At 34.0% G+C, this 125,938-nt stretch overlaps 7 protein-coding genes and 3 pseudogenes across 12 annotated transcripts; 3 read left to right on the plus strand and 7 right to left on the minus strand.

Moving 5' to 3' along the window:
- Positions 1–1,298: 1,298 nt before the first annotated feature.
- On the minus strand, positions 1,299–6,593 carry LOC128155500 (heat shock 70 kDa protein 12A-like). The gene is made up of 5 exons (XM_052817236.1): positions 6,541–6,593; positions 5,876–6,250; positions 5,559–5,780; positions 3,380–3,515; positions 1,299–2,459 (listed from the first exon to the last, which is right to left on the minus strand). Exons 1-5 carry the CDS (start codon positions 6,541–6,543, stop codon positions 1,414–1,416), a joined length of 1,782 nt encoding a protein of 593 aa, XP_052673196.1. The 5' UTR covers positions 6,544–6,593; the 3' UTR covers positions 1,299–1,413.
- A 3,462-nt stretch (positions 6,594–10,055) lies between these two features.
- On the minus strand, positions 10,056–17,321 carry LOC128157131 (heat shock 70 kDa protein 12A-like; annotated as a pseudogene).
- A 2,061-nt stretch (positions 17,322–19,382) lies between these two features.
- LOC128155511 (uncharacterized) lies at positions 19,383–20,972 on the minus strand (annotated as a pseudogene).
- A 1,560-nt stretch (positions 20,973–22,532) lies between these two features.
- On the minus strand, positions 22,533–34,627 carry LOC128155716 (heat shock 70 kDa protein 12A-like; annotated as a pseudogene).
- Positions 34,628–37,285: 2,658 nt separating this feature from the next.
- On the minus strand, positions 37,286–40,408 carry LOC128193218 (heat shock 70 kDa protein 12A-like). Of its 2 annotated transcripts, none has more exons than XM_052866552.1 (5): positions 40,177–40,408; positions 39,575–39,948; positions 39,269–39,490; positions 38,791–38,926; positions 37,286–38,596 (listed from the first exon to the last, which is right to left on the minus strand). In XM_052866552.1, the coding sequence occupies exons 2-5, from the start codon at positions 39,923–39,925 to the stop codon at positions 37,566–37,568; spliced, it is 1,740 nt and encodes a 579-aa protein (XP_052722512.1). In that variant the 5' UTR covers positions 39,926–39,948; positions 40,177–40,408; the 3' UTR covers positions 37,286–37,565. The 2 variants fall into 2 exon arrangements, with proteins under 2 accessions (XP_052722512.1, XP_052722513.1); XM_052866553.1 differs by having other exon boundaries at positions 39,575–40,043.
- A 4,622-nt stretch (positions 40,409–45,030) lies between these two features.
- LOC128157456 (uncharacterized) lies at positions 45,031–58,320 on the plus strand. Its single transcript, XM_052820013.1, has 11 exons — positions 45,031–45,181; positions 45,871–46,143; positions 51,010–51,195; positions 53,437–53,618; positions 54,463–54,676; positions 54,825–54,992; positions 56,356–56,489; positions 56,827–56,942; positions 57,108–57,241; positions 57,711–57,887; positions 58,146–58,320. The coding sequence occupies exons 1-11, from the start codon at positions 45,124–45,126 to the stop codon at positions 58,301–58,303; spliced, it is 1,800 nt and encodes a 599-aa protein (XP_052675973.1). The 5' UTR covers positions 45,031–45,123; the 3' UTR covers positions 58,304–58,320.
- Positions 58,321–58,473: 153 nt separating this feature from the next.
- On the minus strand, positions 58,474–66,424 carry LOC128157457 (cell division cycle 7-related protein kinase-like). Its single transcript, XM_052820014.1, has 11 exons — positions 66,240–66,424; positions 65,632–65,935; positions 65,188–65,274; positions 64,382–64,517; positions 64,151–64,244; positions 63,620–63,762; positions 62,903–63,071; positions 62,404–62,627; positions 61,380–61,462; positions 60,166–60,315; positions 58,474–59,908 (listed from the first exon to the last, which is right to left on the minus strand). The coding sequence occupies exons 2-11, from the start codon at positions 65,855–65,857 to the stop codon at positions 59,643–59,645; spliced, it is 1,578 nt and encodes a 525-aa protein (XP_052675974.1). The 5' UTR covers positions 65,858–65,935; positions 66,240–66,424; the 3' UTR covers positions 58,474–59,642.
- Positions 66,425–69,483: 3,059 nt separating this feature from the next.
- LOC128157458 (uncharacterized) lies at positions 69,484–72,733 on the minus strand. Its single transcript, XM_052820015.1, has 2 exons — positions 72,224–72,733; positions 69,484–71,960 (listed from the first exon to the last, which is right to left on the minus strand). The coding sequence occupies exon 2, from the start codon at positions 71,867–71,869 to the stop codon at positions 70,592–70,594; it is 1,278 nt and encodes a 425-aa protein (XP_052675975.1). The 5' UTR covers positions 71,870–71,960; positions 72,224–72,733; the 3' UTR covers positions 69,484–70,591.
- Positions 72,734–74,355: 1,622 nt separating this feature from the next.
- On the plus strand, positions 74,356–114,181 carry LOC128157455 (glycerophosphocholine phosphodiesterase GPCPD1-like). Of its 5 annotated transcripts, XM_052820011.1 has the most exons (24): positions 76,647–76,779; positions 80,242–80,571; positions 82,172–82,332; positions 82,435–82,491; positions 82,689–82,840; positions 83,318–83,398; positions 83,860–83,970; positions 84,826–84,979; positions 85,562–85,697; positions 85,976–86,030; positions 86,469–86,561; positions 87,091–87,165; positions 90,133–90,169; positions 97,064–97,191; positions 97,547–97,677; positions 100,539–100,677; positions 100,820–100,980; positions 103,723–103,864; positions 107,805–107,903; positions 110,418–110,516; positions 111,039–111,137; positions 111,696–111,797; positions 112,102–112,200; positions 112,427–114,181. In XM_052820011.1, exons 2-24 carry the CDS (start codon positions 80,354–80,356, stop codon positions 112,787–112,789), a joined length of 2,892 nt encoding a protein of 963 aa, XP_052675971.1. In that variant the 5' UTR covers positions 76,647–76,779; positions 80,242–80,353; the 3' UTR covers positions 112,790–114,181. The 5 variants fall into 5 exon arrangements, with proteins under 5 accessions (XP_052675967.1, XP_052675971.1, XP_052675969.1 ...); XM_052820007.1 differs by lacking the exons at positions 107,805–107,903; positions 110,418–110,516; positions 111,039–111,137; ... (1 more) ...; positions 112,102–112,200; positions 112,427–114,181 and adding an exon at positions 74,356–74,461 and having other exon boundaries at positions 82,668–82,840; positions 103,723–104,488; XM_052820009.1 differs by lacking the exons at positions 76,647–76,779; positions 107,805–107,903; positions 110,418–110,516; ... (2 more) ...; positions 112,102–112,200; positions 112,427–114,181 and adding an exon at positions 77,619–77,841 and having other exon boundaries at positions 82,668–82,840; positions 103,723–104,488.
- A 1,905-nt stretch (positions 114,182–116,086) lies between these two features.
- LOC128157268 (uncharacterized) lies at positions 116,087–119,698 on the plus strand. The gene is made up of 3 exons (XM_052819734.1): positions 116,087–116,153; positions 116,607–116,827; positions 119,085–119,698. The coding sequence occupies exons 1-3, from the start codon at positions 116,104–116,106 to the stop codon at positions 119,237–119,239; spliced, it is 426 nt and encodes a 141-aa protein (XP_052675694.1). The 5' UTR covers positions 116,087–116,103; the 3' UTR covers positions 119,240–119,698.
- The last annotated feature ends 6,240 nt before the right edge of the window (positions 119,699–125,938 follow it).

The following is a 125,938-nucleotide window of genomic DNA, read 5'->3' on the forward strand; positions in this document are numbered from 1 at the left end:
TCACAGATTTAAGACTAAAACTTCTTTTTAAGCAAGTCATATCGTAACCAATTACGAAAGCATCTCATACATTGTGAATGTCCAATTTTAATATCTTATATACAGGGCAATTTTTCTATTCATGATAAAAAAAACTACAATCTGATTAGGGTGTGTTCCAGTATATTAAGAGGGTTCTATGGTCGTACCCATTTTAGGTCTAATTTGATCTCCTTTAGAAGAAGAGCTCTATATCAAATAATGGAAAGAATCAAAGTTTTATAGGTAAAATATTTGGATTTTTTTATTTGCAAAATCAAATTTATTTATAATGAACAAATCAAAATTAAAATTCTTAAGGGTGTTATTTACTCAGGGTTTGAGTTCTCAAATTCCGATAGTTAAAAAGTTCAATGTAATGAGTGAAATTTGTTCTAAACACAAAAAGTATTTATGAAATGGATTATTATTGACAAAACATTCAATAGTCTTACTTTATTATGGAATTATGCTCAAACAAAAATTGACTTTTAGCCAAACAGAGGAAATTCGGACTAAATTTTGCAGATTTTGTTTTCTACTAAAAGTTTTTTGGCAGTAGTCTAATATTAAAAGTTAGGATTTTATATTTAAGTCTACGTAATTTTGCATATTTTCCGTTGGTTTTACCTCACTTATTCATTAAAATAATCTTATGGCACGAATAATTATAATATTGAAAAATGCTTAAAAACGATAAAAGACATCATATCTCAAAATTTTGATCATTGACCTCATATAAATTTTATGCCAACAGAATAAGGTAAATATAAGTAGTTCAATATCATAAATGTTTTTGTATTATCATCATTCAATTTTTTGTAAAATTGAATCAAAAATGGGTAGGGATTTGAAAACTGATAGAGGAAATTCGGACTGAATTATTTTTAAAAATTGATGCTGAAATCTTAATGTTGTGTACTTATTTAGTGCTACTACCATTCGTAAACTGTATCTTATTTTTTGAAGTGTTTAATTATTTGTAATATTTTTATAATTAAGAAAATCTTATTCGTAGTGTAAAATTTTATGGGATTTTTCTTGAATTTTCAATAAATATTCAATGGCCATTAACTCAAAAAGTAGGTCATTGACCTACTTTTCTGAAAGTGAAAAATAACAATACAAACAAAGTTCTATAGCACACAATAGATGGTTTTTCATTATCATCAGTGGATTTTTTTTTCATTCTGAGTAAACGTCATCCTTAAGTAGATCTGATAGTTAATTTGTTGACAATCTGGCCTCCTTCAGATATCACAAGATTTTTTTTTTCAAATAATAATAATTCTAAATTTTCAAAGGAATTTTCATTTTTACAGTATATTTTTGTAACAATTTGCCAACTTCTACTCTTTTATAGAGAAGTGTCTCGCGTTTCATAAAATATTGGTATTAGTCTAGTTCAAAAGATGTTTTCATTGGTACTTTATTCGCCGTTTCATAGGTTTCTATCCGAATGTTTGTCTGTCCGAAGTATATCTTGGCTGTATAGTCTACCCTGTCTGGCCAACCATTTTCAGGTGGTTTGCAAACAATTTTTCCAATAGACTGGAACCCTTCATCTGTAACCAAGGTAAACTGACCCTTAACCACGTTTTTGGCTTGAAAAAGTTCTATCTCTATTGAAACGAATTTTCTATCCTTGTTACGATGAGATGAGTATAACTCTTCTGTCTTCACTTCATCATATTTCACCAATTCATCTTTGTATACCAAAACGTTAAAAACATCAATGCATTTCTCTTCGCCATCAATGATTCTGCGTTTGCTCTCAGGGTGTATCTTGCTATCAAAGGGTTTATTTACACGTATTCCGTATGTATATCTACAAATTCTTGCCGTAACAGCTCGAGGATTGTAGACGAATAAAACCGCTCCTTTTAGTACCACTGTGCCAGGTTCATTGGGAGAGATGAATTTAATGGAAGAAAAAGCAGGGTTGCTTTTTATCTCGTCTGTCAAATACTTAGAGCTTGAAAATCCCCCGACCAAGATGATGAAATTGATTGTCCCTATTTCAACCAAAATGTTTTTGAGAATACCAATAATTTTATCTTTTGGAGTGGTAAAAAAACTCTTGAAATGTTCATTTTGAACATGCATGTGTGCGAATGTAAGTGTTTGCTTATGTTCCTTTTGAATCTCAGTGTTTGCAAACTGCATTAACCGCGCAGGTAGTTGAAGCCGAATGTTCCCCTTCATATTACTGCTGATTTGTCTTTTCTTCGCCTCAAATTCTCTCTCAAAGTCTAAAGCATCTAAAGGAGCCAACTCCCACAAATTTTCAAAACATTCCTTGTTTTTGAAAAGTTCATTGACAAAATCCTTGAATTGGGCATCCACAATGGTCCCACCCCAATCGCCACCGCTGGCTTTATAGACTTCTGCTAGCGTGCCGTCTTCCATGATCTTATGAACAACTATGTCAATTGTACCTCCTGATGAAACAAAAATAATCGTTTTACTTTTATAAATACTTATTCTCATTAGTTGATTAAACCTGTCAAACATGTCATGTTGACCGGTCTTTCAGTCCAACATAAACATTGTTAAACCACTACGTCTCAGCGAATTCATATTTGTCCGATTTCAGCGGATTTTGGAAAATAAAACCAGGAAAGGTGTTCAACACAAATGGCTGGTTGCTACTTACAATTATACTGACATCTGAGTTTACAGTTGTTGACTAGGATTCGGGCAATATATGATTTATTGGACCTTAAGACTGAAATGTTGTACTCGGCCTTTGGGCAACACATCTGTCTTCAAGTCCAACAAATCTTGTGCTGCATTCAATAAAGTAGCCAATATAATAAATCTATGTTAACTTCTTGTTTAAACATAAGAATAATGCAAATCTATTAAAAACAAAAGTTTTTATCTAAAATTTATTCAGGATCAGACAGACAACATAGATAGATAGATAGATAGATAGATAGATAGATAGATAGATAGATAGATAGATAGATAGATAGATACTTGTTTAGTTCGAACACAGATATAGCGAGATCTCGGACATAGAAAAGTTTGTTCCTAGCAACTTTTTATCAAATCCTTGTATGGTTCTGACGATTTGAAATATAACGACTTCATGGATAATGATGATAGAGGTGTCAAATAATGAAATTTAATACGTTTCTATCATTTTAAGTTTCGAATGAAAGCAGTTTATATAAAGAAGTTGCTATACTTATTTTAACGAATTCGTTTTACGGATACATTTATAACAATTAAGGATGTTGTGAAACTAATAATCTGGTCCATGGGACTTTACCATGATCGATCGAGTACTGTAGCTAGATAGATATTAAACCATGCTTGAGAAAATTGAAATCTATATCTAAATACACATTCCTACCTCCCATATCCAGGACCATGTACTTTGTTCCTGGTTCGAACGACTCTGTCAGCATCCGGTTCGGCAGGTTCTTACAATAAAGGGCTGCCGCCTCTGGTTCTAACGCAAGGACAATCTGGTACTCTGCAATGTCTGCCTAGTTCAAACAGGTATGACAAATTCAGTGAAAGTCTAAAGTTAATAAGATTACTTCTTAATAAAGGCATCATTTTTGGAGGCATTAAATTCTCACACACAGTTCCATAAAATCTATTGTAAATTCATAAAATATTTTTATATCAGTCAAACTGTTAAATAAATTACAAATTCAAAGCATTTTTGATTTTTCTTTTCTTTTCAAACTAATTAAACAAATTTGTTATAAGGTGAATGTGCATGCATCTACATTCTTTTTTTCATATAATTTATTTCTTTTTCAAGGAACAAACAAACACAAAAGACATTCAGTCTCACACACACACACACATACACACCCACACTTATGAAAAAACACCTAAATGTATTATTTAGTGGTTACTTGCCTACATGAAAAGAAAAAAGAAAAAAAGAAAGTTTAAGTGACAAAACAGAAATAGAAAAAATAGTCATTTTATAAATAGATTAGATGTCAGCATCAAAGATACCTTTCCAACTATCCCATAATTTTTCAAAATATTGTGATTTACAAGTTTGTATTGCAGCATATCTTTCAAAATTGTATTTTAGTTTTAAATGACAAAGGAAACCAATTAAACATGGAATCTTATTTGACATAAGACAACAAAATATATCTTGTTTCATATAAAGAATAAAAAAATTAATGACTTTGTTATGAAACGACAATGGAAGTTGGCCAAGTATAATATTAGACATATTAAATCCGACTCTTTCAGACGTCTTTCTGTAAATGTAAAAACTAAGTTCACTCCACAGGGTATGTATTTTCTCACAAGAAATAAAAAAATGTATAATGGTTTCAACATTACTTTTACAGAACCCACATATGTCAGTAGTTTTGACATTAATTTTTTTAAGGTAGAAGCCAACTGGAAGAGTTTTGTGTAAAATTCTAAATTGAAGCCATTGTACAGAAGAATCTTTGGTTGTATTAAAACAAATCTTTAAAATGTCACATACAGTAAGATCTTCAACATTATAATCCGTTAGATCTGTTTTCCATTTGGTTACAGCAATTGGAATAACTACATTTTCATTCAAAACATTATAAATAATTTTTGTACACTTTTCATGGGTATAACTGTTTGGGGAAAAAAATGGTATACATGGATTAGGATTTCTTTTAACAGATGTCCTGTCAATATTAGACATTTTGAAAAGCTTAAAAATTGCTGTTTTTACACTATTGTATTGCATTGTACATATAATCTTGAGACTGTATTTACATTTAAATTCCTCAATATCTAAAAAAAATACCATTTTCATCATAAAAATCTTGAATAACCTTTACACCGGTCTTGTACCAGGCTTTAATAAAAACATATTTATTTGCTATGTGTATATTTGAGTTATACGTATACCACACTGGAGTATTTAAAAAAATATCTTTTACCTTTAGGTGATTCTTACAGGTAGTAATAAAACATAACCATGAATTTAACACATCTTTCCAAAAATCATTGTTTACCTTGTGTATCTGTAAAAAATCATTTCCATAAATGGTAAATAAAAAATCCATCCAAGGTTTGTGTGCTTTTGTAAGCCTTTTAATCCAAGAACACTTAAGAGATGTTATAAAATTGTTAATGTCAACCATTTTTAACCCTCCTGACGAATAGTCCTGAGTAATGACTGACCTCTTAACTTTATCAATCTTAGATTTCCACAAAAATTCAAAAATAGTTTTGTTAAGGTATGAAATTGTTTCTTTCTTTGGATTTGGTTGTGATATGAATAAATGATTTAGTTTTGGAATGAGCAAACTTTTAATAACAGTAATTCTACCAATGGGGGTAAGAACTCGTCGTTTCCATTGCTGGACCATAGCTATAATTTTTGGAATTAGTAAATTATAATTCATTTCGACAGTATTATGAAGATCTACCGAGAACTGAATTTCCAAAGCGTTAGATGTTGTTGACCCCCAATCCAATTTCCATCTTGTGTGATGATAAACCTGATCTGAAAATCTTTTTGATCCAATCCAAATAATGTGCATGCATCTACATTCTTAACAACTTACCTTGATTGCTGCCTTTTTCATAAACTCTTTGGCGGATTCCGACCAGATTGCAGGAACTGTAAACACATAAAGTACATCTTCAGGTTTGAATACCACTCCTCGGTTTTTGGCCGCATTTTCAAAATGAGTCTTTAGCGCCTTTATCGTGTGTACAAATATCACCATGGCAGGAAGTGATATTTTTCCTCGATCGTCTTGTAATACAAATGCTTCTGTAATATTCTACAATTAACAAACATTAATGTCTTCTTTACTTAATATTCTTCAATTTGATTCTTTATTTTTATTACTATCTTCAAAGCTGTTGCATTGTTTACCTTTTCATGATATAGTTTCATTTTAAAGTTTCGAAATCTGTAGCATTTATTGTGAGTTTTTTCCTCCACCCTTTGAGCATAGCGTTCTTCTGCCTCATAACCGAAAGAGTCGAAGGTTTGATCTTCATTCAACAGAACAGTTGTAGGGGCCTTGGCCTTCGGGTCTAGAGTGGAATTCCCTGACCATTCATTGAGATTAATCGTGTTTGTTGCAATCTCTATTTTGTCACTGTAAGCATACCCTGAGTAACTTGTGCCTATGTCAAATGCTACTATAATATCCCATTTGTACATCGAGGAAAACTCTGACACTTGAACGGGAAGCTTTTCCTGATCCGCCATCTTATTTTTCAAAATTGTATTTATAAAGTGCCACTGCAAAATGAAATTGCTCCTTTACAAATGTGTAACTTTTAAATACTGTCGTTTATATTTAGCCATATATTTATTACTTTCAGGACATCCACAAGGTGTTCAGTTATAGGGTGGATCACGTATTCTCAAACCGAAAGTAAATACTTATTTTATGAAGAGCAATCCTGCTTTTTATGAATGAAATGACACCCAAAAAGTAGGTTAAAAGTCAGTGCTGATAAATAGAATTCCTACATATTTAAAAACTATCAAACAAGAACACTTTCTTTTTTAAATCAAAGTACCCTTACCATTTGCGACGGACCTATATTCCTATATATCTAGCTATATCAGTCTTTGTTATGACGTAGGAATTAAAGTTTGGCTTGAGTCCAATTTCTTACAGGTATTTATCGAGTGCGTCTCTGTGCCCTATTTTGGTGATTAATTGACTTATATTTTAATTATATTACTTAAAGATGTCAATTGCTAACCGGTTAACCAATTAATCGGTTACAGATTTTGAAATAGGTTAATCGAAAAAAAAATTCATACAATTTATATAACAAATTAACAATAAGAACTACCAATGTTTATAAAATATATAATAACATTTTCATACATCGATAAGAGCTGTAATTTTGGGACAATTGATTTCTCCTTGCTGAATTAAAGGGATGTGTACCGGAGTTATAATTGCTAATTTATGTTTCAACACCTCAAAACTGCTCTTATTGTTCACGTGTTTTAATCATGTGTAAATAATAATAAAATCGTTATTGAGAACTATAAACATTTATTCTGTCGTCATTTTGATTGGAAAGTCGTTGCTATTGTACATGATTATGTTCAAAATATGGATGCTGCATTCTCGCAATCTGACGAGTCTTCATTATTTGGGCCACACACAATACAACAACGTGTACAAATTATATATATATATATATATATATATATATATATATATATATATATATATATATATATATATATATATATATATATATATATATATATAATCACAAAACTTTTTTCTCAGTACACGGTAAAAATATAATAAAAGAAAAAAGCAACAGTAGTTAGTTAGTTAGTTACTATAGTAGTTAGGTAGTGTTGCTATTTTCTTTTATTATATATATATATATATATATATATATATATATATATATATATATATATATATATATATATATATATATATATATATATGCAATGCGTTTCGTTCTGATCCTCTCAGATTGTTTAACTGTATTCTACCTGTATCTCAAGCAACTGTGTAGTGCGCGGCCAGTGCGCTAGGTTCCGTTCGTCATCGAAAGCAAGATTTTATTTTGCCTAGATGGCCGAGTGGGGAGCGCGGTGGCCGCTCACTGCTGGGAGAATGGGTTTCAGAGGTCGTGAGTTCAAGCTTCGGTCGGGGCGGAAGGTAGAGCTCCAACAAAAGTGAATTTCACTGTGCTTTATATATATCAATATCATTCAGTATGGGCAGGTATATGTCAATTTGAGAGTTATTGCAATGTTTGTGCTTATTATATACAGTGGGGCCTCAGATATCCGGACGCCAGATAACCGAACGCTTCAGTTTACGGACGATTTTATTTGGGAACAGATCTTTTTATACGTTATTTTGTCTCATTTATCCGGAATTCCGCGTTCCGGATCCGGGCGGTCTGTCTTTACCACAAAACACTGATTTACTACTAATCTTGCTTCATTTAACCGGACGGTAAAATTTGATGATACCCTACTCAGTACAAAAGATTACCATTGTCAATTAAGTTTCCCACCTTTTTTACAAGCTAGACCCTCATAAGTAGTATAAACACACTGACTTCCAAAATCACAAAAATTGGAAAATTGTTAACAACAGTGTATCACACACATATCACACTTGGACACAAAGAATTTAGCTCGATTCGGTTGTCATTGTTGTCCGGTTAATATTTCATGACAAAATAATAAAATAAAGCAAAGTTCTCCTCAAAGCGTTCATATTAACAGACAACTCTAGCATGTGTTGCTATATGGTATGAAAGGCAAATAAACCTAGTATCAACACTGGGAGCCATTGTATACAAATACATTATCATTCATGACAACAATAGACACATTTCAGATATCTGGACGCTTCACCTATCCGGACGATTTGACTTGGGAACGAAAGCGTCCGGATAACTGAGGCTCCACTATATATATATATATATATATATATATATATATATATATATATATATATATATATATATATATATATATATATATATATATATATATATATTGGGGGAGGAGTTCTTTGCTGATGGCCTCTTGTCGCGCGCGTTATATCAATGCTAAATCATCAAGCAGAAGCGGGAATTCAAAAAAAGTATTCAATTTAAAGGAATGATCGGCAATAATGATATATAGTTCGCTAGAAGCAATCAACATGATCAGTTTGATGTAAAATATTTAAAAAGGTACTGTATTTTTACAAAATATAGAATATTCTTAATCTGTACACCATAATTTCCTCATTATAAACCGTCAACAAATTTAATTTTGAAATAAATTTGGGGAAAGCCGTTCGTAAACTCCTTGTCTAGTTTTGTATTTTTAACGTAATTATTAAATGTAAATGTATCTTCTTCAGAATACTGAGTAGAGCTCTTCTAAGAGCATTAACACGTTTTTACAATTTTATGCGTCTGAAAAACATTGAATGCCATCATAACTTGCTATTGATGTCGCATTATAACGTAACCTTGATTATAAACCAAGCCGTCTTTCTAGCTACTATTGTGAAACGTCAATAGATCGAGGTCAGTTCATGGAGCATCTTCTTAAAATCGAGGTCAGTTTATCGAGGTCAACTGCATTACTGAATGAATTTCGATCAAAATTCTTACGCGTGAGACAAAATGTGCATTCTTGAATTAACAGGTCAAACTGTATTTAATGTATGTTTGCATCTCTTAAGGTAATTGAAATAAAACTGAGAAAAATGTTATAAAAATACTAAACCAAAGCTTACACGAACTAAAACAAGCGGAATGTGTGCGCACGTGGAAGCATTTGCCGGATGCCTCATGTTGACACAACAGTGATCGGCCGAAGCCGATCACAATAATTTTGAAACTAATGTTTTTCACACGTTGTTGTATAAGCTAAACAATCGCTGGTCTTTCTTTCAGTGTTTCAAGACGAGCTGAACAGATTGGAAAGTGAAGTGTCAAAGTATAAAAAAAAAAAAGGAACACAAAACGTTGATCCCCTCGAAAGGTAGTCTGAACATTACGAATTGTTGCTAAATATTGCTGGTCTAGCAAGAAAATACTAGGTACATCAGTGCCATATAAAAGGGTAATTTCTACAGCAGGCGTTCTTTCGTTATATGTGTATTACTTTTCTCTTTAAATTTCTCCTTTTTTTCAATGAAATGCTATCATTAAACTTGACTATACTAACAAATTAACACACTTTGAGTCAATAAAAATTTTATTTGAGAACAAAATAATAAAAATACGTTTACTAAAGGTAAGTTCTGAATTTCTGATACGATTAACCGATTATTCAATCGGAGCGTTTTGCGATAAACCGAATAGGATTTTTTAACCGATTGCCATTTCTTCAATTTATCGCATTACTTATGTTTATTTATTGTTTCTAATGCAATAGAATGCAAACTTATATAACACATAAAGATAGGCCTTGTTTATATAACAAACAATTGTATATTTTTATAACTCTACAACTGGCACTCAAATGTTGGTTGATCAATGGATATGCATTACTAAAGCACTGCAAACAATAAAAAAAAAACATTTGATTAACATTGTGGCCATGACCCTTTAAGTTTCACAAAAGGATTTTTTTATCCTTAATATCATTTTAGATCATCTCCTTTTTTCCCTTTTCGTAGTTTGGAAACAAGTCTTTGACATTACTAAGTCTTATATTTTTACTGCTGTAATATTCAGTCCAGTTCAAGAAATACCTTTATTTGTACTCAATTCGCCGTATCACATGTTTCTAACCGAATGTTTGTCTGTCCGAAGTATATGCTGGTTGTATAGTCAACAGTGTCTGGCCAACCATTTACAGGAGGCCTGCATACAATTTTTCCAATTGATTTAAACCCTTCATCAGTAACAAAATCCAACTGACCCTTTACCACATTTTTGGTTTGATAGAGTACTACCTCTATTGAATGAAATTTTCTTTCATTGCTTCGATGATGCGATATACCCTAGAAAGTCCTCTCTTCGTCGTACTTAACTAACTCATCTTTGTACACCAAGGCATAAAAACATCCTTGCACACCTCATCACCGTTAATTATAACGAGTTTGCTTTGAGGGTGTATCTTGCTACCAAATGGCTTTAGGACACGTATACCCTAAGAATATCTGCAGATTCTTGCAGAAACAGCACAAGGACTGTGTCCAAATAAAACGGCCCCTTGTAGGACGACCGTGCCCGGGTCTTTTGGAGAGATGAACTTAATGGCAGAAAAAGCTGGATTGCTTTTTATCTCGTCTGTTAATAACTTAGAGCCTGAAAATCCTCCGACCATGATGATGAAATCTATTGTGTCTAGTTCAACCAAAATATCTTTCAGAATACCAATAATTTTATTTTTTGCTACAATAAAAAAGCTTTTAAACTGTTCATTTTGAACATACATGTTTGCAAATGTTAACGTTCTCATGTGTTGATCTAGAACCCCTGTGTTTGCAAACTGCTTTAACCGCTGTGGTAGTTGAAGCCGAATACTCCCCTTCATATAACTGCTTATTTGTCTTTTCTTTGCTTCGAAGTCTCTTTCGAAGTCTAAAGCATCCAAAGGAGCTAACTCCCATAACTGTTCAAAACAATAATTGTTTTTTAAAAGTCCGACGACAAACTCCTGAATTGGGCATCAACAATGGTCCCACCCCAATCTCCACCGCTGTCTTTATAGACTTCCGCTAGCGTATCGTCCTCCATGATCTTGTGAACAACAATGTCCACGGTACCTATTGATGCAACAAAAAAATAAATTTCTTAAAATAAAATAGCCAATGATAGTGAAGCAAATTTAATTGCGAAAACGCGAATATTAGGAACTTAAATCATAAATTCCTCGATGCAAACGCTTTAGCACTTATCTGATGAATATAGAATATCACACTGTTGTTTTGATCTCGGCCCTGGTATCTGCCCGAATGGTTGGTATTGGCCCAAGCCCGAAGGGTGCGGGCCGATACCATCCGAGGGCTGATACCAGGGACGAGATCCAAACAAAAGTGTGATGTTGTTTATATCATATATCTAAAATGAAAGACTATTATTCAAATTCAAATTCCAAATAAGGAATATCATTTATCATGAAGAAGCTAAAGATTTTTATTCGGATTCACAAAACTCGTTTTTAATCCGTTTTATATGTGTTAAGAACTGTAAGAGTTGTCAGACTTTGTTGACAAACCATCGTCGTTTGAAATACAGTAGAAGTTAGTCTGTCGTCTGAGATGAAGCATTATCTTCTAGAATTCAAAATTATCGAGAGAGAAACTTCCATCCTACGCAACTTCTTAATGAGTCAAATTCTTTCACTGGGATTTCGTAAGTTTACTGGCAGATTCAATTTATAAAAATCCATACTGGAAAGCAAGTTGTTTGAGAACGTTCTTAGGCGCATGCATTACTTTAAGTTAATAAACCACTTATTTTTTACAATCTAAACTCTGGTTTTCTAGATTAACCCTCGTTCCATCCTTCTCTATACCCTCCATATTTTAAATGTTGAGTGATATTAAATAAAGCGTGCTATTGTTCTAAATACACAACCGTTGTGTTGGTTACCTCCCCTTACTTAGATACATATCACTCTTTGGCGCTATTCTTGAAATATTATTTTTCAATTTTTAGCAATAACTAAAAATATTCAGACGTGTAAGGTGATGCTTTGTATTATTTATTTGTTATTTTATCGTTATTTCACAAACTAGTCTAAATTTAAAGCAGAGGTATTTGGGAATAGCTGTTTTAAATTTGAGGGCAATACACCCCCTGGACGACGGGCTGAGACAGAAAAATATAAGCCCCGAGGGCGATACAGGCCTATTGGTTGCTATCTCACCAAGTCCAAAACACGTATATCGGGGCTGATACACTACTAGGTATATGACATTACCTAATTTATTCAACATACCAACTAATACACACAGACAGCCAGATAGACGAAATTAAGGACTAACAGATAGTCAGATTTGATAGATCAGATGAATTTGTTAAAAGATTGATTGATATACAAAGATCAATAGAGTACAAAGTAAAACTAGAAGCTGTCATTAGCCAGTAATACCCGCACCAAGTGTTTGCCCATAAATAACACTGTTTTGTACCAGTTTAATTAAAGATGAAGGCCACATGCAAGTTCCGGTGATACATTTAAAAATTATAATTTTCATAACTGAAAGATGAGGTCCCTTCCCATATGGTAATACACATGAACAGCACTTTATGTGCAATTTGGGGTTAAACTGCTCCAATTAATATACTTTATTGTTTATCTCATTAGGAAGTATACATCACAATATGCAGGTTTCCTGAACCACCTTAAAGCTGTTATTTACCTAATAAAATAGTGCAAAGGGTGTTGAAGAATAGGTCATAAAAATACATGCATGATACAAATAACTTATCTTTGTCTGAAGTTACGTACACAACACAGATCTGCAGATCTCATTAGCGGGTACTAGTTTTACCCAGCTTGATTAGATGGGTTCACGTGCATACATACATGTATGTGTTTTTCATTTGCAGAAAAGGATTAGTTAAGATTAACTAAAGGAATTCATTATTGTGTTTCAATTGGATTATCATTATGATGTTGACCAATATAGCTAAGCATAATACATGTAGTAGCAGTAGCACAATTAATATAATGAGATGCCAGCATACATAAGTTCTTCTTTCACTTTCTAAATGCGATCTCCCTTTGACAGCATACTGTATCATCATCTTTTAATATTTAAAAAAGCTTGTCATCGTTACCTATCCTATCGCATTTGTAAAGTTCCTGTCATTTTAATTGCAAAAGTTATTTTTTCATTTGTCAGACTTTCACTATTGAGTTCACCCCATATTGACCCTGTATAAACAATTTCGTATTAAATTTGTGTATTACATGTAAGTAAGTGTAGACACTTATCATTTTTTTATGAGTTATAATAGGAAGGAAGGAGTATTTCTTTCTTAATGTATTATAATGCATCAAATACAATGTAGGTCATGACCTTATGGGACAATTCTGACCCGACGAAACATGAAAATACAAAACATCTTCTAATGTCATTCTATGTATATGATGCATCAAATGGTGTAAAGTACATTAATGACCCCCAGGTGTTGTCTTTGAACCCCCCACCCCCTGTGCCTTTATGAAATAGGAAATGATGATATACTGTATATTTGGTTAACTTCTGAGATCTGACATTCTCATCCCTAAACCATCATTTAATTTATTCTTGCTCTTTGTGTCATAGCGCGTAAAATTGTATATAGATTATGCCCCCTTGGAGATACTCTGACATTCTAGAACTAGAAACAATAAAGTAATTTATCTTATTCATATGTAGTGTTTGATCCATGTGGGTAATTCCTAGCCTAATGATGGCTGCTTTGTTGATGAGACTTTACAATTGCCCAAAATAGGCGAAAACACATGCATGTAACATTTTGTTTATAAATCTTCAGAATTGAATTAAGCAATTTCCAAAATGTTAATGTGTATCAGGAGAGAAAAAGCAATCAAGAAATGATTTAAAATTTGCTACTGTACACATGTAAGAATGACTGACTTAATCTTTAAAACCAGGTTCGATTAGGAGGGGGGGGGGGGGGGGGTGGAGGTGGAGTATAAACATTGATAATTTGAATCATTTATTGTTATTAATTTTAACTTGTCAATGAATACTAGTTATTGATCACAAGGTAGAAATATGACCTCTGATCATATCTCAATAGATCATTTGTCAATAATGCAAGCTGTAATGTCATATTTTTTAAGAATAACATGTTTTACCAGTTTATAAAAGTTTTTAGACACCCAAATTATATTTTGATTTTAATAGATCATTCGACAATTAAGGGGGGAGAACAGTTTATATTTGAGTTTGTTTGGGGGAGGGGGTTCCAAGTCATATATTTGACAATTTTTTAATGTAATTTAAAATAAGACTAAGCCAGAAATTGTCAATTATCTTTAAATTGTTGATGTTTGATGATCCTATCTCTATTTAATCTTTATTATTAAGACTCTCGAATGAAATTTGGAGACTTATTGTTTTTGTGCGGTTCTTAATACATGTATTATTATTCTTTGTCTTCTTCTTTTTCTTCTTTCCCGCTCTGAACTTGTTTCTCAGAGATGGCTAAAAAGAAGTGTACAAAACTCTAGGACATGATAGGCCTGCATATCTAGTTGTGCACCCTAGTTTGATTGTTCTCAATTTTCGGGGGGGGGGGGGGGGGAGGGTCAAAAGGGTGTGGGGTCTAACATTGAATCTTGTAGGAAGTATCGTAGACTCTATTGTAAATGGTAACTTGAAAACGGACAAAGATAATAATATAGGGTTTTCATAATCATATATTGACTGTTACTTGCAACATATAGGGTTTATGAGATCTGACCCCTGGGGTCATCCCCACCCCACCCCCCAGGAATTTAAAATTACCATATATCTCTGAAACTGTTATAATCATGACCCCTAAACCATATATATTCATGTTTCTGATGTCAAGGGGCATCAAATATATGTAGGTCATGGGCCTTGTGGGTGGTCCTGAGCCCCTCCAACAGCAAGTCCCTTAATATCTTCAAAACAGTTGAGATCCCACCCTTAAACCATCTATATTCTTGTGCCTTGTGTCAAGGGGCATCAAACGGTATGTAGGTCATTGGCCCCAGGGGGTGGTCATGACCCCCCTCGAACAGGAAGTGCACGAATATCTTGAAAACGGTTGAGATCCACACCCCTTAACTTTATATATTCTTGATCCTTTAAGGGCATCAAAAGGTATGTAGGTAATGGGCCTCGGGGTTAAATTTAATTTTTAAAAACCGCAATGCACATCTATGGAACAGTTCCTATCATATCCCAAGATATGATATGTCTATCCATTACATCATAAGAGGAGTTCTAGGATCTATGTTTTTTTTAAGTGATAAACGTCAATTTTTCTGCTACTTTTTGACTCCCTGGATGAATATTAAATTTTTAAAACCTTACTGCACATCTACAGAACAGTCCCTATCATACCCCAAGATATGATGTGTCTATCCATTAAATCATAAGAGGAGCTCTTGGATCTATGATTTTTTTTAGTGATAAACGTCAATTTTCAGTTACTATTTGAATCCCTGGATGAAATTTAAATTTTTAAAACCTTATTGCACATCTATAGGACAGCCCCAATTTTATCCCAAGAGATGACTTAGCTACTCCAAAAATTGTAAGAGGAGTTCTGGGAACCATACTTTTTACGCAAAAAACGTCATTTTTATTGCCCACGTATCCCCTTAAAAAAAATCTGGAATCTGATCACACTTCAATATGACACCCCAATCATATAACAGAAAAACGTCATATTTCAGCTATTAAATGACCCCCAGGACAAAATTGAAAATTCTGAAACCATCTATAGGATATCCTAAAACATATTCCAAGATTTGATTTGTCTACTTTTAAAAATGTAGGAGAGTTTGTACCAATTATTTGACCCCCAGGACTAACATAGAATTTTTGAAACCTTTTTACAAAACAACATGATACCCCAAATCAAACTCCAAGAGTTCAGTTTGCTGGTTTATAAGATGTAAGAGCAGTTTGAGATAGTAAAACGTGACAGACGAACGGACGGACAGACGGAACAGGGTTACAACATTATACCCGAACTTTCTTTAAAAAGTGCGGGTATAATCATGATTGAGATGATTTAGTAATGATTATTTAAATAAACATCCCTACCTCCCATATCCAGGACCGTGTACCTGGTTCCTGGTTCGAACGAATCTGTCAGCATTCGGTCCGGCAGAGTCTTACAATATAGGGCGGCTGCCTCTGGTTCTAGTGCTAGTAGAATTTGGTACTCTGCAATACCTGCCTAATTATAATATAGTTAACCAATTTAATATTCGGTGCTCATAGAAGCTTAAACATAAGGTAACTCAAACAAAGAAGTTGCCATGAGTAAACTTTACATAATTAAATGAAAACTGTACAGATTATTATATTGGACGCGTCATATTTATCTATAGCCCTCTACAATCCATTGTAATTTCATAAAATATATATATTCATTTTTATATATCTATACCATTCATATAGATAATACAAAACCTCAATAAACAATTTTATCACGTTTATATTCATGCACCTACAATGTAAACACATTACCTTGATTGCTGCCTTTCTCATGAATTCTTTGGCGGATTCGGACCAGATAGCAGGCACTGTCAAGATGTAAAGAGCATTTTCAGGTTTGAATATCGCTCCTCGGTTTTCGGCCGCATCTTCAAAATGCGTCTTGAGTGCCGTTATTGTGAACAAATATTATCATGGCAGGCAGGGATATTCTCTTTTTATCATCTTGTATTAGAAATGCTTCGAGATCTGTAATATTCTGCAAAGAATATTTTGAAAATAAAAAATATATGAATATGTACAATACTTCTTTGACTTGATTTTTTTTAACTAATTAACATTCATTCTGTTATTAAACGTACCTTTTCGTGATAAAGTTTCATTTTAAAATTGCGAAATCTGTAGCATTCGTTGTGAGTTTTTTCCTCCACCTTCTGGGCGAACGTTCTTCTGCCCCTCACCCAAAAGAGTCAAATGTTTGGTCCCCATTCAATAGGACAGTTGTAGGGGATTTGGCCTTCGGGTCAAGAGTAGAATTGCCTGTCCATTCATTGAGATTGATTGTGTTGGTTGCAATCTCTAATTTGTCACTATAAGCATGCCTTGTGTAGCTTGTGCCTATGTCAAATCTACTATAATATCCAATTTGTACATCGAGGGAATATCTGATACTTGAACCGGAGTCATTTCTTTATCTGCCATCTTATATTTGCAAATGACATTTGTTGGTTTTTAGTGTAAAAAAAAAATGCACCTTTAAAAATGAGTAACGTAATAATACCGTTGTATTTTCAGACAGTTTATTTACATTATTCTAGATTTTCCAAAACTGAACAGTTATATGGTGTAATATGTATTCTTAAATTGAAAGTGAATTAAATTGATAATTTTATTTCGTAAGAGCAGTCCTGCTTTATATAATTTATACAACACGCCAAAAGGAAATTGACAAAAACATCGTTAATTTTTATTCATATTTTTTACATGCAGAATAAAAACACTAAATTATGAACTATAAGCATTCTGCTTTCCTATAATACATGCAATCAATTTACCATGTTGAGGTTTTTAATTCTTTTGCTTACGCTGAAAATATGCATACATGTTTTATACACCGTTAAACCAGTACACCAACTATCATTTTTCTTACCAAAGTACATTCACCAAATGCGAAAAAAAACTTTTCTTTTCCACCTGCACAAGGATGTGTTTTACTGCATAACGTATACATTAAAGTTTGGCACAAGTCCAATTTCTTAGAGGTGTTCATCGAATTGGTAAAGATTTTGATCATTGTCATACGCCATCGATTATTTAGAGACCTTGATTCTATTCATTAGAGCAAAATGTTTAAATAAACAAATACCAATTGTGTTTAACTTTTAAAAACCAAGACACTCAAACGAAATGTGTGTTCTCATTTAATCACACCAAGCGTAATATAACGGAATAATGGCAGCAACACCTATTCTGTTGGGGAAAAAATGTAGTAGGATAACGGTAACTTATTATAACTCTTGTTTTAAATTTCTCCTTATATTGCTAAATTGTTAATGTTCGATGATTGTAATTGTGCCCGATAATTATGTCAGTGGCAAGGTGGCATTTTTGCACCCGCTTAACATGCAGTTCCCTATAAATCCACATGCACCAACTGATGGGTATTGTCTAGAAAGTATATAACCACTTTGGTTTTTAATGTGTGTCACCTGACAGTATAGATATTAACGTTTAGAAATTGATATCTCATAGGAAATAATAATTTTCATTTTAAGGCAATATTAAAAATCCCAGAGGATTTTTCTAAAAATCATACAGGAATTATGTTTTCTATTGAAGAAAAGTATTTCTTACAGGAATTTGATTGAGGCATGTAGTTTTCCTATAGAAAATTGAGATTTCCTATGGCATTTTAAAATCATCTGAGAGTTTAGTTAAAATCCTATTAGAATTTAAATTTCTGTAAAAAGTTATTTTATTCCGGTATTAGACCCTTCCTTGATACTTTAGACATGGTATTGTTAAAATTGCCATTTTAAAATGATTTTATTATTCATTTTTGTGAGTGTGACGGTAGGACGGTAACTCTTATATAGAAAAAAGCAGGCTGTTATTCACACTTTTTGTATATATTAGCCCTATACTCAGTATTTTATTGTCAGTTTTATATCATTCAAAATCGATTCATAATAATGTTTATCACTTAATTTATAATCACACATCACTTTTATTTTTAAAAAATTGTTTTTAAGACACTACGTCACAAGAAGGCAATTTAAACGTTTTGTAAACTATCTATATTGTTCGATTGGGTTGTATATCGTCGTAGCCCAGTGGTTAAAGTATAGGGCTTTGGAACCGCAGATCATGATGTTGCCTTTGCCTGGAACTTTTGTTCATGTTAGCTGAATTAAATTTTTAAAAATGTAATTTTTCATCCAAAATTGCACATTTGTTACCTATTTGACTGAAATACTTTTTATTCATTATGATATATATCATAATCAAGTAGTACTTTGCTGATTTGGAAAAAAAATATTATTTATTAATTAGTTTGTTAATAATGATGGAGAGGGGTCTGTAGACTCTGTTGTTGCCTACACTGACACAAATAAATTCAATAAAAAAAAAATATACAGACATTAGGAAATTGAAAATGCCCTTAATTAGTAACAAAAGTAAGAAACATACAGTCAAAGATGGAATCTGACTTAGAGATAAATCTCTATCATCATTTAGTGTCATGTTTTATTGCTGTATTATTCAATCGAGCTCAAAGGATGTGTTTACTTCAATTTTATTTGCCGTATCACAGGTTTCTATCTGGATGCTAGTCCGTCCGAAAAATGCTTTTGTTGTATAGTCTATACACAGTCCGGCAGACCATTTTTAGGATGCGTGCGTACTATTTTCCCAATTGATTTGAACCCTTCATCACTAACAAAAGCCAACTGACCCTCTACACATTCTTTGCTTTAAAGAGATCCTTTGTCTTCAAAATGAATTTCCTATCCTTGCAGCGATGACTTGAATATGTCGTATGCGTTCTCACTTCGTCGTACTTTATCAATTCATCTTTATAGGCCAAGACGCTAAAGACATCTACGCAAACCTATTTGCCGTCAACAATAATATATTTGCTTTAAGGGTGTATTTTGCGAGCGAAATAAACGAAAACGTTAAAAACGTAGGTATGTCTATATATCCTTGCGGAAACAGTACGGATATTGTAGCAAAAAAGAGAGGCATCTTGCAAGACAACTGTGTCAGGATTTTATGGGGAAATGAACTTTGTAGACGATAAAATGGGATGGCTTTTAATCTAGTTTTGCAAGAAATTTGAATATGAAAATCCTCCGACTAGAATAATGAAATCAATATTTTCTACTTCGGCAAAGATGTTTTCAATTATACCAATTATTTTGTCCCTGGCTGTTTTGAAAAACCCCCTGAATTCTTTATTCTGGATATATATATGTGTGCAAATGTTATTAAATCATTTTTTTGATCACCGATTTCTACGTTCGCAAACATTTTAAATTGATCAGGGAGCTTAAGACATCATCATCGCTGATTTGTCTTTTCTTGGTCTCAAATTCCCTCTGGAATTTCAAAGCATCCATAGGGGCGTTTTCAATAATTGATAATCTTGTGAATCATTATATCAATGGTACCCCCTGCAATAGAATATCGTAGCTTATATAGATAATTCAAACAATTATCTAGAAAACCCAACATGCCAGATAATGGTAGATGCTAGGGGAAGTGTCAGAATACAGGACAAGAAGTATAAAAAAACATTCTTTACCAGAAAGTATTGCTCTAATCCAATGGACCAAATATACCCAATATATACATGTAATACTCAAAAAAGTTTAGAATCGACCGTATTTTGATCATTGATGCATCAATAATAAAATTTCACTGACATTTTAAATAAAGCAACAGATGTTGCTCATTTCAAGTATATTGTTATCGAAAAAAATTAGACAATCATTTACTCGATGATTGCACACGTAACTTAAATGTAAAAACAACTATAATAATTTTTAGGGTAAATCAAATATTTTTAAACGGGCACCTGACTATTATTTGTCATCGTCAACCCGATTCCTTGGTCATATCGTCTTCAGGGAAACTACAATAACACATTGGAGAGTAAAATAGAATCAAAATCGAACACGGACAAATTGCTATTCTGCTTTGGGAAGCGGCCGTCGTGGTTGGCTATGGAATGAACTGCTGCAGGCAGATTTTGCAAGTTATGACGTAGCTTAAACGTTTCAGATAACTTGAAGATCAGTTTCAAAGTTATGTAAGGGTTCCATTTCTTTCAGTGACATACCTGATCATGACTTTTAACGATAACAACTCTATAGATTGAGCTCAGAATATTTGGAGTACGTGTCTCTAGACAATCAATACAAAATGTTTGCAAGCCGGTAAACGACATTCTAGGCGTTCAACAATGAATGGCCATTTCACCCAGTGTCACCAACGTCTGCATAATGTTAAGCGCAGAAGACACGTAAAATAGAATCATGCTCATCGGACTCAATTTTGTTTCTCTGAAAAAAAAAAGGTTTTATCTTTGCTTAAAGGTTACAAGTTACGCATTGTTTCTGGTGCCATTTTGAAAGAAATTAATGGTTTCGTTTTTGTTTGGGCCTGTATCTTTGCCATCAGAAGTACTCAACTTTATGCTTTTGATTAAAACTAGATGAGCATGGAAGGCAAGATAAAAACAAGTGGTCAATAGGCCTTAACGATCACCTTAGTACCATTGCCCATACATAAACTTGTCAAAGAGTCTCATTTATGCATTTAATTTTCATTCTGGAGTAGAGAATTTATGATATTGTAATACGACCACGTTCTTGCCTTAAATCTCTCAAAAATGGTGAAAGAGGTAGCCTGCTCATCTTTGGTCACAGCCAAGTAAGTGTATATTTGTAGAAAAAAAACCTTCTATTTTTTATTCGACAGTAGCAAGGCACAAAAAATAAGACCCACTTAACAAATGGTTAGGCAAAATACTGTAAAAGTGGAAAGATATTTATTTAGATTTTGCAGTCCTTAAATAAAAGTTTTATAATTACAAGGCCTTAAAACAAATTTACCAGCAAAAAATGGACATTTCAATAGTTTTTTTGCCGCTAACAGACTGAAATGGTACTAGTTAGCTCTTTAGAATTTTCACTACTCGAATTTAATGAACCTTGTATTCTCAAAATTTAGTAAAGTGATTAATCCGTAACTGTTTACATCTTGGCATTAAGAGTCTGAAAAGGTTATTGCATAAGCAAATTAAACAAAAAACAAGATAAATGTATCAGCAGGTGTCTCATATACATGTATATGGTATTTCAGACATCTATACTTATAAATGAAGGCATTTTGCAAATAAACTACTTGCTTACACCTTTGTTATTTCAACACATTTGTGTTGATGTGCGTAAGGTATATTTGAATTTCAACTGATAAGTTATTATTGTGAAATTAATCAAAAACCTGATTCCATTTTCGATAAACAAGCCCGAGATAGCAAAAATGAGAGTAAGGGAGAGGATACGTTTTGGCGGATCCAAGTCAGGGATAGTTTGCATCAAAATATATACTTGCAATGAAATATAAGAACTTTCTAGAACGGGGTAACCAAGAAGGCGGATTGACTAATTAACAAATGGTGTAGGACAAGTTCATCATGCATCGCTGGCAGGCACCTTGGATCGGACTTCTATTGATACGAAAAAAAAACTAAAATGGAACAATGCGATTTTAGTATTGATGGAAAGAACTGACAAAAACGGGGTGCCAAGAAACGGGTTGACTAATTGACTAATTGACATAATGGCGGAAAGTGTAGGGCGAGTTTACCATCGGCTGTGTTAAGGTCAAGGGGGTCCTATAAGGCTTTGATTAGCCTGTATATAAAACATGACAATGGCGACGGTTCCATGCTTTTTTTTATTGTGTGTTCTTCCACATAAATTGATGACATCATACACAGGAATATAAAGAGGTATTTTCAAAACATACAAATGATACATCGGCCAGATACTTTGAATCTGACAATTTTGGTTTAAAATATGCATGCAAATAACGAGGCCGAGTACAGAACAAGTACGCATGCATTCACGCAGCGTTTCATTTGTATTGTGACGTCATCTTTTTGCTTTGTTGACACCTGACGTGATAGTTTTAATTGCAGATATTCAGCGAAATTTGTTGAAAATAGCTCGTTTGATGCGTTAAAATAATGTTATATTTTGGAATAAACATAAATATCTCGAAGTATTAGCTATATTTGGGCTCGGGTCGAAAACGTGAAGAGGGTTCAGCAAGCTTTTCTTAACCCGCCTAAATATAGCTTAATTCATATATTTCAAAACAGTAACCATGTGTTTTATATTAATGACCTTTAATATGTGATGTTATATATTTATTTATCACTTAAATATGTTTGAATGTTTTAGTAATACTATAAAGATCAACATTTCCGCATTTGTCAAATAAAAAATAGCCATTATCTGACAAACTGGGAAATTGGGCATACAAAAAACAACTTTGATAAGACCAATGGAACAAACCAGGAGGTGAAAGGGTTTTTTATTTGACCATTTGATGCCTTTTAGCAATAACTTTAATATGTAGAACAGAAAAAGAAATCCCTAGGGCAGAAGTAAAAAAAATTGTAAAAAATGTGCAAAATTGATACATTTCAAGCAAAATCCCATAGGATCCTATGTTAAAAAATAACAAACTTTGAGATGACCCTTAAATAAACGGTGTGGTAAATGTCTAATTTTCTTATTTTAGAATAATAATTATATCAGTAGAAATTCATGTAAAAAATTTCATTCAAAAATTTAGGGCAGAACAAATTAGACCCGGCCTCGTTAATGGGTACCCCCCCCCCCTCCAGATTTTTTTTCATTTTTCAAAACAGTCTTTTATCTGAAATCCTCATTTGAGACAGTAATACACATTATATTGAAAATTGACTAAAAGAACTAAATTTTAAAAGAGATACACTGAATACCCATTCACTAATTTAAAATAAATACTATATATAATTTATTTTTTTCTGTCATCTGCAACAAACAGGATTAAGGCCACGTACGTATATATATCACCCATTTCAGTTTAGATTTTTCATCCCTGCCCGCTCATCTAAGTATCCAACAATAAATTTTTGAATTTTATTTCATTTTAAAAGAATAAGATAAGGAGAAAATCGGACAAAGTTATTACAAAATGTAGGAAAAAAACAATATGCTTCAACATATTAAGCATTTTATGGTAATGTGTAAAGTGTTGATTCTCGCGCTTGCGATGGGTATCATCTAGTTACCTATGTAGGAAACAGTTTGTTAGTACATATTGATTGGATAAACTATAACTTAAGGTTTGTTTAAATGCGGGCTAGAAATTGTGAATTTAATTGTATTAGATGACAATACACGTATTAAATATTAGCGGCTTTAAATGTCAAAAAGCTTGTTTTGAAATCAAAATTTAATTTCTAGAGCTTGTTTGCAATTTTACTGTTTGTGTACTTGCTCATGTACATCATCATTATATACTACATACAAAACCATTATTAAGTAATGGTTTTGACAGTTTTAAAGACGGACAACGCTAATTCTGAGTCCTACACGTATGTTTAAAGTTTCATGAAAGTATTTTCCTCTTTATCTTCCAATATCATTTCAAAGTCTTTTTCCTTTTTGTAGTTAGAAATAAGTCTCATTAGATTGTGTTGTGTTATATTGCTATGATAATCAATCTATCTCATATGTTGTTTTTATTTGTTCGTTATTCGCCGTATCGTAGGTCTCTATCCGGATGTTTGTCTGTCCAAAGTATATCTTGGTGGTGTAGTCTACCATGTCTGGCCAACCATTTTCAGGAGGTGGGCAAACAATTCTTCCAATACACTGGAAACCTTCATCTGTAACAAAAGCCAACTGACCCTTTACTACGTTATTGGCTTGATAGAGCACTATCTCAATTGAAATGAATTTTCTATCCTTGTTTCGATGACGAGAAACTCCCTTAAGAATCCTCTCTTCGTCGTACTTCACTAACTCATCTTTGTACACCAAGGCATAAAAAACATCCTTGCACACCTCATCACCATCAATTATAGCGAGTTTGCATTGAGGGTGTATATTGCTACCAAAGGGCTTGAGAACACGTATGCCGTAAGAATATCTACATATCCTTGCGGAAACAGCATGGGGATTGTACCCAAATAGAACGGCACCCCGCAAAACAACTGTGTCAGGATCTTTTGGAGAGATGAACTTTATAGAAGAAAAACTGGGGTGGCTTTTTATCTCGTTTCGCAAGAAATTTGAACATGAAAATCCTCCGACCAGAATAATGAAATCAATATTTTCTACTTCGGCAAAGATGTTTTCAATTATACCAATTATTTTGTCCCTCGCTGTTTTGAAAAACTCCCTGAATTCTTTATTCTGGACATACATGTGTGCAAATGTTATTGAATCATTTTTTTGATCTCCGATTTCTACGTTCGCAAACATCTTTAATCGATCAGGCAGCCGAAGACTAATGGCGTCATCATCATCATCGCTGATTTGTCTTTTCTTGGTCTCAAATTCCCTCTCGAATTCCAAGGCATCCAAAGGGGCTTTTTCCCATAATTGATTAATACATTGCTCATTTTTGAATAATCTATAAACAAACGCCTGAAACTCTTTGTCAACAATGGTTCCACCCCAGTGTCCACCGCTAGCTTTATAGACTTCCGCTAAAGTTCCATTCTCCATGATCTTGTGAACCACTATATCAATGGTACCCCCTGCAATAGAATATCGTAGCTTATAAAGATAATTCAAACAATTATCTAGAAAAACCAACATGCCAGATAATGGTAGGTGCTACGGAAAGTGTCAGAATACAGGACAAGAAGTATAACAATCATTCTTTATCAGAAAGCATTGCTCTAATCCAATGGACCAAATATACCCAATATATACATGTAATACTCAAAAGAGTTTAGAATCAACCGTATTATGATTATTGCTGCATCAATGATAAACGTTTGCAAACGTCTTTATTAAAGAATCGAATGTTGTTTAATTCATGCATATTATTATTGAGAAAATCTAGACAACCATTTACTAGATGATTGCACTCGTGACGTAAATGTAAAAACAACTTCAATAATTCTTAGAGCAAATCAACCGCTTTTAAACGGGCACCTGACTATTGTTTGTAATCGTCAACCTGATTCCCTGGTCATATCGTCTTCAGGAAAACTAGAATAACACATTGCAGAGTGAAATAGAATCAAAGTTTATGGTTTCGTTTTTGTTTGGGCCGGTATTTTTTGCCACCTGAAGGACTCAACTTTATGCTTTTGATTAAAACGAGATGAATGTGGAAGGCAAGAGTAAAACAAGAGGTCAATAACCCTTTACGGTCACCTCAGTACCAAAGCCCATATACAAGCTGATCGTGGAGTCTCATATATGCCTTTGATTTTCATTCTGGGGTAAAAAAAAAATTATGATATCGTACTGTTTATCGTTGATTTTGGTTAGCCAATTATTACTTTACTATGAACGAATTTATTAGTTCATTCAAAAATTTCAAAAAACATTTTTGTTTCAAATGATAAAAATACTTGCATAACTCTTTTGATCATACAACTTTAGAAATACATTATATTAAATGATTAAAAACTCATTTCGAAGAAGCAAGGGAAGATAACTTCATTAGCTTCCACAATATCTTAAGTTTGATAGCTTCATTCTTTCTCTTTTCTAAATATGTGACCAGAATAAAATAATAAGACAAATATATACTCCCCTCCTAGCCATAACCCTTGCCTTACATGTACATTATAGTAAATGATTCCAAAGTGGTTTTTTGGGTGCAAGAACCATTATGACGTCATAATTGACTGGAAGAATCTATTTCCCGTATTTTACGGCTTTAAAGGAATTATGTAAAAAATATATTAATTAAACAATTTCTTGACATTCTATGTTTAATCACAAGAAAAGTAATCCCGATACCTATATTCAATTTGACATCATTTTAAAGAGGAAGTCAAGAGCTTGTTTATTGGGTTATTGGGGGGTAGACTGTAGGCATTCTTGATATATTGTATTTGTCAAAAATGGACAAAACTCTAAAATTTGTTCCTCAATTCTTCATATTTTATTGAAAATTACAGTTTAAAACATGATTTTTCATTGTATCTACCATAGTATACAGCCCCGGTACACCCTATCAAACTAAGCTATTGTTATGAGGCATCATTGAAATATTTTATATCTTAAAGATAAACATGTGGGAACCTTTCATTTACTAGATCTTGACAACAACGACCATCTACACCTAAAATGGAATAACAGCCCGAGGATAGGTAGTAATCGAATCATTGTAAATGCTAATATATACCATACGCAAAACTGATGCGATAATTCACTTGGTTTGACTTTGGAAATTGACCTCTAGTGTGTTTGCAAAGCTTTACGTTTGCAAAATAATTTTTCTATGATTATCAGACGACTTACACTTTTTATGTTATTTTTTACAATTTGATATAGATAAATGAAATACAATACATGATTCTAAACCTTTTTAGGAGTAGTATAGGAGTAGTAAATGTGTAAACAAAATAAAAGCCTTGCTATGGGTGCTACACCTTGCATGCGTGCACCTTGTATAATTATGAAACTATTCCACTGTAATAATGTTAATGAACTCGTTAAGTAATCTTTTTTGAAAATCAAATGTATCTTCAACATTTAAAGATTGTTTAAATAATGGTTATATTTTAATACTCATTGATTATTTAAATAGAAATTCAAAATTTGATTGGTATTATTTAACATTGAGAGAAAAAATGTTCCTTTGAACATTAAACGTAAAAATACATAACGATTCGATTTCATTTTCAACATTTAAAGTCAAGGGTTAATTTTATTTCCTAAAAAGATAGATCATGCAATGTCTCCAAGCGATATTGTAGGTTCTAAAAACAAAAATCGAAATTCAAAACAAGACTAAATTTAATTTTGTATTTGTCTTTGCTCTTGTTGTAAAATTTTTATAAAAAAATCAATACCTTTAGAGTAAAATTTAGGACAAATAATTCACTTTTTTTGATACAAGGAAAAATTTATCTCATGAAAATGAGAGTGTATTCCGTGAAATATTTTTACATAAAAGTAAAAAATGTGATGAAAAACTAAAACAGTTCATGTGATTGGAAAATATATAACATTTTTTATCTGAAATTTTGAATATAAGCGCTTTAGGCCATACCAATTTGATTTCTTGGTCTTCGGATTCTAGGCCAAAAATATTGGAGCGAGGAGCGGATTTATTAATTTTGGAGCGAGGATTTTAAAATTTGAAAATTTTGGGGACACATAAAAAAACAAAGGTGAGCGATTACATTTTATTTTAAACCGTCATTTTTTTCCTTTGAAACACATGCAAAGAGCACTAAAAAGTTAATGACTGTATTCCCATTGTATCAGACCCCTCCTGATCGCTATTTCTATTCACACATACAGGTATTATTTATTTGTAAACCTTACTGACAATCTACTGGGATTTTTTTTTTATGATAAATGTTTAAAAAAGCACAATCATGACTAATGAAAAAATTTAAAGAACCAAAAATAGAGCGGAAAACGGTAGGAAAATTTCCGATTGCGGGATTTATTTCTTTAAATTATTTTTTGGAGAGCCCTTTTGCGCGTGCGCGCGGATCCGGCGACCAAGAAATCAAAATAATGTAGCCGTAGAAACACTTTCCTACCTCCCATATCGAGGACCATATACTTGGTTCCGGGTTTAAATTCCGCAGTCAGCATTCGGTCCGACAGATTCCTACAAAAAAGGGCTGCCGCCTCTGGTTCTAATGCTAGAAGAATCTGACACTCTGCTATCCCAGCCTAGTTTAATTAACATTCACATAAAATTTAAAAATAATTACCATATTTATACATACAAATAATGCGCGTACTTATTTCAAATAATTTGTTCATAAATGTACTAACGAAATTAGTCTTTTTATAATATATACAATATGCAACAGCATCGAGTACACTTACCTTTAATGCGGCTTTTTTCATGAATTCTTTGGCGGTTTCGGACCAGATAGCAGGTACTGTCAAAACATATAGAACTTCTTCAGGTTTGAATACCACTCCCCTGCCCTTCAAAATGATCCTTCAGAGCTTTTATTGCGTGTTTAAATATATCTATTGCAGGTAGAGATATACACTCTCTATCGTCTTGTATCTCTAAGGTTTCCGTGACATTCTGTAAAATACATAAATATACACACAACGAGCGATTACAGATAAAAAAAAAAAATAAACATATAATTATTCGTTATGAGCATGTACCATTATGCACCCCTTTTTGGTTAATTAAGCACTGAATCATTATTTTTTGAAGATATAGTCTCATAACTGCAGCGGTATGTGCATTTAGTATCTTGCGTTAGATAATCTTTCAAAAAATAATGATTAACGCGTGTTACTCAATTTGTATGCACACACCGCTGCAATTATGAGAGTGTATTTTTCAAAAAATCGTGATTTAATGCTTATATTTAAATTTTTCTAACTTCTTGTCATGTCTGCAAATGTAATATAAATCTTTAAATTCCAGTTTTATCCTAAGGGTAAGTTCAAATTTATATAGGAGCCACTGTAACAACCACTAGGGTGAAATTTGATTTTTGCTTGTGACGTTGTTGTTTACAGCGTTCAACGTTCGTGGCGTCATAATAAAACTCGTCATTTTAACCTTTCAGTACACTGTGTGTGTCACAGTGTTATAACTGCAACTTCATTTACATGCAAAAAATATGTGCAATGTTAATAATATTTTGATATTTACATTTGCAAATATGTTTCTCTATTATTACTTATCATACTTTAGGTTTGTTCCTGACTGACTACAGTAATATATCTTGTTGATCAATCTCAAAGACGGCGGGGCGAAGCCGGGTTGTTTAGGAGATTGATCAATGCGATATATTTCCGTGACAATCAGTGACAAAACTAATAAGAATTTTGTTTTCCTTATCAACTGAGATACTTATTTCTTTAAAAGAAGTGATGATCGTTAAAACACCAGGTGTAAAATTAGCTCACATCTCGTCCATTTTAACAGTCGATCGCTTCAAAATTATTCTCATTCAAACCACTCAAATATTCTTTGAAAATATTCGCTGCACCCTTCTTCACTTACAAATTTCTCTGCTATGGTCTTCCCAAGATATTTATGCATCACTTTTGGACGATTTAAAAAAAGAACGTACCTGTGAAAGAAGTGAAATTGGAATGAAAGTGAAAATATCCAACATACATGTATTATCCTCATTGACACACTTTCTTTTTTTACTCGGAAAAAATTAACAGGAAGGAGAACTGATTTCTTACGGAGTTTTATTATGGGAAATGTTTACATCTTTTCTCCATTCGGAACTTACTTGGAATACTTCGCAAAATTTTTCTATAATATCATCCGAGTACTTTGATCTCTTGCGGTGCAAAATTCATGTAGACTTTTTATTTTTAGCAGTGTACTGAAACCAAACAAGCTATAAAAATTAAAGTGGGGGCGTTTCATAGATAAAATCTTCGGATTTTGTCATACTATTGAAAAATATCGTTTAAATCCAGAGGTGTTTATGAATATAGAATGATTTGAGAACATGTGCGGCTAAGATATCTTGGGACAGACTGCAATTAAGTTTGAACTTTTCTCTCTTTTCTCCGCGAGTTTAGAGCATATTTAGCCACTGCCATTTCATTCTGCTCCAGACACAGAGTCAATTCAAAGGGCAACTACTCTGAATTAAAAGTAATGTACTCCACGTTTTTTAAGAGCATACGGAACGCAGTTTCTATATTAATTTCGAGTAGGTGAAACGTCGGCCATGTTGCCGAACATTAAACCTCGCTGAACTGAGATAGACACATAAACAAGACTTGTCCTCTGTCATGTTTTCTTACCCTCGTCTAAATATAGTTTATATTTCAAAACAGTCATCTTGTAAAGTGTGTTAAAAGCTACGGCAGTTATAACAATATATTAACATTCCATATATTTTTTGGTTGTAAAGTGTGTTGAAAGCTAGGGCATTTATAACACTGTAATGCAAACAGGTTACTCAAAGGTTAAAATGACGAGTTTTATTATGATGTCACAAATGTTGAACGCTTTGAACTGCAACGTCACAAGCGAAAATCAAAGTTCACGCTTGTGGCAGTTACAGTGGCTCTTCCGTTAATATGAACTTACCCTTAGGATAAGATAGGAATTTTAAGGTGGGATGCTACACCAAAATTTTATTTTATGGATCGTTAGAATATCATTTCTGAAGCAAGATTGCGTTGTTCAAATAAGGATATATGCCCTTAATTTTTCTATACGAATTTTTTTGTATTTTTTACAAAAAAGTAGAAAATGTATTTTGGTTGCAAGTAACGCACTGTAGAGTTTAAAATTTGTTGTGAATAAATGCATAATATAAATATCTAATAAATCATGTCCAGTAATATCAATAAGACTTTTTTTTTTAGATAAAAAAATATTAATGGAAATAAAAAACTTCTTTTGATAATATTTTTCAAACCTATGGATAAAATTTTCTAAAGAAACGTATTCTATAGAAAAGAAATGTAAGGCAATCATTTTTCAAAAAGAAATTGAATCAAATTGGCGAAATTTTAGAGATATGGCAAATTTTCAAAATTGAACCACACCCAATCGAAATTAAACTGATCCCGACTTGAATGAGAGAAATTTTAAATATATGACAATTTCACCCAAAAACTAGGATGTTTGGTTGTAATATGGTTTGCAAATTAGGAGAACAATTAAGAATTCAATTGATTTCTTGTCTGCACATGAGGAAATATTATTGATTTTGAATTTTTATCAATTTAAATCGGGATCAGTTTGTTTCTAATCGGGATCGGCCATATTTTGAAAATTAGCAAAATTTCTAAAATTTCGTCAATTTGATTCAATTTCTTTTTAAAAAGTGATTGCCTTGTATTTATTCTCCATAAGACACGTCTCTTTGAAAAATTTTATCCATAGGTTTGAAAAATATGAACAAAAGATGTTTTTATTTTCATAAATAATTTTATATTAAAAAAATTAAAACATCTTGTTGACATTACTGGTCATGGTTTATCAGATATCTATATTATGCATTTATTCACGTCAAATTTTAAACTCTACAGTGCATTACTTGCAACCACAAGCAGATTTTCTACCTTTTTGTAAAAAATACAAAAAAAATCGTATATAAAATTAAGGGCATATATCCTTCTTTGAACAACACCATCTTACTTCAGACATGATACTCTAACGATCCATAAAATAAAGTTTTGGTGTAGCATTCCACCTTAAGGTATAAATCACATTTGCAGACGAGCAAGAAGTTAAAAAAAAACGTACATATAAGCAATAAACTTTGCTTTTCATAACGCGCTAACGTGCGTTACTCAATTTATATGCACACACCGCTGCAGTTATGAGACTTTTCTTTCAAAAAATCATGATTCAATGCTAAAGTAATGCAAAGGTTAAAATGACAAGTTTTATTATGACGTCACAAACGTTGAACGCTGTAAAGTGCAACGTCATAAGTGAAAATCAAAGTTTATGATTGTGACTGTTGCAGTGGCTCTCATTAGTAGGAACTTACCCTTAGGATAAAATAGGAATTTTAAGGTATATTTGCTTAATCAATGTTTTTTCCAACTATAAACTTGCACAGAGAGGCTGCAGTTTTTAAAGCATTGAATTCTTATTTTTTGAAACTCTAACGCGCGTTATTCAATTTGTATACACACACCGTTGCAGTTATGTGACTATATCTTTCAAAAAATAAGGATTCAATGCTTATATTTACATTTTTTTTACCTTCTTGCCTTGTATGCAAATGTGAATTATGTACCTCAAAATTACTGTATTATTCTATGGGTAAGTTCAAATTAATAGAAGAGCCACAGTAACAGCCACAAGCGTGATCTTTGATTTTCGCTTGTGACGTTGTATTTATCGACGTTCAACGTTTGTGACGTCACAATTAAAGCTCCTGATTTAACCTTTTAGTACCATGTCTGTTTTATTATAGCACTGAATCATGATTTTTTGAAGTATACGCTCTCATAACTGCAGCGATGTGTGCATACAAATTAAGTAACGCGCGTTAGCGCGTTTTGAAAATTTGTATGCACACACCGCTGCAGTTATGAGAGTGTATACTTCAAAAAATCATGATTTAATGCTTATATTTACATTTTTTTAACTTCTTGCCTTGTCTGCAAATGTGATTCATACCTTAAAATTCCTATCTTATTCTAAGGGTAAGTTAATATTAATGAAAAAGCCATAGTAACAGCCACAAGCGGGAACTTTGATTTTCGCTTGTGACGTTGCAGTTTACAGCGTTCAACGCTTGTGACGTCATGATAAAACACGTCAATTTGACCTTTGACTACTTGTTGCATTTAGAGGCATTTGAAGATCGCAGAATTTAATGGAAAAACACAGTAGAATGTAAGTATGGTGCTATATCTGCAGCAGCTTTACATGCAAAATATATGTGGAATGTAAATATTCAAGAAATGAACTCAATGACTACCCAAGTTATACGAGTATAACTTGGGTTGGGGCAATTTACGCTTTATAATCCGCGAAGCGTGCATCATGGAAAATATGCCAGCAGAGCAGTTGCTATTCATAACGCCATGTTTACTAAATAACGTTGTTTAAATCTTAAATAAATCAAATTTGCAGACAAGGCAAGAAGTTAAAAAAATATAAATATAAGCATTAAATCATTATTTTTAGAAAGATAACTGCAGATATGTGTGCAAACAAATTATATTTCCATTTTTTTCGATTTCCAGGGAGATAAAATTAGAGAATCACAAACTTTAAAATAATATCCATTTCAAACGTCTTCAATCATTGATATGTGTATTTTTAAAAATGATTTTAAAAGAATTGAGGTAATAAAATATACCTTCTCATGGTACAGTTTCATTTTGAAGTCGCGGAATCTGTAACATTTAAGATGAGTTTTCTTCTTAACCATCTTTGCGTAATGTTCCTCTGCCTTATAACCAAAAGAGTTGAATGATTCAGCAAAACAACGGTCGGGCATTTGGCTTTTTTATCATGGGTAAAATTTCCAGTCCATTCGTTTAGATTGATGTCTTCTCTCTTTATCTCTTTTCTGTCGCTGTAAGCATACCCTGAGTAGCTAGTTCCTACATCTAAGGCTACAACTATATCACATTTGTATTTGGAGTGATTGTCTGATGTCTGATCTATGGGTTTTTCTTGATCCGCCATCTTACTGTTCGTGAAATTATTTTCACGCCTTATTTTTCATTTACTGAAAAATAAAATTAATTGAAAAAAGATTGAAATATCATCAAACTGTATGTAAATGAATGTAACTACAAATGGCAACTTATTAGGAGCTAGTAGCATGCATTATCTATGACAGAGAATAGAATTTCTGTTAAAAACGAAAGTAAAAACATTAATAAAGTTTTATTACAAATATATACGATTTTAAGTTTGTTTTGCATGACAAAGAAGAAACGAATATAGGATATATTAAGTAATAAGTACTTTTCTGATTATATAATTCTATTTCAGAAGCAAAGGTTATTATCATTCATTTTATGAGGTTAACTCCTAGCTGAAGAAAACAAAATCATTACAACTTTATGAAGCGTAGTTATCAGTTGTTGATTTATATACGTTTAATATTTTAGATATGCTCCTGTTTGTTGTCGTTTTTTTTTTTTTACTTTACAATATCAGACCTGTTTGTATAACCACAGTCTTTTCTACTTTCGAATTCACTTACCTGGACTAGTTCTCTATCCAATTATATCTTTTATTATTTTTAATGATGCAAGTAGGTACACGTATATTGATTTGGCAAAGGTCCAGTTTTAGGCATATATACGATTTTAAGTTCTGTAAATAGCTTAAGATGACCAAATTAGATATCACAAAATTTTCCAAATATAAACTCAACTTTAAATTGCTTGAAAAAGATAGTAGTGACGGTTCTACTTTTATCTTATCAATGTTTTTAGTATTGCACAGAGCGCGTGACATGGCCTTATTGTAAACATAGTCAGCCTGTTTTAGCCTGCTGTTTCTGTTTAATGGTAGTAGTATGTTATTTGTACCAAAAGGCAATGCAGAGACAAAAGGCACAGATGGTTAAATAGAAAACATACATGTGTTTTTTACATTCAACTTTCTTTGCTGTGACAATTAAGGTGATGTTCACAAACATGGACCGCCTATTGGATATCATTCACCACGTGATCTGTAACCGTTATGATTCCGTCATGTCTAGGGTGAAACTATTTACCTTAAACCAAAGATAAACTTTTCATTGCAACAAGTTCCGTAATCGGTAATTTTAAAACATACCTAAGCAAAAAAAATATGATAGTTATTGTTTCTTATTTAAAAAATCCTACATGTATAGATGTGAAAAAGAAAATTGTACCTCAATGTGCTCAATTCCTCAAATTAAAAACATTCAAAAATTTAATTTGTCTTCTCCATTATAATTAAATGACTGTTATTAACCTCGCGTACAAACCAGGATAATTTTCCGCTGTGATATTTTCTTAGGAATAGCGATAATTACTTTATCCCCGCAACAGAAATGTGTCAGAACTATGGAAACTGTTTTAAAGATGTCGTTTTTATTTACTCGTGTCTGAAAAACTATCAAAATTGATGTAGATTTCACATTTTTTATTGTATAAAGAGGGGGTCCCAGAGAGTAGGTATATACGGAATATCATTCTTTTATTTTGTTTGTACAAGTATTTAACATACTCTAATTCATATAGAATTTCTAATGTTCAACCAAAATTTCAGCGTCAATCGTAGAATTATAAGCAAGATACAGAGCTCACAGTTCGCCTAGGTTTGAGTCATATTTTGTTCACATGAGTTTATTACATTCAGCTTAAGATTTTTAACTTGGTATTTCCTATTCAGCATTTAAAATGGAAAAAGAGAATGGCCTAAGATTTTCAATTCTTTTATTCACTCAAGACCAGTTCACTGGTATTTTAGGTTCAAAATCAGTTTATACAAAAATGTACACAACACAGTCAAGGATCACATGTCGATAGGAGTAATAATGACAAAAAAGGTTAAGTTTACAATACAATAAGTTGTTAAAGTTGGTTTCTGGAAGAACAGACTTTGAAAATTTTCTTAATAAATATTGACAAATTTTTTACTTTTTTAATCTTTAGTTTTTAAGATCTGTGTACAAACATAGAATTGTGAGCAAATCTCTGTATCTTGCTTATAATTCGAAGCTTAACACTCAAATATGGTTAGTAAATAGAAATTGTAAACAATTTTACACAAGTAACATGCACTATAACAAATAAAGAACACAACTTATTTTTTCGAAATGAATCATATATAAACATGTATATATACCTACATATTTCCGTCAGCGATATCAAACTCTATTTAAACTGAATAAACTCGTGAAAATGCCGAGCATCTCAACAAAACCTATTGCATTAATCTACCATTACGCAAAAGATAATGCCGAATTACCGATAGAGTGAATTGTATTTCTGTACTTTTTTTGATACATTAGATTTTGCTTAATTTGCGCAGGTAAACAGTTAACTGTTTGATTTACCGAAGTCTCTGTTTGATTAGATACGTAAAAGTCACGAAATACAGACGATAGTTCCCAGGTTACAAAGCATAAATAATGCAAACGAAACGAAAATCACATCAAGGTTACACCACCGTCATGTGTGAAAACTGTCAACGCATTGAAATATTTAGCCTCAATTTACTTCACAAAATCGGCACCAATATATTTTGCATGTTTCAAAAATTTCCCTTCATACGCGAACTGTTGCACAACAAGCAAATTCATCATAGTCAGATCGACCCTTTTTCGTATAATGTCATGGCTGCTTCAAACAAAGAACCTCGTTTTAGAAGTATGGAATACGACTCTTGGTAAAATGGGTATGCAAACCCGGGCCGTGGCAAAATAAAAGCCAGGGCAGATCGGCAATCGGCAATTCCAAATACGCATTATTTTGCAGCAATATTTACAGCGAAAACAAATATACTGGTCCATCAAATATCCTGAAATTTTAATGAGATTGGCAGATTAATAACTGCCAATCTTTTGTTTTGCCCAGGCCAAGTCTTGCCTACCCATTTTACCGGATGCCGGACCCGAAGGAAACACGCCTTTCCGTTATTATTATTTTCGTAAGAATTCAGATTTGAAACAGAATTAGCCCTTAATTTTTGCAATTTATATTTTCCTTCCCATAAGGATAATTTATGCTAAATTACGTTGAATTGGACTCAGTAGATCTTGAGAAGATTTTTTAAAATGCACCCCCCTTTTTCTACAGTTTCAAGGTTTTCTCCGCTTTGAATACAGATCGGACTTTTATTTCTGCAATTTATATTCGCCCTTTACATGTTTAAAAATATAAGTCAACTTTCAAAAAGTTATTTTTCTCAAAATTGTTCATACAAACACATATACACTTACAAATATGATTTTATTTTAGAGCAGTTGTTCCTATCGGCTACAGTAACAAAGTAAAACCACAAAATATTGCATCACTTAGTATTATTCAAAATCGAGTTAAACTTATAAATACCAATTTTTGCTGTATCAATTGACTTTCCTTTCATTTTATCCAACGTAAATTCTTAACTGTCAAACTCTGTATGTACATGGTTGGCTGCCAAGAGGAAGTAATAACTCAAATAGAGGTAGTAGTAATTGTACAGTATTTGTAGCAAAGAGTATTAAAAGAAGTAATTGAACTCCAATAACCTGACAGTTATTATAAGTTTGCTGTATCACAGAAAATCAATTTCAACGTTAACAGTCACATTGTTAGTAATATCAAAGTCTTCTATTTTAATTTCAGTTTGTCCAAAGTAAACTTTAGTTTTGAATTCTACAAGGTTTGACCACCCTTCTTTAGGGGCATGACTTATGATTTTCCCTAAGGACTTAATGCCTTCCTCCGTAACATACACAGTTCTATCTCGGGGGATGTTTTTCCCAGCAAACAGTTCCTTCCTTATTGGAATAAGCTTCCTATCAGCTTGTCTGTGACTGCTTTTGGAGGTGGCAAATTTTGGATCATCGAATTTGACTTTTTCTCCCTCGTATACTAGAACATCAAACACATCCTTGCAGACATCTTCACCATCAACCTTATCTCGCTTGTCCGCCCGATGTATGGATTCATCGAAGTCTTGCAGAACACCGAACCCGAAGGTATACCGACAGATCCTGTACCGAACATCTTCTGGGTTGTACCCAAACAACACTGCTCCTTGAAGCACGGCCAAACCAGGTTCTTTTGGGCAACAAATATCGATGCCGGAAATGTCACTGTGGCTCTTAAGTTGATCGTAAAGATATCGAGAACTGGAGAACCCCCCGACCAGGATGATTTGGTCCAATCGCCCCACCTCATTCAAAATGTCTTTTATCAGCGATATAATTCGGTTTTTGGGATTCTCAAAGAATTCCTTAAATTTAGGATACTGAACGTATATATGGTCGAACGTTATTGATGACGTCACAGGCACCTTCCCGACCTGTTGTAACCGCGCGGGTAACTTCAGACGAATGTCGGCAGCCTTGTTGCTGATCTGTCTTTTCTGCATTTCGAACTCCCTCTCTAAATCATAGGCGTCCCTTGGAGATAAATTCCATAGCTCTTTTAAACACGTTTCGCTGTTGAATATATTTTGAATATATCTTTCAAACTCGCGATCTACCATCGTTCCGCCCCAATCACCTCCAGACGCTTTATAAACTTCCGCCAGGCCGCCATCTTCTAACACGTCATGCACAACAACATCGACTGTTCCACCTTTAAAAAGACACATAATACAAATATCACTTATATCTTGTGTCGCTCCCAATAGAGGTATTCTCACACAACAAAATAAATAATGTACACTAATTATGCGGAAACAAATTGTGTCAATGTTATGCTCTCTCTCTCTCTCTCTCTCTCTCTCTCTCTCTCTCTCTCTCTCTCTCTCTCTCTCTCTCTCAACTCACCGCCCAGATCCAGCACCATGTACCGTTTGTGTGGTTTGAACGTGTCCGTCAATGTTTGTTCCGGAAGTGATTTACAGTACATTGCGGCAGCTTCCGGTTCCAAAGCAATCAGAAGCTGGGCCTCTGGAATTCCGGCCTATCAGAATTTTTTACCGTTCATAGTGATACTTATAATATTTCAGGAGATCGAGGAGTATAGATAATACAAAGGCAAGAATTATTTAAAGTTACCATATCTGTGCTTTCATGTGTATAGATCGAATCAATGTTTAAAAACTAATCTTGTTTTTGGCACAATTTTGTCATTTGTTCTTCCCTACTCGAGTACAGTTTTGACACAAGAATCATGATATAAAAATTGGACACATCCATTTAATTCATATAGAGTATGTATAAATTTTAGCTCAATCGTCAGACATAAGGTTATTAATATGAATTCTTAACCAGAGATGCAAGTTTTATTTTTTATAACATGTACCTGCATTGCAGCTTCCTTCATTAAAAGTTTTGCCGACTGTTTCCAAATTGCGGGAACTGTGACGACATAGAGAACATTGCCCGAATCAAACTGCAGCGCCCTCTCCCTGACGGTGTTCTCAAAGTGGGATTTGAGGGATTTGATGGTCTGAGAAAACACCTCTGACGCAAGCAAGGACGCTCTTCCAGAGTCATCCGAAATTTTCAAATCTCGGTGTACATTCTGTAAAAGAGATATACAAAATAATCGGACTGTCACTCAAGCGAAATGTTTAAACATGGACTGAACGAACTAAATCATACTAACCTTTTCCCGGTATAAAACCATTTTAAAATTTTTGAATCTATACCAATCGTCGTTTTTCTTCTCACAGACTTGAGTAGCGTAGAAATCCTCTGCTTCATAACCAAACGAATGAAATCTCATGTTTTTGTCGAACAGCACAGTCGTTGGGGCTTTAGCCTTAGGGTCCGACACCATATTCCCCGTCCATTGGTTGAAGGAGACAGACTTGAGGTCCATTTCTTTTCTGTCGCTGTAGGCGTACCCCGAGTAGCTGGTCCCGATGTCAAAGGCCGCCACTATGTCCCACGTGTGTCGGGGGGACCGCTCGGACACCTGTATCCCGTACTTTACTTCCGTTTTCTCTGTGCCCATATTCACTTGAAGAAAATTCGCGTCTAGGAAAACACAAACAAAGTTGGTGTATTTGTGTTGTTATCCGGTCAAACCAGCTACAGTTTTATTGGAGTTATAAAACTGATGACGTCCATTTCTTACACATGATCGAAATGTTTATATCGAGAAAGAAAATAAATCAATGTGAAGCTGTCTTGTCACAAAAAATATGTATAAAAATACAAGCATTAACAGTTAAGACACAGTTATTTTTTAGAAGAAATACTTACATAAGAGACCAGACAATTCCCGAGCCCTTTACGTTTTTGAGTATCTGTTTGTAAACATTCGATACTTTCTGCGGCAGGTTCTGACAGACCGATCTACAGGCGCCTATTTAAAACACCTTATTATGTAGGTCACAAGAGTCCCAATATATGTCGATATATATCTATCCCTGGGTATTGATCAGATTCCTGTATTTACGTGAAGATGTGCCTGCTAGAATCGACAAAATGTGCGTACTCTTTGTTCGTGTCCGTGACCCTTTTAAATTAAAACGGTTAAAAACCAACTCGGTTGAATTACTTTTCTGATGAAGGCGTGCACTTCTTAGTATAGACCTTGACTTCACGAGGCATATCTTTTTTTTTTAAAGATGTTGGATGTTTAAGAAAAAAGGAGATTTAAATCCATATCTTCAAATTTGACTTTATTTATCACATAAGAATGAAAGAAATAATATTAAAGCATTTTTGAAAGTTATATTTTTTTCAATTCATATCAAGCACTTTCAATATTTAGAAAACATTGCTATGCTGTTCCGAGCTATCTACATAGAAATATTAAATACACTCTGAAATAGATCATAGGGCGCGGTCCGAAACAGAAAAATCAACCCTAGGTGCCAGATCAAACATGTAATCTTGTTTGTATCGTATGCGATACACATAACTAATACTCAAAGAAGATGTTACCGGTATTGTTATACACATTTTTAGGAATGAATTCGTCTCTAGGATTGAAAGGTTGTAACAGTTGCAGAACTTTGTTCAAATTGTTACTCTGTGTTGTCAGCTAAATGTATCCATTTTGTTTTACAATGTAACAGACGGTTTGGATCTGCTGAGGGATCAGACGATATGGTAGCAGAAAAACTGCCCAATAACTTATTCCATCTGTTTTAATGCGGATTTATCACGTTTTTTAGCGATAAAAATTCTTTTGCCGGTAAATTTGTATTATGTTCCAAACGTCATATTTTAACTTACCTGGCCTCGACTTGTTAAGGTATGCATTCATTTCTAAAACAATACATTGGTTAGCTTTATATTGACAAATTCTGGCAGGCAATATTTTAAAATTAGAAATAGCTTTTTTTCTTTACCTCTGTATTCTCAATTCTACCGTTTGTTTATTGAATTAAGATTGAAAGCGGGTTTTTTTTCTAAATGCTTTTATCGGGATAACTTACTTTTGCAATAACTATATAACATATCATATTATTATATTTATAACGTGTTACTGTTAAATAAAAACCGCCTTTAAGCATAAGAAGTAAATGTTATATTTTGAAACAAACCTACATAATAATAATAAAAAACTAGAGCAAAGCTCGTTGCAAAGCAACGAGTGGGTCTTCCGTTAATGTCGAGGGTAAAGCCGGAAGTTCCTGTAAGAAGCAGAGCTCTTAAACCAACAACAAGAGTAACTAAAATAAAAAGATGAAAAAATCGAAATATTCCTGGTACAACTTAACAAAAGCCGAATGATTTTAAGGACGAATTAACAAAAACCTTTCTGATTTCAAGAACGACTTGACAAAAAAAATCCGAATGTGTTCAAGCACGACTTAACAATTATTTTTGGTACGAATTAATTTTACTTTGAACATTACGCTATTTTTTAAACCAAGGAAGCGGAATCAAAATTTCCGGAAAAATCAATTTTTAAACCCCGATATCTCTGTAATGCATCGTCCGATTTTCAAACTGATTTCAGATTTGAATTCACCATGGCAAGTTCTACAATACTGTTATATTGTCTTATTTTGTTAAAAAAAATGAAAATTTCCAAAAATTGGAACTGCTTCCGGTTTTGAGCAAAATTGATGAACAAAATTTTAATCCCCCCAGTACATTATAGAATTGATACATCTATCATCAGTAAAAATTTCAAAGCGATATCTTTAAAGTTTACGGAGTTTTCTTCCGGACAAAATCACTTTTTTAAAATTTAAAAATGGCCGCCAAATTTGAACGGAAGTGACGTTAATGCTGAAACTTTAAAATCTTTGAGGCACGGTAACGTTCCAAAAGCTCTGAAAATTTCATTGCAATCGGATGAAAACTTTTTGAGATATAAAGCCGAGAAGGAGTCAGAAAAAAAATAAAAAATAAAATAATAATAACTAGAGCAAAGCTCGTTGCAAAGCAACGAGTAGGGTCTTCCGTTAATGTCGGAAGTAAAGCTGGAAGTTCCTGTAAGAAGCAGAGCTCTTAAACCAATAACAAGAGTAACTTAAATATAAAAGATGAAAAAAAATCGAATTATTCCTGGTACGACTTAACAAAATACGAATGATTTTTAGTACGACTTAACAATCACCTTTCCGATTTCAAGAACGACTTAACAAAAAAAATCCGAATGTGTTGAAGTACGACTTAACAATTATTTTTGGTACGAGTTAATTTTACTTTAAACATAACGCTATTTTTTAAACCAAGGACGCGGAATCAAAATTTCCGGAAAAAAATAATTTTTTAACCCCGATATCTCTGTAATGCATCGTCCGATTTTAAAACGGGTTTCGGTTTTAAATTAAGCTTAATAAAAGCTTCTTTGCTGCTTGATGATTATTATCAAATTATTGGTCAGAAAAGAGTTATTATGAAAAGACTTAGTAGCCCTTCTGGCCCCTAATTTGAGGGGTCAGCCCCTTTTTCTTGATATCAAATAAAAGGTCTCGCTAATATAAACATATTTTGTTCTACAAGTGTTCATGAATTGTAAACCGTTCTCGAGATATCTGTACAAATGCGTTTTAGGGGCCGACCCTTTAACCCCTTACCGGGGCCACTTACAACAAAATTTTTGGTATCATATTGTTAAGAACATTATTTTGAAGAACTTTTGTTCTACATTGCTTTAAAAAATAGTTCTCCTTTTTCAGATATTAATGATCAGAGTTTTGAGTTCTGGCCCCTTGAAACCCCTAATGACGTAATATATGACTTAGGTATGGTAATGTATAGATTAAAAGCTGTACAATGAACATTTTTGCTTCTATAATTAATAACAAAATATTGTTCAGTAATGAGTTATTGTAAGAAGACATTAGAGCCCTCTTGACCCCTAATTTGAGGAGCCAGCCCCTTTTTCTTGACATCAAATGAAAGGTCTTGTAAATATAAACATATTTTGTTTTACAAGTGTTCACAAAATGTTTACCGTTCTTGAGATATCTGTACAAATGTGTTTTAGGGGCCGACCCTTTAACTCCTAAATGGGGTCATAAACAAAAACATTTAAGGTAGCATATTGTACAAAACATTATTTTGAATAACTTTTGTTCTACATTGCTTTTCAAAATATTTCTCCTTTTTCAGATATTAACGATCAAAGTTTTGAACTTCTGGCCCCTTGAAACCCCTTATTACGTAATATATGACTTAAGTATGGCACTGTATAGATAAACAGCTGTACAATGAACATTTTTGCTTCTATAATTGATAACAAATTATTGTTCACTAAAAAGTTATTGCAAATAGACTTTAGAGCCCTCTTGGCCCCTAATTTGAGGGGCCAGCCCCTTTTTCTTGATATCAAATAAAAGCCCGTGCAAATTGAAACAGCTTTTACATTACATGTTTTAACAAAATATTTATACGTCAAAAGATATTACGGAAAATGTGCGAAAATTTTGTAAAAAAATATGGTGCTAATTTTCAGGTTCAGGCGAGCTTCTAGGCCTTGCGCATTTTTCGCAATTGGAAGCATGGAGGGAAATCTACAGACATTCATCTACAATCCCTGCAAATTTCAAGCTTTTATCATGATTAGTTTCAGAGGAGATGCGTGGACAAAATGACCCTTAAAAATTTACAATATCGTCCATATCTGAAACCGGAAGTGACGTAATCATTTGAAATTTTAATAATCAGTAGCGACATTGATGCTTTATAACTCCTAAAAATTTGGTGTAAATCGGTTGAATAGTTTCTGAGAAATAACGCTCCAAAAAAGTCAGAAAAAGAAAAAAAAGTATAATAATAAAGAAAAAGAAACCGTAGAATAACAAAAGGGTTTTCCGTTGAAAACGGAAAACCCTAAAAAGAAACCGAAGAAAAACAAGAGGGTCTTCCGTTGGAAACGGAAGACCCTAAAAAACCTAAAAAAATGTCCAAAAACAAGTACTATATATATATAACAACTTTATTCTTTATCAAAAATGTTTTTCCTCGGAAAAGAATAATTCAATTTATCCATACTTTGTAACTTTTGAATTATTTAGGGTTAATTTTGGTGGATTATAACTATTTGAAAGGTTCGTTGGGATGTTATTTCGTTAATTTGATTCTATGTACATGCATGATAAATAGAGATCATGTTATTTCGTTAATTTGATTTCATGTACATGCATGATAAATAAAGATTATGTTATTTCGTTAATTTGATTTTATGTACATGCATAATAAATAGAGATCATGTTATTTCGTTAATTGATTCTATGTACATGCATGATGAATAGAGATCGTATTTTATGATTTGTTGGGATTTCCACTGAGCCCCACAAAATAAAGTGGATCAAACGAAAGTGAAGAAAAGACTGGATTAAAATTTTCATTATCATTTGACGAAAACCGCACATATTAAGCTATGGAGGTTTTGCTCATAAGTCAATTTCTTGGAAATTATAGTTATCTTTTGAAAACAAAATTATCAAACGAGAATAGTTTTGTTCATACATGTAAATTAGAGTTGACAATTACTAACTTATCAATAATTTTATTTAAGGTATGAAACGTAATAGTCAATGTTAAGTGTGAGGAAGGAGGTTGAGCGTTGTTAAGTGGGGGTGGGGGGTGAGAGTGGTTCGTGCCCCACCGTGCAGTGTTACAGAGTTTATCTACTGTATCCTATGACTGTGACGGCCGGTCCACACAGCCGTGTCACCGTTCCACTCCACTGACGCCGTGATACCGTACAGCACTCAGTCTCAACAGCAGGTGGGAACCATGGCTTACCTCTGCAGGATTATTCTACTGTTATTGACCATTATTGTTACTAGAGCAGGTAAGGAAGACTTTGACAAAAATGTTCAGCGGTAATATAGCCTTAACCATGTCAATCAAACTTGATACATGATAGCAATTGTTTGATATACTTTTAAGTAGGATACATGTATATACTTTACTTAGTAATTGTGAATGATTGACATTTTACCATTGACAAGGAATTTTTCATTTACACTTTCCTTTTATCGCATTTAAAATACTTGCGTACGTTTTTTTTATACTGATTCATTCGAACAAAGTTTAATCATTTTATATCAGATGTCTACAATAAAACCAATCACTGACGGCGATATGTATTGTATTCATAGATAGGTCAGTCATAACTTAGGGTTCTTCACGCGTATGTTTCAACTTTAAGGTTTTTTTCTTGCTTGAGTTAAAATTTTGGTCTCTTATATTGACACACATTTCAACAAAACAGTGGTGGTTAAGGGCTGGATATATGGTAGATCTCAACCTAACCTTAACCCTAGGTAAACTGTCGATTTGATTTGATTGAAAAGATGAGAACACTTTCTTTTGAGATTTACATACAAAGCCATGGACTTTCTCTTTGACATGTTTAGCTTTTGGCTTTCCTTCAGTCGTCAAAATAATTTTACGTTCTTGAAAATAATCAACTTATTAATTATTTTTTCAACGTCTAATCAATTTTGTGAAGACGTATCTTTTTTTATGAACAAACAGGTGTTGGCGCTTTTGATTTCCAGTACAAATCTATCGGACCCGGTCCTTGTGTACATGTCACTCTTGACGCCATTTTGACTCTCAAGTTAAAAAATGAATCGAACACACAAACCTTGTCCTTGACCGGGGCCAAGGTTACTTCCGGGACGTGTAAGGCGGACAAAACGGAGCTGACCGTGTCTACTGCACAGTCGCACAGAGTCCATTTCCTGTTTACCAAATCAGCTGATGGCGCCGTGTCTATTTCTTACAAAGTTGATTACAAGAGGGAAGGTAAGGATAGATTTGTAATATATTTACCTGTTACCTGTACAACTCTGTCTACAAGAGATTAGGCGTGGTATATCTGAAACGCATGCACATAATTATTTCCTATACAAAGTTTAGTGAAAGGCAAAACACGGGTAATGAGATTTCAATCCCCCAAAATGTGAATATAAATGCAATGGTCATCGAACCAATTTACTACAGATACCCACCTTGAGTCAATAATTTTACCTAATTCCTTTATTGTGTTTGTTGCATTGAACTCTTTGGTGGGTCATCATGACTCTTTATATTTATAAACATGTGAGAAGGGAGATATTTTTCCATCTTGCTACATGTAAAAATAAAAAGTACACATTTAATGAAACCTCACTGCGACATTTTGTTCGATAAGGCGAAAACGTATAATTCTGTGGATATATAAGATATTATATGTTTATCTAAAAATGCTCCTTCAATAGCAGTTTCACCGTGTAAATGGTTGAAAGGCAATACTTTGTTCATATTTCGGTATATAGTACAGGGATTATCAAATCACCTATTTAGGTATATCCAGTAAACCTAACATTTATCAGTCGTGATAAATCAACAGACTTTTTTGTACAAAATATCCTTAAACCTTCTTTGTTATTGATTTTTGGGGTTTGATCTTTAATATAAAACATTTTATAACTATTGATTTCTCTATATAAAGTTTACACGGAAATGCATTGAACCATATACTCAATAGGTAAACCTCATCCATATGTTTAGATTAAACACAAATTTTCAGAAATTGAATGTAGTCATTTTTTTACATGGAATAACACAACACGTATACAGTTTAAAACTTAAAAGGAAAATAGATTTATAAAAATGCAATATCTGGCTTTTAAATCACATTTTTTATGCAATTCAAATTTGGCAAGTTCAGATATCTAGGCTTACACACTAAATTGTACTAATTGATTATAAGACATATAAAATTCACAGTGCATTTTTAGTTAATGGACTAATCTGAAATCAGAATTTTTGCTATAAAAACTTTTGATAACTTCCTTATCATTTTTACTCGTGTGTAAAAAATTTAACTTTCTGTTATTTCTCTATAAGTTCCATAAGATCATTCCAATACTTCTCTACACCTCTTTAACATTATTCTACAGACTTTCTTTAAACCAGTCCATTGCTTTTTATAGACTTTTATAAGATCTGTCCACTACTTTTGTAAAATAGCAAATCTCTATTTTAACGTTACTTCAATACCTCTCTCTATTGGTTATCCTACTTCTATAGCACATCTCTATTTTAACGTTACTTCAATACCTCTCTCTATTGGTTATCCTACTTCTATAGCACTTATCTATTTTAATGTTACTTCAATACCTCTCTCTATTGGTTATCCTACTTCTATAGCACATCTCTATTTTAACGTTACTTCAATACCTCTCTCTATTGGTTATCCTACTTGTGTAGCACATCTCTATTTTAACGTTACTTCAATACCTCTCTCTATTGGTTATCCTACTTCTATAGCACTTATCTATTTTAATGTTACTTCAATACCTCTTTCTATTGGTTATCCTACTTCTATAGCACATCTCTATTTTAACGTTACTTCAATACCTCTCTCTATTGGTTATCCTACTTGTGTAGCACATCTCTATTTTAACGTTACGTCAATACCTCTCTCTATTGGTTATCCTACTTGTGTAGCACATCTCTATTTTAACGTTACTTCAATACCTCTCTCTATTGGTTATCCTATTTCTATAGCACATCTCTATTTTAACGTTACTTCAATACCTCTCTCTATTGGTTATCCTACTTGTGTAGCACATCTCTATTTTAACGTTACTTCAATACCTCTCTCTATTGGTTATCCTACTTCTATAGCACATTTCTGTTTTAACGTTTCATCTTTACCTCTCTCTATTGGTTATCCTACTGGTGTAGCACATCTCTATTTTAACGTTACATCTATACCTCTCTCTATTGGTTATCCTACTTCTATAGCACATCTCTGTTTTAACGTTACGTCAATACCTCTCTCTATTGGTTATCCTACTTCTATAGCACATCTCTATTTTAACGTTACATTTATACCTCTCTATATTTGTTATCCTACTTCTATAGCACATCTCTATTTTAACGTTACTTCAATACCTCTCTCTATTGGTTATCCTACTTCTGTAGCACGCCTCTACTTTGGCCTTTGCCTCTCTCTTCATTGGTTATCCTACTTGTGTATCACATCTCTATTCTAACGTTACGTCAATACCTCTCTCTATTGGTTATCCTACTTCTATAGCACATCTCTATTTTAACGTTACGTCAATACCTCTCTCTATTGGTTATCCTACTTCTATAGCACATCTCTATTTTAACGTTACATCTATACCTCTCTCTCTGTTGGTTATCCTACTTCTATAGCACATTTCTATTTGGCTTTTGCCTCTCTCTATGGGTTATCCTACTTGTGTAGCACATCTCTATTTTAACGTTACATCTAAACCTCTCTCTATTGGTTATCCTACTTCTGTAACACATCTCTATTTTAACGTTTCATCTTTACCTCTCTCTATTGGTTATCCTACTGGTGTAGCACATCTCTATTTTAACGTTACATCTATACCTCTCTCTATTGGTTATCCTACTTCTATAGCACATCTCTATTTTAACGTTACGTCAATACCTCTCTCTATTGGTTATCCTACTTGTGTAGCACATCTCTATTTTAACGTTACTTCAATACCTCTCTCTATTGGTTATCCTACTTCTATAGCACATCTCTATTTTAACGTTACTTCAATACCTCTCTCTATTGGTTATCCTACTTGTGTAGCACATCTCTATTTTAACGTTACTTCAATACCTCTCTCTATTGGTTATCCTACTTGTGTAGCACATCTCTATTTTAACGTTACTTCAATACCTCTCTCTATTGGTTATCCTTCTTCTATAGCACATCTCTATTTTAACGTTACATCAATACCTCTCTCTATTGGTTATCCTTCTTCTATAGCACATATCTGTTTTAACGTTACGTCAATACCTCTCTCTATTGCTTATCCTTCTTGTGTAGCACCTCTCTATTTTAACGTTACATCTATCCCTCTCTCTATTGCTTATCCTACTTGTGTAGCACATCTCTAATTTAACGTTACTTCAATACCTCTCTCTATTGGTTATCCTTCTTCTATAGCACATCTCTATTTTAACGTTACATCTAAACCTCTCTCTATTGCTTATCCTACTTGTGCAGCACCTCTCTATTTTAACGTTACTTCTATCCCTCTCTCTATTGATTATCCTACTTGTGTAGCACATCTCTATTTTAATGTTACTTCAATACCTCTCTCTATTGGTTATCCTACTTCTATAGCACATCTTTATTTTAACGTTACGTCAATACCTCTATCTATTGGTTATCCTACTTCTATAGCACATCTCTTTTTTAACGTTACGTCAATACCTCTCTCTCTCTGTTGGTTTTCCTTCTTCTGTAGCACATCTCTATTTTAACGTTACTTCAATACCTCTCTCTATTGGTTATCCTACTTCTATAGCACATCTCTATTTTAACGTTACATTAATAACTCTCTCTATTGGTTATCCTACTTCTATAGCACATCTCTTTTTTAACGTTACATCAATACCTCTCTCTATTGCTTATCCTACTTCTATAGCACATCTCTATTTTAACGTTACATCAATACCTCTCTCTATTGGTTATCCTACTTCTATAGCACATCTCTATTTTAACGTTACTTCAATACCTCTCTCTATTGGTTATTCTACTTCTATAGCACATCTCTATTTTAACGTTACGTCAATACCTCTCTCTCTCTATTGGTTATCCTTCTTCTATAGCACATCTCTATTTTAACGTTACATCAATACCTCTCTCTATTGGTTATCCTTCTTCTATAGCACATCTCTGTTTTAACGTTACGTCAATACCTCTCTCTATTGCTTATCCTACTTGTGTAGCACCTCTCTATTTTAACGTTACATCTATCCCTCTCTCTATTGCTTATCCTACTTGTGTAGCACATCTCTATTTTAACGTTACTTCAATACCTCTCTCTATTGGTTATCCTTCTTCTATAGCACATCTCTATTTTAACGTTACATCTAAACCTCTCTCTATTGCTTATCCTACCTGTGTAGCACCTCTCTATTTTAACGTTACATCTATCCCTCTCTCTATTGGTTATCCTACTTGTGTAGCACATCTCTATTTTAATGTTACTTCAATACCTCTCTCTATTGGTTATCCTACTTCTATAGCACATCTTTATTTTAACGTTACGTCAATACCTCTATCTATTGGTTATCCTACTTCTATAGCACATCTCTTTTTTAACGTTACGTCAATACCTCTCTCTCTCTGTTGGTTTTCCTTCTTCTGTAGCACATCTCTTTTTTAACGTTACTTCAATACCTCTCTCTATTGGTTATCCTACTTCTGTAGCACATCTCTATTTTAACGTTACTTCAATACCTCTCTCTATTGGTTATCCTACTTCTATAGCACATCTCTGTTTTAACGTTACATCAATACCTCTCTCTATTGGTTATCCTACTTCTATAGCACATCTCTTTTTTAACGTTACATCAATACCTCTCTCTATTGCTTATCCTACTTCTGTAGCATGCCTCTATTTTGGCCTTTGCCTCTCTCTGTAGCACATCTCTGGTTTAACGTTACATGTATGCCTCTCTCTTCATTGGTATCCGATTTCTGTAGCACATCAGCCTCTCCTTGTCTTGGTTATCCTCCTTCTGTAGCACGTCTTTATTTTAGTTGTATGCCTCGCATTTCATTGGTAGTCCTGTTTATGTAACCGCAACCCTTTTGTTTATCACTGTTTGACTCCTTTGTTCCAGGTACGACTGACCTGGTCATGGACAGTGAGTCGGCGCCCCTGACGGACACTGACCAGACCTACACGTGCGCCTCCGTGGACGCCATCCTTCTCCACGACGACTCCGGGCACAATTTCGGAACCTTCTTCGTCTCTAACGTGACCTACCAGGTGTTCGGTTCCCTTAATGGCACCTTTCCAGAAAAAGGTCAGATTAGCCATTGTTTCTTACGTCTGTTTTGTTACCTTTTTAGAAGTTTTTTTGTTTTGTTTTTTTGCATTGTTGCGGGGGGATTGGGGGTTAGGGTTTGATTTATTTCAAATTTTCAGTTAATAAAGTTTGATGATTTTTACCAAAATCTTCAAAATCCTAATCCGGGGGGGGGGGGGGGGGGGGGGGGGGGGCTGGCGTAATATATAACTTCAATTTCACTCCTCATTTCCTTATTAACATATCAATTTTTTACATACTCCCAAAAAAGTGGGGGGGGGGGGGGGGGGGCCAACTCCATGATAATTCCTTTTTTAGCTCACCTGAACCGAAGGTTCAAGTGAGCTTTTCTGATCACCCGTTGTCCGTCGTCCGTCCGTCCGTCCGTCCGTCCGTCTGTCCGTCCGTCTGTAAACTTTTCACATTTTCAACTTCTTCTCCAAAACCACTCATCCAATTTTAACGAAATTTGGCAGAAAGCATTATTATATTAAGGAGATTATAAATTGTAAAATTCAAAGGGCAATCCCTTTTTAAACGAGAAATATTCATGAAACTGTGAAAAAAGGGGGGGGGTATCTTTTAAAATCTTCTTCTCAAGAACCGCTGCTCCAATATTACCAATATTTATATGACAACTTCTATATATAAGGCAGATTCTAAATTGTAAAAATGGTGACCCTCAGTCTAATACTGGGACCCTTAGAAGGGTTCGAACTATGTGTTGTAAGCGTGTTCTGATCGTGTGTTCATTTATATAAGATCGGGCTCGTTATTCGGAATTACGAAACGGAAGCTCTTTGTTTGTACTAACTAACCGCCATTTTGAAGAAGATTTCAGACGTCAATTTTGACAATAGAAAAGTTTGTGATTTGCCGGTTTAACTATAAAATACGTTTTTAACGAAGAATGATATAAAGAATATTTTATGAAATAGTGGTAAATCGTACTTCCGAATTCAGCTCTACAGTAAACTATCAGCATTATCACCATGCCATTTGTTTTTACACCGCGTTTTCAAGATTCTTTTTTTTATACTTAAAGCTATTTAATTTGTCATCGATTATTGGAATAATTGTTGCGTAATTTAATTGTAAAGTTTACCGATCGAATCAAACAAGTGCAACCACGACCTTGGTAAATATGAATGGTACTGATATCGGAGAGCAATGTTACTACGATTTGTTTTTGCAATGAAAGATTAAAATCGGGGTTAGATGTTCTACAGACGTTTATATCATGTTGATGCTACATTTTGACAAGCATAAAATGAAATAAAAGAAATTGTTTTTGTTTTTCAATGTTTTGTTTATTAATAATAATTAGTTTGCATGACTGTATTGCATTTGGAGTAAACATAATTTTAATTTTAAGCTGTGATAGCAGTCTAACAATTTTTACGATAAATTGGCAGGCCAATCAACATCAAAATTGTTAGACTGATTTTCATGGACCCTTATTTTTAAAATATGAACTATAAAGAACAATATTTATTGTTATATTACTGGCGTGCGACCAGTTCTCGCCGGGACATTGTGGCGTCATTTTATCAACGCATAAAATTATATACGAAAACTGACGTCACAATATACTGGCGAGAAATGGTACTCGGCGAGAAATGGTCGCACTCCAGTAAGGTTCTCGGACACTGCTAAGGCAAGAAAAACAAATATGTGTGTTTCCTATTTCATCAGATTTTAAAATAGGGTAGGTAGTTTTTTTTTATGAGCTTTTCAGTTTTCCCCTTTCCTAGCATATGATTTTTCTATACATTAATAAAATGTATTTTACAGGTGGAGCAATTGTTAATAGTGACAACATGCGAAAGATAAAATTGTTATCTTCTTTTTATGTATTGTTTAATATATGGCAAAATCTTGAAATATATGAGTTTTACAATATTTATTAAGAGTTCACATCATAATAAACCCTTTCGAAAAAAAATGATGCAAGGACTATTGTTCAGGTGAGCGATTTGTGGCCCATGGGCCTCTTGTTTATATGTAAATTTTAAAAAACTTGTTGCTGCGAGAAAAAGTGGGGTGGCCAGGCCCCTCCTGGCCCCCCTGATGCTACGTGCCTGAAGTAGTTGACACTCTCTGTAAAGCAAAGTATTTTAAAAGAGATAACTACTTCAAGCTTACATGTTGTATTACATTCAAGGCAAATGGCTTTCTTTATGATCATGTCTTAAAAATACAATTAGCCTTCAGCCTTTTTTATTATCTTTTTTATAGTTAAAACGTGTTCGATATACAGCGCAAACTCCACGCTACATCCGGGGAACCGTTCTGAGGGCGAAGACCTGACCGACGGAAGTACAGAGTTTGTTCTTAAGAACGGGTCCGGTGCTGTCTGTGTCCGGATACATGGGGAGCTGGAGTTACAGTATCAGTACCAGCTGAGCGACGGAAACCTGGTGAGTACAACTAGTAGTGGTACTAACAGGCCACTTACAGCAGTCCAAGTGAATGTCGGCGCCATGTGGAGGCGTCATTTGTCAGGGCGGTACTAGTAAGCGTTATCATGACATTTTGTATTATGTATTGATCAATATCATCAGCATCTGTTTACTTTCGTTAAACTATGAAAGTTTGATACAGATGTGTGTGTAATGTGATATATTTAGTAGTGATCCATTGCTGTTTTTCAGTCGGTCGATCATAATTTATAAAAGAAGGGTTGAGAGAAAACTAACACCAATATGAAATTACGATCGAAATAGAGGACCAATATACATAAAAAAAAGCTTATTTTTAAAATATGGATTCATATTGACGAGGACTGTTTTTCCAATGGACGAAACACGTGTAAACTTATCTCATTAACATTGAAGTGCAACTTTTTAAATATTTTTGCTGATACATGTTTTCATGTAAAATTCATTTTGACAAGAATTCAAAATTCTTGAAATAATCGATTGTATTCCATATGCATAAAATGGCATTATGAGTTGGTTGCAAGTCATTTTTAAACAAATCACTACATGCGATTCATTTAAGTCAACTTGTAATTTATTTATGTTCACATGCAACTTGCAAAGTACCGTTTCTTTCAGAGAAGATATATATATAACGAAACTTTTATTAATTCTAAGCTTCATTCTTATGCAAGTCAATATGGATATGTTGCATACTGACCTCAATATCTTGCAATTCATTTTAACATACAGGAAAATATATTTTTATTTAGGAACAGAAATGTGCATCCTTGTAGACAGTATACATGTACATCTGGGTTTTTGGGTTTTTTTATCGCTACAGACCACCGTGAAACTAGCTGTTCCAAAAACGGCCCTCGTCAGCGGTTTCTGTGATGAGGAGAGGTCTTACCTTGTATTACGTTATAAAGAAGGGGAGGCAAACAGAGCCGTCGTCTTCTATCTACGTCACAAAGGATCTCAAACATTATTGGAGAACATCGAAACCATCATCAAATTAGACTCCGCTAAATTCCCAGGCGCCAAACTTGCGAATGGTTAAAATTTGAAATTGTTATTGTCAGTTTGAAGACGGGCAGTGGATATATTTTGGAGATCATCGTATTTTTCTCTCAATAGAAATAGTATACATTCTTGTACCCGTAGTCTAAGTACTTGCATTAGATGCTATGATGCTTTTTTCAGTTTTAGTTCGGTCTTACGGACGAATTGACTACCAACTCGAAACAGAGGGTAGTTTCTATGGGTGCCAGCACGAGAAGCAGTTTTTAGGAGCCGACTTTGCTCTAGTGACACGACATCTACGATTCCAGTCATCTGGCGCCAGTTTGGCCGAAGGTTTCTCTACTACAAGTAAGGTTAAACAAGTAAGGTCAAAGTTTGTTAGTAAGATTCAGTCTGACATCGTAATAATGCTATTACTTTCAATTATTTTGGCTTGTATATGCAATTCAGATCAAATTATCATGTATGATACCTGTCCTTTCATATATTATGTATGACATGTATTTGTTGCATTTAATCTAATCAAAATAATAATTTAAATTAAAAATGGTAACGGGTATAATGTTTAAAACGCAACATAACATTCTTTTTATTCTGAAGACACGTCTACTGTCGATCAATCAAATATACAAATATTTTAAAAGTTTGAAATGTAGTAACAAATTGTTGCCAGGTGGTATCAGATTAAACAAATGGGCGAGCTTATCAAGACGACGGGATAATCGATAGAAGCACTTAGACATCACAGTCAAATTAACGTATACTCTTGTTTTTGTCAAACTTAATGTATCAGTCCCTGATCGAACACAGATCGCATAAATTATGAAACCAGATTCCTACTGCCTTAACTGTTGTGAAACAGAAATAAGCGGTCTTGTCGAGGTATTATCACACACTGTGCAAGCTGCATGTTATTGTACAAGTTGTTACAGTAATTATATATGCAACAGGTGCGCTGGGAATTCGATATTGATTACCGTCCCCTTGTCTCTATCTGTTTTACTTTAATTCACACTTCTGACTTGTAACAACACTTTCGTTGGTTCTGAGATGAGAACAGATAAGCTGTTATTGCAGTACCGATCAGACCCAACCTAACACCAGAGTAAACCCCATGCGCGGATCCAGAAAATTTTTCCAGGGGGGGGGGGGGGGTCCGAAGGATAATTGTGTTTGCCAGGGGGGGTCCGAGGCATATTTTCGCGATAATTTTACTATGGTAATTTAATAAATTTTCATTTTCCAGGGGGGGGGGGGGTCGGGACCCCCCGACCCCCCCTCTAGATCCGCGCATGAACCCCTACTAAACCCCGGGTTTACTTGGGGTTTACTTGGGGTTTACTTTTTGAAAATTTGGGTCCACTCGGGGTTTACTTTGGGTTTACTTTGAAATTGCTTTTGAGGTCAACTGTATGCACTGAAGTGTGAAGCAGACTAGTATTTTATCTTACCATCCTACTGCCTGTAATTCCTACCCTTTGTATATTCCATATACACAGTTAGCGTCTGCCTTCAGGGGTATACATGTACTTCTGACTTGGTTTACTCTCTGTGTCCACTCTGGGTTTACTTTGGGTTTACTCTGGGTCCACTCGAGTAAACCCGAAGTAAACCCAGAGTATAAACCCAGAAAGTAAACCCATGGTTTAGTTGGGGTTTACTTTCTGTTAGGTTGGGTCTGATCGGTACTGTAGTTATGTTATTTCTGCAGGAACTGGTTGTCCTGAGGATGTAGTCAAAATGACAGAGACGGAAACGTTCTCCTCCAAGGAGGGTAACCAAACATGTCTTCTCCTGTCTGCTGCCCTCAGATTCTCCATTCCTTATACCTCCCGCCAAAACAAGGTACGTCCCTCGCTCATACCACGTGACCTCCTTCCCAAACAAGATACGTCTCTCACGCACACCACGTGACCTCCAGCCAAAACAAGATAGTCTCTCACTCCCCTCCACGTAACGTCTTCATTTAAAATAGAAGCCTCGAAGCAACGTAAAACAACGCAAAATAATTATTTTCAAAACTGGCTACAATTTGTGTCATTATTGTCTGTAGGTTTTTAAAAATAAGATGTTTGGCTTTTCATTGATTTCATGTACTAGTCTATAAGAGACCCGCAGAGTAAATGTAGTAACCTGTCAATGTGTAACCTCTATTTCAATTTTTATTAATTCTATTTTGCAGACCGAGAATCAACTGGTGAATGTCCCAGTTTCTCCAGATGTCGATGTCTCCGGTCACTGTAACTCCACAGTACAGCAGGACCTGACGTTGTATTTCTACAATAGCTGGAAACTCAGGTACACAGAGGCTCCGATAGACCAACTTTAAATCCAATGTTACACTCTGTTGTTCCACCTTAACCCATTCTTAAGTTTTTCATTCACTACATTTCCCCCCTATAATGCATTGAGTTTCTATGTGTACAAGTTGTTTAGATATTAGGCGTGTTTGTCGTTGTACAGGTTTGTATTCGTGTCCACGTCCAGTACAGGGGGTTCCCCTGGCTCCTCCATCCTCGGCTACACCCTGGATAACGTCACGCTGACGTACGAGGAGAACCCGCTGATTTTCTATAATTCATACACAACGACAACAGGTGAGCGTAACCAGCTTGCAACTGGCCAAGGTGTACTTTCTGTAAGAGACAGGTATTTTCAAATTTGAAGAGGAAAAACAACACTTTTTCTACTTTTGCCACCTCTTTACTAGAATACGCGCGATGGAAAATGCTAAACCCTACAAGTACAATCCATGCACTAAATGACTATCTTTCATAAGAAAAGGCCGCCTTAAGCGGCGAGTTGCACATGCATTTCATACATTTTCTTGGAACTGCAAAGACCTCTCGCTCTTTTAAATGATTGCGCTGTTCCTTGACAACCAATGATCACTGCTCATTTCGAACGCGACTTCAAATAGTACATTGCAATACATAATATAAATGTAATGCATCAGCAATGACTATTTACTATAATCAATTTTAAAGCAAAGAATAAAATACCAGTGGTTGAATAGAGGATAAAATATTTTTATTAATGTGCTTCCACTGTTCATACTTTTATAAGGCCCGGTTAGGACGGTTTCCAGCGAGACATTTGAAACTCCCCTTAAAGCAACAGCTAATGGACACTATCACTGCGACAGCACCATGGAGATAACCTTCACAGACGGGATCAAGCTGGAGGTCAAGGACTTACGTTTCCAAGCTTTCAGGAGGAGCGAGTCCGGAGACTTTTCTGGGGGTGAGTGTCGATAGTACGTTTATTTTGGGTTTTTGTTTTTGTTTTTTTTTTTGGGGGGGGGGGGGTGTGGTAAAACTTAAAGAATATAAAGTCTCTCAGTAAAGCGATTCAAAGTCATGCTCTGTTATGATGTGTTCTGTTGATATTGTTAAAGTTGCAGTATAATGAACAGAGCACGTTTTGTCATGACGTTTTTCTCCGTATAACGTTACATCATGATTTTTTATAGTGTGTATTACTCTGTTGTCTGTATTCCAGACGTGTCTACGTGTGACGCCCTCTCCCAGAAGCAACGTCACTACACTGTCTACGTCATAGTGGCCCTGGGGGTCGTCGCTATCATCGCCATCATTGTAGTGGTCGGGGTCATGGCCATGAAGAAAAGGAAACGTAACTCTTACCAACACATGGAGTAATAAATTTACAGAAATGAGATTTTCTGGGTTTTTTCGTTTTCCCATAGGTTTGACAATTTGAGACTTTTTTCAGATTAAATGAAATTTTAAAGCAAAGTTATATTTAATCTTTAAAATATAATGTATTGTAATACTGCAAGTGTATATTTAATGTATCTACCTGAAAATGTATGAATAACGTGTACATGGTGTAATGATAAAATACTAGTAGCATGTTCATCTGCTATGGTTTATGTGAAAAATGCTCAATCCAAAATAATAAATTATTGGATTTCCAAAATTTTTTCCCTTTGAAAATGATTGACATGAATCTTCTCATTATGAATTTAGCTGGGAATAAACTTCAACAACAATCTTCCATTGTAATGGACTCTTACAAAGTACAAACCATTTAATAGAAAGTATATTTTATTTTTAATAAATTAACACTTAAGCTAAATAATATGAACATTTTATGATGACTGATGTAAAAACATAAATTGAGTAAGAGTCTGATTCTGTTTAAGAATTTGATTCACAAAAAAATCTTCTCCTGCAAACTACCAGATAACAAAAAAAAAAAACAAATTGGACAAACATTGCTTTCATACAAGTCATACACAATGTCATGTAGGGCTTTGAAATATTGAAATACACATGTGCACTTCTTAATATCATACATTTAGAAGCATACAAGAAAATTTGTAGGATGGAGTATCTTTCAAAATAACTAACCTCTATTTTAATGTTGGTCTTATTAGATTAAAACTCAAATTTACAACATTTTAGACAAATGCAAGTGTACCACGTACAACAAATTCTAACGAAGTAAAATTGGAAAACAAAAATCAGGTTCCACATATTTAGCATCTTAGTACCATCAACTGATTAACACTTTCACTTTACAAATAAACAGTTACATACATTAAAGCTGCCTTTGCAATGTCATTCAACAACATTCTTCACAAAAAGTTCATTCATCTTCAAAGACTGATGATGCTGCTGAGCAATATATCAGCTGCCTGTTGAGAAGAAATACCCCGTTTTGTATCTAAGTGGACTTTCAACTGAATGACTTTATGAAATTTGATTCCTCTGAGAATATCTGTGAGCACCACCAACGACATCAGCTCCATTAATGTAGTTGACTCAGACTCTGAGAATGTTGAACAAACGTTGACACAGACTCTGAGAATGTTGAACAAACGTTGACACAGACTCTGAAAATGCCTTTCACAAAAGTTGTTTCAGTCTAATAACACAGACACAGATGGTGTCAATGTCACTGAGCAATACCTCAAGCTGATTCACTCTGAGGATGTCGGTGAGCAAGAGAATGTTGCCTAGCAACACGAGGACATCAGCTTTGTGAGGAGGAGAAGAACTCGTGCTGCAGGGCTTGATCGGCAGTGATTCGAGTGAATGGATTCATGTCTAACAGTTTCTTTAGTAAGTCATATGCAGAGTCAGGGATGTTAGCCCATGATGTGAACGCCTCTTTCTCTTTATCACTGAGCCCCTCCTTATGAGCTACATGCTGATTGGCTGCTGGGCCAGCACGGAGTTTGGTACACAGGACCTTCAGGTCCACAGGCTTGTTACCTGGGTGACATAGCAAATGTTTTCCTGAAAATTAGAAAATTGGTCATTAGATAAAGCCAAAAAAAACACATTGCAATAAAAAGATTACATTTCTTGTATTTGAAACAAAAAAAACCAAATTGGTATCAATGTTTATGCTTTACAAACTAGAATTAACTTATTCAGTACAAACCATTTCTAAAGACATGAAATGGCTTTTTAACTTTTTAATAACATTCATTTCAAATTGTCAATTGGTTTTGCATTTCCAATGTTCAGCAAAAGTATAAACATCGACTTACCATATGTCTTGGCCGATTGGCTGACTTCCTCACTTCCCATGATGCTAATGATCTGTGCTAGTGCTGTCATGTCATCGTTGGCTCGAAAAAACGGATAACGTCCACTCAGAAGGGAGAGAAAGATGACACCGGCAGACCAGATATCCACAGCTGTAATCATTAAACATGTATAATCATAACAGTAGTGTTCTTACAAAACAAGCCTCACTGATTACTCACAAAAAATGTGTAATTATAAAATATGTAATCGGAAACGTGTGTATGGGTATGTGTAGTGAATTGAGACTATAGCACAAAGCAAGAAATGACTCTTGGATATGTCTACAGCAGTAATTGAAAAATATATGTAAGGTCAAAATAAAATTAATTTTTGTTTGAAAATGCTTCCTGCCTCATTGAAATACCACCCGCTGATAGAATTTTAATAGCAAAGAATAAAAAAGCTTCTTTTGTATGTGAAGATTTTTATTTTTTACCAACTTTTAATTAGTTAAACTTCAAGTTTGAAAAAAAATTAAATTCTCCATCTTCCTCCTGGGTCTAGAAACCTCCAGGTTACAATGCCAAACAAACATTTTCTATAGATAGCCTAAAGGTGTGTGAAGTGAAATAGGAGATGTACATGTACTTGTACATGCTGTTAGAAAACGGGTACACACTGTACATTTGTCATATGTAGGCTTTGCCATAGAATATCAGAGCACTATATAAAAAGACTGTACACAGGTCACATATAGATAGAAAAGCTACTATAGAGTTAGTGTTCATTTTCATGTTAGTCATAAATGCAGATATTGTGTTGGATAACATTAAAAGCACACATTCCAGAGTTTTCATTCATTTATAATTTGAATGTGACAAAGAGAACTTAACAACTCTTTTGTTGATCACTGACATTTTGTCATCTGACAAATAAATGTACAATTGTTGTAGTAAACATACATGTTTTAAAGTTTTAATTTCTATCAATTTCTATTTGACTGAAATCTAAATAACCCATCTTCCAAGCAGACTTTTTAATTGCAGCAGAACTTAATGAAATGTGGCAGATGTGACTGTGGCATAGATATAATTCACTGTAACAGAATGTTTTAGTGTGGTGCAGAAAACAAGTTTACAGTTGCATTTGTACTTGGTAATAAAACTGTTCATTAAAACCTGAAATTCTATTAAATGACATGTGCAAATATATCATTAAAGAAATTTTTACATACCTGTTGACTGATCTGGAAATTTCATCAGCACCTCTGGAGCCCGGAAACCGGGGGTCCCAGCTCGGGGAGCTTGCTGATTTGCTCTGTGGGGGAATATTAGATTCATAACAATAGACCACACTGGACTGGAAATGTTGGCGTCCATACCAAAGAATTATTTTTTAATACAACATATGACAAATATTATTCATATATAGAAATGTTTGAAATCATTTACTTTTCTTAAGGTAGCTCCATACTCGTAAAATTCTCTGAGGAAAGTTGAAAAACCGAACTGATTTCGACTTAATAGACTTAAATGTCATCAATTGTTAGAAAAAATATACATGTCATCACACTTTTTGAGATGCCAGATAAACATAAACTAAAGCATATTTTAGCATTAGAAAAATGTATTTTTTTTTTGTTAAAAGTAAAATCTTGTAGGCAGAAATTTGTTTTTCTTGTTTAATTTTAATGTCAACTTTATCAGAAAACTAAAATAACAAAAATGTTTTAAAATTAATCGTTGGAATAAGAAAAATTATAGCATTTAGACATACAACTAAGAGAAAAGTCAGAAAAAGAGTTATTTCCCCTTTGCATAGATAAAATATATAAAAAATTTGGAAATTTAGTATAAAATTAAGTGCGAAAATATCTTGAACCTACCAATAATTCTAATTACATCCATGTGATTATATTCACATGAAATAAATAAAACTATCTTGCACAATTTTTAAAGAATTCAAAGTTTTACAAAAAAGTGTGACGTCACAGAACACTGGATCTACTTTAAATGAAATATACACAGGTTTAAGAATGGAATTTTGAAATTTTAATAAATTTCATACTAAACTCTATAGCTACATATATAGCTACATACATATATAGCTACATACAAGTTCATGTATGTGTATGGACTATTTTTATATGTTGAATCTATTATTTAGGCATTTCTATCTAATATCTGTAATCTTGTATGCCCTCTGGGCCCAAAATTGGAAATAAACTATACCATCTATATTTGTCTAATGTAATTTACCTTGAATTACAAATACTGCAAACTTGAGGTTTCCCATAGCAGTCACAGGTGGACATCACAGCACTGACCTTGGCCCCTTTGTCAAGGTCAGAGGTTTTACTTTTAGCCAGCAGTGCTCTTTTAGCCAGCAACACCCTTCTGGGAGACTTTACTCTCCTGGCAAATGTTGAGTTCTCAAGCTCAGGAGTGACATAGTTCTGTGACCTTTTACCAGCTACTATTTTCTGTAAATTTACAATTAAACATACAACTTAAATCTGAACTTAGCTCTAACACAAAGTCAATGATAAAATAAACGTTCTGTATTAACTTACTTGTTTCATTTTAGTTTGCATTAAGGTTAAGGGATAATTTAGATATAACCAAATTATAACTATCACAGAAACATACTGTAACCTTTTACCCTTATATGGTATCCTCATCCTTATTTGTAAACATAATCTTCATGCATAATAGTCATTATTCGTAAACATTATCATACATGTATATACATACAAACCTGTTTGTTGTCCTGTGAGGAGGTGGTGGGTGACAGTGGATTTCTGGGGGGTCTGACTGAGGGTGAGGGTTTGACTAGGGGTGTGGTCTCCGTCTTCTGACTTTTTAATTTCATTTCATTGGGCTGGGATTTCACTTTGTGGGCTAAACCAAAATCCACCAGTGCATATCTGCCAAAACGAGGGGGGTTACTGATTTCTTGTTTTTTAAAGCTTTTATACAGTTGCATCCCTAATTTACAAAATAGTATCTCAATGAATATTTCTAAAACCTATACTGCTCTAGTGTTCTTGATACCACAAAAAGTATCCATTAAAAATTAACTCTACAAAACCCCCTCTTTACTTTAGTATTTTTAACAGAATTTAAATATCAGTTTTGAAAGACTGGAATCAATTCATTTAATAATTTTCATTATTCTCTACTAAAAATGCCAATCCCATGTCCTTATTATAATTATATTATTCAATATCTATCAACTCTGTCTAACATAACATTGATTTCTGTATACTTCATTTCCATGACCCATACTCCTTTGCTTCACATAAATCAAGCTCCAAGACAGCTAAAATATCGCGAACTTACTAGATGATACTTTGTACTAAAATAATTGCATTTTAATATTGATAACAAAATGCGTCTCTTGTTTCCAATCAGCATATATAACAACAGGAACTAGTAACATATTTAACAAGTCCCCACTCCGCATTGTTCTTACTGTTTGGTGGCGCTGTCATACAGGAAGTTACTGGGTTTCACATCTCTGTGGATGACATCAAATTTATGCACACGCCTGAGAGCGATCAACAGATTTTTTATGTATTCTCGGACTTCGTCTACACTGAGTGTTAGAATGTAGTCCTGGAAAGATACGAAAATAGGATGTTACTCTAAACATTAGAATAATGATCCTTTCTTTAAAAATCTGAATGATCATAGAGATTAAATATGACAGCAATGACACTATTTAAACAGAATCTACACTGATTGTCAGAATATACCCTTGTAAAGATACAGAAACAGGATGTCACAAAGATTATTGGAATAATGATCTATTCTTTAAACAATCTGACTCCTCTGAAGACTTATATGGAAATAAAATTAAACATTTGATATCATAATTTAAACAGAATTACAATAATTTCAAGCAAGGACTCCAAATAAAAACTATTTAAAATGAATAGCAATTTTGTGTGAGCTAAAGGTAACCACGGTAGGACATCCTCTGACAGGATCTACTCAGATTTACCTGGAATTTCCTGTGTGGAAAGTAGGGCATCACTATGACAACATGGTCCTTGTGTCTGATGCAGAGTTCTACCCCCATTACATTGTCACATCCACTGAAATTAAATTTTTTTTTATAAATTAACACTCGATCTCTATCTAACACTCTATAAATAGTTATAAACACTTCATCTCTTTCTTACATTTTATAAATACACACCCAATCTCTTTCTATAATTCAATCCATACAAACCCGATTTCCTGCAGGCATCGGAGTTCTCCTTCAATGCGACTAGGATGACTTGTTGGTATGATGTGCTTCAAGGCAAACTTCTGTGGTAACTCTTTGTAGTGCTTTAACTGGGCCAGGAAAACAGAACTGAAAGTCCCTACAATAATACGACAGAATAATATCCTCAATACCTCATAAAGGAAAATAATAAGACTGAATGATATCAAACTATCATAACAAAACTGAATTTTTAACAGATTAATAGTAATCTTGAAAATTATATCAATGTGCCTCCTCTACTTACAGAGCACCTCTCTTTAAGTATGCAAATGTAATGAGATGGGAAAAATAATGACAGACCAGACCGGAATTGGAACCCGGGCCCCCTGACTCTCTAGTCAGGTGCTCTACCAACTGAGCTATCTGGCGCTGTATTTAAATTGGTCCGACCCGTCATTATTTCTCCCATCCCGTTACATTTGGTGCCATGCCAACCCCTGGAACTGATAGGTTAACTCCTGCCAGGAGAAGAGCCTGGGGTGATCTCGAGGGCCAGAGTCATTCAAGGGGGAGGAATTTGACAGTCAGACCGGTTCAAATACCAGCGCCAGATAGCTCAGTTGGTAGAGCACCTGACTAGAGATTCAGGGGGCCTGGATTTTAATCCCGGTCTGGTCCATAATTATTTCTCCCATCCCGATACACAATATTATTTAAACTCTTATTCAGAAGCAAGGTGATTCTTTGCATTCATAAATTAACCCTAACAATTACGAAATTATAGGAGGATATATATTGACATATTTCCCTATAATAGTAGCACTTACCCTCTCCTATTTTGTCAATAACCACAAAATGGTGATCAACTTCTGGAACAAACTCATATAAACACTCAATCTCCTCCTGTACATCATCTGCAAGATATATATATAACAATTAAATCTTTCTTTAAGATATCCTTCGTGTATTTCACTGTGTTCAAAAATTTTTAATAAGCAGAATGAAGTGTTATTCCATTATGTATGAAACAATTAATCTAAATTCCAAAAATGTTTAAAATAGTAAAAAAAAAAAAAATTGACAGAAAAAAATCTTCTAAAGAGTCAATTATATTAAATGTTGTTTTTTTTATACAGATCTATAGAAAGTAACATTTATAATTTGGCTTATTTTTGGAAAATGCCAGTTTTTTTTTATCTAGAATTTGAAAAAAAAATGCCCATATTTACATTCTGTCAATCATAAGATTAAATCTCAAATTTCCAACATACATGGTAAAGACTTGATGTCTGGTGATAATACTGCAGATTTCAACTTTTTTGGAGATGAGCAGGTTTCTTCCAGTTCCTCCTCGACGTAATGAGACCCAGGAGCTCCACTTACATTCTCTGTTCGACTGAATGTAGGATTTGTCAAACTGGCTGGATTGCTGAAACCCCCATACGACAAACTGGCTGGTATATCGTCTTTCATTATTTCTCCCATTCTCTCATCCATTTTTTTTATATAAGTTGATAAGTATTCTGTATACTGTATGGGATGGCGTGTTATAGCTTAATATTTAGCAAACTTCATCTGAAAAAGTAGCAGAAAGAATATAAATATTACTATTATCTATGAACCTTTATATGTTAACTAGGCCTATGATAGATTTACACATTTTCGATTTGTTTTTACAACAGAAAATTACATTAGATTTAAAAGGCATTTTCGCACAGTCAAATCCGAGAATACAATCTTATCATTACAACTGTACAGTTTTTGGTATAAAACATTAGCATACATAATCACTTTCATAGATAATAGAGTCTATGTAATGTAGATCTGAAGTCTACTGCAGTAAACACTGCAAGTCTATATACTATCATAGCGTACATACCTCGGTCGATTGAAGCAGGAGAGTGAGGAAAGATAAGAAATTCGGCACAATATATTTAGCTAATGCGTTTAAATACGCATGGACGGCTGTGGGTAAACCAATGGATATAATATACAAAGAAAATTGTCGTTTTCCCCTGTTGTCTGTTACAAATAAAGCGCCAACCGTTTCGCGGCCAATCAATTTACATTGTTCTATGTTATCTGTATCCCGAGCCCGATTCATTGGTCTGTACCTTTCTGCAATCAATCGCTACATAAATACAGTTGGACTTAGTCACCAGATTGATTAGTTCAAAATATAAGTAATGAAGATAATATAAGATGCTCACTGTTATTTATTGAAAACAATTGACCTAATTATAAGTTGTTGGTTTTTTTAAATTTGTGTTTTAATAAGAAATTTACACTGAACCTTCAAAACAAGGCCCATTGGCAAAGAAAAACACCTTTATAAATTATCGACACAACAGAAGGAACGACATATAGACAAACATATGATTACATCTAATGACAGCATATAGAGACCGTCGCTGACTCATTGTAGTTAAATCATTAAGTTACCGTGGTTACTGCATGTTACTGTGGTTACCCGATTCGAGGAGGTTCTGACTTCAGTCAGGTCAATATTCCTGTGTAGATGACAACAATTAATTTACTCCGACATATTATTTGTCCAATAATAAGATCAATCGGCATGCCCTTACTTGATTTTTCTTGAATAATTGATTGCTACTTCTCATAAAATATTCAACATAAATCGCCGGTAAAAGTTTTAAAATATTAGAAAACAGTAACTATACTAAGAAACTTCGTGGGATACGCATTTATTGCCTAATTTTGCAAATATTGGTCAAATAATAAATAATCGTACAAAATACAGTTATCTGAGTAATTTCACTACTTTGATTTTTTTTACTGTAAAATCAGCGGGCGTGTTATATATTACTAATTTTAAAATGTGTACATTGTAATCGTTTTGCTATTTACATATGCGTTTTCGTGATGCCGGTACAGGTTGAAAAAGGTAGTTCTATCAGAATTGTTATAAATTCTCATCTTTACCATAAAATGAGTTACCGTGGCTTACGATTAGAATTACATTGATTTTAATTCTCAATATTGCGAACGTTATCATCGTCATTAAGCGAATTAGCAGCTACAAGTATATACGGTAAGTTAAATCAGGCTCCCACTTTTTTGGGAGTATGTAAAAAATTGATATGAAAATAAGGAAAGGAGGAGTGAAATTGAAGTTATATACTTATACCCCCCCCCCCCCCGGATTAGGATTTTGAAGATTTTAGGAAAGTTTTAATTTCCCCCTTTTTTTTTTATTCTTTTTTTTTTGCTTGTCAAGATTTTTTGGATGAGTCTGCCCCCCCCCCCCTTTCAAAAACGATGCTACGTGTCTGTAAATGGCTCTTTGTATTATTATGACCAAGCTAATTTAATATATCAATGACATAAAACAGTGAAAGGTCTAATGAAATTAAACAATGTAGGATTAAATGACATATCAAGGGATTATCAGGGATCTAATGACATTGAACAGCGAGGGATCTAATGACATTGAACAGTGAGGGATCTAATGACATTGAACAGTGAGGGTCTATGTATGACATTGCACAGTGGAGGAACAAATGACATTGAACAGTGAGGGATCTAATGACATTGAACAGTGAGGAATTCAATGACATTGATTCGTTGGGGACCTAATGATATTGATCAATGGGGGATGTAATGAACAGTGAGGGTTGTAATGATATTGAACGGTAAGGTATCTAATGACATTTATCAGTGAGGAAACTAATGACATTTATCAGTGAGGGACCTAATGACATTGATCAGCGAGGGACCTAATGACATTGAATAGTGAGGGATCTAATGACATTGAACAGCGAGGGATCTAATGACATTGAACAGTGAGGGGTCTATATAATGACATTGAACAATGGGGGACCAAATGACATTGAACAGTGAGGGATTTAATGACATTGAACAGCGAGGGATCTAATGACATTGAACAGCGAGAGGTCTATATAATGACATTGAACAGTGGGGGAACAAATGACATTGAACAGTGAGGGATTTAATGACATTGAACAGCGAGGGATCTAATTACATTGAACAGCGAGGGGTCTATATAATGACATTGAACAGTGGGGGAACAAATGACATTGAACAGTGAAGGATCTAATGACATTGAACAGTGAGGGATTTAATGACATTGAACAGCGAGGGATCTAATGACATAGAACAGCGAGGGATCTAATGACATTGAACAATGAGATGTTTAAAGACATTGATCAGTGGGGGATCTTATGACATTGAACAATTAGGGATCTGATGATTTTGGACAGTGAGGGATTCAATGACATAAAACAGTGTAAGATTGAACAGTGGGATTCAATGACATTGAACAGTGAAAGGTCAACTGACATTGAACATTGACATACTAAGTGACATTGAACAGTAAAGGATTTAATGAAACTAAAAACGAGAGATTAAATGACATTGAACAGTGAGGGATTTATTGACATTGAACAGTGAGAGATTAAATGACATTAAACAGTGAAATGTTTAATGAAACGAAAAAGGAGATGTTAAAGGACATTGAACAGTGAGGGATTTATTGACTTTGAACAGTGAGGGACCTAATGACATTAAACTGTGGGAGACCTTATGACATTGCACAGTGGGGGAACAAATGACATTGAACAGTGAGGAATTCAATGACATTGATCAGTGGGGGTGTAATGACATTGAAAAGTGGGGGAACAAATGACATTGAACAGCGAGGGATTTAATGACATTGGACAGTAAGAGATCAAATGACATTAAACAGTGAGGGGTTTAATGAAACGAAAAACGAGATATTAAAGGACATTGAGCAGTGACGGATCGGATTTATTGACATTGAACAGTGAGGGACCAAATGGCATTGAACCGTGGGAGACCTAATGACATTGAACCGTGGGGGATCAAATGACATTGAACAGTGAGGGATTTAATAAAACTGAACAGTCAGGAATCTCATCGACACTCTGCATGCGGTTATTAGTCTACATGTACAAGCTCCATCTTTGTTGAGAGATGGGTATATGTGGTCAAGCTTCTGTAGGTTTTCACGATGTGAGGGATTTTATTAAAGTGAACAGTGAGAGATTCAGTTTATTTTAACTACGTGGGTCGCTAAATCGCTAAAGTGCATGCATGACTAAATGAAAAAAAAAAACCATGAATTGACAAACAGCTTGTAGCTGTCTTTTTATTTGCATGTAATCATTTTGCGATAACAGTGATAACAGTATAAGACAGCTTATAAAGGTAACAACGGAACATGTTAGTTATGACATACATAGAAAATCAATGAATAAATGAGCAGTTTCAGTATTAACATGCATGCGTGCAAATAATCACGGATATAAGGATTTGAAACAATATCTTGATTTTTGAGCAGTTTGAATAAAGAAAAGTTTCCTGGCACCAGTTAAGTTTATGATTTTTTTTCCCTGAATATCTTTCAGCGATGAAAGGGCAATATGATAACATACTTTTCTCCGCCCTCCCCTCGGGCTTCACCTTACCGGAACCCTTCTCTTCGCCATCAAAACTATCTGTACAAACAACAGTATCAACACCGTGAATATATATATACCGGTATATGATGCTTGTCGGGTGACTTTCACCGAAATCGTTGCTAACTGAATGATATAAATGTTACCAGACATGTCTTAACCAAATATTACTCAGTAAATTTTCGTACACGAGTCAATATTATACATGTAGTACATTTTAAAATTTTAAACAATAACTTAAATTGCAATGACAACAAAAGTTCAACATATAGTATTGAACTATCAACACATAACTGTATTGCAATGGAAACATAGCTTTTTAAGAGGTGTTTCAAAAGTTAAGGTACACCGTTTAGCTATGAATGCCCTAAGCAAATGCGCTTCCCAAATTAGTGTTTTTAATCAGTCGAATCTTTGGCTATCAAATTAAATGCCTTATAACTGTAAAGATCTCTGCAGGAAGTGACGAAATTCGAGATTGTTTTAAACGACACTAATTTGTATTTTCCTGAACAGTATAGGTGATACGTTATTATGACAAACACTGTGTATGACATGCATTTAAATCAAAATTAACTGTTTTCGGTTAAGAGAAAGTGGACTACTACTGGCTGATGTACAACTTATTAATTTTAGAGTACATGTTTTGGTATATTTAACTGATTTAAATTGAAACGCCCATAGTAACAGGTTTTAAAACACGTATAAAGTAATGCCATTTTTCACTGTTGGTCACTTTGTTCTTTGTAGGCGTGCATCAGTGACAATAGTATCAAAACCTATCATCTTGTCCCTCTGTGTTTGTGAAGGACAGCTTTCGTCGTCTTTCCTGTAGGAAGTCAACGAAATCCTCTAGGGAGGGGATCAGACCGTGGAGCCCCGCCCTGGTCTCTGGCTGTCTGTACAGATCACCACCCACCCCCGCCCTGGTCTCTGGCTGTCTGTACAGAGCCCCACCCACTCCAAGGGTGACGGCAGAGAGGTGCGGGGAGTTGCATGACACTGATTCATCGCCGGACGGGTGACAGGTGGACGACATGCGTTTGGGGACACTCACTTTGTGTTTCAGGGTCTTAATTCTCCATGAATCTGTTTGATTTGCATTTCGCTGTGTCGCTGGTCCATAATTTGAGTTAAATTCGTAATAATACTGGTCACCATGTACCGTTTGATTTACATTTTTATACTGAATCCTATTACAATTCTCATCAAAAGACATTTCACTGCTGTCTACTGAGATCACATCGAAGGATGAATGCTGGTCTATCTCACCCAATCGTTCACTTCCTATAATTCGTGGTCCCTGGGTGTTTTCACTATAGATTTTCATTCTCGTTAATTTGTGCTGTGGTCCAAAGCTACGAACGCGCGTTTTGTTTTTTGTAAGTTCTGGAGCGCTGTTGACATGACGATTTACATCGGATGACGTAATGAGACGGGGGTCTTTGATCAATTTCTCCGGCATCAGGACTTTAACCAGCTGATTACCGGGAGAAGGAACCACTCCTGCTGGTGTTTCCCAATTTTTCCGTGTCCTGTCACGCGTTGAGCGATAGCCAGCCATAGAACAGTTCGACCCTCCAGTTTTACTGGATACAACAGATATCCCAGAATCCGGATCCACATAGCTAATACAGCTTCCGGACTCGTGCTCGGAGTCCCAGGATCCGGTCGCTCTCTCCCCACGGCTGGGTCTGTGTTGTGGGTGCGGCGTCACGGATACATTGACCTCCTTGCTGTACACGGGACTGTTGGGGTCATGCAGACTGTGAACGTGAGGGGCCGGTACTTCTGTAGACCGGAGTTGTCTCCTCCTGCGTCCCGTCGTCAGCGCGTCATGGTGACGTAGATGGAGCAGACGAAACCTGGCCCTTGACAAGGAATTACGACACTTCCGGTTAATGAAGGCGATGACGATTCCCATGATGATGAGGACGGAGACGAAGGTGGCGATCAAGAGGTAGGTGTCCCGGGTTTGGACCGGAAGCGAGTTGTCTGGCCGGATGTAGAATGGCGTCGTCGTCCCGTTTTGTGCGGTGATCGAAGTCATGTTACCGGAAGCATTGCCGGCTATTTCTGCCCAGAGAGATCATTCTGTCTCTTCTATTCTGATCCCCAGTGTCATTTGGTCAGGTATATGGCTGTAAATATATATGAGAATGTTGTAAATTTTTAATATATACATGTATACGTGACACTTAATTGCGAGTACACCTTGTCGACTGACGTGCGATAAATAGAATATACACGTACCTTGTGTCTATGTGCTTGCCTGGAGCATTCATAGATTAACTTGAAATTCTAGTATATCTATAATAATTCTTTATCAATGCAGAATATAAACTTCTCAGAAGGTAAAATTTGATTTTCAAAAAAGAACAAAAAATTAACCTGCTATACATACCCAGAAAAAAGTTAATATCCGAAGATATGTAATATATAGTGCGCTGTTTATTTTGAGCTAACTGTGACGCTGGGGCAGAAATTGACGATTTTCTGGCTTCTTGTGTCCAGTGGACGGGGCGCATTGTTTGGGGGAGAATAGAGTTTCCTTGGCGATCCAACAGATGTTCTGATTCGTCCTCCATCGTACATGAAACGCAGGCTGAGTCACCGCTGTGAATGAAGATCTGAACAGATCGCTCAAAATCGATCAAGATTTCACAAAAGTAAATTTCTCAGGACGGTGTCAATAGGCCATGATAGAAAATCCTTATATGATTTTGTTTGTATTCAAAAATATTGTGCATGCAATTAATGAAAAATATTTATCAGATATAACAAGTAAATGTATATTATACCAAAACCGGTATATCCTGTATTTCATAGGTTTTAAGGGATTGATCAAGCGACCAACCCTCGAGTATCCCTATTCCCCTCATGCTGTCAACAGAACCCTGTTACTAGTGTATGGATCTTACCAATTAACAGTTTTCGACATTTCACGAAGATGGCGAAACGAATTATCATTTGACATATACATGTATTTTTAATCTTATAGATCCATTATAGCTTTCTGCCCAACTGGTGTGTATAGTTGTACATGTCGATAGTTTGTAAAATGATACACAGCATGGCAATGTAAAACGTCGGTGTTTTATAGTTTTTTTTATCTTTTTTTTTTTTGGGGGGGTGGTAATGTCGTGTTGTGAATTTTGTATTTCACACGACAGTGAGAACATTATGTGCAAAACGGTCTCCATTTCATTTAACTTAAATATTAAATTTCATATAATGCCATGCAAGATATATAAATATACCTATAATGGTGATGGGGGTATATCGTATGCATCAAATTTTCATAGTTTACAAAGTTTAGGCCCGCCCTCTTTTAAACGGCCTCATATTATATTCAATAATTGACTTCACTTGAAAACTATACAACTACGAGCTGTCATAATCCAAATACTTACTATGTAAACAACACCAGTAACTGATATTCTATATATGAAAGGAATAGTTTTCCGAGATTTACATACGTCAATCAAAGTTTATCGCCATTATATATAATTCACATTCGTAAACTATAAGGTTTATGTACAACTGTCTGGTCATATTTTAAATCTAAATACTGTAAACTATAATTTTCTTTTTAAGGTAGGAACGTACATGTATCAATGATTTAAGAAAAAAAATCTAATGACAACTATGACCATTTTAACAAGACCTTGGACTTTCGGTAGGACGTAGACCTTGGACTTTCGGTAGGACGTAGCTATTCATTTCTTGCATCATAACAAGTTAAGAATAACGCTGGTTTCAAGTGAGATATACACATATTACAAAAGCCAGGCAAATCTTGTTGATTTCAAAGACCCATGGCTGAGAAGCCAACGATGAAATTCTAAGACATGACAGGTTACTTTATATGAAATGGTATTTGAAAAAATAAGAATTAATTGTTAAGTATGATGATCTGTAGTTTGCGTGCGGGATTTTTCCCTCTCCTTTTTTCTCTTTTAATTAATTAATGATTAATGTCTATATCAAGTTAGGGTTAGGTTTTACGCAGCCTCGTATTATCTATTTTTTAAACCGGGTGTGTGTATGGGGTGAGGGTGTGTGTGTGGGGGGAGGGGGGATCTTGACCAGCCAAAAAATAAATTAAAGAAAAAAAAATGTGAACGAAATGCTCCCATTGCTAATTTTGAGATCTATGTGTGTAAAAATTATAGGGAGATTCAGTCAAATATTTAGATACCGCACCCCTTTCTCCAACCCCACGGATATAGGGATTTTGAAGAATGGACCGAATATTTTTTTTCTTTTTGATTTGATTTTTGCATTCAGACTGTCTACCCCCCCCCCCCCCCCCCCCCACACACACACACACTTCCACCACCACCCCACCCCTTTCAAAAACGATGCTAGGTGCCTTCTTCGTAATAGATATCTCCCAATAATTTTTAACACAGTCAGATAATTGGACTTGTCAGGACAAATTTGGTTACAAAATAATAATTGTGGAAGGGGACACCCTCTAAACGCATACAGTAATTTTTTTTCAATTTTATCCGGACTCCGATTTATTGCAGAAAGGGAGCCAACTCTAATGTATGGTGTTGTCACCTTGATTGATAAATGGATACAAATTTTAGTGATTTTAGCCAAATAATTAGGACTTGATGAAATATTATTCAAGGTAATAGATATACAACTTTTTTTATGGATAAGTTTCGCAAGCAAAGGGAATAGATGATAGATATAATGTTAGATTAGTTATAGTCTATAGATGAAGATACCGACTCATGTCATGCATTGAGCATTATGTTGAGGTTGGTGGTCACCACAAAAGCCAGAGTAAAGGAAGGGAGTTTTGTCGGAAGCTTGGCAGCAGGTAGCTAGGTTGACAAACAGGATCATTTTCTTTCCGTTTAATTCTGTTGTTTTTTGTGAGATATTGAGCTAGCTGTACAAAATACTACCGTGTAATAATACAGTAACCCGAGTTGTCGTCCTTGTTGTATCATTATGTGTCCCTAGGAACCACATACAATATAAAACAACAAAATATGAACAGCTACCAAAATAACTGGTCTGATCCTTGTACAGTATCAATTATCAACTTGTGAAGGATCAGCATGAAAAAATATACTTGATTTGTTTCATTGTTAGAATTATTTCACTAGTATTATATTGAGATTTTTGGGGTCAGAAAGTAACGTTACATACATGTATCCTGATCATCAGAATGGATTTTTTTTTAAATTTTAATTATCTCGAAGAAGAGGGGGGTTTAGTCCAGTCCTCAAGCATTTGTAACATGTATTAGCAAAGGTGTATGTCAGGGGATTGTCATAATCATGTCACAAATTACAAATATACATGGACATGAAGTGTTATATGACGGACTTACTAATACTGTCAAAATAAGGTACATGAATCCCAAAAATGTGCTGCGTGGAAACAGACATTTAGTAGAATTGTTTTTAATTAATGGATGGGTGAAGATAACTCCATTAAACAAAATTTTTAGTTTGGATGAAATGAACAAAATGCTTGCTCTAGATTTCTGTAGTGTCAGATGAGAATGATATATATATCATTATTCATGTTATTTATAATGATGAATAACAAGGAAAAAGTGAAAGATAAATGTATATACATGTATTATTTTAAAAAAAACCCAAATGCTAAAATATCAAAACCATTTGATATTTTATGGCTTGATGGACTTGATATTCTCTTTTTACTCCATATGTATGTATTTGTACATAGAAGGTGGTTATAGAATACACATGTAACTTGTATATCACACGTAGATAATGATTGTCCTGTCTGGAACTTGAAGGTTAAGTGCGGATAGCTAGAGACTTGTCAGGGTCACAGGAAATGTTTACATTATCAATGGCTCCTCGTTATGTAAGGTCAAGGTGGCAGTATCGCGGATATTTTACTGATACAGGACACACACAATATATATAAACTTATGTAAGTAATTAAATGGTGAATGTTTATAAACCATGCTGTATTCCTGTTAGGCCTAAAAAATAAAAAAGGTGTGTGTTTAGGGTAACCCGACCTAACCCACAAAAATGCCCCGATCCTACCATTTTTAGATGTCTATTTTTATCCAATTGTGAATTTTATATTAATTCTATTAAAAATCCATTTTTTAATGTGATACAAACAAACATTCTTAGGATTCATGGAGAAAAAAATATGATAAAATTAAAAAAAATCCCTACCTACCTAACCTCATTTTTTCATCAGTGTTACCCTAAACACACCATTTTTTTTAATAGGCCTTATGTGAGTTGTTCTCAGCTGGGAGTTATATTGACAACAACTGATGCTGATGTTGACAGAGTGACTCACTGATGGAGATATGTTTAATGTTTTATATCAGACATGAATGTAACTGAATTCTTACACAATAAGATATACACATGTTGGTGATGATAACGCTATGCCTTATATTGTAAGTTACAATTCTTGTGATTAGAGTTGATATACATTTACTTAATATAGACTAGTACATGTACAGGATCTTGTATTGATGAGAACTAATATGTGGTAAATTTCTGTCTGAACTCTGAATGAAGAATATGTATTTGGGGACTGTTATCAGTAGGACCTTGAATCAGGCTGTCTTATATAAGCAGTCATATACAGAGTAAACTAGACCTTAAAGACTACATACAGTTAACTAGAGTTAACTAGCCTATAACACATGTATTGTGAGAAGATTCAGCCACTGAAACAGTTGTAACATTTTCTGTGTCTTTTGTGCAGTGCCTGTTTATTAATGAGAAGTAAATATTTTGAATGGGATTTTACAAGAAGTGCTACTTAAACTTAATTTTATTTTTAATTTTCTATTGCAGATTTTTAGTAAGAATTTATCCAGATCACTTGAGTACAGATTAAGTAGAGTCCTGCTGTGTATTGATGAGAGTATCTGCAGAATATTAATAGGAAATATTCTACGGGCTGTCTCCTCCACTTAGTCTCCAAAAGGTAAAGTGTGTAGACAGATATGTGAATGTGTTTGTACAAAGACTGTATACATGTCTATTGATTAGTTAATATTCATCCCAGAGAGTGGGATTTGAATGCAAGTATATATGAATTATCATGTTTGTATGTTTTGTTGGAGTTATGAACTACTTACAGTACCAGAGGTAAATGAGTTTAGACTGTTGTTTTGGTGCGAGATCCATCACTTAACTATTCTGTTCTCATTTTTCATTTTCCTGTACTTTGTAGCTATATATGGAGAAAAAATAAAACATTTCATTGATATTTTCATTTCTAGTAAATTAATATATTTACAGTATATAACAAATTTTCAAAGAAGAAATCAAAATCTTACAAATACATGCAGGACCCAATAAGCTAATTTTTATTTTCTTTGGTGCTGCAACATCTAGTCTTACTTGTTGCATTGATTAGTTTGATGTATTGAAATCAATTAAATATTTTAAAATCTAAAAGGGATGGATGGTGAGGTTGCTGACTTGCTGCCATTTTTGAATTCCTTGTATGAGTCATGCAAACCATCAACAGGTGAATATCCATGAGAAGAAATATTTTCCCAGTAATTTAGCATTTGCAGTGATCAGTTGATTTTATTCTGGTCAGACAATTCACATGCACATTATTTTGAATAGAAATTTTGGGTTGTCTTTCTTGTTTCCATGTCAGTTTAAATAAAAGTTCTAACTGAATTTTGATAGTCATGAGATGATTGTTGATTACATACAGACAGAACATTGTATGCCAAAAAAAAGGGTCCCTAAGTATTAGTAAATTGAATACTATAAATTAAGAATTCACACAACAGTTTTGACATCATAAGCCATTAAGCCAATGATGCAGATGTCAGCTCATCTCTTTTGACCTATGAGCACATAAGACGGATTAACTGATAACAATATATTAACTTTAATCTGCTTGTCAGTTTTTATAGCTGACAAAGAGTCAGAGTCCCATAGTCAGCTAGGCCGGGATAAGATGATAACACCTGTAACTGTTTCATCAGGGGTTTATTATCAAGGCTGTTTTCACTTCAGGTTCAAGGTAACTTTACTTTTTTGCAATTTCTGTATGGAAAAATTGATTATTTAAGCAAAATTTTAAAATTAATTTTATGCACTTATAATGGAATATCTTTTTTATTTTTGCTAAAATATATTGGAATATGGGGGGGGGGGGGGGGGGAGGGGTCACTGTGGCCTGTGGACAGCTCTGCTACAACATTGAATAGTTCAGTGTTGTCAGATGTAAATTTTTGTTAATATTACATGAACTCATTATTTTACCACGGACCTAACTTTTGTCTGCGCTTTTACTATAGTATACAGTAAAAAAAGAAAAAAAGAGAATCTTCTTCAGTCATTGCATTGATTTGTTTTGTAATACCATATTTAATATATATATATATATATATAATACATGTGTACATGTACGCCATATTTAGATATGTGTATATGTACACAATAGTTATATATGTACATGTACACACTATTTATATACATGCACAAGTTCACAATTTACTACAGACTTTTGTCTATTCATTGATGTATTGGAATTGAAATAATTTTGTGAAACATATGGAACAATCCTATTTATAGTAAAACTACAACTAGTTTTCTAATTAAGTGTAAAAAATGTTGCTGGGACTACACACCTGAGTAACAAATAAGCTTGAGCTTGGAATAGGGGATGGAATGTATGTCTGTTAATAGAAATCTGCATTAAAATATTCATCAACACACCATATTGCATAAAAGTTTACAGTACACGCTGATAGTAGTTGCACACAACTGAAGAATTAATATCAATTATGGGATGGAGTGGGGCCTGATTGATGAAAAAAATTTTTTTTTTTAGAGATCTATAAGGTATTAGTAAATACGACATAGCTGTATAGGGAATGAAAAGTTAACTCTGCTGTATTCCTGATTCATGTTGGCATTTGATGAAGGCTGCTGAACTTCTCTCTCAAACTATGTAAGTCCGTCTTAAGGTGGAATAATACATTATCACGAAATGGTTGACCCCTGATGGAAACAACATTTTGTTTTATTAAAAGGATTTTATCGACGACATCTAACTTGCTCCTTAGCAGAGTGGATAAAGTGTCGGTCTTGTGATCAGTACATCCAGAGTTCGAACCCTGCAGGGGCTTTTGTTTTGACTTACTAAATTGAATTTTTTTATTAGATTATATTCATTTTCTTCATCCTCAAACTACAAATTTTTCATGTATTTTACATGTGTATAGTTCATTTATCATTATACCTTTCATAATCAAATAACTTACTGTTAATTTGAGTGGCATTTTCCAGGTGTGCTATTCCACCTTAATTCGACCTTACCTGGATGCACAGGTGTTAGGAATTGCGTAGTACATGTACTTTTAAAGTTGTATTGAGTTAAGGACTGCTAAATTTATTCTGGTATAAAGCACAATTTTTGGACATTTATGTAAAGATATAAATTTTACTCACTGTATTTGATTTATACACAAACTGTTTTAACCTGATTATAGAGTGTTGTACTACCAGGTATTCATGGAATACCTTTTGTTTTATTTTTGATGACCTAATTTTTGTAGTCTCTGGTTAATATAAACTGAACACTAGTTTTTGAGAGATGAGTTTTATGCAAAACAAGGTATATCATGATATGAAAACAAGTTACCGATGTTTACATTTGCTCAGCTGTAGAAATAGCATGGGGGGGGGGGGGGGGGAGGGGGGGTATCACCTGTCATTTGATATGCTATACATAGTTAGCAAAGCTCTCAAATGTTTGCATATTTGGTTTGTGTAGACTATGCAATCAGTGGATTGTATTTATTAAAATCTTGTACTTAATTTCATGGTAAGATGGGAATTTGAATACTCTTCCATAAATTGTATGCATTACCACTGAGAAATGAAATCAGTTCAGTGAGTCTTTTTCAAACAAGTTTCTTAACGAATTTATAATTAAATGAATTCATAAACATGTTGTGATGTATGGAGTTTAAAATTCTTACAGCTAATCAAACCCATTTTTTCTGGCTTGTTGGACCATGGCGAAACATCAATTTTAAACATCCTGTTTCAAGAAGCTTATTAAATTCTTAATTTGCTGCTCTTAAATAAAACCTGGTTTATTCAACTGGAAATGTTTAATGTTTATTTGTTATTCATAAGTCTAGTCACTCTAGTGGCTCAGATTTTGCATAAGGTAGGTGTTTTTTTAGTTTACAAGTAGGATAGATCTATACTAGCATTGCAAGGTTGATATTACAGACTGATCTATTAGGTAACATTGCATGATATTACTGTTATTACATCATATTGTATGGATTCTTCCCTGTTACACCTTAGTTAGGGATTTACCTGTGTGTTACATTTATTGATTACATTCAAGTACACATTTCACAAACATTAGGTTACATATGGCATTTGTTCTTTGTATTTTCAGATGACAGAGATAGAGAAAATCTACAGCTGACAGTGGAGGAGAAATAGACAGAAAAAGGCCACCTTATTGTTCATTACATTTGAGATTAAGTGTACACAAAGATCTCGTCACCATGACGATGATGTCGGTCACCTTCGAGGTGATGTTTCGGGTTGAGGCAGAGGTGGAGAACGGTGAGGTAGTGTGTGTGGTGGGGGACTGTGACCGCCTCGGGAACTGGGACCCCCACCACGCCGTGGTGCTGAGTCGTGAGTCCAGCAGTCCTGGCCAATGTCGGAAAAACAACCAGCAGATGGAGAACAGGTGTGACAAAGAGGACAGAAAGACATGGTAAGGACCGCATGCACTAGTATACACTGTAGAAACAGAAAGACATGGGAAGGACCGCATGCACTAGTATACACTGTAGAAACAGAAAGACATGGTAAGGACCGCAGGCACTAGTATACACTGTAGAAACAGAAAGACATGGTAAGGACCGCAGGCACTAGTATACACTGTAGAAACAGAAAGACATGGTAAGGACCGCATGCACTAGTATACACTGTAGAAACAGAAAGACATGGTAAGGACCGCAGGCACTAGTATACACTGTAGAAACAGAAAGACATGGTAAGGACCGCATGCACTAGTATACACTGTAGAAACAGAAAGACATGGTAAGGACCGCAGGCACTAGTATACACTGTAGAAACAGAAAGACATGGTAAGGACCGCAGGCACTAGTATACACTGTAGAAACAACCAGAGAACAATAAAATTAGGGAAGGATATAGTACGGACAAGTGCCATTGGCATGATGTAAATGATTTTATTAGCCAAAAAAGATAGGAACAAGATCAAAAGATAAGGTTTTGATACATTTGTCCACCTGTGTATGAGGATGGTGGGATGTGGAGGCTGTTAGTTTATGATATTGTAGGTCTCTGTGTTCCCCCACAGCAGTAGTGACAGGGCCGTGTTTTAACATCTGAAGTGTTTTCTCAGCAGTTGATGCTAACACACATGGAGCATACTGTTTCTCAGTAACTTTATTATGTAGACACACGAGACCTTGTTCTGTCTTTGTAAGGATCTTAATAATAATGTAGATGTCGTCCATGGATTCAAATTTTGCTTCATTGGACTTAATTACATTTTCTCTGTTTTTTGGGGGATCTGAATTAGAAACAACACCAATTATTACATAATAATTTAATTGTGGTTGTAACACGCTTTCTGATTGGCTAAAAAATTATGTTATATTGTATAAAGAATGTTGCCTATGTCAACTAAGACTAACGTCAAAAACGTATCAATACGCCTAACGTTACATTTGAATTTTGTACAATTTTACAGCATTTTAAAGGTCAAATGACCGTTTTTATCTACAATGAAGAGTAAAAAAATTAAATTATAAGCAGTGAATACATGTATGTATTTAAGGAATGAATTCAATATTTATTAGTTTTATACAAAATAAAATGGTTTGAAACAGTTTACACTTTTTTATAAACCGCTTTGCGGTTTATAAAGCGTAAACTGCCCCAAACCATTTTATATCATATAAAACAAATAAATATTGAATTCATTCCTTAAATACATCCATGTTTCAGTAGATGTATGTCATTGAGTTAATAAATCATGTCCTTGAAGTTGTTTCATTTTATTTAGACATGGAAGTTCAAAGTTTCGAACATATTGACCATCAATCATTTATCATACATGTTTATTGTATATCTTAATAAAAAAAGAAAATGCACAGTTCCAATTGAAAGTCTCTTTAACACAAGCGCTTTCTGGATTTAAACATTCGTCTTCAGGTGAACATACATAAGATGTGTATTGTTTATTCACAGGCACAAAACTGAGTTTAAAAGGTTTTGTTCTCACATTAATGCCTAAGTGTACCTTGAATGATATTAAGGTGATTTTCTGGTCACTTTTACAGTGATGTCTGGAGAAAGAAAGTCAAACTGTGTGGGATGAAGAACTACAACTACCGATACTTTGTGTGTCAGATCATCGAGTCGGACAGCGAGTCCACGGAGCGCACGGTCAAGGTCATTCGCTGGGAAACCAACATTCTACCCCGAGTCTTCTCTCCAGCAGGTCAGTATCAGGTCAAACTGTTGTAATGTCCCAGGTATACCAGGGTGTACAGGTACATGTATTTTAAATGGATAATTGAAAAATTGTTTACTTTCATTGTAGATTACATGAAGGACCCAGGAAAGTACGATGCAGAAATCATGAAGTTTGGAGAATACGGTAAGTGGATAGAGATAGCATGGAGTTGTAGAACTTACTGGGATCATCGACACACAGGATATATTTCATTTCTTGAAATCAAAAGTCATGTTGGCTTTCAAAATTGGATTCAGTGCAATAAAATGTAGCTTTAAGTAGACTTAGTTTCTTAATATCTCCTGACTTCTCTATCAAAGAAATACATGGTATTTCTATAGGTGGAAAAAACCATGTAACAAAGGGCTGGCTGACTGACCAATCCGAAATACACATCCGAATCCACGGGAATCCGATCCGTATGTGGAAACCCAAATACAGAAAACAGACCTACAGGATCAAGTGCACTCCTCTGGATCAGCGATACAAAGATGTGAGAAGGATAATTTTTTTAAAGATTTTGTACAATGCTTTTACATACTTACAATGTTCAGATATTTATTTTTTTTTTTTACATTAAGACAGTTTTTCAGACAGTTGTTTTAAATTTGTCTTTTAAAAATATTTAAAGATATTAATTTGATGAGTATTGTGATGAGTAGAGCACCAGCACATTCAGTGTGTCCTGTGTTGTTCACATTGGGGTTGTGTTGATACTTGTCATATTTTCTATGTGATCACGATTGCAGCATCTAGATGAGAAAGAAGGTCAGTGGGAGACCAAGGTGTCCCCCTCTTGTATTATTCTCTGTGTTTTTATTATGCTGATACTTACCAAGTTCTCAGTGCTTTTATGTTGTTTACAGCATCTAGAAGAGGATGAAGACGAGTGGGAGACCAATATGACCCCTCTTGTATTATTCTGTGTGTTATAATTATTTGAAACTTATTGTGATTTTGTTGTTTACAGCATCTAGATGAGGATGAAGAAGAAGACGAGTGGGGGACCCATGTGTCTCCCCCCTCCACCTTCACCAAAGTACTGGTCTCTGTAAGTACTGGGTAGTCAAGTACTGGTCTCTGTAAGTACTGGGTAGTCAGACTCTGTATGTACGGTACTCAGTAACTAAAGCATTCCAACAGACAGTCTGATAAAGATACTAACCCCACAACCCTTTAAAGCAATATATAGTCAAGTACTGGTCTCTGTAAGTACTCGGTAGCTAGCATGCAAACAAGTCTCAGTAAGTACTCTATCAGAGGAAGAGTAGAAGCCAGCTGGCCAACAGTCTGATACTAAAGAAATTTAAACTTTTAATGTAATAGATAAATAGACTACAACAGTTTGATAAGAGAAATACAAACTATCTGTTCCCTGTTAATAAACTTAAAATATTAATGTTATTTCTTTCATTCTGACATACGAAAACTGACATTAAAAACCTAAACTTAAGTCCTTATAAATCTAAATAAATTTAAAATATGTGTGTACTTTATTTTTTTCTGTTGTAGACTTTAGATGAGAGACAAATAAACCACTGTGTTCAGAGTGAATCAGGAACCATCTTTGAAGCAGGAAGTTACATGATTTTTACAGCAGAAACCACAGAACCTGAAAGTTTGGTAGGTTAATTATCACAAAACCAGAAAGCTTTAGGTTGTCAGAGAACCAGAAAGCTTGTTAGGTTGTCAGAAAACCAGAAAGCTTGTTACACTGTACTCGGGTTAATTTTTAAAAATCAGAAAGTGTGTTACTGCGTCAACAAAATAGGTTCTTATATATTATATACTGTATATTTACAGATATTCACATTCCACATATTTTTTGCTTGTAAAGTGTGTTGAAAGCTACGGCAGTTATAACACTGTAATACACACAGGGTACTCGAAGCTTAAAATGACGAGTTTTATTATGACATCACAAAAGTTGAACGCTGTACACTGCAACATCACAAGCGAGAATCAAAGTTCAGGCTTGTGGCTGTTACTGTGGCTTTCCATTAATATGAACTTACCCTTAGGATAAGATAGGAATTTCAAGGTTTAAATCACATTTGCAGACAAGGCAAGAAGTTAAAAAAAATGTAAATATAAGCATTAAATCATGATTTTTTGAAGTATACAGTCTCATAATTGCAGCGATGTGTGCATACAAATTTTCATAACGCGTGTTGCTCAATTTGAATATACACACCGCCGCAGTTATGAGACTGTATACTTAAAAAAATCATGATTCAATGCTATATAGTAGTTTGTAAAAAAATAAAAACAAAGACAAAAAAACCCTGAAAGTTTTTAGGATTTAAAGAAAGAAATGTAAGACCATTTTTACAGTGGTTTCATCAAAATTCATTAAATACCAATTTTCGTGGATTTTGCATTTTGTGATAAGTTAATCCTGTTCACAATGACATTCTTAGCATTTAAAGGATTAACCTTTGATATCAATTGTAATTAATTGATTAATTATGATTTCAGGGGTTCCAGTTTGATTTCTATGTCAATCAGGAGGGAGTGACTCCGAAACATATCGGTTACTGCTACCTACTTCCTGTGGATCTCAAGAAATCCAACGACACCAAAACTGTGCCAATCACCGGGCTCAATCACAAGCCCATCGGGCAGATTGACCGTAAGTCACAGGGCTCAACCACAAGCCCATCGGGCAGATATACTATAAGCTCAAAGCCTGTGGAGTATTAATACAATGTGTTCAAGACAAATGTGTATGATAAATGTTGTAATTTTTTAGTGGTAATTAACTAATGATGGATGAAAATTTTGTGAAATTCTTTTGATTTAGAGCACTGTTATCACCACATTTCTTTTTATAAATCCATGTTTTATTGTTTCACATCCATTGGCATATTTACATGTATTTATTCAAAGATATTTCAGCTGATGAAGAGGGACAGAGATGAATCGTTGGCTTACATTGTCAGAAATAAAATCTTTACTTTATTTAACCTCAGTTTCTTTGTAAATTTGTAGGTACCGCTGCTGATACAGTCCAAACAAAATCACCATATATTATCAACTCTAGTATTTCTTAAAGGTTTACTCTCTGTGTACACGAGAGCTTGTTCTGGACAGCAGAGAGTCTGGTTTAAACGCCACTCTCCTCCTGCACTGTTTGTGGGGAGTTACAAGGTAAATAACATTGATCCTTTTCCGATAGTCCACATGGTTTGAAGGCGATGTAAATTTCTTGCAGTGGATTATCTAACTGTGAAACCAGTGCCCGGTCTAGATCTGAAAATGGATGTGAGCTACCAAAACTATTGGAAGTTTGAGCGCAAGTCCTTGGATGTCGGCCATCGGGGAATGGGCTCGTCATACAAGCACAAAAAGTAAATCACCACAGTGTGATGTTTCTGTCAAATCTTATGTTTACCCCGATATCAGTCAAAGCAGGCCTCTAAGTTGGCTGCTCTGTCTAGCTGACCGTCTTTTTAGTTAATCAGATTGCTTTACCACCATGCTTTTAACTGTTTATCATAATATGGTACTGAGAGACTTTTCCACCTCTTATATTATTTCACTTAACTTCTACATTCCGTGATATTGAGACTTTATACATGGTCATTATAAAGGACGCTTTTCAGTTGTTTTCCCATCTATGTTGTAGGTTGGCAGCAGTGAGAGAAAATACAGTCCAGTCTCTGCAAGACGCAGCCAACCATGTAAGACAATCACATATTGTTGAGGCTTCATCGTAAACACACTTAGAGAAGCTATTGCTTCCTATCCAGTATCCATTCTTTTTAATTGCATAAAATCTTAATTAAAATTATCAATAATAGAAGAAATGTAGACAGAGATTTCATCTGCAGCTATGATAAAGTCATTGCAGTGAAAGTTGCTCATCTAGATCTGGATGTATTTGACTATTCTGATTTTTCTGGTTTGACTTTCTCTGAATTGGTTACACCAAATGATCTACTCTATTTGGATAGATTAAAAAAATATTTATTAAATGCATGTATTAAATGTTGATTTTGTCTAGATGAATATATTGTATGTTGATTTTGTTGATAGATACATGTAATATGTTGATTTAATGGATAAATACCTATATGTTAAGTCAATAATAGATAGAAATGTATGTTTTTTCCCCACAGGGAGCAGATTATGTGGAGTTTGATGTCCAGCTCAGCAGGGACATGATTCCAGTCATTTACCATGACTTCCATGTGGCCATCACCTACAGGAAGGTGAGAGAGGGTTGTGGATTCATGTAATGTACTGTGGAATCATTTTTATTCGTGGGTGTAAATGTTCGTGGGTAGCCAAAATTCTCAGTGATGAGTCCACATTATACTGTATGTAGCTAGTACCACCAGGAAAGTGTACTTAATATGTATACTACACAATATGCAGAGGCAATATGTTCTCACCACTGCAGCTTGAGTTTGATTCCTATGATTGGAGCATTGATATGTGGGGTCTCTTTTAGGACTTAGGCTTACTCGCTCATTAATCACTCCTTTGTGCCAACATCAATGCAAACGAAAGATGTTGAACTTGTTCATCAAATGTAAAATGTTGGGAAAATAAATAATTTAAAGGTTAATTTTAACTCTTTATGTATGCCATTGTGGATATTGTTTGTATGATTATGTTTTGATATATTATATTGTGTAAACTATTGATTGGTAAATTAGATTACCCTGTCAAACCATCCACTGAGAAATGGAGTCCAAGATATGCAATATTTTATGATATACTATTTGACACTTTTAGAAAAAACGAGAGGAGCTGGAATTTTACCAAGCCTCCGTCAAGGACCTGAAATTGTCAGAACTTCAATCAATGAAGGTAAGATTAGTTCATGTCAGTCATGGAAACAGATTTGTGGTCAGCTTTCAGGGGTCTACCACTGAAAACCTGACCTGATCAATGTCCTGAAATTATCTCATAAACTTGATACACAGGATAAGTACCATATATTTCTCTGGAGACAATGTCAGATTTAACTAATGATTGTTTAGTGATTTTATCTGGAGTTTAGGAGGAGGTTGTATATGTTTCATGCAGCCAACATGAAATGGCATACAGTGATACCCCTAGCTGATGGTAATTCACACACTGATTAAAAAGTTATGATAATTTTCAGTATTTTTGGATTATTTTAAAATCCTTGGGAAATAGTTTATTTCTGTTCACAACCAATTCAGAAAGTTGAAACCAGAAAAATCATAATGTCTACTAGAATATGGCTGGTGTCGGCTGTAGACAGATGTTAGAGATGTCTGTAGGTACTTACAAAACTAAATAAAAATGATGATATTTTTCTCACCTGATAACAATCAATTTAATATGTCTATTTCAATTTGTTATTGACTTGTATAATTAATAATAATTGCTGTTTTTATTTAGGTCAATACGTTCAACACAATGATTAACTTAAGCTAAACTCAAAGGACAATGTTCTCATTAGCCTTCGGCTGTAAATATTGTTCTTTTTGGGTTACAAAATCATTGTATTGACCCAAAAAACAGAAATAATTGTAAAATGTTCACTTAAATATTATAATTTGAACAAGATTAAGAGAGTAACCTAGTTTTATGGTTGTCTGATTCTCAGCCCACAAGACTGTTATAAAGGTATATGTAAATGAATTTAAATTGACTTTAGTATACAGATGGATTGCCAAGTTTTATAACATTTTGCCAACTGTAGGACACCATTAAGATTTGTTGTCTTCTGCAGATCAGCTGATTGAAAAGTACCAGACTGAAGAATTTTTATTAATAAATATAGCATGTATTAATCTTAAATCCAGGTGTTTGCAGTTATATGTACATATTAATGTTTGTGGAACTTTAAAAAAACAACAACAAAAACCAAACATGTTCCCTACCTAAAACCCGAAGTTAAACCCAGAAAGAGGAGGGGGGGGGACACTTAAAAGTGGCCTAATATTTAAAAAAAAAACCCATAATAGGATCCAGGAGGTGCAGATAGTTTGATATTCTGTGATTTTATATTTACCACTTGGCCAAAGTCACTTGATTATCATCACTTGATTAAAAACTTTTTTAAAGAAGGAAGTGTGAACATGCTCAAACAAGATGTCCTCCAGGCTAACTGCCAGTTCTACGTTTTAGTTGCTAAGAAAGTCTATGTGTACACTGTCTTAGTACAGTAATACATTGAAACAAACTTAGTATTGTTACAATTTTAACAGATAAATACAGTACATGAATTTGTTTCTCTTTGACAAATGATTGTCTTAACACTTATTAAAAATAGACTGGTTACAAAAAGGAAAGCAATACAAATGTAATGGAATTTTAAAAAAAAAAGAAAAGAAAAATCATTTCCTTGAGATTATTTGTCAAAGGAGGATAGAAGAAGAAGAATTATTCTGTAGATTTGTTTTTTATGACAGTTCTTTAGTTAAATACTAGCTTTATTATCATAGCGTTAGACACGCTTCCACAAGTGCTCATTCTGTAACATGTTGGAAAGCTATGGCCATTCACGCATTCACTTACTGAACCAGTGGCCAATTTGTGGAACTTCATACGACCTCCAAAAATAAAAGAGTTTCGCTCTCTCATTGGTGATTTGAGTCACAAGAACAAGAAAAATTCATTGTGTTGGCTCATGGTCAGTGAGCGTATGCGAGATTGGTCATTGATCTCCGCCGATGAATTGGTAATTGCTTTTACGATGAGTCTGTTATTACTTTTAGGGAAGTTAAAGTCATTGAGTTAGACTTTTCTTCAAACCAAATTTTTGTTTTAACATTGTAAAAAATTACTGTATACAGGCAAATTTTCGCCCCCGTTGTATTTTCACCCCTTAGCCCTCGTTGTCGGCGGGCGTATTTAAGACTGGACAAACTTCAATAAATCAGATTATATCTCTTTAAACACAACTATGTCTTGATAAATTCATGAAACTATTTGCAAGTGTAGATGGGAGAAAATTACACTGGGCAAAAAACCCCGGTATACAGTAATGGTTTCCATCCAGCTTTACATGTTTTGCTGTGTAATGATACATGTGTAAATATGAATACATAATGTATCATTGATTTCATTTTTCCAGATAATTGTTTAACTATATGCAGGGAAATTTTAACAGCTTTTTCAGTAAAGCATAAAATTGCTCAATTGAAACCTAGCTATGGCATTCATCAACTTCAATAATTAAGTTAGTATTAACTGTTCACAGCTCTCATTTCGAAACTTTCACTGCAGTTTAATTTCTCTCATCATTTGTCAATAAATATAGGGAATTCAAAAAATAAGTGTAGTGAAGTATAAAATTAGCCAACATACATTTTTTTATTATTCTTGTATCAAATTGCTTTAAAAAAAAAAGAGAGCATTATTTACGAAATAGAACATTACAAGTGCACTTTTATGTTTAAGTTTTGAATCTCTCTAATACTTTTAAATCTCAATAAAGCAAGTAAAAGAATTAAGTCGGTCAGCAATAAGAAAACATACAGTATACATGAAAATTGTACAGTAAAACACGGTTATAACGAAGTGCCAGGGACGGGCGATTTTGATTTGTATAAGGATAATTCATTATGTCCGTCAAGTTTACAACATGTAATATAGTCACAGGGAATGAAAATTACTTCACCGTAAGCATCAATTTATTATAAGCGTGTTCGCTATAACGGTGTTTTACTGTATTTTAATCTATTGACATTTTTTTGCCAGAATTTCCTAATTTGAGATAGACTTTTTAGTACAGTTGTATTTTTATGTACCATCACTAGTTAGGCAAACAATGTGCAAATCAATGTTTGTATTTTATAGCTTTCCCACGCCTCTCGAATCTCCGATAACGACAGGGGTGAGTCTATGTCAACATCTGCTCTGTAATTCATCACTTGGGGTTTGAGCAGCCATTATTTTTCTGTTGCCTTCATGTTCATAAATCCCCTGGCCCTGACCTCTTTCTCTTATCATTCAGTACTGTAAATGTATTATATTTTGTGTGTACGATATTGGTGGAAATTAGTTTTTGAACAAGCTGACATGGATTTGAATTAGGGTATTCCTGAATGTGACTATTCTTATACATATATCCATGGCATTTAGCAATGTACTTGATTTAGCGGAAGCCGCATCCCGCCAAAAGTGCTAAACAGAATACACACCAAATGTAGTATGTTTACAGAATACACACCAAATGTAGTATGTTTACAGAATACACACCAAATGTAATATGTTTACAGAATACACACCAAATGTAGTATGTTTACAGAATACACACCAAATGTAGTATGTTTACAGAATACACACCAAATGTAGTATGTTTACAGAATACACACCAATTGTAGTATGTTTACAGAATACACACCAAATGTAGTATGTTTACAGAATACACACCAAATGTAGTATGTTTACAGAATACACACCAAATGTAGTATGTTTACAGAATACACACCAAATGTAGTATGTTAACAGAATACACACCAAATGTAGTATGTTTACAGAATACACACCAAATGTAGTATGTTTACAGAATACACACCAAATGTAGTATGTTTACAGAATACACACCAAATGTAGTATGTTTACAGAATACACACCAAATGTAGTATGTTAACAGAATACACACCAAATGTAGTATGTTTACAGAATACACACCAAATGTAGTATGTTTACAGAATACACACCAAATGTAGTATGTTTACAGAATACACACCAAATGTAGTATGTTTACAGAATACACACCAAATGTAGTATGTTTACAGAATACACACCAAATGTAGTATGTTTACAGAATACACACCAAATGTAGTATGTTTACAGAATACACACCAAATGTTGTTTACAGAATACACACCAAATGTAGTATGTTTACAGAATACACACCAAATGTAGTATGTTTACAGAATACACACCAAATGTAGTATGTTTACAGAATACACACCAAATGTAGTATGTATACAGAATACACACCAAATGTAGTATGTTTACAGAATACACACCAAATGTAGTATGTTTACAGAATACACACCAAATGTAGTATCTTTACAGAATACACACCAAATGTAGTATGTTAACAGAATACACACCAAATGTAGTATGTTTACAGAATACACACCAAATGTAGTATGTATACAGAATACACACCAAATGTAGTATGTATACAGAATACACACCAAATGTAGTATGTTTACAGAATACACACCAAATGTAGTATGTTTACAGAATACACACCAAATGTAGTATCTTTACAGAATACACACCAAATGTAGTATGTTAACAGAATACACACCAAATGTAGTATGTTTACAGAATACACACCAAATGTAGTATGTTTACAGAATACACACCAAATGTAGTATGTATACAGAATACACACCAAATGTAGTATGTTTACAGAATACACACCAAATGCAGTATGTTTACAGAATACACACCAAATGTAGTATGTTTACAGAATACACACCAAATGTTGTATGTTTACAGAATACACACCAAATGTAGTATGTTTACAGAATACACACCAAATGTTGTTTACAGAATACACACCAAATGTAGTATGTTTACAGAATACACACCAAATGTAGTATGTTTACAGAATACACACCAAATGTAGTATGTTTACAGAATACACACCAAATGTAGTATGTTTACAGAATACACACCAAATGTAGTATGTTTACAGAATACACACCAAATGTAGTATGTTTACAGAATACACACCAAATGTAGTATGTTTACAGAATACACACCAAATGTAGTATGTTTACAGAATACACACCAAATGTAGTATGTTTACAGAATACACACCAAATGTAGTATGTTTACAGAATACACACCAAATGTAGTATGTATACAGAATACACACCAAATGTAGTATGTTAACAGAATACACACCAAATGTAGTATGTTTACAGAATACACACCAAATGTAGTATGTTTACAGAATACACACCAAATGTAGTATGTTTACAGAATACACACCAAATGTAGTATGTTTACAGAATACACACCAAATGTAGTATGTTTACAGAATACACACCAAATGTAGTATGTTTACAGAATACACACCAAATGTAGTATGTTTACAGAATACACACCAAATGTAATATGTTTACAGAATACACACCAAATGTAGTATGTTTACAGAATACACACCAAATGTAGTATGTTTACAGAATACACACCAAATGTAGTATGTTTACAGAATACACACCAATTGTAGTATGTTTACAGAATACACACCAAATGTAGTATGTTTACAGAATACACACCAAATGTAGTATGTTTACAGAATACACACCAAATGTAGTATGTTTACAGAATACACACCAAATGTAGTATGTTAACAGAATACACACCAAATGTAGTATGTTTACAGAATACACACCAAATGTAGTATGTTTACAGAATACACACCAAATGTAGTATGTTTACAGAATACACACCAAATGTAGTATGTTTACAGAATACACACCAAATGTAGTATGTTAACAGAATACACACCAAATGTAGTATGTTTACAGAATACACACCAAATGTAGTATGTTTACAGAATACACACCAAATGTAGTATGTTTACAGAATACACACCAAATGTAGTATGTTTACAGAATACACACCAAATGTAGTATGTTTACAGAATACACACCAAATGTAGTATGTTTACAGAATACACACCAAATGTAGTATGTTTACAGAATACACACCAAATGTTGTTTACAGAATACACACCAAATGTAGTATGTTTACAGAATACACACCAAATGTAGTATGTTTACAGAATACACACCAAATGTAGTATGTTTACAGAATACACACCAAATGTAGTATGTATACAGAATACACACCAAATGTAGTATGTTTACAGAATACACACCAAATGTAGTATGTTTACAGAATACACACCAAATGTAGTATCTTTACAGAATACACACCAAATGTAGTATGTTAACAGAATACACACCAAATGTAGTATGTTTACAGAATACACACCAAATGTAGTATGTATACAGAATACACACCAAATGTAGTATGTATACAGAATACACACCAAATGTAGTATGTTTACAGAATACACACCAAATGTAGTATGTTTACAGAATACACACCAAATGTAGTATCTTTACAGAATACACACCAAATGTAGTATGTTAACAGAATACACACCAAATGTAGTATGTTTACAGAATACACACCAAATGTAGTATGTTTACAGAATACACACCAAATGTAGTATGTATACAGAATACACACCAAATGTAGTATGTTTACAGAATACACACCAAATGCAGTATGTTTACAGAATACACACCAAATGTAGTATGTTTACAGAATACACACCAAATGTTGTATGTTTACAGAATACACACCAAATGTAGTATGTTTACAGAATACACACCAAATGTTGTTTACAGAATACACACCAAATGTAGTATGTTTACAGAATACACACCAAATGTAGTATGTTTACAGAATACACACCAAATGTAGTATGTTTACAGAATACACACCAAATGTAGTATGTTTACAGAATACACACCAAATGTAGTATGTTTACAGAATACACACCAAATGTAGTATGTTTACAGAATACACACCAAATGTAGTATGTTTACAGAATACACACCAAATGTAGTATGTTTACAGAATACACACCAAATGTAGTATGTTTACAGAATACACACCAAATGTAGTATGTTTACAGAATACACACCAAATGTAGTATGTATACAGAATACACACCAAATGTAGTATGTTAACAGAATACACACCAAATGTAGTATGTTTACAGAATACACACCAAATGTAGTATGTTTACAGAATACACACCAAATGTAGTATGTTTACAGAATACACACCAAATGTAGTATGTTTACAGAATACACACCAAATGTAGTATGTTTACAGAATACACACCAAATGTAGTATGTTTACAGAATACACACCAAATGTAGTATGTTTACAGAATACACACCAAATGCAGTATGTTTACAGAATACACACCAAATGTAGTATGTTTACAGAATACACACCAAATGTAGTATGTTTACAGAATACACACCAAATGTAGTATGTTTACAGAATACACACCAAATGTTGTTTACAGAATACACACCAAATGTAGTATGTTTACAGAATACACACCAAATGTAGTATGTTTACAGAATACACACCAAATGTAGTATGTTTACAGAATACACACCAAATGTAGTATGTTTACAGAATACACACCAAATGTAGTATGTTTACAGAATACACACCAAATGTAGTATGTTTACAGAATACACACCAAATGTAGTATGTTTACAGAATACACACCAAATGTAGTATGTTTACAGAATACACACCAAATGTTGTTTACAGAATACACACCAAATGTAGTATGTTTACAGAATACACACCAAATGTAGTATGTTTACAGAATACACACCAAATGTAGTATGTTTACAGAATACACACCAAATGTAGTATGTTTACAGAATACACACCAATTGTAGTATGTTTACAGAATACACACCAAATGTAGTATGTTTACAGAATACACACCAAATGTAGTATGTTTACAGAATACACACCAAATGTAGTATGTTTACAGAATACACACCAAATGTAGTATGTTTACAGAATACACACCAAATGTAGTATGTTTACAGAATACACACCAAATGTAGTATGTATACAGAATACACACCAAATGTAGTATGTTAACAGAATACACACCAAATGTAGTATGTTTACAGAATACACACCAAATGTAGTATGTTTACAGAATACACACCAAATGTAGTATGTTTACAGAATACACACCAAATGTAGTATGTTTACAGAATACACACCAAATGTAGTATGTTTACAGAATACACACCAAATGTAGTATGTTTACAGAATACACACCAAATGTAGTATGTTTACAGTACTTTATCCACTTTTTTCACATTTTCCCCCTACTGGAGTTCATTGATATGATTTTTTGATTCATATATAGAACCATTTTAACAAGGCCTTGGACTTTCAGTAGGATGTAACAATCTATTTCTTGCGTCAAAACAAGTTAAAAATAGCTCTGGTTTCAAGTGAAATATACACTGATTGCATAGTCTTAGCTCTAACACCAGACAAATCTCGTTGATTTCAAAGAGCCATGGCTGAGTAGCTAGCAATGAAATAGACATGCCTACGTCACATTGCTGTTTGATACAACTACCCAAAGTCCAAGCTCCTGTTAAGATGGTTCTATGTCTTGATTTCTAATGCAATAAACAACAGATGGTGTGATGTTTTAGTTTTTTTTTTTAAACTTGAGCTTCTCAGCTTTTCTAGATATACCAAAAAAAAACCCCGCTTTTCGTATTTGCACCTTCCTATACATTCACATTCAAGGTAATATAAGGATAATATTTTTGCTAACAACTAATATCTTTGTGTGGATCAGTAATTCACAGTGTGTAGGTTTTCATAGCACTATTAACTCCTTGGGTGCTCTTTCACATTATGAATAATTCATTGTTAGAACATCGAAACATTGAAAAAAAAACCATAACATTATTCTTGCATTAATTTGCACCAGTCAAATTATATTTATTGTCAGTTTTAAAGTTTCTTTACAATTTTCAATAATTAAGTTTTATTGATTCATAACTGATTATAAATACAAATGAATGAATGTATTAAATGTTTTTGAATTCATCATCATCATCATCACAGAAAAGATTTTTTGCAGTATTATTGCCCAGTAACCTCACTGATTGTCTTTCACCATTTCTTTCCTCAGATACACTGGTACATGCTCTGTACATTTTCCCTCTCCATACAGACATGGACATCATAGTGTATACACTATTGACAGCTCCTGTTACACTAAATCCTCGCCATTACAAGTTTTATGAACATGAAGCAACAGTGTGAAATATTGAATGCTTATATAATTCTGTAACATTCTTTATGTAATTTTTTGATTTTATGTGTCTGTTTGATTATTATAATATATAAAATGACAAAATGCTTATTGTAAAATGTATCAGGATTTGCAGCGATTCTCTCTAAACCTTGTCAAACTTGTTTTTCTTATCATTTGTTCAATTTTTTTATCCTCCAAATCACAAGCCATGATCTCCATACAATTCGATCATTAATCACTTTAAGTAAAGGGACATTTTCCCAAATGGATTAATCATATTAAGTTCTTTTTTTTGAGTCCCCAGTTATCTGTTCAGCTAAGACCAAGAGGTACATTAGGGTCCATTTATTACATCATATCTCTCTGTTGTATTTTTGAGATCAAATATTTTATCTTCTTGTTTACCTATGTAGTTCTGAAATTAACTAACTTGAAGATGAATAGTTTTTTAGGTCCATATTTGGGTTGGAAGGGTTTTAAAATAAGTCAATGATTTTTTTGGAATCAAATACATTTCTTAAGTATTTTTCTCTTATTAAGCATGAAATCAATAATTATGTACCTATATTACAAACAGAAACATTAGATCCTTTTTTGACTTGGATCACCTAACATTTAATTCAGTTATCATAAAAAGCTAAAGAAATCTTTACTTTTAAATTTATTTAGTACTGTAATATCTACAGTCTGTTATCAGTGTTTTGAGTGAGTGATTCTGCTGAGCAGGGTACTCCAGATTTAGCCATGGGATTTTGTTAAGGTGGGAGGGGGGTCCCTGACTTCAATCAATTCACACTTCACATCATTTCTGAGAATCTTCCACTGATTCCCAGGTTTTTGTATGTTTTGCAGATGACATCCATGAGGACGACATAGATCCAACAGATCTGCAGCCGTTTCCGACCCTGGAGAGGGTGTTTGAAGCGGTGAATCCGGCTACTGGGTTCAACGTCGAAATCAAGTACCCCCAGGAAAAAGTGGTAATTCATTAGAGTTTAAAATGAATTGTGTAGGGAATCCCTTAAAAACCTGAAAGATGTGTTTGATTTAATGTGTCAATAAAATAGAGGTAAACTTCAATGAGGCTTCATAGAACTGATTTTGTACATTGATAACATTTATTTTTCATTATCATACCCTATCTGTTACGAGTCCATGTACGTATTCCTATTTTGACCAAGTCTGTTTATGTTCCCATTTGTACCATGTTTGTGTATACTGGTATTCCCATTTGTAATGAGTTTGTTTATATTCCCATTCATAACATTTCTATTATCGATAATGAGCCCATGTATATTCTTATCTTTTCATGTGACAGTACCATCTTTTTTGTAGAATGGGGAGTTTGAAGAGATCAATTTCTATGACAGAAATAAGTACGTCGACATAATTCTAAGGGTTGTCATGAGAACGGCAGGGCATCGGCGGGTGGTCTTCTCCAGCTTCGACCCAGACATATGTATTCTGTAAGTGTTACCACCTCTACATATATAGATTTAATGTCTCCAAACATCTCCTAAAGACTTGGTCTTCTCCAGCTTTGATGCTGAAGTATGTTGTCTGTAAGTGTCGACACTCTTACATATATTTACACCAAATATCTCTTAGAGATCAGGTCTTGTCCAGCTTTGATACTGATGTATGTACTCTGTAAGTGTCAATAATCTTAAATATGTATTCCATTAGTCACCAAACCTTTCTAAACCTAGACAGGATCAGTGCAAACCTAGACAGCTGGATCAGTGCAAACCTAGACAAGATCGGTGCTTTATTCTTTTTTTTTTTTCGTTGTGAATAATTATACAGGTAACTCTCGATGGCTCGAAGTCCATGGGACCGAGGAAAAAGTTCGAGGTTTTGAGTTTTTAAGATTTTGGACTTTTCTAGGTTGACCGACGGGTTTTAAAATTAGTCTTACCGGATGTTATGATTAAGCCATTTATTTAGTGCTAACTTTAGGCACGTGCTGGGATGTTTTTAAAAATACATACAAACAACTATTGAATAAATTCATAATAATGATTTATTTTATGCATCATATTAAGACCAGATTGCTCAGTACTACTGTACTGTGAGAAGATCAACATGTCATAAATGTGATAACTTAGTATCACCCATTGTTCCAGCTGTATGGGTCCTTCACCAGCTGTAAGAAGTTGTTCAGCAATGATCATTAGAAAGACAACAATGCTGATAAGCATAATTTTTACAGTTTTATAATTCTAAAATTTGACCATGGCTCAATATTATCGTCATCTCAATTAATTTCCATTTTCATTGGGTCTCCAAATTATCGTAAAATGGTTGGTGTTGATTATAGATTAGGTATCAGTATGGGCAAAGATCAAACAATTATCACCTTGCAGGACAAATGTCGCCTGAATAAACAACCCGTGACATGGGTCCCGCGTCTAATGCCTGGAGCCATTTAAATGACCAAGTAGGTGTTAATTAGGTATAGCGCTTGGAGATACAGGGCAACTTCGAGGTATCGAGAGTAAGAAAACTATAGAGTATGAAGAACGGGACTGCAGTTTGATTTTGAGGGATCAAGGGTTTCGAGAGATCAAGAGTTTGAGAAATCAAGAGTAAATTTGCTTAGTTATATAGGGAAAAAAATCAGGATGCTTGACTCACTTCGAGCGATCAAAAACTTCGATAGATCGCAGTTCGAGCCATGAGAGTTACCTATACATGTACCATGTACAGATAACATGATCGGGTTTGAATTTTGTGTTTCACAAATTTTTGTTTTCCATAAATTCAATCTACCACAATTTGCTGCAAAATGAAAAAAAACATGATCTTTCCAACCATGATTTTTATCTGCTTTATGGTATTTTTTTTTTATTCTTTATGAAATTCAATATGTTGTTTGTGTAATTTCATCCTTCCAGATGCAATGCTCTCTGAAAATCTTTATTAAGAATTTTAATTCCAATTAGTAGGGCGTAGCTCTTTCCAATGAAAGAAGTTTGTCTTTGAGTTTGATTATGTTGGTTATGGGAACAGTATGACATTGGGATTGACTTTGTTTTATTGGGAATAGTTTGACATTGGGATTGACTGTGTTTTGTCATGGGAACTGTTTGACATTGGGATTGAATGGGTTTTGTAATGGGAACAGTTCATCATTGGGATTGACTGTGTTTTGTAATTGGAACAGTTTGACTTTGGGATTGTCTGGGTTTTGTAATAGGAACAGTTCATCATTGGGATTAACTGGGTTTTGTCATGGGAACTGTTTGACATTGAGGTTGATTGTGTTTTGTAATGGGAACAGCTTGACATTGGGATTGAATGTGTTTTGTCATGGGAACGGTTTGACATTGAGGTTGACTGTGTTTTGTAATGGGAACAGCTTGACATTGGGATTGACTGTGTTTTGTCATGGGAACAGTTTGACATTGAGGTTGACTGGGTTTTGCAATGGGAACAGTTTGAGATAGGGATTGTCTTGGTTTTGTAATGGGAATAGCTTGACATTAGGATTGACTGTGTTTTGTAATGGGAACAGCTTGACATGGGGATTGACTGGGTTTTGTAATGGGAACAGTTTGACACTAGGATTGTCTGGGTTTTGTAATGGGAACAGTTTGTCATTGATATTGTCTTGCTTTTGTAATGGGAACAGCTTGACATTGGGATTGACTGTGTTTTGTAATGGGAACAGTTTGACATTGGGATTGACTGGGTTTTGTAATGGGAACAGTTTGACATTTGGATTGTCTTGGTTTTGCAATTGGAGCAGTTTGACATTGGGATTGACTGGGTTTTGTAATGGGAACAGCTTGACATTGGGATTGACCATGTTTAGTGATGGGAACAGTTTGTCATTGGGATTGTCTGGGTTTTGTGATGGGAACAGTTTGACATTGAGGTTGACTGTGTTTTGTGATGGGAACATTTTGACATTGAGATTGACCATGTTTAGTAATGGGAACAGTTTGACATTGGGATTGACTGGGATTAGTAATGGGAACAGTTTGACATTAGAATTGTCTGTGTTTTGTCATGGGAACATTTTGACATTGGAATTGTCTGTGTTTTGTAATGGGAACAGTTTGACATTGAGGTTGACCATGTTTAGTAATGGGAACAGTTTGTCATTGGGATTGTCTGGGTTTTGTGATGGGAACAGTTTGACATTGAGGTTGACTGTGCTTTGTAATGGGAACAGTTTGACATTGAAGTTGACTGTGTTTTGTAATGGGAACAGTTTGACATTGAGGTTGACTGTGTTTTGTAATGGGAACAGTTTGACATTGAGGTTGATTGTGTTTTGTGATGGGAACATCACAACATTGAGGTTGACTGTGTTTTGTAGAGTACAGAGGAAGCAGAACAAGTACCCGACTCTCCTGCTGACTAACGGGGAGGATATGGAGAAATATGTGCCGTACCTGGACCTGAGGACCCGCTCTATTGACATGGCCATCTACTTTGCTACATTCAGCAATCTGTTGGTGGGTTTCCTTGGTCATTTTCATTGAAAAGAGATGAAATGCTTAATAATTCTTTGTAAGATTGCAAGAAACACAGCCTTGAATGTATCTTTGGAAGTGAACAGACATATTGTTTTAATGAGTCATTGTTTTTTTTGTTTAGGGAATTGACGTCTTGACGTCCACACTTTTCCGCAACATGGACAAAATAGAGAAAGTGAAAGAAGCCAAGCTGGTGCTGTTTTGCTGGGGAGAGGACAATAACGATTCAAATGCCATCAACACGCTCAAACAGAAAGGAGTGGACGGGATCATCTACGACAGGTGGGTCACAGGTGACAGTTGTTAACTGGTCGTTAATGACCAAACCCAGCCTTGAACAGGTAAAAGAAAGGAGCAGGTTCAGGTGTGGGTAGAAAGCTTAATTTTACAAACATTTGATGGTTTGAATTCAGATCAGGAAATTGGAACACAATTTTTAAGTGGAATTACATGTACATGATATGAATGGTACAGTCTAGATTGTGGTGAGAACAGGTTGGTGGATCAACAAGAATAGAGCTTTAAAGTAAATTAACTTTAAACTGATGACAAGTTCGAGACCTTGCCCAGGGCCATAATACTTTTATGGCCCCAGGGCCTGACCTCTACATGGAGAAGGGCTCATATTTTTAGCTTGCGTTAATCTGTCTCTTTTATGTCATTACTAAGTGCTTGCTTTAATGAGTGTCAATGCTTTTTATAATACATGTAGCAGTTAATGTGTCTGTAAATTGTCATCTTTATTTCTAAGATCTTTTGACAATTGTGATGTTAATATTTGTGTTAAATACTTGCTTTGCATGCTTTGGTTCTGAAATCTACAGATTTTAAGTGTACAAAAAGTGTGTATAAATGTATTGTTGACATAATGTGTGTCTGCACCATTAAGTGAGATAATGAGAGAGATAATGAGAGGTGCCATTGTGCCAGAGTAAAGACGTTTCTTTTACCTATAGATGTCTGGTTGATTGGACTCTGGAGACATTATATTCCCAGGTACATGTATATCACCTAATGTCTTTCCAAACCTTGAGTTTCCTTAACATGTGAAGGATTCGGTAGAAAATCTCGTACATGTATATCACCTAATGTCTTTCCAAGCCGTGGGTTTCCATAACATTTGAAGGATTTGGCAGAAAATCTAGCATCACTGTTAACCAGCTCACAATTCTGAAGTCCTTAGAACAATTTCTCCTCATACTTAAACATTCAATAAATCTGTGACCTACTTAAACATTCAATGAATCTGTGACCTACTTAAACAGGGACATATGAAAAGTTGGTTCATGTGTAGCTAGTATGTAGTCAAATGGTATTGGATAGTAAAGTACTGGTTCTGGTACTTTATAGATTACTCTCCTAACTTCCAGATCATCATTTGACCACAGATGGTTTTGGATTATCCTATTAATTATGTGTCCTTTTCCTTCGTTTTCCCTTCAGTATGGATTTTTTCCTCGCCTTAAGCTGTGTGTGTTTTTTCTCTTACAACTCACTGGTTTTATGCATATTTGATATTGAGCAAAAAACGGTATTAAAAAAAATATTGATAAAAATAGACTCCATACTAAACAAAATTTTTGACATGCAATTTTTATTCCCCGTGTTGATCATGTTTTCCTCAAAGATCATACACATTTACAGGGACAAATGGTTGACTTTTTTGAATTGTTTGATTTATGATGCATTTTTATGACGAAATATGCAAGAGTAGATTATTGAAAGTCAATGAAAGCTGAAGAATTCTGCATTGAGACAAATGCAGTGAGAGTGTATGTGTTAAGCAGCCATTTTTTGTTTTTCAGAACTTTGATGAGTAATCACTGGCAAGTTAAATCTGAAATATTTGAGGCGCCGGCCACCTATCGCCCCAATGGTTTATCTCGCAGTGACTCATCTGGTTCCGAGTCTTTAGTGAGTCTGCCAGTCGTACATGTTAATGTAGCTGCACATCTTGCTGTTTGTGTACTTCTCAAACTAATACACCCTTTTCTTTACTGCTTGATCATTACAAGTGATTGGGTTTGAGATTCTTTTCATTCATTATTAACTTGTATGTGTATGTATCGTCACCAGAGAGCCGTCTTTTAGGGTCTCTGATCTGTCAGTGCTTGTCCTTTTCTGCGTCTTTTTATAAAAAAGCTTGAAATGTTGGCTTTTGTATTTTGTGCGTAGAGTGGTTTGCTTTATCCATGTTGTTCATGCCATTTTTTTTTTTAGATGGGGAATGTCAATTTCTTTGTTTATGATAAAAAAATCAGTACATGTACCAGAACAATAGAAAAATTTTCTTGTTTCATGAGTAAAAGAAACCAGGGGATGAGAGTGAATTGATTCCAGGATTTTTTTAACAATTAGTAACAAAATCAAACTTCATCCCCTCCATTATAGTTTCTTTCATAACTGAAACTTGCAGAGATTGTGTGGAAAAAACCTTGATTTGAAGTTGATAAATGATTGATTAAATCCATTCTTTTGATAAGTGAATTTTGGTAAGAATAATTTTACTGTGACACTTGATTCAGTACACAGCACATTCATGTGCAATACTTATTCTGCATTGGTTTATGTCTTTCACTTACAGTGCTTTCTGATTAATGTTTTAATTTGTAATTAGTATAACTAATGTAATCAATACTTAAGTACCAACTTGTATTTGAAGTGGGCCAATGACAGTCAACGACACAAACCAAGTCAAGCTTCATGCCATGATAATGCTTAATGCTGCCTGATGCATTCATTTTTTATCATAGAATGTTTTTAGATCATAAATATGAATCTTATTCAATTTATGATACAATTTGATGTTTTCCTGTAATATGTTTTAAATATATTTATAAAGAATGTGATGATGTAAGTAAAGATATGATGATGTAAGTAAAGATATGATGATGTAAGTAAAGCTATGATGATGTAAGTAAAGATATGATGATTAAAGTAATGAAAAAAAGTGGCAGCTTGACCCTGTGTGACATAGTCCTTGTGGGTATAGTTCAAAACTGTATGTCTGCCCTTTACTTTCAGAATTGATTTCTTTAAATCTGGAGACAAGAGCGTCTTTCAAGTGGAGCAGGAACAGACGGAGAGGATCCTGATGAGTGCCGGACTTCTGAGTCCGACCGACACACTCCAGAATCTGGAGCCGTCGTCCGGATCGGAGAGTGAGGTCAACAGCTGAACTCCCCAGCCAATTCTCCAGTCTTCTTCTTTATATCTGACCTATGCTACAAAGATTTAGAAAACATTACTTACAGTAGGGCTTTTAAAGTGTGGTAGCATATGAATCACATCTGTGTACTTGTATTTACAGAGCATTTATTTATTATGTATGGAAACTTGTCATGTACTGCGTTAATTGTGATATCCTGTGTGTTAAAGAAAACTTTTTAATTTTATCAACATAAATGCACTGTACAAGTTCTGTTGTAAGAAGATTTCACTCTATCTGTCTGTATAATTGTCATTCTTTCATTGAAATACGTATCACTGACTTTTGTACCTACTACATAAACATGTATGTGTATTCTGGGTAAATAATTTATGATATTTGTCAATGCTGGTAAATGGATGTATTATATTCATCAATGTCGATCACTGGAAAGGTAACTTCGTTGGTACTTAATATCATATAATCTAAATCATTGATTTTGTAACTAAGAAGTTTCTGTGAAACAGTTGATTCATATTCTGCTAGAATAACAGTGTTTCTTGGTTAGCATGCATTCTGTGAATGATCATGTGTCAGTCATAAAGGACATACAGAGATTGGTTGTACAATTTGGTTTTGTTCCTACTTTAATGTCGTGATATATTTTGAGCACTATGCATGCATGCGATGAAATGTCTGCTGTCAGCAGATAACTGTAGATTTTGGTCATTTTTCCTTTACTCAGTGAGCTGTATGTGAGGTGCCCCATCATATTTCATTTACACCTTATGCAGTAGTTAGTGTTTTGCCTTTTTTAATATTCGTTTTGTTCATCTGGACCGGAGGTAATCTCACTGTATTTGCCAGGTTATACATGTAGTTTTTGTTTATCAGGTAAATGCTCTATGACTGTCTAGTCTCTTATATTTGATGCTCCTTTATTTAGAATCTAAAGTTATATAAACTGCAACACACCACAGTTTGCAAATCGATATTGCCTTCTTCGCAAAAATAAGTTTTATGACCATTCTACAAAGAATTGTATTATGATTCCACAGTTTTATTTCCCCTTTATCCTTGAAACATAGACAAAGAGTATAAACTACTTAATTTGCATGTCTTATTGATGAAATTAATTATACATTCATGATTGTATATTGCTTACTGATAAAATGATAATGAATTGTTTGCTTTGACATGTACAGAAATACATGTGTGTGAATACACTAGGTGCACACTTACCATTTAACTGTTTGCAAAAATGTTTTTAAAAAGGGGTGTTTTTAAATCTGCGAATTGTATAATACAATTGAGGTTTTGCCTTTTGTTGTTTTCTTTAGCTGCTGTTGATGATTTAATTAAGATATATATGGATTTTGTTTGACTCAGACAGTTGGTTTAAATTCCTAAGTTTTTGTTGGTGTGGGATAATATTGGTTCATTTACATGTATTATTTTCAATGTTGATTCAGGTAGACTTTGCTTGATGAGAATGTAATTTTTTTTAAAATTGTACACTATTAGTGGATTTGTGTAGTTACATCACAAGTAAGTAAATACAATTTTTGTTTTCGTTTTGTATTGTGAATGTATCTCTATTCAAGACAACAAAAGCACAGCTGTTTGCTTGAATATATATGCTTATTAAACTAAAGAAAAAATAAACTTGAAAAAAAAATACCATAAATGTTTTGTTGTTTATTTTTCACTTTTTTTTTGCAACACGTCATAATATGAAATATGACATTAACTTGATTTAATTGCAGGTTATGTCTATAAAATTCAATTCAAATTTCAATTAAGGTAACTCCATCCTCGTAAAATTTTCTGATGAAAGTTGAAAAACAGAACTGATTTCAACTTGATAGACTTAAATTTCATCAATTATTAGAAAAAATATACATGTCATCACACTTTTTGAGATGTCAGATAAACATGAACTAGAGCATATTTTAGCATCACAAAACCGTACTTTTTTTTGTTAAAAGTAAAATCTTTGTAGAAAGAAAATGTGTAAAATGTATAAAAATTGGGAATTTAGGATAAAATTAAGCTGCAAAAATATCTTAAACTTAACTTAAAAAGACAAATCGTTCAGAACTGTTAAAATTACCGAGATTTTATGTTTACAATAAGACTGGCGATAAGCGCTTGCTATGATCATTGTGACGTCACGAAAAAGTTCATACAGAATTGAACTTTTTCGCTATTCTATAGGTTCATAAAAGGAAACATATTTGCAAATCTAAATATTCATTTGTAGATTAGGTAAGACTAGCTAGTACCCAAAACTTTAATGCTAATCTGAAAGTTGTTTTCACTTCTATTTTTATATATTCTCCCCTAAATGGAGGGAGTGGCAACTCCATATTGTAAATTGAACAAAAATGGTGGTGGCAATAAACATTAATGCTATGTGCCTGCGGAACATACCAAAGACCTGAAATACAAATGACCTGAAAGACCTAAAATTTTATATAAAAGATACTGTAATAAGATTTTTGTCATTTTGTGCCCGCATTGCATTTGGATGGTATTTGTAACCATCTCTCTCTCTCTCTCTCTGTAACCCCCCCCCCCCCCCAATAAACATAACGGAAAGATGAGGGTCGTTCTTGGTTTTGTAAAATAATATCACCTTTGCGGTTAGTACAATGTTTTGAGACAAGGATGTTTGCATGTACAAAGATAAAAGAATATTGACATTGACAAAAATGCAGTCGACAGCATCAGAATGAATAATTTTAAGAATGAAACAAATGATTACAACAGATTGAAGAATGCTGTAAGTGCAACGGATGTGACTGCTGTTAGGAGATTGATTAAGGGTGGAGTTAATGTCAATTCACGCTCAGCTGCACAGGATTGGGTATGTGATTTACCTTCGCTAACCATTTCGTGAATGTTAACCATTTCGTGAATGCATGTTTACTTTTTAAAAATTGTTTAAAGAAAATTTTACCTCGACGAAACTTGTGCGACTTTGAATAAGTTGGCGATATCCTTTTATCTGCAACGCATTGCCAATACACTAACGCGCTAAAAGTATGTCCATTTTTTATTTTTCTATATACATTTCATTGAAAACAAGACGTAAAAAAAAGTGTTTCTGGTGTTATTTTTCGTCAGATTTTAAGTTATATTAAACAATAATGTTATTTATGTATCTTGTCTGACGTCATGCATTGAAATAGTTTTTTGACAACTCATGTGTGAAAGTTGATATTTCAAACAACACTTAGATATTTGAGAGCTCTACTACTACTGTATGACCTGTATCTATCTTTTGCAATATGCAAGAATTGCAAGCCAAAAAATCTTACTTTGGATTGTTAATATCAAATCTCTGGAACAGAAGGTTGGAAAAATATTTCAATATGATGCAAATAAAGCTAGAGAGCTTCTGAATTTATCAATCCAGATCTTTTAAAAATCGATCAAGGGGTTACTTTTAAACAACTCTTTGAAAAATATTGGTTTTCAATGAAATATAGTGAAAAGAAAAAAAATGACATATTGGCACCTAAGTTTTAGCGTATGAAACTCTTCATATGCTTTTGTAGTTTTTTTCTGGGAAGAAGAATTTATCAGGGAAAATGGGGATGGGTTTCTTTTGGGGGTAAATCAACATAAAACAAATTTTAAGATAGTTTTTTAAAGGTTTTATAACGATATATCTGGTAACTGTAACATAATAGATATTGGAGATGAAGTTAGGAATAACAGGTCTACGAATTCACAAAATGTGTGATTTCGGTGAGACTTGCGAGAGTTGGCTATCCCGTTAGTATATATACGTCCCTGGTTAAACTTGTTACGCTAAATTAATAATAACATACATACATGTACATAAAGGGCTTTTTTTCTTCAAATGGCTTTACATTATTTGTTATTTTAAACAGGATACAGTCAGTAAGTCTCGTATTTCTTTAATCAAATGTCCTGTATTGTATTTCAGAATGGAACCACTATCCTTCATGTAGCCGTTTCCAGCAACAATCCAGAAATTGTGAAGCTGCTTCTGAGTGCAAAGGCTGATGTACAGAAAGCTAACAATGTTTGTGTTCCTACACATGCATATTTATAGCTAAATCTCATCATTATCCCTTAATTACTCTGCTCAGGATATTTGGTCCAAACTTTGTTGTTTTTCAAAATTACATGTAATACATTAGTGGGAATTAATATATTGAAGAGTCTCACCAGCTTTATTATATATGGCAGCTTAAATCTTTTTTTAATCATTCTTTGTAATTTCATTTTCATTTTTAGCTCACCTGAGCCAAAGGCTCAAGTGAGCTTTTCTGATCACAATTTGTCCGTTGTCTGTCGTTGTCGTTGTCGTCGTCGTTGTCGTCGTTAACTTTTCACATTTTCATCTTCTTCTCAAGAACCACTAGGCAGATTTCAACCAAATTTGGCACAAAGCACCACTAGGTGAAGGGGATTCAAGTTTGTTCAAATGAAGGGCCACGCCCTCTTTAAAGGGGAGATAATTGAGAATTATTGAAAATTTGTTGGTATTTTTCAAAAATCTTCTTCTCAAAAACTATTTGGCCTGAAAAGCTAAAACTTGTGTGGAGGCAACCTCAGGTAGTGTAGATTCAAGTTTGTTCAAATCATGGTCCCTGGGGGTAGGATGGGGCCACAATAGAGGGATGAATTTTTACATAGGAATATATAGAGAAAATCTTTAAAAATCTTCTTCTCAAAAACTATTGGGCTACAAAAGCTCAAATTAAAATGGGAGCATCCACAGGTAGTGTAGATTCAAGTTCGTTCAAATCATGGTCCCCGGGGGTAGGGTGGGGCCACAATAGGGGGATGAATTTTTACATAGGAATTTATAGAGAAAATCTTTAAAAATCTTCTTCTCAAAAACTATTTGGCCTGAAAAGCTAAAACTTGTGTGGAGGCAACCTCAGGTAGTGTAGATTCAAGTTTGTTCAAATCATGATCCCTGGGGGTAGGGTGGGGCCACAATAGGGGGATGAATTTTTACATAGGAATATATAGAGAAAATCTTTAAAAATCTTCTTCTCAAAAACTATTGGGCTACAAAAGCTCAAATTAAAATGGGAGCATCCACAGGTAGTGTAGATTCAAGTTCGTTCAAATCATGGTCCCCGGGGGTAGGGTGGGGCCACAATAGGGGGATGAATTTTTACATAGGAATTTATAGAGAAAATCTTTAAAAATCTTCTTCTCAAAAACTTTTAGGCCAGGAAAGCTTAAATTTGAATGGAAGCATCCTCAGGTAGTGTAGATTCAAGTTTGTTCAAATCATGATCCCTGGGGGTAGGGTGGGGCCACAATAGGGGGATGAATTTTTACATAGGAATATACAGAGAAAATCTTTAAAAATCTACTTCTTAAAAACAATTAGGCCAGGAAAGCTCAAATTTGAATGGAAGCATCCTCAGGTAGTGTAGATTCAAGTTTGTTCAAATCTTGATCCCTTGGGGTAGGGTGGGGCCACAATTGGGGGATCAATTTTTACATAGGAATATATAGAGAAAATCTTTAAAAATCTTCTTTTTAAAGACCATTTGGCCAGAAAAGCTTTAACTTGTGTAGAGGCATCCTCGGGTAGTGTAAATTCAAAATCACAGTCCCTAGTGGTAGGGCGGGGCCGTGATGGCGGTTTGAATTTTTACATATATAGAGAAAATCTTTAAAAATATTCTGGGAAAGTTTTTCGGTCCAAAACTCAGTACTTAGTGTGAAAGCACAGGTTATGCAGATATAAGTTTGATGAAACCATGATACCCTAGAGAAAAGTGGGGCAACAAAATGGGGGGGGGGGGTATATAGGAAAAGAGAAAAATCATCTTACAGGTACAACAACAAAAGGGGATTGGTATTTACCAAAAGAAAGAGGTGGATAAAAATTGGCGATTTTCAATTTTTTTAGAAAGATCTACTGTACTTAGTTGTCAAGATATTTTGATACTGTAATGCTAATTTGATCAGAATTAAGGCAATTGTTGCTCAGGTGAGCGATGTGGCCCCTGGGCCTCTTGTTCATTCATACTACAATTTATTTAAGTGTTATTCCTATTATGAATTTAAAATCAGCTTCTGCTCAATGTCCTAAGGTTGACACTGTTAATTAAACTTAAGTTTATGTTGTTGTAAGGCAGGGAACCTTCAAAAGGTACAGAGCATTGCCGACATATTAAACCAATTACACCAACTGTAAATTATCTGTAAAACTGTCAGCAACATATAAAATAAGAAGGATATTTGAGCTCCAGCCATTTTCGAAGTGGGTTTTGTCAACCCAACATGCGAAGGAAGTTTGGGTCGAATTCCCTGAACAGAATGTTCTGATTCATATTCAAATAAGTTGTTAATCCGAAAATCCTAGCAAATCTGAATGTATCTTTTGATGACCATAAGGCAGAACCCTCTACATCATAAATTGTTTTGATACAAGGAATTAATTCTGCAGATGATATGTAGTGCTCTGTTTTCAATTGCAAGTAACACTGAATTAATTAAAACTGTCATATTACGACCTGGTGTTTGTTTGTAAATGAATTTAAAAAAAAACCTTTTTAACTGATAGCAAGGTAGAACTCCTTTGCATCTTGCTTCAAGATCAGGGAATGCTGAGATCACTAAACAGCTGATAGACGCTGGCTCCGACGTCAATGCCACAACAAACGTAAGTTATACAACTGAGATATATCTAAAGTGAGTTCAACAAAGTTGGCGCTCGCCAAATTTTGTGTTGTGCATATAGGGAATTTTGGCGAGTGCTCGCAAACGCTCGGCTCTGTTGAACTCGCCTCAGATTGTAAAAAAAACTCATTACAATTGGAATCATTCAGCGTGTTGAAATTGTGACCTTTTATATTGTTCAAAATAAACTTTTCCTTGAATCAAATCATAAAGCCATCAGCTGATTAATTGTTGCAAGATTAATAACTTTCTACAGCAACAGACTGAAACTCTTGGGGGGGGGGGTATTTTTATTCAAAGGAATTTAGGAATTTGTTGTAGATGTTAAATGAGTTGCTTCATTTTGTTTTATTGATAGGATTGTTTTACTTTTGATATACCTGACAGAAGGATTGATTTTTCCGCTTTGTCGTACCTGTAATGTTGTTACACTAAATGACCTTCATTTTGTAGGACATGTACTTTAGCAATTTACAGTGTTTAATCTATATTTTATCACCTATAGGATTGTAGAACTGCTTTACACACAGCTACCTGGCGAGGTAACACAGAGGTTGTTCGACATCTTGTTGCAGCTCAGGCAGATGTCAACATTCATGATGGGGTCAGCAAAAATATAAAGTCTATATAAACTGTTTTGAACTTTTGTAAAATAGATTTGACAACTATATACATGTGCAAAAATTATATCTTACATTCCTTGCATGTAAATTAAGAACACTGTATACAGGGAAATATTCACCCCATTTTGATTTCAATGCTTTTGCCCTCTTGTCAGTGGGCAAATTTTAAATAGCTGTGTTAATACGAAAGGGTGTCTATTTCAAACTTTGTTTTGGCAAATTCGGGATGGGATGAATCCCTTTGCAAGGTTAGAAGGATGAAAAAGAAACACAGTGTGAAAAATAACCCTGTATAGTGTACTATACACTATTGATGTTACGGGTTTTACTGAACACACTGTAATGATAGAGGCATACTGAACAAATTGTTCAACCTTTGTTAATTACCCGGTAAGTTGCAGGAAGATTAAATTTTTGTCTTGTTATAATTTAAGATTTTGCAAGTAAAAAGAAGAGTAAAGTAAATGAATGTTCAATGTAAAGTTACTAAAATGCAGAGAGAATATATATCCCGTAATATCTTTCATATATTTGTGCAGGACAGCTGGACTCCATTATTTTGGGCTGCAAAATTGAACTACAGACAAATAACGCAGCTTTTAGTGAAACATGGGGCCGATTTGAATCATCGCATAGTGAATGTAAGTGTAGCTTTTGGTTTTTTTTTTACGGATATGTATTGTAGGTGCATGTACATGTATATATACAAATAATACTTGTATTTATAATCCCTGCATAGAAAGCATGTGATGGGGGGGGGGGGGGGTGACATGAAGTATACGTCATGTTACGTACAAGATCAAGAGGGATGGAAAAGGATATGACATAGTGGTAAAAATTGATGATGCAGGGGGTGTAAGGCCAGAAAATAAAAAAATAAAATCCTTAATTTATGGCATGTATAAACATGTAATCAATACATAGTTAGGTTTGTATGTTTTTCAGAAACAATACACAGCTTTGCATGAAGCACTACGCAATGGACACATTGGCTTGTCAAAGTATCTTATTCATGAAGGGGCTGATGTTAACATGGAAGCTAAGGTAAACTTTCTTATTTTTATGTAATGTCTAAAAAAGGGATTCCAAAGAATATGAATTCTTTTGTGTTCTTGATTAATTCACAATCTGGAGCAGGAAATGGCCGACTGATTTTGTTGAAAATTCATATGATATCATATTTTGTTTTTATTTTCATACTCTTATAATTAATAACACTGCAAATACTGTATCATTATATATATAACATATCTTTCTCTGGTTGTTGCAGAGTGAAGGCATACTAGACTTTCTGTTGAAATCCCAACACCTGGACCCTCCAGTGTTCACAGACATGATGGACTTTTGCTTACTGCATGGCTACAAAATCTCCAGGGACTTAATGACAAGGAAAATCCAGTCTGTTAAAGCTCTACAAAATTGTGAGCAGATACAGAGGTGGCTACAGAAAGAATTTGAGACTGTTCCCTTACTGTCAAATATCTGTAGAAACTTGATAAGACAACAGCTCACCATTAGTAAGAAAAGCAGACTCAAGAAAAGCATAGAAAATCTACCTCTTCCATTTCTACTCAAAGACTTCTTAGCATTCCAAGATGAAGAATGTGAATCCTTGTTAAAGTTAACATTTTGAAAAAATATTGTTTTATTGCAGTGGCGTAGCTACCATGTATGTGTATATGCATGAGCATGCACCTCATTTGGGAAAAAAAGGAAGAAACTCAGTAAAAAAATAAAGAAAGAAAAAAATTAATAAAAGAATTCAAGTATTAAGGTCCATAATTAGTTATTTCATCAACCCGTTTCCGTCATCCGGTCCTACTTTATCTGGCGAATCAATGCTAAACAAAGATGTCTTAAGTACCAAATATAGACACGCGCAATGTAGTCTTACAGTACACAATGCATATACCTAATACCTAATAAAGCAAAGATTTATTTTGCATTTGAACTTAGTTTTACACATCATTTTAAATTCCCCCCATAGAATATCACAGCTTTATTGAGATATTCATTACTATAAACTAGGTGAAAGTGAACTTAAGAATAAAAGCTTTGAGTGGGTCAAACACAAACGTCAAAAGTATTTTTCTTCTTTTAGCTTTAATCAGTTTTGAGATTTTATTTTATGCCTACACTATAACCAAAACAATTTTAACTGCCTATAAAAAATATGCTTAAATAGTGAGCATTCCTTTCAATTTTAGTGATGATTTTTAGTGTTAAAAATCGTCAGAATCCATGAGCTTCTGGGGCCTTCACCCCTGGCCTCCACCCGGCTTCGTACTGGACCCACTTGGGGCCCCCACACCCCCTGCCATTTTAAGCATGCACTTCGAATCTGGTCTAGCTACGCCACTGTATTGAATCAATCAGTTTGTGTTTTACAGAAGAACTAAGTTATAGTGAAAACCTTGGGCCTCATGATTTTACTTCAGTATATTTGTAGTGTGTATTAAATGTAACATGTGACTGTATGTACAAAGAGATAGTGAATTTGCAAATATACATGAAAATGTTTTCTATTTATAACTATTGTTAATGCCCATTAAAGTATTGAATAAGTATTTAAGACCAGCAATAATCTTGAAAATTGTGATGATAAAGAGAGGATTTAAAAATTACTTACACCAACATTATTCTTGATAGTTACATTGAAAGTACATGCATACCAAAAATGTTGTTTTTTAATAGTTTAAATTATTTGTTACTTTTTTCATGTTTGAAATAATGTGAATTCACACATCTCAAATATTTTTGGATTTTGAATTGTTGAGAATGTATCTGGGTAATTTAAAAGCATTGCTTTATCTGTCAAATAACTGTATTTGTATTCATTGACAAGTTTTTCTGTTTTTGCACATGTTTGACGATGGATAATTCCAATTAAACATTCTTGTCATTTAATAGGCAGCAATTTTTATTCATGTGTGAGATTTGTATGTGAAATTTATGTGGTTGTTTGAAATTGAACAGATTTAAGTAACTTAAAAGTTGTTAATTAAATAAATTTATTCTGAAGATCCTTCTGTGTTAGAGTTTGAAGATTGTTCAAGCATGATTTGATGGTTCCACGAAGGGGCTCCACAAGGGATTCAACGCTAATAATAGAAAACATTTCAAAAGTGTGTGGGTCATTATTACCCGGTCATATTGATAATAAAATATCTGACATGAATGCTGGAGTAAAGGATGCTTCATCTTTAATTTAAGAATATATTTTTATGTTCTTATTCGTTCCACTCAACCGAACATAAATTATTTTTAATGTCTATAATGAAATTTATGGAACTTGGAGAAAAGAAAAAACGACTGCACTGACATAATAAATTAATCTGGTATGTATGCTCCCATCATGAGACAAATTGTGGCACACGTCATTTGAGAATTGTTTACACAACAAAGATCACGAACTACAAAGTTCTCACTTCAGAATGTCAGAATAAAAACTTACAATGTAATTTTAAAAAAAGCACGATAATATATCTAGAACGATTTACAAAATTAATTAACGGCTCGTGTTTATAAAGAGATATGTAGATCAATATTTAGAGTTACGTGAGGTTTAACATTTTACAACGTTTATTTTTAAGCCTTTTGACCAATGTAAGGCAACATTGCAAAATGCTGTTGTCATTAACAACAATGAAAAAAGCACAGAACGTTGTAAAACCACGATTATTACTGACAATTTAAACATTACCATCAAATTAATATATCAAAATCACTAGAAGATTTGCAAACAGCTAACCAGAAAAGTAAATAAACTAACTACAAAAAATTCCCCCCAGACTTAATTCTGCTTTACTGATCCATATTATTTTGTAGACATAACTTAAAATATTTACGCTTTGTAATGTTTGCTATGAATAACTTAATATCACCAATAGTATATGGGTTTATATGCTCAAGAGACTGTCACGTAAAATTTACACGGATAATTATAATCAAATTTGGTGTTTTATATTATCTTAACACATATTTTGAGAATTTAGAACAGAAATAGCATCTGTCCCATTTAAAGTTAGGGAAATTTAAAAACAAAAACATGTTTTCTTTTATAAGATAGATGTTGCAAAATCTGTTTGATTGTAAATTTATGTTGGTGCCTAGCATGATAATACTAGTTAGGTATATAAATATAATACCGTAAATAAAGACAATCTGTTAGGTTCTTTAAAAAAAAAGTGAGCAGATGATAAATTGGTTGATAGATTTATATTTGGTATATACATGTAATAGGATAAGAAACGAGAGCGTGAACTTGATTTTGTATTAAAATTATAGATAGTAAATGCATATGCTCACCGGTTAACCACTTCGTCGGAACTTCGGTTTATAAATATAGTTACAATTTCACAATCTTGTCATTAACAAACTTTAATTAACCTTCGTTGAATACCTTTGATATAAATATTAAAGATCCGAAAGCAGAATTACAGCTGAAATTGAAATAGAAAGAAACATTTTGTGATGGCCATTTTTGCGGTTTTAGCTCACCTGAGCTGAAACTCAAGCAAGCTTTTCTGATCACTCTTCTTACTGTAAACGTTTCGTATTTATGCCAGCACTTTCTAAAGAAAGTTCGGGTATATTGTTGTTACCCTGTTCCGTCCGTCCGTCCGTCCGGACAAACACACACACACACAGATGGACGCCGAACACACACAGCTCAGGTTAGCTTAATGTTTCACCTTTTTTCTTAATTGTTGTAGTCGAGAAATTGTTCTGGTGTATTTGTTATCTACATCCTATTAGCCTTATTGGCACATTAGAAATCATTCACCTTTATAGATATAATTGGAAACAATTATGTCGGTAAAAGTCACTATAAAAACACATGTATCAACAGCTCATTGCTTCTTATCAATTAACACTTTCCTTGCAAAATGTATATATTCTACAATATTTATAAAACATCATTTCAGCGAGATAACAAGAATTAGAATGGCATCTTACACTGGTGAATCTTCTGTCATCACTCCGCTAAGTACAAGGTAAGAAAAAGAGACTGTATGGGAGTGGTATTGTAAATATGGTCAGCCCAGTATAACTAACCGCATGCTTACTGAATTAAGTTTTCTTCAGCAGTGACCCACTGTAAAGGTTGTAAACATCGGATGGTTCATGGTTTGTTACAGCACTGTCTTTATGTTTACTTTAGATTTTAAAATGTAACTCTTGTAGCTGTATACTGTTAGACTGTGATGTAGCGATGGTTTAGCTAACTGGTATAAATTACAGTTTGTTTTGTAAATTATCACGTGTGCGTTAGTTGCTTATACTGTCTGGTTGTCTCCCATTTTTTTGACATATGATAAATTGATGCATATGATGTTATTTATTTGAATGCTTGATGGCAATACGATGCATAAAAATGAAAGAAACGACTAATTCTACACAAGTAAATTCAGAGCTCTAGGAATAATGTGCATAATGTTGTTTTTCAGTCTCTGCACTATATGTCATTTTAAAATTATCTCCGAGGAGTTTGTAAGGCTACCAGATGGAAGACCGTATCATAGATTATGCTTACGTCAGGGAAACATTTGTCAGACTTTACCAAAAGATGGATGCTCTGGAGAGCAAGTTGAAGAAAGTAACATAGAAAAAGAAAACTCCAGTCGTCACTTTCCCGAAGTGGAAAGTCCAAGTCAACAAGTTACAACAGGTAGGTGTCTTAGTCAGTGTCAACAAGTTACAACAGGTAGGTGTCTTAGTCAGTGTCAACAAGTTACAACAGGTAGGTGTCTTAGTCAGTGCCAACAAGTTACAACAGGTAGGTGTCTTAGTCAGAGCCTACAAGTTATAACAGGTAGGTGTCTTAGTCAGTGTCAACAAGTTACAACAGGTAGGTGTCTTAGTCAGTGTCAACAAGTTACAACAGGTAGGTGTCTTAGTCAGTGTCAACAAGTTACAACAGGTAGGTGTCTTAGTCAGTGTCAACAAGTTACAACAGGTAGGTGTCTTAGTCAGAGCCAACAAGTTACAACAGGTAGGTGTCTTAGTCAGTGTCAACAAGTTACAACAGGTAGGTGTCTTAGTCAGTGTCAACAAGTTACAACAGGTAGGTGTCTTAGTCAGTGTCAACAAGTTACAACAGGTAGATGTCTTAGTCAGTGTCAACAAGTTACAACAGGTAGGTGTCTTAGTCAGTGTCAACAAGTTACAACAGGTAGGTGGCTTAGTCAGTGTCAACAAGTTACAACAGGTAGGTGTCTTAGTCAGAGCCAACAAGTTACAATCGGTTGGTGTCTTAGTCAGTGTCAACAAGTTACAACGGGTAGGTGTCTTAGTCAGAGCCAACAAGTTACAACAGGTAGGTGTCTTAGTCAGTGTCAACAAGTTACAACAGGTAGGTGTCTTAGTCAGTGTCAACAAGTTACAACAGGTAGGTGTCTTAGTCAGTGCCAACAAGTTACAACAGGTAGGTGTCTTAGTCAGAGCCAACAAGTTACAATAGGTTGGTGTCTTAGTCAGTGTCAACAAGTTACAACAGGTAGGTGTCTTAGTCAGTGCCAACAAGTTACAACAGGTAGGTGTCTTAGTCAGAGCCAACAAGTTACAACAGGTAGGTGTCTTAGTCAGTGTCAACAAGTTACAACAGGTAGGTGTCTTAGTCAGTGTCAACAAGTTACAATAGGTAGGTGTCTTAGACAGTGTCAACAAGTTACAACAGGTAGGTGTCTTAGTCAGAGCCAACAAGTTACAACAGGTAGGTGTCTTAGTCAGTGTCAACAAGTTACAACAGGTTACAACAGGTAGGTGTCTTAGTCAGTGTCAACAAGTTACAACAGGTAGGTGTCTTAGTCAGTGTCAACAAGTTACAACAGGTAGGTGTCTTAGTCAGTGCCAACAAGTTACAACAGGTAGGTGTCTTAGTCAGTGTCAACAAGTTACAACAGGTAGGTGTCTTAGTCAGTGCCAACAAGTTACAACAGGTAGGTGTCTTAGTCAGAGCCAACAAGTTACAACAGGTAGGTGTCTTAGTCAGAGCCAACAAGTTACAACAGGTAGGTGTCTTAGTCAGTGTCAACAAGTTACAACAGGTAGATGTCTTAGTCAGAGCCAACAAGTTACAACAGGTAGGTGTCTTAGTCAGTGTCAACAAGTTACAACAGGTAGGTGTCTTAGTCAGTAGCTATGAAGGTCACAAAGAGATATAGAAACAGTCAATAAGTCAGAGAAGGTTGAGATTCTAAATGAAACGTCAAAACACGGTGTCTCGAACTAACAGATGGTTGAGTTTTCTTGTAAATTGTAAAATAAGGTTGCGTTTCTTCGTCAAAATGTCACATACTATAGTAACATTTATTTTAAGATCAGAACGCCATAGAATGATGAAAAGTAGATACATGACAAAGAAATTAGTTTCAAGTCAAAAAGTCTTAAAACGATAAATTTCTCATCCAAAACGGCACAAACCATTGAGTTTCTTGAAGGATTTGTCACAAAAGAACGAGCTTCTCAGATAATTCATCACACATCATTGAGTTTCTTAGAGGTTAAGATTGAGTTTCTCAGGTTATATTAGATAAATATCGAAGTAGACATATGACAACAACATGTAAGGTAATAACTTTGATCTACCTATATATTTATGGGAAAGAAAGAGAGAAATTACGCAAGATACAAAAATATAGAACCTATATCATTATAAAAAAGCAAATAGATTTATTGCAATTATTTTTGATTGATATTTGGAAAGATGTCTTCTGTGATGAAATAAGTTTCAGACTTGATTTTAATCTTTGATCTTCAGACTAAGAGACTCGGACATGGCTCACTGGCAATCTTGTTTGTTTTCCTGCTGTGATTGTAAATAAAACATTCTCTCTCTCTCTCTCTCTCTCTCTCTCTCTCTCTCTCTCTCTCTCTCTCTCTCTCTCTCTCTCTCTCTCAATAATCAATTTAAATATTTGTTTTAGGACTTGAATACAATACCTCCACCCACACTTTTAAGCAGGAACACAGGATTCTGGCTGCCATTATGGATTTTGTTAAAAAGCGGTACGGCGGCATTGAGGTGAACAGACAATCTGTAAAAATCTTTGCCATGACCGACGATGATTTTGTTCTCTGAACAATTGAAATATTGCGAGATTTTGAACCAGTGTTTACATTCAGGAGATTGTGCGGCCATTATGTGCATTGAAGATAAACATGTACAAACATTTTCATATTTTGACAATAATTGTCGCCAGCTTTTAGCAGAAAAAAGCCAGTTCAAGAAATGTTTACATTTCTATTCTCAAATTCACAAGATGGTCGCACATCCCCCTTAACTGACTTTCAGTCTGGACTCTAGAAGGCATCGTGGCTTCTATAAATCTGGACCCCAACACAATGTTTTTATAGAAGCTGCATTCAAATTAAGTTCTTAGGGATTGAAATCTGTAAATTGTGATAATGACCACAAATGATCGAATACAGAGGAATATCCGGTCTTCTTGCTGAACAACAACAATCTGGATGCTATATATAAAACTATACTATATTTGTGTATCATGGTATATGTTTGAACATATTGGAATTAAATACAAACCAGAATTTTGTTATCGTCTACTGAAAACTTTTATAAATATACAATGTGTATATATATATATATATATGTGTGTGTGTGTGTGTGTGTGTGTGTGTGTGTGTGTGTGTGTGTGTGACTTATATAGATTACTGTAGAGATATATAATTAAAAATCTGATTCATATTAAGTCATACATGGATCTAGATTTGATAAGTAAAATCATTATGTTATAATGATTGAAATTTTAAAATAGCTGTAAATTCTCTGCGCTAATGTTGACATTCGCGATTCCGTGGGTCGTTTTGCAAAGCGTCATGAATATGTTAATTATAACGAACAAAATGTTTTAAAATATGTTGTTTGAAATTTAGTTATTCCTTGTCGATTCTTTTCTGTGACATTAAGTAGATAGTTACACAATTGCAACAAACATTAGAACAATTTCGTTTGAATCAACTGTATAACCTGGCAGAACTTGGCGCGAGAGAAGCATTTTAAGGACACACGCGGGGTTTTAATATTATTTTCCTCGATAGATTATTCTTCTGTATTTGCATATTTATCTGTTAATGCCCAAAATCCCAGTGTTCATTGCCTGGCTTTATTTTTTTTGGAATTAGAATATTTTGAATTTATCTTTTAAATGCATTCAAAATGCAATTGAATGCTCATTCATCTGGTAATAGTAAATATTTTTAATTGAAACTTTATATCCAAATTGAAAAATGCCATATAATATGAAATATTATTTTGAAATTACGTAGCGGAAATCTTCTATTTTGGTGCTAGAACCATCATGATTGATTTAATGAATTTTCCCTTACTTTCCTGTTTCAAAGGAATTATTTAGAAAATGAAACAATCTGACATCACGTTATGTATCGACTGTTAACAAAACAAACTTTAGAAATATTAGTGAACAGAATGTACACAGGTCTAGTTTTGATTTTTTCAAAGTATTAAAGGGGCATGGTCACGATTTTGGGCAAAAATTATTTTTCTATTTTAATGGTTACAATGCTTCAGTAATAAATGCATTTTTAATAGGTAACCAAAATTTGAGTGTCATTTGTTGAGTTATACGCGAGTTACAGAGCTTGCAATTCTTTGCTATGTAAACAAAGCTTTTGTTTACATTTTGAATGCTGAAGTAAAAATTCCAATTTTTGACCTAAATATGAATATGTTAAACGTTAGAAATTGTTCATTTATGCTAAAAATGAATAAAAAGATATACAAATCAGCTTGAAAAGAATTTTTACTGGTATATTGAACCTATGTAATAACAAAAACAGGGCACGAGCCTTGTTTACATGACGAAGAATTCTGAGCTCCCTATCTTGCTTATAACTTAACAACTGATTCTCAAATTTCATTTTCATCATTAGAAATGCATTTCTATAAGCATTGTGAATAATAAAAACAGAATTTAACCAAAATCGTGACCATGCCCCTTAAAACCTTTCTATATAGCGATGTGTAAGTCATAATACAATCACAGCCGCCTCGACATCGGTTGCGATAAATTGCGATACCTCTTTATGTCATTGTTTTGTCGACAAATTTTGTTCATCATTTTTTTATGAAAATAAAATTGACTTAGTTGACAAGGAAAACTTTTGCAATATCTTTTATTATACACATACCTATATAGCATAATCGTCGTTTAAAAGCGTTCACAAAATTTGATAGAAAATTGGACGAAGCATTTTTCGAGAGACTGTAAGCACTCTATATATATTCCATTTGTCAAAAATGAACAAAACTCTGAGATTTGTTACCTATTTCCTTCAAATTTCATTAAAAATCATTTCTTAAAACATGATTTTTCATTGATTTTACCAAACCTTTAAGCCCCGATTCACCTTAATAAACAAGGGTATTAATATGAAGCATCATTGAAAGAGTTTATATCTTGAATATCATAATCCTGTATGCACCTTTTATTTACTAGTACTTGACCTTAAAACAAGTGTTGTAAGACTCCAAATGATATAAAATAAAACCTGTTTATGAGTGATCGGGTCTTTTGTCACGTACAATGCTTATATATATATAATTTATCCAAGTTAACTTACGTCCATTAACGATAATATGTAACATTCTAATTAACACCTACAGCTACAAAATGTCATACAAAACAAAATGTCTTATTTAAAAGATACATCTTATTAACAAATAAAAAGACTAAATGATTACTTTACAATTCTAAGATGTCATGTCCTACTCCTAATGTATCGACAATCCTAGCCTCACGTAGGCGGTCTGTTTCCACTTGTCTTTAACAGGTAGGGGAAGCTACCTTATATGGATATTGTTGTCATTGCGCAGAGCGATGCGTAACGCGAACAACTGTCCAATCAGTGAATAGAAAGCAACATATGTGATTTACTACATGTTTACGTTTTTACAATAAACACGTGGTTTAGACTAATTTACAACTTGATTTCTAATGACTGCGGGCACGTCAATTTCTTAAAATTTTCAATTTTTTTGTAAAAAATGCAAAGATATGTACTTATTGAGATTTTTATGCTCACATTAACAAACATTGCCTATTTTCCATGTTAAATAATACGTTGAAATACCTCTCATAAAGTCTTCACAAATCATTATATTCCAGTATTTAATTTTCGTAAATTTTGTGTTTTTCGCTGTTGTAGTGCTATTTGTTGACTAGAATTTAAAACTGAATTCATTTTGATACATGTTTATTGTTGTATATAATGATATTTATATAACACAGTAGTGATAATCAATACGCATGTACATTGAACATTGTACAAGTTATAATTATATATATATATAATTATATATATTAGGAGTACGCACCAAACACGCATCTCATAACCATTTACACTTAGGCTTTAATTAAATGGCCAAATGAGGTCTTTTAAATGCCAGACAATGTACAAGCACCTACGAATCAAATGCTTTGGACCATGAAACCACGTAAAATACGTCTTCACTAAAAAATCAGCGCTGAGTAAGGCTTCTGTCAACAAATAGACTTATACGATGCAGTTGATGAACCCAAATTATTACCATTGTAAAATGAGTGTTTGTAAATGTGAGCCTGGATATAGTATATGATGATGTGAATATTGTTTTAAGTATATGAAATGCTTGAAAAAATAAAATATGCTTTTCCAAAAGCAATTAGAAAAAGTAGCATATTTTAAACGTAGTATTTTTTGTTGTAACTCATGACGCATTTCAACCCAGGAATGTCATTCAGCTGATTGGTCAGTTAGTCAATTACGACTGTGCCTCATTTAGTATGTAAATTTTTTCCGACGTCACAGAAAATAGTTTCCCCGACCTGTTTTAAAGCTGACATGAATTCATAAAAGCATTCGGTCGCCATATTTGTTTCGATTGCTCCTCTACTGCCACTAGACTCTATATACCGGTTGATAAAGTTCCGGTCGGTTGCTTTTCTATCGAGGCATTCAAGTTTCAGGGACTTCTAAATGCATGAACTACACATTGTGTTTAAATGTTTGCAATAAAGAATAAAGGAAACAACAATCAATGAAAGTATATATATACAAAATATATTTATTCTTTGAAAGAATTTCCAAGGTATCCGTATTATTTTGCACAGACGTTGCTGCCTTACTTCGCATGCACATCGAACACGTGTGTCGTTCATACAGTGTGCATAACGTCTGCTCTTTTTTGAAAACCCCGGTGGCACTACATCCAACACTGTGAGTAGCTAAATGATGGTAAATCCAAGAAAGTAACAACGTAACATCGGATCATTGACATTGCTCGATCTGCCACAATGTGTGGTTTGGGCAAGTGCGATGTTATAACATACACAGGAAAACGGTCTACAATTGTCGTGGAATATTTGAAGTATCTTTGCATGGATTTCAGTCTGTCGTGTTTCGTCGTTCATTGGATATTCCTTGCCAGTGCAGTGGTTGTCATATTATTTTTGTTCAAAACGCGTTTCTACGAGTCTTTTCGTCCTATGTAACGTGTTCGGGTGTTTGAAATATCTGAATGCGGTGATGCATAAATAATGCTCTCGGCCTTATATAGGGGGTGTGTAGCGATGAGCAGAACAAAAGAGATCGACAACAAATATGGCGGTAGTCAAGGGAAATAATGCGTATTATGTAGGTTTTGTTTTTAATTGAGTTTTGTTTTAAATTATGTCCCTCTTATATGTAAAGGACTATCAAAAGAAAATGAATGGCAACTTCAAAAACTCATGTGAAATCTTTTCTAGATAATGTATATAACAAAGACTTATCAACCCTGTGATTATTAGACAGTTTTGTTGCAAAGGGTTGACTACTCTTAAAGGGGAGGGAAACTAAAAATATGTTGTACAATAAATCAATTAATTATCATCTAATATAATTGTAAATCTTATTTATTTTCATTAAAAACCCCGGTACAATGAATAAATCAAGAAAATCGATCGCTTAATTTAAATTTCCCGCCGCAATGGGGGCTGCCATTGAATTTTAATCTATGACGTCACACCATCTACTCCGGTTTCTCTTATCAACATAACATCAGTATTAGTAAATCATGATATTCGCTCTAAATGACAAGTTCTGGAAAATTTGAAACAATATTGATTTGAGACCGTTCTTTTACCTTTGCAAACTACAAACTTACATCAAATGGAGCATGTTCGTTGAAATCTAAAAGCGGAGGTTAGTGTCGGAAATGTGGAAATTGTCAACAGATGCCAGGTATCATAGAAAATGTCTGCCGTCGTTATTTCGACATGGTAATTCCGACTTTAAGGATTGAATTTTAAACATCCCGATTACAATTGTAACATTTATTCAGTTAGCGAAGAACTTGACTTGGAATAAAAAATTTAATCGAGGTCGTTTTCAACTTTGAATGATAGCAGATTAACAGCTGTCATTTACTTATAAAAATGCATATATTTATGCATACAATAATACATGTATTTATTCTTTAGATTGACGTGTGAACTCAAACATTATCAATTTTGTTTAGTCGATTATTTGAGTAACAGAAAAGGCATAAACCAGCGTTAATTATATTCAGAGCACTGTGTACATTCATTTGTATATGTAAACCAAACCGGAATAGATGGTGTGACGTCAAAATAATTCATTTTTTTGGTTTTTAATACAAAAGAGTTCTACATCATGTCAGCCTCCAGTAAATACGATTTCTCCAACTTCAAACGTTCATTAAAGCTTAATTACGTATTTTATTTTCAAAACAGCATGACCACATGTGATAATTTACACCACTTTATTAAAAGAAATAAAATATGTTTTTGACTTTCCTTCCCCTTTAATATGTTTGAACGATTAAGAAGAAATTAATGTATTCACACAATTAAAGATTTTCATCATTTATGTATCTGTTATATTAGTTCAATCAGATATATCTAAACAAATGGGGCATTTCTAGTGATCAAGCACCTTCAACCTCTCTTCATACAATAGTTTTCCAGTGGAAAAGAATGTTTTTTGCTACTCCTAGCGCCAAGAGGCTCCAATGTCATTTGTTAGGCTTTGTTACTTTGAAAGCAAATACTAGCTTCAGTGGAACATGTTCAAATATCTTAATTTTTTATTTTTTTTACTGTGAATAAATATTTTAACACGGATTACAAGATAAACAGACGGATACCTTTTCGAAAACTTAACTTTTCATTTGCTGCCATTTACTACGATATTTGTAAAATTTATCACCAGAAGAACTGTATGAAAGCTTCAACAAGCCTGAGATGTTTATTATCTCTAGCATCCACTTTTCTAAACTGTAACAGTTCTATTGTAAATGTTGCAAAAAAAAAATATTTGCTTAAGTTTTAGAATGTGATAATTTAATTCTTAAAATACCTGTATTTAATATGCAGCATGTTCCACTAACTTTTCATTTTAAATTATACTATATCGAATGAATAGGCCATGTCAAATAGAAACTGATGAATAATAAAAATAGGAGAAAAATGGAAATTGACTTGAATACAATTAAAGAAAATAAACAGCGCTATTTAAACGGATTATTTACTTTTGTGTGCATGTCATGTTTCAAAGTTCGTGTTTTTGATATTATCGTTCATGTACATGTCACGTTTCAGAGTTTGTGTTTATGATATTAATTTTGTATACATCCAATGTAACAGTTGCATACTACATGTACATGACATGTTTCAGAGTTCATGTTTATGATATTAATTTTGTATACATCCAATGTAACAGTTGCATACTTCATGTACATGACATGTTTCAGAGTTTGTGT

The sequence above is a fragment of the Crassostrea angulata genome, chromosome 7 (assembly GCF_025612915.1).
Source record: "Crassostrea angulata isolate pt1a10 chromosome 7, ASM2561291v2, whole genome shotgun sequence".
Taxonomy (NCBI): domain Eukaryota; kingdom Metazoa; phylum Mollusca; class Bivalvia; order Ostreida; family Ostreidae; genus Magallana; species Magallana angulata.

Coding starts and splice junctions, on each gene's coding strand:
- LOC128157268 (XM_052819734.1), top strand. CDS start 116,104: ATGGCATCTTACACTGGTGAATCTTCTGTCATCACTCCGCTAAGTACA. Junction 116,154..116,606: donor ATCACTCCGCTAAGTACAAG/GTAAGAAAAAGA, acceptor GTTGTTTTTCAG/TCTCTGCACTATATGTCATT. Junction 116,828..119,084: donor AAGTCAACAAGTTACAACAG/GTAGGTGTCTTA, acceptor TATTTGTTTTAG/GACTTGAATACAATACCTCC.
- LOC128157457 (XM_052820014.1), bottom strand. CDS start 65,857: ATGGATGAGAGAATGGGAGAAATAATGAAAGACGATATACCAGCCAGT. Junction 64,518..65,187: donor TATTGACAAAATAGGAGAGG/GTAAGTGCTACT, acceptor GTATTATTGTAG/GGACTTTCAGTTCTGTTTTC. Junction 63,763..64,150: donor TTCCACACAGGAAATTCCAG/GTAAATCTGAGT, acceptor GTATCTTTCCAG/GACTACATTCTAACACTCAG.
- LOC128157455 (XM_052820011.1), top strand. CDS start 80,354: ATGACGATGATGTCGGTCACCTTCGAGGTGATGTTTCGGGTTGAGGCA. Junction 80,572..82,171: donor AAAGAGGACAGAAAGACATG/GTAAGGACCGCA, acceptor TCACTTTTACAG/TGATGTCTGGAGAAAGAAAG. Junction 83,399..83,859: donor TCACCAAAGTACTGGTCTCT/GTAAGTACTGGG, acceptor TTTCTGTTGTAG/ACTTTAGATGAGAGACAAAT.
- LOC128155500 (XM_052817236.1), bottom strand. Junction 5,781..5,875: donor TGAAACTATATCATGAAAAG/GTAAACAATGCA, acceptor TGTTAATTGTAG/AATATTACAGAAGCATTTGT. Junction 2,460..3,379: donor CATGGTCCTGGATATGGGAG/GTAGGAATGTGT, acceptor TTGTTTCATCAG/GAGGTACAATTGACATAGTT.
- LOC128193218 (XM_052866552.1), bottom strand. CDS start 39,925: ATGGGCACAGAGAAAACGGAAGTAAAGTACGGGATACAGGTGTCCGAG. Junction 39,491..39,574: donor TGGTTTTATACCGGGAAAAG/GTTAGTATGATT, acceptor TCTCTTTTACAG/AATGTACACCGAGATTTGAA. Junction 38,597..38,790: donor CATGGTGCTGGATCTGGGCG/GTGAGTTGAGAG, acceptor GTCTTTTTAAAG/GTGGAACAGTCGATGTTGTT.
- LOC128157456 (XM_052820013.1), top strand. CDS start 45,124: ATGGCTTACCTCTGCAGGATTATTCTACTGTTATTGACCATTATTGTT. Junction 53,619..54,462: donor AGCTGAGCGACGGAAACCTG/GTGAGTACAACT, acceptor TTATCGCTACAG/ACCACCGTGAAACTAGCTGT. Junction 54,677..54,824: donor AGGCGCCAAACTTGCGAATG/GTTAAAATTTGA, acceptor TGCTTTTTTCAG/TTTTAGTTCGGTCTTACGGA.
- LOC128157458 (XM_052820015.1), bottom strand. CDS start 71,869: ATGACTTCGATCACCGCACAAAACGGGACGACGACGCCATTCTACATC.